The sequence below is a fragment of the Emys orbicularis genome, chromosome 9 (assembly GCF_028017835.1).
Source record: "Emys orbicularis isolate rEmyOrb1 chromosome 9, rEmyOrb1.hap1, whole genome shotgun sequence".
In the NCBI taxonomy this organism is placed as follows: Eukaryota; Metazoa; Chordata; order Testudines; family Emydidae; genus Emys; species Emys orbicularis.
In genome coordinates, this window is record NC_088691.1 from 11096139 (window position 1) to 11240317 (window position 144179).

At 43.9% G+C, this 144179-nt stretch overlaps 2 protein-coding genes across 2 annotated transcripts; one reads left to right on the forward strand and one right to left on the reverse strand.

Annotated features, from left to right (window-relative positions):
- The first annotated feature begins 21159 nt into the window (after positions 1-21159).
- On the forward strand, positions 21160-56832 carry MTMR1 (myotubularin related protein 1). Its single transcript, XM_065410258.1, has 13 exons — positions 21160-21235; positions 22841-22935; positions 23177-23284; positions 23699-23800; positions 26060-26143; positions 26837-26986; positions 28044-28232; positions 28919-29104; positions 32334-32540; positions 33536-33628; positions 41042-41155; positions 43336-43512; positions 54132-56832. The coding sequence occupies exons 1-13, from the start codon at positions 21190-21192 to the stop codon at positions 54294-54296; spliced, it is 1716 nt and encodes a 571-aa protein (XP_065266330.1). The 5' UTR covers positions 21160-21189; the 3' UTR covers positions 54297-56832.
- Positions 56833-63700: 6868 nt separating this feature from the next.
- Positions 63701-105037, reverse strand: CD99L2 (CD99 molecule like 2). Its single transcript, XM_065410911.1, has 12 exons — positions 104938-105037; positions 99020-99058; positions 92270-92335; positions 90604-90642; positions 85419-85502; positions 84099-84191; positions 82783-82824; positions 79674-79739; positions 71738-71758; positions 71336-71455; positions 64247-64312; positions 63701-63768 (listed from the first exon to the last, which is right to left on the reverse strand). The coding sequence occupies exons 1-12, from the start codon at positions 105035-105037 to the stop codon at positions 63701-63703; spliced, it is 804 nt and encodes a 267-aa protein (XP_065266983.1).
- Positions 105038-144179: the final 39142 nt, after the last annotated feature.

Here is a 144179-nt window from a genome sequence, read left to right on the forward strand (position 1 = left end):
CAAAATGTTGGTTTACTTCTTCTATTCCTACCTGCATACTATCTCAAAGGCTTGGATGACCACTCAGTTGTGTTACATCAAGCACCATCTTCTCCTTATTCAAAACTCTTCTGAAAATTCACTTTTTACCCTTGTTGCACATTCTCTCCACCCCAACATCACAATACAGGTACACTGATCATAAACTAACTCCCTCATTGCTGTCTTCTCTGAACCTGTCTTTTAGACTGTTAACTCCTTTTCTGTGTACAGCACTGAGGACATTGGCATTGCACTGATATTTATAAATGACTAGAATTCTGAAAATGTAGAGTTTTTAGCTGCTTTGTAAATGGTGCAAAGTTCTTACAGTTCAAACTTATCAGATGGGGTAACTGTAATTCTTCAAAATTGAGTGACTTGTGAAAGAGCATAAAATCGAGCTGCATGTTTGAGTAAAAGAAAAAGATGTCAGTATAAAAACCCAGACTTCAACATCTGATTAAACCTATCTTGTTAGAGGGATTTTTTTTATACTTTACTCAAATACTGGAATGCTTTTCAATCGGTTTGGCTATCAAATCAATTTATTTCACATGATTGGCATCATAGAACTAGCATATTTGCTAATTACTAAAGATGCTATTGTTTAAACAAGTGTGCTCCTTAAAAATCTATTATAAGCCTTGTTCTTTATTTGCATTTGGCAGGCTAATTGGAACAAATGTTATGCAATCAGACTTTTTAACCAGATTCCTTAGAGTTCTTGCTAAATGAAATCTACCACTGCCATTAGTGAAAATCTTTGATATCAACCCTACTTCCTCTTTACAGGAAGAGCTTGCTGCTCCAGTATCTTCTTGTAATCTGATTGATAATGAAAGCTATGCCACTAGTTACAGACCAGGATGTCAATATACTCAGTATACTCTCCCCCTTTCAAAACTGGCCATGTTATCAAAAGGATCAAAGTAAAAAATCTGTCTTATTTAGATTGTCATCCAGCAGTAACACACTCTTCAAACTTCCCATAGCTAAAACTCACTGAAATTTTGGGCATAGGCTACATTTGACATTTAAAAAAAAAAATTAAACCTGTTGAATCACTTTAACTGGTAGGTTAGTACCATAACTAAACAACCCTTTTATTAAAGTGAGAAAAATGAGCTCTTCCAAGCTGTATTTCCTTTTGAATGTAATCTCTACATTAATAAAGGAAATGCTAAACCACTTCCAAATCCCCAGTCGTGTATGCCTGTCACTGGTCCAAGGGAAGTGCCCCTTTCTTTGCTGGGCCTGCTCATTTTGTTCTACCACCTGCTCAGTGGAAGAGGGGCTTGGAGTGCCTTATCTGGGTGAAGGAGGGATAGCAACAGTACCTGGAGCTTCCCTCCCCCACTAGGTGTAGTGTTCTCTGTAACCTTTTTTTCCCCTCTTTACTTCTGATGTGCTAGTCTACACTGCATGCTAACCCTGGGCACTAACTCAGATTTGAGCTTAACCCCCCTTCCTTCTACACACACATCAGCGTGATTTCAATCAGGATGCCAGGACCCTGGAAGGAGGTGTGGGTCAGCACCCCAGTGCCCCTGTGACTTGCCCTCTCTTTTTGTAGTGTGTGACTGCAGAGCTGACTCCTAAGGGCTGCATAGGGCAGGAGGGAGGCATTAAAACTAGGGTGACCAAACAGCAAATATGAAAAATTGGGATAGGGTAGGGGGGGAAATAAGAGGCTAGATAAGAAAAAGACCCCAAAATCGGGACAGTCCCTATAAAATCGGGACATCTGTGAGCCCCAGCTCCCTGGGATTTACAAGGCAAAGGGTGGGGGGCTTAGTGTACAGAGGGAAGCGCTGGGAGCTGGGGCCTTGGAGGGCAAGCAGGGTCCGAGGGCGCTGTGGGCGGGTGACGGCGGGGCCCCTTTACAGCCCCCCCTGCCCTGGGGTGGCGGGAGCTCTGCCCCGGCCCCTCGCTATGACAGACACAGGAACGTCTCCCGCGGGGTGTGAGGGGGCGAGCTGCGGGGCCCTGCAGCGCACCCCGCCCCGCCTGTGGGGCCAGCTCCCGGCCGGGGCAGAGGGTGGGCGCACCACCAGGGCCTGCCCTGCCCCGCTCCGCTCCCAGCTCAGGGGCCCTGCCTGGCCGCCCGCTCCCCGCCCTCTCGGCGCCGCGGAGGCCTGTGGGTAAGCGCCGCCGCCAGGTGACAGTTCCTGCCGCCGCCTGGGCCGGGCCGGGCTGGCTGAGTGAGGCCCGGCAGGAAACCGGCCAATCCCGGCCGGAAAGATGGAGCGCGCGCTGGGGCCGGCTCTGGAGGGCGGCGGCGGCGGGGTAGCCCGCAGATCCGTGCGGCCGGCAGGGCTGGGGGGCGCCGCCCCCGCTGCGGGCTCCCGGCAGCCCAGCGTGGAGACCTTGGACAGGTGAGCAGCCCCCTGCCCGCGGGGCCCTGACAGGCGTCGCTCCCCGCCCCGCTCTCCCTGGCTGGCGCTGCGGGGCACGTCCCCCCCAGCCCGGTCCAGCCGCCGGGGCTCGTCCCGCTTAGCGGGCTCCGTGTCCCCCGGGCACTAGTGGGGGAGCCGGGGGCAGGGGTGAGGGCAAGCCCCACCCGTCCGCGGGGCCGCGATCTGCCCCGGGGGGACCCGCCGGCGGCGGCACTAACGCGGGGGACGACGTGGCCCAGCTGTCCGCGACAGGCCAGCGCCCCATTCACCAGCCGGGCCCCCCGCCTTCGTCAGCAGCCCCCTGCTCTGTGTCTCCGGCCATGGCCGCTCGTCCCAGGCTGATGCCAGCTCCTGGTGTCAGCTTGTTCACCTTCGTGGGCTGAACATCTCTGGGAGGAACATCCAGGGCCGCCCTCTCTTGCTGTATGGATAGCCCGGGCGGGCGGGGTATAGTTGAAAGAAAATTAACTTCCCTATGAGTTATTGCAAAAAGATTGAGACAGTTGTTTTACACCAGCGGTGCCCTTGTAGCTTAAGGTGCAGCTCAGCACAGCAGGATGCTGACATAAATCTGGAGATGGGCATTGTAACCTCACAAACAAATGGAAAACAGTCCAGTTTGAGTGATGTGCTTGATATCTTAAACATAGGGGGAAAATATTACCTAACTTACCTTAGATAAGTGGTATCTGAGAGAGCTTTTAAAAGCTTCTAATACATATGTATGTTACATCAACAAAAACAAATCTAATATGCACAAACTGATGGGTAATATTATGGGGGAAACGGGAGCAGCTGGAATCAAGTAGCATTGGTCTTCATATTAGCTTTAGACTATGGTGTCCGGTAGTCTCTCCCTTTTTTTTTTTCCTCCTTCAACCCTGACACACACTTAATGGGCTTGGAATTATAGGAAAGAATGATTTTTGAGTAATATACTGTAGTGGATGTCGCTTGATATCAATCTACTTTGTGAAGAGCATGTTGTTGAGAGTGATAAACTAGCAATATTTATTTATATACAGGAAGTGAGGAGCCACTTTCAGTCTTGTTTACAGACACGTACACATTTCTGCCCAATACCCTTTTGTACCTTTCCTGCTTGTACCTTTCCAAAAGAGAATTTTCTTGCAAGTTCAGTAACAAGTCCTTTAGCTGTTAGAATTATCAGAGCATGTGAGGAGAGTATCTTTTCTGTGGTTAAGATGGAAATTTGGAATTTAGATAATTCAAGAGTTGGTTATTTTAAAAATATTTTACCTATAGTGTTCAAAATAATTTTGTTGAGAAATGGGAAGAGAATAGTATTCCTTTGGTACCACCTAGGCTGGGGAAAAGGCATGCTATGCATATGTGAGGAACAGTACCATGGTACCAATAGTGAACCTGGCAGCTCCTGGCACTGAGGAAAGACTTTTATGTGCAGCCGCTGCAACATCAGAGCAAGCCTAGCCTGTGCATGTAGTGGGTCTCCTCCCTCCTGTGATATTGACATTCATCATTGCTGTGATTCATAAGAACGGCCATACTGGGTCAGACCAATGGTCTGTCTAGCCCAGTATCCTGTCCTCCAGTAGTGGTCAATGCCAGGTGCTTCAGAGGGAATGAACATAACAGGTAATCATCAAGTGATCCATCCCTTGCCGCCCATTCCCAGCTTTTGGCAAATAGACTAGGGACACTTCAGAGCATGGTTTTGCATCCCTGCCTATCCTGGCTAATAGCCATTGATGGATCTTATCTGATTCTTTTTTCAACCCTGTTATAGTTTTGGCCTTCACAACATCCTCTGGCAAAGAGTTCTATAGGTTGACTGTGCGTTGTGTGAAGAAATACTTCCTTTTGTTTGTTTTAAAGGTGCTGTCTATTAATTTCATTTGGTGACCCCTAGTTCTTGTGTTATGAGAAGGAGTAAATAATACTTCCTTATTTAAACAACAAGGAGTCTGGTGGCACCTTAAAGACTAACAGATTTATTTGGGCATAAGCTTTCGTGGGTAAAAACCTCACTTCTTCAGATGCATCAGTTGCATCTGATACTACCCCCTGATACTTGACTTCCTTATTTACTTTTTCCACACCAGTCATGATTTTATAGACCTCTACCCAATCCCCCCTTAGTCGTCTCTTTTCCAAGCTGAAAAGTCCCAGTCTTATTAATCTCTCCTCAGATGGAAGCTGTTCTATACCCATAATCATTTTTGTTGCTCTTTTCTGTACCTTTTCCAATTTCAATAGATCTTTACAGGCCCTGATCTTGATGAATACTGAGTGTCTGCAACCCATTGACATTTACAGGAATTTTTTTTAATATAGCACCTATTGCATGGTATCTAAGTACTCTACAAAATTAGGCCTCGATTCTGTAATGGGTGCTGTGCTGGCAAACTTTATTGCAGGATCAGGGTCTTAGGGAGTACAAAAACTCAGAACAACAGCAAAAAATCCCTTACTCCATTTTTCTGAGGCAGAAGAATGTGTGTAGGAGTTTCTTAAGAGCATTGCTTTTGGGGAAGTCACTGACACATTACTTATTACCATAGCTACTGCACACCACAGACCATGCAAGACAACGATAACAATGTCCCCACTCCCCTTCTCTTCTGTACACACCCCTTTGCTGAACTACCATCTCCTAAAATCATTAGTTGCAGATATTGGTTGTAGTGGGGAGTTGTGCTGGGCGTAGATCAGTGGCCTCCAACCTTTTTACGCACAAGATCACTTTTTTAATTTAAGGGCGAACCAGGATCTGCCCCGCCCCTTACCCAAGGCCCCGCCCCGCTCACTCTTCTCCACCCTCACTCACTTTCACCGGGCTGGGGTGGGGGTTGGGGTGCAAGCTCTGGGCTGGGGCCGAGGGGTTTGGAGTGTGGGAGGGGGCTCTGGGCTGAGCCTGGGGCAGGGGGTTGGGGTGCAAGCTCTGGAAGGGAGTTTGGGTGCAGGAGGGGGCTCTGGGCTGGGGCAAAGTGTTGGGGTGCAGGAGGGGGGCTGACTCCAGGAGGGGGCTGGGGCAGAGGGTTCAGGGTGCAGGAAGGGGTACGGGGCGCTGGCTCCTGGAGGGGGCTGGGGTGCAGGAGGAGTGCGGGCTCCCGCTGGGCGGCACTTACCTGGGGTGGCTCCCAGGCAGTGGTGCAGCGAGGTTAAGGCAGGCTCCCTGCCTGTCCTAGTCCTGCACTGCTCCTGGAAGTGACCAGCATGCCCCTGCGGCCCCTGGAGGGGGGCGCACGTGGCTCCACGCGTTGCCCCTCCCTGCAGGCACCATCCTTTCAGCTCCCATTGGCTACAGTTCCCTGTTCCCAGCCAATAGGAGCTGTGGGGGTGGTGCTTGCAGGCAGGAGCAGCGCGCAGAGACCCTCTGCCCCTCCTCCCACTGGGGCCACAGGGATATGTTGGTCGCTTCCGGGAGCAGCGCGGGGCCAGGGCAGACAGGGAGCCTGTCTTAGCCCCTCTGTGCCGCCAGACTTTTAGCATCCAGAGATCACGATTGACTGTCAGAGGCTCATTAAATTTAGTAACAGGGATGATGGAAGGTTGGGATTCTCTGGGGGATCGGGAAGGGCAGGGTTATGGTTGTGGTTTGTGTTCCACAGTAGCTGTAATGATAGGGTGTGTCCTCCTGTTGGTGAAGGAGAAGATGGTATGTGCTCTTAGGTGGCATAACTTTTCACTTCCTTGGTTTTGTGGATTTGAGTCAGGTATGTGGTGAAGTGGTTAACGTTAATTACTTCACATTTTTATAGATTAATTTCCTTTTTTTTATGATTAAGTGTGGGTTTGTTTCTGTGCAGAGTTGGAGAGGGGGACCTGCGCAGTGGGTATACATGCACCTGCTGATAAAGAAAATGAGATACACCAGCAGCTGGTGCATGTGAATCATTATGTTCTAGAAACTGTATGTAAAAGCCTTCTCTGTTGTGATCAGAAGCTGCACATAAACCCTTATGCCAGCCGTTGCATATAAAAGTCTTTTGTCATATGTGTCAGGAGCTGCACATAGTTTATGCATTGGCAGCTGCTTGTGTACAATAATCACCTACAATCCATTTTTAACACAATCCTCCCACACTTCTCACCCGATCTACTCAGAATACACCTTTCTACCTAATTTTGTGAAGATACGCATGACATCCTGGGTCCATTAAAATCAGTAGTAGTTTTGCCAGGTTTTTCCCCAGAATGTTTAGATAGCAACTGATTGATAAATAGACTGCTAAAAAAATCCAGTAAGAGTCAAATTTCAGACGCTTCCTGTAAAAACAAAACAAACAAAAAGAGATACCAGCCAAATTACATAGTTTTTAGGCCCTTTGAGTTTTCTGACTCTGAAATTTCACACCAAAAAGCCACCCACTTTTAGGAGAAAAAATGGGTTTATGCCCCATTTTAAGAGCACAACTCTAACTATGATGTTCCTAACAGAGCGCCTTTGTAATGTTACATGAACCACTGTGGAAATGAAACCACTGAGTTTTAATTTTCACGAATATGTGTTTTCCACTTCTACTTTTCCTTTTCAGATGTGTCAACCATTAAGCTATATGTGGTATAGTTGCATACAGTTTAAGCTGACCACCTTAGCCTACACTAGAAAAGTTGCACTAAGTATATCAGTGCTGGTTAGGGGTGTGTAGATTTTTGTTTTTTTAAGCAATACGGTTATACCAGTATAAAGATGCTTTATATTGGTGTAGCTTATTTCACTTCCTGAATTGAATAATTTATACTGGTGTAAGCACTTTTATGCTGGCATAACTGTATCCATAGATACTAAATTTTTCTTTTGCTGCTTCAACTGGACTTGTATAGTTAAAGTGGCAAAACTTTCTGGTGTGGCAATCCCTAATCAAAACCCAAATTATTTTCATAATTAACAAAATGGGGAAATACAAACAGAAGTGTGTGCTTAGAGAAATGCTTAGAAACATGGGAGTCAGGGCAAAAGTAAATGATGCCTGAAAACCAGAGACTATCATGAGGAGAAACACACCAGAAATTTCATGGAATAAGGAGAGGGCCAGTAAGTGAGATCAAAGAGACGGGTGAGCAAAAGAGAGAGAAATACTATCATTAACTGGACTTGTAGCTAAAAATTCATACACTTTCTCTGTTCCCCAAAATGTGGGTAGAGTTCTCTGCAAAAGACGCAAATGAAACTAAAATCCAGTTCAAGACTAACTATGGTAAAAGAGACTTCTCTGAAGGAGGAATGTAATTGAGTTTTAATAATGAAACCATAGATTATGAAGTGGTGCTGTCTAAAGTTTATGCAGCAAGGGAGAGAACTAATAAAATCCATGACTTAAAAATTACTTGATGGTCTTCCACTTCAGATATGTAGCTGCTGCAGTGCTCACCACGCTTATCTTCAGCCAGCACCTCTTGAAACTCATATGCTGTTTCTCGCTATGACACAATGCAATTAGTGTGAGAAAGGCCTCTTAAGTGGTATCTTGTGCTCTTGATGAACAATCTGTCACGCCCCCTCAAATCCCAGTTTTACCTGTTCGTGCCGTGTACATTTGTGATTTATTAGTCATTCACTTTTAACATTCTGGGAGTATCCCAGAATTCAAAATTAGCTTATATGTTTGTTCATTATATACTATTTTTAAAATGTATTGTACTTTCTGTTCCTGACTTCAATAAAAAAAACACTATGTATACAGAAGAACCTCACCTCACTAAAATGCATTAAATTGTTGAAGCACAGTCTGAGATTATACTGCTGTGCTTGGAGCAGGGACAATAGGGAAATGGGGAGCATCCTATTAGTCCCCCATCCTCTCATCTGGCACTCTGAAATATACTGAAATAGACCTAGGGCACTTAAAATTTGCTGGTGGCAAATTACAGTGGTTCCGCCCGTCTCAATATTTTTTAGTCTCTGAACTTCACCAGTCTGCACTGCCCTTGTCCCATTCACACATTGCATTAGTCCAGATTAGTGAAATTCTGCTGTAGACTTGCCTGATGCAGTATCTTGGGGGGGGGGGGGGGGGAGTTGTCTTGTGTGCTTGCTAAACTACAAAGTTCAGTAATGTGAAATGAGTCTCCCTGTCGTTAGCAAATGCAAAAAAGGAGATACAGCTAGGTAGAAAATTCCCTTGAAGAAGAGTTATATATTTTTTCTTATTGTTTTAGAGGTGTTCCCTTAGAGAATATTTCATTTCCTTTTACATGGCAGTGTTAGAATAGCTTCTATCTCTTAGGCTTTATTTGAATAATAGTGTCACATATATGAAATTCTTGAAAGCACTTAGGTCCTGGAAGCACTTGCTCAAAATAAGAACAGGAGTACTTGTGGCACCTTAGAGACTAACAAATTTATTAGAGCATAAGCTTTCGTGGGCTACAGCCCACTTCTTCGGATGTAGCCCACGAAAGCTTATGCTCTAATAAATTTGTTAGTCTCTAAGGTGCCACAAGTACTCCTGTTCTTTTTGCGGATACAGACTAACACGGCTGCTACTCTGAAACTTGCTCAAAATAAATTATTTTTGATGGCCGTAAACAGAAATATATGAATAGTTTTAACAATATCTGATAAGGGAATCAAGAGCTTCATGTCCCCAGGGCCCTGAACATTTTGGTAGATTAACAGTTGCACGTCTGAATCAAAATTAATGGCAAAACCCAACAAAATTGAATTCTTCTCAGTAATCTGATGGGCAAAAAGGTGGTATGTACTCTGTTCTTAAAGAGTATAATGTCATTAGTGTTTGTGTAATTGTTTGTTGGTTGTGTTCATGTGGGGTGTAATTAAATGTTCTCATCACTTCTTCAGTGTAAAGTAGTAATCATTGCTAAACACTCTGAAATATTTATTTTGTTCTTGTAGCCCTACAGGATCCCATGTTGAATGGTGTAAACAGCTCATAGCTGCTACCATTTCTAGTCAGATTTCAGGTTCTGTGCCATCAGACATTGTATCAAGAGATTACAGGGTAAGTGACATTTATCATTTGAGGAATACAAAAATAATTGTTCAGTCTGTTGAAATGGCTGGGCAGGAAACTTGCTACTTTGATTTATCCACATGGCAAAGACCTGAGTGGATCCTTGACCATTTGAGAGTCAAATGTCAGTTAATAGCGAATCGAGAGGTGCAAAGATTTTCTTTGTATTTTATCTCTCATTTAGAGGAAAGTGACTCAGTTCTACAGAACAAAAGGTAGATAGAGAAAAGAAAGGAAACTTCGAAGGTGGCATTTTACATTCATGGTGTGATTTTTTTTTTCTTTCCTTTGATTTTTATCTAGAAATTTTCTGGAAATTTGATTATTTTTTTTAATTATAGGAATAAACATTTGTTTCTTGGTTTGGAATCCTGTCTATGCACCATGCACTCACGAGAAAAAATTCAGCTATGTGGATTTCACAAAAATTAAATATAATTTGCCTTGGTGAATATTAAATGAGCATATCTTCTCCAACGTGAAAAGAACATTTACCTATTTTTACTTTTCTTCCTTTGTTTTGGTGTGACAGTTTCACTATCTATGGTAAAACGTCCCTTATAAATCAGAACAGACTTTCTCTTGTTTGTTTTCTCATCCAACAACATAGATGTCATTGAGACAATGAGTGTGCAATGTCTTAGCTCTGATTAGAATCTTTGGGTTTTTCCCACCCTCCCCTTTCATGCTCTCTTCTGTTTCCCTACATAGAATCATAGGACTGGAAGAGACTTCGAGAAGTTATCTAGTCCAGTCCCCTGCACTCAAGGAAGGACTAAGTATTATCAAAAGCAGTGCGTATTAAATCTCTCTTGCACTGCAAATTGACACAAGTGTTACCTCTGTTTCCAGTCCCCATAAAAGTCCAAAAGGTGTTGTTAAGCTCAGGTCTTCCATGTGCTTTTAATTCTTCCCTGGAATTAAAACAAAATCATGGGTCTGGATGCATAGTGTCCAAATAAAGATTTTTATCTTGTTTGCTTTAAACTGTAGGTAAATAATCTACCAATGCTTTCTGGATTTAAAAGGCCTTGAATGCTCTCTACAAACAGCATATTTCCTTAACTTCTGTGAGTGCGGGTCAAATTCAGTGTGAGCTTGAAGATGAAGCCACTAACTGTATTTGATCTTAGTCTATTTAAAACTTCACCTCACAGAGTTTGTCACTATATTGGCACAGTCAGCAACTTGTACTCAGAAAAAGCTTAGCTCTTCTATAGTCTGGCAGCTGAATTGCAAATGCTCGCTCTGGGTCAAGGCTGATGTCTTTGATAAAGCATTGTGGGAAACCTTGCATTACAGCTGTCTATGTTGTATTTGCCCTGTAGATCAAGGACTTCATTTTAGCAGAATAAGTCTACGAGTTTAAGGAGTCTGGTGGCACCTTAAAGACTAACAGCTTATGCCCAAATAAATCTTTCGTGGGTAAAAACCTCACTTCTTCAGATGCATAGAGTGAAAGTTACAGATGCAGGCATTATATACTGACACATGGAGAGCAGGGAGTTACTTCGCAAGTGGAGAACCAGTGTTGACAGGGCCAATTCAATCAGGGTGAATGTAGTCCACTCCCAATAATAGATGAGGAGGTGTCAATTCCAGGAGAGGAAAAGCTGCTTCTGTAATGAGCCAGCCACTCCCAGTCCCTATTCAAGCCCAGCTTAATGGTGTTAAATTTGCAAATGAATTTTAGTTCTGCTGTTTCTCTTTGAAGTCTGTTTCTGAAGTTTTTTTGTTCAATGATAGTGACTTTTAAATCTGTAATAGAATGACCAGGGAGATTGAAGTGTTCACTTACTAGTTTTTGTATGTTACCATTCTTGATGTCCGATTTGTGTCCATTTATTCTTTTGCGGAGGGACTGTCCGGTTTGGCCAATGTACATGGCAGAGGGGCATTGCTGGCACATGATGGCATATATAACATTAGTAGATGTGCAGGTGAATGAGCCCTTGATGGTGTGGCTGATGTGGTTGGGTCCTCTGATGGTGTCGCCAGAGTAGATATGGGGACAGAGTAGGCAACGAGGTTTGCTACAGGGATTGGTTCCTGGGTTGGTGTTTCTGTGGTGTGGTGTGTAGTTGCTGGTGAGTATTTGCTTCAGGTTGGGGAGTTGTCTGTAAGCGAGGACTGGCCTGCCTCCCAAGGTCTGTGAGAGTGAGGGATCCCTCTATGCATCTGAAGAAGTGAGGTTTTTACCCACGAAAGCTTATGCCCAAATAAATCTGTTAGTCTTTAAGGTGCCACCAGACTCCTTGTTGTTTTTGTAGATACAGACTAACACGGCTACCCCCTGATACTCTACGAGTTTAGTGTTCAATTCACCATTTGAGTTATTATGCATTCCTCCAGAGGAGAACCAGTTTTTTAATCTAAATAGTCTGGTTCTCTATTCCAGACTGATCTTCCACATTACTTAAGAGGGAGAAATATTTTGAGGCCTAATGAGCAGCATTTAACTCTAGCTCATTCTCTGTCTCTTACAAATAAAAAAAAGTTAAACCTTTCTATGCTCAAAATCCTAGTTGTTTATAAATTGTATTTAACATTTCATGTCTATGAAATGATAGAATGAGCTAAACTCCCACATTTGCAAATCGCATTGCAGAGTTTCTAATAATAAAATTTTATTTACCTACCCTGAATAATAATGCATATTTGTTTTTTTAAAAGCTAAGAAGCTTTTATATGGTGTTTTCAAAGTGCTGCTTTGGAAAGGGGCCTCCTTTGCATTATAACCTCTCCTTCAGATGATTAATTCTACTGTCCTATTGCCTCCTGATTGCCATGGAATATGCAAGGTTTTACATATTTCCAGAAAATCAGTTGGCTACTGCATACACAATATGTTTTAAATGTCACCATTTTTTTTAAAGTGAGTGAACTTAATGTATGTGTAAGTGAGAAACTTTGTATAGCAGCAACTAAAATCAAGAACAACATGGGCAGATGCTGTGCAAACTTCTCCACACAGTTGTCAAAGCATCTAAGTCTTTAATTGCAACCTTCCTATTCTGGTCTTGGGTAAATCATGCCAAATAGCACTAATTTTTGTATGGCTTTCTTTGAGGATGAGGCCACCAGGCTTGCTTTCTCCTATGATCCAAGTAAAGTATCCAGAGATACCTAGCACTTTTCATCACAATTTTGATATGCATCTACATTAGCATTTCTCATTTTGAAAATGGACACAGTACCTTATAACTAATGCAAAGTTAATTAAGTTTAGGCAATAGAATATATATTTACTATTGTGCATTTATCCAATACATTTAACTTATCATATTTACACAGTAGATTGTAATGGTTGTGAAGTAATCATTCAAGTTGATCAGCTAGAATGTCCATGTAAAACTGGCCAACATATTAAATTAAAAAGTTGTTATAGATGTGTAAATGGCAGACAAAAGAGAATCCATATGATTATACTATAATAGTGCCTATAAAGCTTTCCATCTGTAGATCTCACAGTGCTTTCTGAAGGTGGGTGAGCCTCATTATCCTCCTCTTACAGATGAGGAAGCTGAGGTGTAGAATGGCTAAATGACCCTCACAAGGTCACCCAGTCAGCAAAGGAAAGCTAGTTTCTTGACTTGCGGACCGGTACCCTCTCCACTGGACCACACTGCATTCGTTGCCTTTTTTAAAATCTTGATTAGCATTTAAAGAAAATAACACATCAAAGAAACAATATAGATAGCTGACTTCTAAATTTGTGTTCAGAGTTGTTTGCTTGCGCAAATTGGGTAGTTAGTCTGTTTTCCCAATTTGTGAGCAGATTTTTGATTAGACAAATTTAAAGGCAGTTTTTGAAAATGTGCCCTAAGTTTTTTGGTTTAAATTGCTAGTACAAAAATTGAGACTTAAAGCAGGAATATAGTCCTGAATTGCAATGCACTATGGCAGGGGTCGGCAACGTTCGGCACGCGGCTCGCCAGGGTGAGCACCCTGGCGGGCCGGGCCAGTTTTATTTACCTGCTGACGCGGCAGGTTCGGCCGATCGGAAGCGGCGTGGGCGAGCGATGTGCTGGCCGCGGCTTCTCGCCGCCCCCATTGGCCCGGGACGGCGAACCGCGGCCAGTGGGGGCCGCGATCGGCCGAACCTGCCGCGTCAGCAAGTAAATAAAACTGGCCCGGCTCGCCAGGGTGCTTACCCTGGCGAGCCGCGTGCCGAACGCTGCCGACCCCTGCACTATGGACAGAACTTCTGTCTTCAAGGCTGAATAAAACTGTGAGCAAGAGGGAGCAAATATACTCCTTTCTGAATTTCATTCAGCCTTGCTAATTGAAGTTCAGAAGAAGCTTTGAGACGGATACTTGCTGTTCATGATTAGTTAAAACATATACAGTTTGGGGCCATTGTCGATGTGGATTGCTCAGAATACAACTTGCCTTCATTCCAAAAGCAAGCGATTGCTAGACCTAGTTGATCATGAGGTGCTGTTGAGTCATCTGTGGGAATGAATGAGCACTATTTATGCTCAGGCCTTATGGGTTAGGGTTACCATATTTAAAAAATAAAAAAAGAGGACACTCCACGGGGCCCTGGCCCCACCCCTTTCCCACCCCAACTCCGCCCCTTCCCACCCAACTCCGCCCCTTCCCCAACGTCCCCGCCCTAACTCCGCCCCCTCCCCTGAGCGCCCCGCATTCCCCCTCCTCCCTCCCAGCCACGCGAAAAGGGCTGCCCGAGCACTACCGGCTTCACGGTTTGCTGGGCAGCCCCCAGACCCTGCGCCCCCGGCTGGTGCTTCCCCAGCGCAGCTGGAGCCCGGGAGGGGAAGCGCCCAGCCGGGGGCATAGGGTCTGGAGGCTGCCCGGCAAACCGTGAAGCCGGTAGCGCTCGGGCTTCGGGCAGCCCTCATGCTGCCGGACCCTGCGCCTCCGGCCGGGCACTTCCCCTCCTGGGCTCCGGCGGCTGCTGTGCTCCCTGAACTCCTGGGCTCTGTAAGCGCCGAGCTGCCCGAGCGCTACCGGCTTCGGGCAGCCCCCATGCCTCTGGACCCTGCGCCCCCAGAGCCCAGGAGGGGAAGTGCCCGGCCGGCGGCTCAGGGTCCGGAAGCATGGGGGCTGCCCGAAGCCGGTAGCGCTCGGGCAGCTCGGCTTTAAACAGAGCAGAAGAGTCAAGGTAGGGAGCACAGCAGCCGCGGGAAGGGAAGTGCCCGGCCGGCGGTATTTTTCCCGGACATGTTCGGCTTTTTGGCAATTCCCCCCGGACGGGGGTTTGATTACCAAAAAGCCGGACATGTCCGGGAAAAACCGGACATATGGTAACCCTATTATGGGTAGAGTCTAGTGGCTTATAATTCTCACTCTTCCTGAGGGCTCTTGCATCAAGGGTCTCAATACGAAGGCTCTCTTCTGTTATTCCTTCTGCTCAATGTGTGTGAGATCACTAGGGACAACAATTCCCCCTTTTGATTGAATCTAGATCTTTTCGTCTGCTTGCTTTCCCAGTGTCTGGCCTACTTAGCCGTGGGCGAAAACTAACTAGCTGGCTTAAGTTCAGCCCCAAAAAATCAGAGTCAGAGTTGTTGGGAAAGCATCTCTAGGAATAAGTGTAATAGGGTGTGTGTGGGGGGGGTGTTATTATTGTATCCTTCCCTGAGGGGCTGTTCTACCCTTGGTCTCATCAATATGCACGCTCAGGAGTCTCTTTGCTCATCGCTGCTGCTGAATTCATAGGTAACAGGATGCTGCAAAATGCATTCTGCCCTAGCTAAAACTTCTGAGTCACTCTGATGCAGACCTCACCACAGTTATCTGTGACTTGGTCACTCTGGTCTGGGCTGTTTTAAAGTGCTGTACCCTTGGAAACTACTCAGAAGTTTCAGCTAGGGTGGAATGTGATTGCCTACCTCTTTAGCTAGACAGGTAGATTTGAATACATAACATCAGTTTTCTTGGCTTTCAGATGGCTCCTCATCAGCTTGTGCACTTCAGATTGAATGATTATCTATTTTTTGTTTCTTAAAATGTCTGTTGCTATGTCCCCGAATCCATATACACAAAAGCAACACACACAGTCGTTAAAAAATTCTGAGTATCATGGCTCCCTCCCTCTCCTCTGTGTTCCATGGTGGGAGTTCCACTCCACCGCAAAGCTTTTGCAAAAATACAAAGGTCCGAAGGGAACATATTGTGCTTCAAAGGGGAACGTGGAATTTGAAGCATGTTGAGCTTGCTTTTTCTTGTTAGACTTGTACTCATGTGCCATACACAAGCAGCATACTTGGTTTTGGGGGCAATCTAACTCTCTAAATTCATAGTGTCTTATGTAAATTAAAACTTAGTGATAATGAGGTGGTATCAGTGGAAATCACTTAAATAATAATAGCTGCCTAGAAAGTTTTGGAAGTAAGTTAGGGAAAAGTTAGAATTAAACACGCTCTGGTGTTTGACTCATAAGTGTAGGGCCATAGTTTGTCATAGCTATTATTGTGGGCTTACTATATGCTCTCCAAAAGGATTGCTAAACTCTTCAATTTTTTACTAGTATGTTGTCACTGAATAAAAAGATTCTTAGGACCTTAGACACTAAAATGAAGTGGCCAGATTTTTAAAAGTGCTCAGCACACACTGTTGAATGTGGTGGGAGCAGCTGTGTATTGTGCGGTTCTGAAAATCTTGCTACTCATTTAAGTACCATAGTGGGAGCTGAGCTCCTCTGAAAATCTGATCTGCTACCTGATGTTGTCTCTGTCACAAAGCAACATTTGAGTGCACATTTTGTTGGATAACATTTTGTATTTTAACTAACAGGTATACAAGAGGCCTGATATACGGGTAAGAATACATTTGGCTATTGGCAAAACGGCCTCCTACCTGTTTGTCTTTCGTGCTGTGTTGAGAGCTTAGTGTGCCTAGTGTTCTTTTTTACGTCATTAATGTTTTTTATGAACCAATCAGACCATTTTGCTATGCAGCTCAACAGCTTGTTTGCCATAGAAATGCTTTATATACATTGCAGTCTTTTCATGAGCAGTAAAAGCCAATTTGTGAGAGAGCCATATATTTAAGTTATGTTATAAATGTGCAGTACAAACTTCAGTTTTATTACATTAATTCCAACAAAATGGATGCTCACGACTGATCCTGACATGGTTTGGACTACAGAGCACTGTATTAGTGAGTTTAATGTGTTATCTATGCTAAAGAATTTCAATAGTAGTTTATGGAAAAACGGTAACTCTTTGTTTAGTCTATTTAAATAACATTTCAATTCATGCTTGCATTTGTACATGTTTTACCTTAATTGCTACAGCCCTTGAGCAAAATAGAAAGTTCGGATTGAAGTTAGACACTAATGCAATGACCTACATCTTTTTGATGATAATTTTAGACACTCGGTCTTATCCAATGTTCATTAATGATATAAAATTTCATAGCTTTCTCTTCCCTCTCACTTTGGAACATTAATCAATTGAGAAAAGAGAGGGTTAATGGTCTGATTTTATTCTCTAAATATTTTAACCCTGTCATTCAAACAAAGGTTTGCATTTATTAAAGGGAATCAGTTAAGCCTGATCCCCTGGTTTGAGACGAATCAATTATTTTCACATCTGAAAGCTACTTGGATTTGTATAATAATTGTAATACCCAAAGGTCAATATTTTCAAGGGCAAATCTAGCAGTAATTGGAATGAAATAATGCAAGAAAATATGTTAAAATAATAAAACTTGATTGTTTTCTTTTGGTTTTTCACCTTTATCAGTAAATGTTCAAGGGTGAGAAACCATCTTCAGTGCCTGTGCATACTTTCTGTCATCCGTAATCTGTCGGTTTAGAACTCAATTGCCTTTCTTCCAGTTTTTCCTTTTCCTGGGATTCCAGCATCCACCTTTCTTTGGACTTTAAATATAGAAACAGTCTTCAGCTATTTCTGTGGCCTAAGCTTTAACTAACTACTATATTCACTAAGGTCTAAATGTTGGGAATCCTGTGTTATTTGAAAGTGGTGGCTGTTGCACTGTAAATTTTTTAGAAGCATGTAAAATCAACGGAACCTATGTTTTCTACAAATGTAACCCCTTCTGTTAATTTGTTTTCTTTTGGGGTTTCATAGAAGTGATTAAAATTAGATTTATCAAAGCAGATATAAACTGTCTTTCTTTCAGACTTAGGATAAGAAGTGTTATCTGTTAAATGAGAAGTTTTTCCATTTGTGAATTGGAACTGATCTGGAATGTAATCCAACTCTGTGAAAGATGATGGTGGTTTCATTCCAGTTAATTTTGGAAGCAGATTGAAGAATAATTTTGACTGAAAGTAGTAAAAAACAAAACAAAAAACCTTCATATGACCCAATGACCTTTTGTGTTCTTGCCTGTAACACATAGGGATTTTTTTATGATTATTAAAATGATTTAATTTATATAATAAGAGAGATCCCAATATGATACAACAAGTGTAAGTACATAAAGATGTGAACCTTTTGGCTATTAGGTGTAATTTGGGTACATTTTTAACAAACGTTTTTGACAGTAACATTAGAGTTGCTGAAAAAATGTATCAAACCATAAAAACAGACATTTAAAATGTGATCTACACAATATAGCAATCCTTTAAATTATCTGAATACTAATGGATATGGAAAATATTTAATTTTTTTCTTCAATGAAAAATGCATGAATTTTCCCTTTATGCTACCACAACAAGCAATACTCAATTTCTTCTATTTTTAAGCATGTGGCGTACATAATTTATATTCTGCATTTTCTCTGCTATACGGTTGATTGTTTTAAAAAGACAGTACATACTTTGTGTTCTTTGATACCTGCACTGAGTCTTTTTGTGAGACTGCAAATAAATATTCCATTTCATATTGTGCCATAGCTGGGCCTAATAGCTGTGAATAGTTTAAGCAAAGAGTGGAAGGTGTTGAATAAATAGGTTGATATTCAGGTATCTACTGTCTCTTTAAAAAGTATGATTCTGTCCTTTCACCTGTTGTCTGCATGTTTTTTTCCTATTACCCCTCTTTTGCCCTACTGCTGTCTCATGCAATGCAGGAGATTCAGGATGGACACAATGGCTATCATTCTGAAGCAGAAGCTGATCAGGTGGCAAGTTTTACTCATCTTTTGTTCATTAACTGTGTAGTAAATTATTGTACAATAACCTATCTACAGTAGGTAGAAGAATTTCAGAATAGAATAGAGAATTTCAGAATATTACCTCTAAACTCCTATAATTAAAAACAAACAAGCCACCCCCCAAAAACTGAAAACAACCCTCTTCCCCAAGCAGAGTTTTTAATCCCAAAAGGGAGAAGTGCCAGAGACAGCATGAAGACCATTGTGGAGTTTGCAATATGCATTGCTTCTGAAGTTCTTTTCTTTGGATTCAGGGTTTATTAAAAGTTTATTGCACCTTAATTTAATAATATTAATGGGTAGCTATAAAAAACCCTGTTTTCTAATATTACATTTTTAAGGCACTGAACAAATAACATGCATAAGAATCTAAAATGATGGCAACATTACCTCCCAAAAGCTTAGCTATGAATAGATTCTTTAGGGGGAGAAAAAAAGCTTCTGCTGAAAATAAACTGTGATTCTAAATGTTTCTAGAAAATCAGCTGTGAGAAAACTACTTGGACAGTAATATAGTTGAACTCTGACTTTAAATAGAATTTAAAGGAAAGCCCCCTCTTAAAATGTAGAACTTCTGATAAATGAAAAGCAAAATACAATGCTTAACTGCTAAAACAATAAAATTTAGTTTTTGGCATACCAGATTGTGTATGAAATAATGTGTTGAAGTTCTTATAAAGATTTGGTTAAAAATTCCTAGACTTACCTGCATGCCATTTATAGTGTAAAACTCTTCCCTAATTCATTAAGCTTTTCTGCAGATTTTCTGCACTTCAAGAGAAAAGTGCCCCTGTGTGGGACTGAGTAGGTGAAGTGTCTTTATAGTAAATTGTAAGAATATTTTCACTTTCATTCAAAAGATGTTTATGGGTCTTCTGTGCACTATACAGAAAACATTGTACATATCGGTATGTCTAAAAATGTTTGGTTATATTGGGAAATATAAATGTTGTTCCTACTCTTTATTTTGTATTGGACACATGCATTGTATAATACATTCTTTAATAAAGAGTACATAAATTATTATTTATCTGGGGCTGAGGTAAATTATGTACTTCCAATTTATGCAACTTTAATTTGCTTCTGAACTCAACTTAACAACCACTATGTTACATTTGGTTGAGATGTAGTGCTCTTTCTCAAAGACAAATGTGTCAGGAATGTTTAAAATATAATTTAGTAACGTATCAGTCAGGACTGGCATTTCCTAATGAAATTAATACATCTTTAAATTGCACATACCATAATGATTTTCAAAAATGTTTTATTTTGATGTCATTTTTCAAATTAAAAGTTACGTTTCTGACAACGAAGGAGGAGTTATATTATGTCTAGTGCAGGAAGGAAACACCATTTGCCTCGGTAGCGCTTTTGTGACTGTATAAGAGGTCATGAAATATAAATTATAGCACCGCACTTGGGCCCCAGTCTAGCAGAGCACGTAAGCACGTGCTTACCTTCAAGCACCCGAGTAGTTCCATTGACTACTACACTACACCTTGTTCCGTGATAGAGCTTTAGATACCAAATTCTGCTAGTTTCAGACAAGATTAAAAACAAAAAGCCCATATAAATTTATGCTAAGAAAACAATATAATGTTAAAAGTCTGTGTTTAAAAATATAAAGAAAACCCCTAATAATCTTATTTCCTTGCTTGCATGTCAGAAATATGTTACAAGGGATGAGTATCTGTATAGGTTTCTATATACTGTGAAACTAGCTCACTGTTTATACTATTCTAATGTAAAATATTCTAACTTTTACACCAACCACTTAAAATGGAAATCTTAAACTCTCACCAACATCTTTGATATGGTCATAAAATTTTTTGTAAACCCTTAGGTTCTCCACTAAAATCTTCTTCAGAACATTGCAAACATCAGCAGAAAACTAAAGGCCCCTTGTTGCAGCCATTCACCTGAGCATTAGCTTTAAAATCAAGCCCTGAATTTATATTGACCAGCTTTTGAGACTCTCTAGAAAACAATGTGACATCAAGCTATAATCTGAATTTTTAGTTCTATCATCTCTATAAAATATCTCTGTCAGACCAAGTGGTACTTACGACAATGGTACCCGGTCAAGTAGGGTGTGGTGCATTGTTTCTGATATTATAATAAATACAACAATGGTACCTTGTCAAGTAGGGTATAATAGAATGTTTCTGTCTGTCTGATCTATTTTTTTTTACATATAATTTGATTTTTTTTAATGCTAAATAAATTAAACTTCTCTCATACAATTCTCCTTGATATTAAAATCGCTAACATTTAATTAAGGTGTTAAGAAATAAAGAATATAAATGCTTTTAAATAAACACTTTAAAACATTCTTGAGTAGATGATAACCTAAAAACATAAAGATTAGCCTAATTTTTTTGGCCTAATTTTGGGCTGATGGTATTTCTCACGTTTTTGTGCGCTATATATGTAGCTAGCACGTTAAACTAATCATTGTGTAAGTGGTTTGTTACTAATATTTAAATGTCTGCATAATAAATACTTTGTTACCTACAATATCAAGCCCTGTTTTCTAACGCAGCATTGTTTAACACAGTTGTGCTTTGGAAAAAGGATACACATTCTCATGCTCCCATAACCTCTTAGCAAAAGCACTTTGCAGCAAAATGTATCGATGGTGTGCAGATGGAATGTGAGATTTACTCATGGTTTTGGATTTCTGCCAGGCACTGAGGGATGGGAACAAGCTGGCACAGATGGAAGAGGCGCCACTTTTTCCTGGAGAATCAATCAAAGCGATTGGTATGTGTAGTTTTGAGTTTATAGTATTAAATCATTACTTTATGAATAAAGATAAAATCAAATGCTTTCCATGTTGGTTTTCTTCTTACTTCTTATATTTTATAATTCTACCTTAAATGATCAAATTTGCTGTGGATTTTCTTAGTTATTCAAACCCTAATGCTATGCTGTAAGTAAATCAGTTCAACATAGTGCAAACAGATCTGTGTGGTATTTTATTTCAACAAGCAGCTGATCGACATAGACAAATTAGCAAGGTGGGGGGGAGGGGTGCATCGGCGCTCAAAATGTCCCCATAGGTCATAAATTCATTCCCTAGTTTCAAGCGCTTCAGGATTTAACCAGGAAAGAAAATGAAAATGTGGTGCAGACTGTCCCACTTTAATTAGATCTTTTTCAGTCAAATGACTTGCTATGGAAAGTTGTGTGGTGGAATTAGTATGTGAGTAAATGTTTTGTAGGGACCACAGAAAGATCACTGACTACCAGAATGGAGATTGTAACCCAGTCTGTAGAGGCAAAAGGCACACAGTCGCTCATTCTACTCTCAAGATCTCTGATAGGATACAGTCTTAATGACCGATTTTTCAAACTGCTCCCAAAACCTGAAATTATCTGTGGAAATCTGATAATTTTATATAAACCCACTCTGTTTAAGTATGTGCAAAATAGAAGGCCTTAGGTTTAGTTTTTGTGAAGCAACATAGTTTGATCTTGGGGTGTTTTGTTTGATACAAGTAGTACAGTTATGTGAAACCAGTAAATGGTAACTATTTATTCTACTGAAATGTAGAAATTATTTTTTAAAAGGTATGCAAAACTCAGATTTGGACATAATCTTTGCTCAGACATATTACTTGAGCAGCTCACTTGAGCTTTAGTTTCAGGATGACTGTTGCTTGCCACATGAGCCTTCCCATCTGACTAATGTAAGGTGCAACAAGAGCAGAGAATGCTGTTCACTGTTGTGATTATCAGAAAAAGGGAGATAAATATGGGGCAGCCTGGTATTTCTGCAGTATGAAGACTTTGGGGCTCCTCGAATTCTGATTTGAAGTAGATGAAATGTGGACAGAACTCACATATGGATGGTTACAGGACAAATAGCTATTATTCCAAGCCACTCTGGTTTTCTTAAATATAAGACACAACAAACTGGCAACTTTGGAGAAAGACAAAAGACTATTTATCTTGTTACATAAAATATCTGTATGCCATTTCATGGACTCCCCACAAAAACATTCTGTATAGTATAGCTCCATTCTGTATAGTAAGGAGCAATGCTTGATGTCACATCACCATTCTCTTAGGCTGGCTTATGGTGGGGATTTAGCACATATTGCTTAGAAACGAAGAATTTGATCATTCTCTTTGTAAAGTACCTTTTTAAAAATGCAGAGGACTTTTTCTTTCAACTCAAAATTGAGAGTAGCAAGTCAGTTATAGTGGCTTTGAAATAATTTCATATAGAAGACTCAAAGATCTCTAGTAAGTTGGAACTATAGGAGGTTTCTTGTATAACATTTTTGTTTTTCTATAAAGAGTTTCTTATACCACAAATAACTACAATAATAAAATGGAACTTTTATTTGTGTCTTTTTCCAGCTAAAGATGTTATGTATATCTGTCCATTTATGGGAGCAGTCAGTGGTACACTGACAGTGACGGACTTCAAAATGTATTTCAAAAATGTTGAGAGGGTGAGACTTTAAGATCTATTTGCATATTTCTTCCAGCTAGAATCTCTTCTTTGCTGAAGTAGATTTTCAGAAGGTGACAATCTTAGTTTAAATTAAATGTAAAGTTCCACAGCAATCAGTTCAAAAGGAACTATAAAAGACTAGTACAACACACAATTTGACATGAATTGTACTAGGTTACATATATTTCCCACTGCAATTAAAAATGTTTTCATCTTTTTTTTTTTTATCCAAATTTCAGGATCCACATTTTGTTCTTGATGTTCCCCTTGGAGTAATAAGTAGAGTTGAAAAGATTGGAGTGCAGAGCCATGGAGACAACTCCTGTGGTATAGAAATTGTTTGCAAGGTACAGAATGAATTCCTAGGAAATGTAGTGGATGCCTATCTATTACTGTTTAATTGCGTTAATTTCTTTTTTGTCTTGAGGGGAACCTGCAACCACAACACCTTGTGCTGTTGTCCTATCTGATCCCATAAGCATGCTGGGTTTGGTTGGAATTTGGATGGTAAACTTGCAAGAAATGTTTCACCCCATTGGTGAATTCTAGGGTATAATGCCTACTTCAGTAGCATATTGAAGCATCCTGGTGCTCCCAATAGTCTCATTTTAGAACAGAATTTTGTTAATGACTATGAGGGTTAGAAAATGTGATTTGCCTTAATGTCAGTAGCCAGTGCTTGGTTTCAGTCAGCTTTGTAACTGCTTCTGTTTTTTTTTAATTTATCAAAGTGTAAGAGAGTTTGGCTTATTTTCTGACAGGATATGAGAAACTTGCGGCTTGCCTATAAACAGGAAGAACAGAGCAGACTGGAAATATTTGAAAACCTCGTAACGCAAGCATTTCCTCTTTCTAATGGGCTGGTAAGTACTAAAATGAGGAGAGGTCTGCCTGCCTCTGTCTTCTTTTTGGAAGTGTAGGGAAATAAGAAAATACTGCATAACAAATATATTAAATTGTTGATTCTAGATATCATGGAGCATTCAGATTACTCGGGCTTGACTTCTTTATTTCAGTAATTTACAGAACTGAGAGCCAGGTGCTGCTACCAATGAAAACAGTGACTTTATTGGTTTCAGGGTAAGGCCCTCCATTTTGTATGGAAGAAGGCATCTTTTATTCCAAAGAGATTTGTTTTGTATTGAACATACATAGCTCTGACATTGTTAGTTGTGCCTGTTAGTGCTTATGGAGATCAGGGTTTGTTGACTTTTATAAGCGTTTGTCTGTAACAGATAATTGGGGAATTTCAGAATGAAGGATAAAGGAGTTAGGTGCCTAAGACCCAGTTTGGGGACCACTGTGATGCACAAAACTCCCCCTGAACCCTGTAGTTGCCTAATCTCACTCAGTCCCTAGGCACCTAGGTTTCTGCCTCTGGGCATGCATACTGCTGCCTCCCTCTGGACAGCTGGTGGCTTATCTCTCGCCTAAACCTCAGACATTCACAAACTGGGGAAGATAGTTGTTCGGCCACCTAGGTCTTGTGTGAGATCTGAACCAGTAGGTACCCTGTGAGGACGTCTACCTGATTGGGCTCCTTAGCTGAGTTCAGACAAAACAAACTGGGGGTTGGGGAGTTATGGGAACTCCCTCATAACTTTTAGCCCAGTGATTACCTGGGATGTGGGAGACTCTCGGTTCAAGTCCCCACTCTGTCTGAGTGAGAAAAGGGATTTGAACAGGGATCTGCCAACTTCTCAGGGCAGTGCTCTAACCATTGGGCTGTGGGTTGTTCTCAGTCTCTCCTGTTTAACTCTGGATAAATAATGAATCATTCCGGCCAGAGAAAGAGAGTGCATACAAGATGAGTGACTCCATAGCTTGGTGGAAGACCCAAGAGGTGGGAGATCCAGGACCCAGTCCTACTGCTCCAGTGACTCTTCAATTATTTATCCAGAGTGGAACAGCTTCAACAGGAGAGACTGAAGGAGCCCCACATCAGAATATCCCATACCCCAATTGTCCCCATCCTCCCACCCCCAGGGCTTCTTGCAAACTCTGAAGAGAATTCCTGGCTGTGACTTGCTAGCAGAGATAAGTGCTTCCCTACTGCCTGGACTTAGGCGCGTATCACTGTGAGAGGGACACACAACCTCTGCTTGGCATCTCCCATTGGCTAGCTTAGGTAGCTACTTGCCTACCGGACTGGCTTTTGTGAATTGCAAGCTAAAAGTATGTTTACATGGCAATAAAAAAAACAACCCATGCATCAAGTTTCAGAGCCTGGTACAATTGACTTGGGCTCACAGGCTTGGGGTGTAGGGCTAAAAATGTCAGTGTAGACACTCGGGCTGGAGCCCAGGCTCTGAAACCCACTCCCCTCACAGGGTTTCAGAATCTGGGCTCCAGGCCAAGCCTGAATGTCGACACTGCAATTTTTATCCCCACAGCCCAAACCCCATGAGCCCAAGTCAGCAGACACGGGCCAGCCGTGCTCATGTTGTGGGTCTTTTATTGCAGACATATTTTTCAGGAGCATCTCTCTCCTCATTCATTGTAAAGGAAGCCTAGGTGCCTAACTCAGGCTTTGTGAATTGCAGCGATTTTCTAGGGGCCTAAAAGTTTGGCGCTGTGATGCTCAGTGTCACAATGCCTAACTCCTCTTGTGCATCCAGGCTAAAGTGCTTTCCTGAATTCACTGTCCAGATAACTCAACAATAGTTGCCTTGTTAGCTTTAGCTGTACAATTTCAGTATCATATTAGTATTCAATAGTGGACAATTTCAGTATCATCCAATGGGTAGGGTACTGGACTGAGAGTAATGGGGCTTGAATTCTATTCATGGCCTTACTGCTGACTAGTGTAACCATGGGCTAGTCATTTTACCTTTCTGTTTCCTTTGCTATCTGAATTGACAAGACACACAATCTCTTCGGGGAAGGAACTGTCTCTTCTTTTGTGTTTGAACAATCACTAGCACAGTGAAGGCCAGTCTTGACTGGGGTCTCTAGGCACTACTGTAAAACAAATGTTGGATATAAGATTTTGTCTTTTGGAAACTACTTGAATCGGCTTTTCTGGCTTTCATTTTCAGAGCTCACCATGTTTACAGGAATTCTCGTTTACTAAATGGCTAAATACTACACAGTAATTTGTTTTTTTACGTTGTTGCTTTCAGCCACTTTTTGCATTCAGCTATAAAGAAAAATTTCCTGTTAATGGCTGGAAAGTTTATGATCCAATGGCAGAATATAAGCGGCAGGTAGGTTATACAAGTAATCACCTTTTTATTTTATGTTGATAGTCTTCTGAATCTAATTTACCTTTTTTTTAGAAATGTTCACAGACAATTTGCAAACCTGAATACCTAAACTTACTCTCTTAAATCCATATCTAGACAGCTAAAGGCAGGTCACCTGATTTTCAGTAGTGTTAGGCCCCCACAAGTCCCATTGAAATCAATTGGGATTATAGGTGCTCAGTAGTGGAGGAAGCCTCTTGGCGTTTATATAGGGACCTAAATCCATATTTGGAGACTTAATTTTAAGCACCAGTTCTGAAAAAGTAGTCTTCTCATTTAAAAACAAATATGAACAGCAGTTACACAGAGGAATAATTTTAATTTGGTCTCCTTAATCCATCAATTTCCTGGTAAAATAATTTATTTCTATTTCACTATAGGCCCATTTTTTACTTTAGTGCAAACCCATCCAAATTACTGTTGTTTTTTAAATTATCTATAGGCTTTGGGGCTTCATACTACCCCATATCTTTAACCAAAATATTGAGAAATGCTTCTGCTCACATAACCTTTAAAACACTGGGCAGAACAATGTGGGTATGTTTTTTTTAAAAACATGTAATGGATCATTCTTTTTTGGAGTCACTATACAACACACACATGTAAAGATCTAACTTTTTAAAAATATTGGATAAATGTTTTGCCTCTGCACAGGGTTTGCCCAATGAGAGTTGGAAAATATCCAAAATTAACAGCACCTATGAACTTTGTGATACATATCCTACTATCTTCGTTGTGCCAACCAGCGTGAAGGATGATGACCTCTCAAAAGTGGCAGCATTTAGAGCAAAAGGCAGAATTCCAGTAAGTAAGGCTTCTAGAATTCATTATGAATTCTCTCTGTACTTGTAATGTAACTTCCTGAAGAAGAAGAAATATATTTGTAATGCATCTTATAAGAAATGATCCGAAATGCCTTTAGGGTTTTTAAAGGCTTCTGAGACCGCTATCCTGCTCCCTTCTACAAGAGAGAGAGTATAAAATGTATAGAAATACAGTTACTGGTTTTGGAGCTGGAGGAAATTTTTAAAAAATTAATGAAGATAGTTATTGCAGGGTTAGTGTAATTGCCAAGCGGCTTACTGCTCTGTAATGAACTTTAGTTCAAAGATAGCGTCCGACACCAGTGGGGAACTGAAAGTGTCAGGTTGTGCTCCCCCTTGCTCCCATGGTGAATGAGGTTTGGGGGTGAGGTGGAATGTGTGTTGTATCACTCCGACACCACATCGTGGGCTTCCTGAGAATGGCAGTGTGTTCTTGGTAGAGATTATCCTACTCAGATGCTCATATAGAGGGCTGTAAATGCAGCCATATTATGCATGGGGAAGGTAAACTTAAGAGAAGAAATGACAACCCCAGGAGGGAGAAAGAAAGTGAGGAATTTTAACGTGATGTCCATAAGGTATGAGTCATCTTGCAGTAGTTCCTGCCTGGGGCAGGAAGGAGCGAGATATGTTCATGCTTGACTGCATAGACCTCCATATGGAAGTAGCTGCCCATTCTCCCCACCAGAAAACCCTCTTACTGTATTTAAGCCCATAGAAAGTATGTCAAAAGTAAAATTTAAGGCTGTTTCTGAATGCTACGGAGAATAAAGTCATAGTGTTTAGAACTACTTCACGGTTCAACCTAACTAAATTTGGGAACAGTGATACCATGTTTTTTACAGCATGGTATTAATCTGCTATTTTCTCATCATCCCACTTTTGAATGTATGGGGTATGAATTATTCTAACTGAAATTTACATTCTCTCCCCCACTGGGAAGTTGTACTATGGGTTATTGTGACTGACCAATTGCCCTAAGGAATGTCAGTTTGATGTTGGTGCACTATCCAGAAACTAACTTTTTTTACACACAGGTGTTATCTTGGATTCACCCCGAGAGCCAGGCAACTATAACACGCTGCAGCCAGCCACTGATAGGCCCGAATGACAAACGTTGCAAAGAAGATGAAAAATACTTACAAACAATAATGGATGCCAATGCTCAGTCGCACAAACTTATCATCTTTGATGCCAGACAAAACATTGTGGCTGATACAAACAAGGTAGGTTGTCATCATTGTTAAAATGGAGATTACTTTGCCCATGTACTGAGAAATAAACTTTATTCTTATATTTTCCATAAAAGTTCACTTCTCGTAATAAAGTAATCTATTTGCAAGCACTTAGATAGTATCAAAGCATTCTCTCAGCGTTAACTAATTCTTGCAACAGCCCTGTGAGTTATTGCTATCTCCAGTTTAAAGTTGGGTGGAGACTGAGGCAGAGAGATTGACTTGATTGTAGTCACAAGTGTTGTCAGAGCCAAGATTTGAACTTATTGGTTCCTAGCTCCTTGTCCTGTATTGTAAGAAAATCCTTCTGTCGAGATAGTAATTTATTAAAGAAGTAGTGCAATGGCCTGGACGTGGACCAATTGAGTTTATTACAGTTTGAGTCAGTTTTGTAAATAGAAGAAAGCTGTAGGACGGGGGTCGGCAACGTTTGGCACGCGGCTCGCCAGGGTAAGCACCCTGGCGGGCCAGGCCAGTTTATTTACCTGCTGACGCGGCAGGTTCGGCCGATCGTGGCCCCCACTGGCTGCGGTTCGCCGTCCCGGGCCAATGGGGGCGGCGAGAAGTGGCGCGGGCGAGCGATGTGCCTCTAAAATAACCGCCTCTAAAACTCTCTAGAAAGCAAAAATACCCCTCAGGACCTTATCAGAAACTCTCTCTAAAATTTTAAATGACAGGCAAAAGGTGGAGGATATGAAAGTGAAAGTGCCTACCCAAATGCTGAGCTGGTCTTTCTGGAAATACATAACATACATGTGATGAGAGAATCATTGCGGAAGCTGAAAGAGATAGTTTATCCTGCGATTGATGAGGCCCGGTGGTTGTCCAATGTAGATTCAACACACTGGTTGGAATACATAAGGGTAAGAGACTATAGATGTTAAAGACATTGCATGCTTTTTAAGCAATGTATTTGCTTGAATTTCAATAGACCGCACTAGAGATCCTTTCTCTGTGTTTATCATGTCTTTGGTCAGGATAATCCTAAAAAGTAACCCTTTTTACAAGTTTTATTTAGAACACAATATTTCAGATTAGATAGAATATAAATTTATGCCATACTGTATATTGTGTATTTCATACTGTAGGTATTAGGAAGTAATCAGTTAAATCCTGATAGCGTAGGATCACATTCAGTTCTGGACAGCACTTAGTTTTCTTGAGAGTGTGAATGTTGGCCAGGATACCAGGATTATCCCTGCTTTTTGGAAAACTGCCGTGGGAAATTCAAATTCCACTTGGACAACTACCAGAGGGACCTCATTTTTAAACACAGCAGCCCTCCTCATCCTTCTATGCCATTAATTAAGCATTTGTGGACATGCATATTTCAGTGGGCCTGACTTCAATGGAAGATGGATTGGTCCCTGTTACCGTATGGATTACAGTCTCCTTTTATTATTTAACACTGCATTAAAATAAGTCAATCCATATCATGTTTAATTTTACTAAGTGTTTTATTAACCTCTAAGAAGCTTTAGAATGGATGATTTCTCTGCTATTTTCCCTTCTTTTTGGTGGTAAATATTGATGGAATGGCATTTAATGTAGAATTTGCTTTATACAACTTCAAATCAAATGTGACTCATGCAAAGCATCTTTGGGTTGTGCACAAAATTATTCATATAATCTTAGCTCTGGTAATTCAGCTTAACTGCTACAGAAAAGCCAGCAGAGGGAGCAAAAATGTAAAATAAATATTTGCTATTTTGGGAAGAACTTAACTTTCTTATTTAGTTTAAAATCTTCCATTCCTATCAAACTATTAAATAGTCACAATCCAAAAGCCTTTTTCCATCCAAATTTATGAATTTGGTGCTTAAGTTGGACTGTCCATTTAAAAAAAAAAAAAAAAACTTGCTGTGGACCAGATAATCACATCTCACTCCCATTCACGTTAGTGGGAGCTCTCTGCTTGAATAGGATGGTAGGATTGGACCCTGAAATCTCAATTTCATAGTTAAGTTTAGAATAGTACCCTGAGAATTTTCAGACTGAAGAAGATGGTAGCGGTTGACATATGTTTAGCTCGATTTAAAAAAAATTCTGTCTGAATACAGCCTGTGGACGACGCTCACAATTTTTCATCTTATTTGGTGCTGACTCAAACTGCAGCTTAATTGTAAGAGACTTTGGTTATGTCTACACTTAAAATGCTCCAGTGGCACAGCTGCAGCAGTTCAGTGTAGACACTAAGGGCTCATCTGTACATATAGTGGTGAAGCTATGTCGGTGCAGCTGCACCGCTGTAGAGCTTTAGTGAAGATGCTACTACGCTGATAGGAGAGGTGGTAGCTACGTCAACAGGAAAAGCTCCCCCTTCAACATAGTGTTGTCTACACTGTGAGTTCGGTTGGTATAGCTACCTTGCTCAGGGGTGTGGATTTTTCACACCCCTGAGTGATGTAGCTATACCAGTGTAAGTTTGTAGTGTAGACCTGGACTCACTATAGCAAGCGAAGTTAATCCACCTCCCCGAGAGGCAGTAGCTAGGTCAGTGGAAGAATTCTTATGTCGACCTAGCACTGTTTACACTGGGGGTTAGATCGGCACAACTCTCTCTCTTAGGTATGTGGCTTTTTCATACCCCTGAGAGACCTAGCTATGCCAATGTAAGTTTTCAGTGTAGACCAGCCCTTTGTGGTGTTCAGCTACCACAATGATAGGTAAGTTACAAATACTGAAAGAGAAGTTAACATAAAAAGTATTTTATGGAAAAAATAATTTTTAGTTTCTTTAAAATTTTTACAAATGAATCATTTGTCCAAAGTGGAACAAAATGCCCCACCTCATTCCACAAGGTGTTGCTAAACTAATACCTAGCTTTTGTTCCTTCTCCCATTTTCTATTCACTGCCTGCGTCTACTCTTTCCCCAGCTGTGTTTTCTGCAGTAATGCTTGGCTGGCACGAGTACCACTCTCAGTGATCTTTCTAGGACATAGAGTGCTGCTATACTTATGTCACATGAATTGTCTTTTTTCCATTCCTTTTCAAAGATCCAACAACATAAGATGACTTTTTGTAATATTTATAATTTTTCAGTGCAGTAATGCATTGTCTGTGACTTAATAAACATGTGAGAGCTTTACGACTAACCAGCTCAAATTGCAAGCCTTGCAATTTACTAACACAAGCTTTAACATTGATCTGCAGTAGTTGCATCCTTCAGTTTAATCATAAAAGAACAAAATCTATGTAGCTTTGTCTAGGAAGCCTGAATGGCTTTCAAGACTGTGTCCTGTGAATGCACAGTTGCTCCAGTGGATGCAGGCTTTCCAGCTGTGGAAGTGTCTTTGCATGCCTCGGAAGAAACAGATGTCAAGTGTCTCATTAGATTGCCTTTACTGATGTCGGAGTTGGCTTTGCTGATGTCCGAATCCAAAGTCCGGAGCCTTTCCAACGGCCCTAGTTCTAGCTGTTTCTCACATAGTTGTCAGTGCTTTCAGGAATCACGTGGTGGACACAAATCTGTGCCGGAGAGAATACTCCAAGTTAAACAATTGAAGAGCCACCAAACATGACTGAGGAAATCAATAGAATGACTTTCATTGGAAAAAAATAAGTGTAATGCTCACATGAGTTGCTACCGTCTTGTGCCACTCTGACTTCTGAACCAAGTTATTACTAGTAGAAATAAAGGCCTGTTTCCTATATGAACATCATGTCTACTCGATGCACCAACAAATCAGGGCAAGGGATCAGCAAGCAAGCACATCCCTTTTCTTGTCTGGGCTGCCCAATAACCTGCTATAGGTTTGATTAGCTGTACTTACTGGTTGAAAACTGAATGCTGAGGAAGAAAGATAATAATAGTTTGCGAGATAACTGAATTTATTAAAAGGATTGATCTTATTCTGTAGTCTTGAGTAATGTTTCTACTGAATAGTCTACAGTATATCTGAATGTTTTCTTTTATGAACAGATTTTCAGGAGATTCTAATGTTAATTTAGAGTATTTTTGGACACATAATCAGGTTTGAATTCTAATTTTAAAATATAACATTCTAGGACTGAATAGAATAACAAGTCTTTACTACAGAGTGTTGGCTTGATGTGACATTTTAACATGCTACTTTCTTTTTTTTTAAAAGATGCTTCTTGCTGGAGCAGTAAGAATTGCTGATAAAATTGAATCTGGTAAAACATCAGTTGTTGTACACTGCAGTGACGGCTGGGATCGTACAGCCCAGCTCACCTCTTTAGCCATGCTCATGCTGGACAGCTATTACAGGACTATCAAAGGATTTGAAGCTCTTATAGAAAAAGAATGGATAAGTTTTGGACATAGGTTTGCAATGGTAAATTGAAAGAATTAATAAAAAATTTATCTCCTTCAAAGCTTTTTTTTTTTTTGGTCAGGTAGCTTGTCCCTGTATTTTGCAGCATTTAGAATAATGTTCCTGCAGTATGTGAAGAAAGAGAAATATGACCGATTTAGTAGTGTTCTGTTGATGTGAAAATGCCGTGTGTGAAATATTAATACACAACAATTTTCTAATATAAAGTTTACAAGAGGAACAGAGTTTGAAGCCAATAGCACAAGACAAATAGCGAGACATTTCTGGAGGAGGGGAGGAGTGCAGAGCATGGTGAAAAACTTACATGAACAGATCTTACTTGGGGAAAATGAAAAGGAAAAAGCTATGGCTATCATGTAGGTAAAAATCACTGAAGTCATCATCCGACTTCACAGCCACAGTGTTTAAAGAAAGGGGAAAAAAATAGCTTGAGCTGGAATATTAAGAGATTGTGGCGCTGTATGTGGCCTTCTGAACTGGAGATGTAGCTGTAGTAACATTTGGTTATGGCGAGTGGGTATGGAATAGTCATAATTTCTGCATAGTTGATTCAGCATAATAATATGCCAGATTCCCTAAATCCATTCCTCCGTGGAAATGAAGTGGAGGATGTATCTCCTGCAGTTCTGAACTATTTATTCTTTCCTGTTATGCAGGAAGAAGCTGATGTCCTTATGTTGAGTCTTTGAATCAAAAAGTGCATTTGGGGGTTTTGTGGGATGTCCACTTTAAAAATAAGTTTAATGTCACTCAGACCATTGGAAAATGTGTGAATTTTGTGGACTGGGTGCTCTTCCTATTCTGCCAGACTATAGGACTATATTTGTGAATCAATTCTGGTGGTGGGTTTTAGTTATAGGAAGGGTGGAGTTTAGCTTGAAGAAAGGTATGCTGATCACAATCCTTTAAGAACCTGCCTAAGATATTTGCAGAACTTGCTTTATTGGTTACTGCTTTAAATGGACTTGACTGAAATGAAAGCATCTGTTTTTCAGCGAGTAGGCCATGGAGATGATGACCATGCTGATGCAGACAGGTCTCCCATTTTCCTTCAGTTCCTTGATTGTGTTTGGCAAATGACGAAGCAGGTAAGTAAATTTAACAGGATGTTCATGGGGATGTCTTCAGCCTTTTTATTGAAATACTGATCCATACAAGCAGCCATATTTTTCTTAAGTGTGCATAATCTTAAATTTTGGTTAAAGAATTTTAACTGTGGGTAGTCTACTGCAGGGGTCGGCAATGTTTGGCACGCGGCTCGCCAGGGTAAGCACCCTGGCGGGCCGGGCCAGTTTATTTACCTGCTGACGCGGCAGGTTCGGTGGATCGCGGCCCCCACTGGCTGCGGTTCGCCATCCCGGGCCAATGGGGGCGGCGAGAAGCGGCGCGGGCGAGGGATGTGCTGGCCGCGGCTTCTCGCCGCCCCCATTGGCCCGGGGACGGCGAACCGCAGCCAATGGGGGCCGCGATCGGCCGAACCTGCCGCGTCAGCAGGTAAATAAACTGGCCCGGCCCGCCAGGGTGCTTACCCTGGCGAGCCGCGTGCCAAACGTTGCCGACCCCTGGTCTACTGCATACACTGAAGGAAGAACAAACCCATTATTTCATGCACAGTTAGTACTACTTTTTCATCTAGCAAAGATGTGAGATGGGCTAGTGTAGAAATACTGATGTGAAGCCAATGGCCAGGCATTTCTTTGTGTTCTGAATAGACTGTTTAATGTGTATTTCTGCAAATCGAAGCACTGAGTTACCTCAAAGCATTTTAAATTGAAAAATGAATAAGATGAATGGGTCTTGCTTTTTTGAACCCATCCTGCTTAAAGTTTAGTTTTCCCAGTGGTTAGAAACAGATGTGACTAGACCACTGTATATTATGTAAGGTCTTGCAAGCTGAGCATTCAGTTTATTAGTAAGCAGAGATGTAATTCTGTAAATTTTGGTTAAAGTGAAAACTAATATAGAGTCAAATGGCTTTTTACCCAGCTGTTTTTAACCTAACTAAAATAAGCAGTGACGGCAAATTCAAAAGTTAGATTTTCTTTAAATAAATAAATAAATATGCACAGTGGCCTACCCTGACAGTTCAGTGAAAGTAGATTTTCTTCTAGAATCTCTCTTTCTCAGAATTCTTTGATTAAATGAGTGAGAAGTAATAGGGCAAAGTACCTTTGTTTCTGTTTCACCAGTGCAGTCAGTGTATGTTCACAAGAGATTATCTGTATTTTAAAAATGGCACAAATACAATCTAATTGTGAATCAGGGAGGACCTACTTTTCTAGTTGTCTCAAAAACATGCTTGCATAGTTAAAATGCGTGGTAATAATATTTCCTAATTTACATATGCTCCAATATTTACCTGCTCAAATATGCTTTCCTCCTTCCACCACTAGCTTTACATCACAATTGGGAGAAGATCCTTTTTGAAGGGGGTAGTTTTGGGGATATCACAATGTTACGGTCCTAACAAAATTTTACAGGTGCATTATCTTGAAGACCCCTCACAGACCTAGTTTTCCTCTTACTTACACTTCCACGGGAAATAAACTTCAATATAGATTAGAATTTCTTGTAGGATCTTCCATTCTTCTATACACTGGGCTTGACTGGAGCTGCTAAATCAAGTTGTCCAAACTAAGGCCTTGCTTCCAAGTAAATTTAAAACGTTTGACCCCTGAAGCATAGTAGACATCTGCCTCTTTCCTCCTGTAACAATACAAAGAAACTGTTCCTGCAAGACCACCTTCTGCAACATATGATGGGGGGTGTAGCAGGAGAAAAAGGTGGAATTAAGAGCTTTCTATCCCAGGAGCCCTCCTCCCCTGTCCCTTGTCCCCCAAATCCTCCATTCCAATCCTGCTTATCTTTTTGAAAAGGCTTCTTGTAAATTCATTGGTATCAAAGTTTCATAAAATATTTTATTAAGATTTCCTGCTAGAGAATTTCCCACTCTTTGTATACACGTATATTTCAGTATTTATATGCTATTGCAGTATGGTTGGAAAAACATTTAAAACTTTGTCTCTGCCTCTGAGGACAGCCTAGAGCAAGTACCCAGCAGAAAAAACTCAGTTCTAAACATCTGGAAGGAACAAAAATCCTTCAGGGAGACAGTTAATTCAGAACAGCCTTCTCTATTTTTGTGATCTCCCTTGCTGCCTCCTATTTTTTGCTATAAACTGTTTAGTTCTCCTCTAGTAAAAGGACTGTGCAACAATTTGCAAATTTACATCTGTGCAAAATCTGAATCCAGACTGAGTTCTGAAGTTCCTGAACAGCCACAGCATTGAAAAAATATTAAGGCTGTAACAGGCAAAAATGAACACATTCATAAAATGGTCTTATTCACATATTTTTCAGTTCTAGCAGACTGCAGCACATGTACATTTTTGAAACATGCACTTTTGGTGAGATGAGAGAATTCCTAATTTTCCAATAAGATACGAATCCCTGAATAGCTCCAGAATCTTAACAATGAACCTCAATCCTTAGCAGCTATACATTTTTCTGTGTTTTCCTAGCCTTGATGACACACACATAGAGTAGTGTAGAACTTGAGATAAATGATGCTGGCTCTTAATAAAGAACATATGCTTTAAGTGAGGGGTTCTCAACCTTTTTCTTTCTGAGGCCCCGCACACAACATGCTATAAAAACTCCATGGCCCACCTGTGCTACAAAAACTGTTTTTCTGCATATAAAAGCCAGGGCCAGTGCTAGGGTGTAGCAAGCAGGGCAATTGCCCGGGGCCTGATGTCACTGGGGAGTCCGCGCCACAGAGGCCCCTGCAAAGCTCAGTTGCTCAGGCTTCGGCTTCAGTCCCAGGTGGCAGGGAGGTGAGGCTTCAGCCTCCATGGGTCAGTGGAGCTCCTGGACTCCAGCCCCCATGGGGCTCCAGGGCTTTAGCCCTGGGTCATCGCGAGTCTGACACCATCCCTGCTTGGTGGAACCCCTGAAACCTATTCACAGCCCCCAGTTAAGAACTGCTGCTTTAAGTGATTCTAATAATCATGACTGACACAAACTTTAAATCGTAAAGTCCTCCTGTAATCTGTAGTAGTCAGGGCCGGCTCCAGGCACCAGCGTAGGAAGCAGGTGCTTGGGGCGGCCAATTCAAAGGGGCGGCACTCCGTCCCAGTATCGGGGCGGCACATCTGGGAATTCGGCGGCGGGTCCCTCATTCCCTCTCTTCCTCTTTGAGCTGCCACCGAATTGCCGCCAAAGAGGAAGAGAGGGAGGACCCGCCGCCGAAGAAGCGGCGTGATTTAGCTGCCGCTGAAGTGCCGCCGCTCGTCGTCTTTTTTTTTTTTTTTTTGCCGCTTGGGGTGGCAGAAAAGCCGGCCCTGGTAGTAGTTCAAGGGAGATGAAACAACTAATACTATGAAGTAGCCTGTAAATCTGCTTGGAATCACTGCAGTTCCAGTAATATCATGCCACGTCTAATATTCAGCAGCCCAAATATAAGCAAAATACATTCAAGTGGGTGTGAAGATAATGTCCCTCTATGTGGTAACAACCAGGGCTTGTCTCTAGCCAGAGATGCACTTTTCATTAATCTTAACAATGTACTCTCTTGGGATGTACAGTGCTTAAGCAGATTGTCTCAATCCACTTCCTGGAGAGTGAGTGTTCCAGCTTAAAATATTACTGCAGTGCAGGGCAGGCCTATTAATCACAACATTTAACAGCAAGCTTCTTTTGTGGGCTTCAGAATCAACTTCAATTGAGCATCATCAGTCACCTTAAATTGAGAAATGTTCTGTAGCTTTCTTCACATAGCTCACTTACTGAAATAAATAATGAAGTCCAACAGCACCAGATGACAGATTCTAATGGACTGGATATTTTCTCAGAATTAGTGGATTGGTGGGAAATGAAATTTTCACTTGGGGAATTTTTCCATCTGAATCCTCAAGCAGACACTAATGAGCTTGGAAATTGAGAGGAAAGAATTTTTAGGTCAGTGATTTTTCAGCAACAGTAATAGAAGCTTTACAGTCTAGGTACATCAGCTTTCCAACAGAGATGGGGTTCTATCCAGAATTGGGGTTTCAATAGTACTATCACTTTATAAATAATTAGTCACAGTGCCATCACTGGCATATGGAATTTTGAATATGCTTCACTGGATCTTACTAGCTGCCATGTCAGTATTCATCTGATTAGTATGGACCCATCACAGCTTAGAACCCTTATGTGACAGGGCTCATTAAATGCTTTCAGTTAAAGAGAATCCCTTCAGGGGATGTTTTGTCTTGAAAGCTGTTTCTAATACCTCACTTTGAACCTTTGCATGCTATCTTTATTCATCTGTGTCTCGCTGCTGCTATGGGAAGGTGGAGACTGGGTGAGTTCGGGGAACCTGTGGATTTTATTCATACCTCAGTTTTTCCAGACCAGGTTACTTGAGCTTTTTTAAGTTTATATCAATATTTTCTACACAACACAGCCCTATCACTAACATGGTTAAATGGAGCTAGGATCTTAATTCCATTTGTTTAAAGGCAAAGCGTTTCTTAAAATCCAGAGACTTCTGTTATTTATAAACTTCAATGATCCATGTCATCCAACTCCTCACTTTCAAAATAAAAAAAAAATTCCTTTATAAATCATAGATCAGGCTGAGAGAGTCTTTTTGGATCATTTGGTTCATGCTCAGTCACAATTGCTAGGTTAGTCCTCTGAGCTAAATCCATAAGTGGGTAAAAGGCTTTGATAGTTGAACTAACTCTTGAGCCACCCGGTGCAGAGGTGTTAAATCATAGGATCATAGTAATGTAGGGCTGGAAGGGACCTCAAGAGGTCATCAAGTCCAGCCCCATGCACTGGGGCAGGAAACCGAGACCATCCCTGACAGGTGTTTTCCAACCTGTTCTTAAAACCTGCAATGATGATGATTCCACAGCCTCTCTTGGAAGCTGATTCCAGAGCTTAATTACCTTTCTAGTTCGAAAGCTTTTCCTAATATCTCATCTAAATCATAGGACCCTGGACTTCAGAAAAGCAGACTTAGACTCCCTTTGGGAACTGATGGGCAGGATCCCCTGGGAGGCTAATATGAGGGGGCAAGGAGTCCAGGAGAGCTGTCTGTATTTTAAAGAAGACTTATTGAGGGCATTTACCACCCCCTGATCTAAGTCACTAATGAAAATATTGAATAGTACGAGACCCAGGGCTGACCCTGCGACACCCCACTAGATTTGCCCTCCCTGTTTGATACTGAACCATTGACAACTACTCTTTGAGTATGGTCTTTCGATCAGTTTTGCACCCACCTTATAGTCATTTAATCTGGGCCCCATTTCCCTAGTTTACTTATGAGAATGTTGAGTGACTCTGTTGAAAGCCTTACTAAAATCAAGATATATCACCTCTACTGCTTCCCCCATCCACTAGGCCACCAACCCTGTCAAAAAGGCAAATTAAGTTAGTATGGCATGATTTGTTCTTGACAAATCTATTTTGGCTATTCTTTATAATCCTATTATTCTCTAAATGCTTACAAACTGATTGTTTAATAATTTGTTCCAGTATCTTTCCAGGTACCAATGTTAGCCTGACTGGTCTATAATTACCCAGGTCTCCTTTTTAAAGACAGGTACTACATTTGCCCTTTTTAGTCCTTTGGGAACTCATCCATCCTTAATAAATTCTCGAAGGTAGTTGCTAATGGTTCCAAGACTGGTTCAGTTAGTTCCTTAGATACCCTAGGATGAATTCCATCAGGCCCTGCTGACCTGAATATATCTAACTTATCTAAATATTCTTTAACTTGTTCTTTTCCTATTTTGGTTTGCGTTCCTTCCCCCTAGTTGTTAATATTAATTGTGTTGAGTATCTGGTCACCACCTTTGTAGTAAAGACTGAAGCAAAATGGGTATTAAACACTCAGCCTCCTTGATGTTATTAGCATTCCTTCCCTGCTAAGTAGAGGACCTACACTACTACTTGTCTTTCTCCTGCTCCTAATGTACTTATAGAACTTCTTCTTATTGCCTTTGACAGCTCTTGCTAGGTGTAACTCATTTTGTGCCCTAGCCTTTCTGATTTTGTCCCTACATGCTCGTGCTGCTCTTTTGTATTCCTTAGTAATTTGCCCAGGTTTCCACTTTTTGTAGGATTCCTTTTTGATTTTCAGGTTGTTCTAGAGCTCCTGATGGAGCCGTATTTTGGCCTCTTACTATTCTTCCTGTCTTTTCTTTGCATCGGGATAGTTTATAGTTGTGCCTTTTAAAATGTTTTTCTTTGAAACAAAAAGGAAAAGAAACTTGGAATGTTGCTTGCTCCATGTCTTAAATACTCACTTCAGTTTCCTGCACAGTATGAATCTAGGAAGCTACCATCTGAGATTCTGCAAAGACTCCTCATTATTGAGGCGCTGCTTTTTTCATAGAAGAATAATCCACTCTTTTAAAAAATCTTTTCTTCTCCTGTTTAAAAAGTATTTTCCTTTCTCTGTAACTCTTTGAGTCCATCCCCATACTATCTAGAGGCAGAATTACTTGGTCCTATGGACGGGGCAGTTGTGGACAGTCACAGAATACTTAATCTGATTATTGAGAGAATCCTTTCTCATTTGAATGGAGTACCAGCCTTTGTAGTTTTATTTATTAATTCTTTCAATTTGTAGGGCTCTTAAAATTGCAGGTGTCTTGGATTTTTGTTTCATAATTGTTCAACTTTCTGTAATTTTACTATATATATATATATATATATATATATATATATATATATATATATATATATATATATATATATATATATATGGTCGTAGGTACTTTAAAACCTCTAGTTAGTTATGAAGAAAGTATGTAATGGTGAGTATTGGCATAATATTTCTTTCCTTCCAGATGTGAGGGATTTACATTTTAATATGAAAAGGAAGATGGATTAGACGATTATTCTACATAGTGGATAATAAACTCAAGGGGAGAATTAGGGGACAATGTAAACTGGGTGGAACAAGAAGGAAGTATTTTTAAATACATATTTACTATTAAACACATTGTACATGCAATAATCTTCACTATTCAATTCATTGTACATTAGTTTAGTAAATAAAGCTCTTAAATGCCAAAAGTGGTTTTTTTTAAGATGGCATTCTATAACAAAGCAAATAACTTGATGCATTGTTTGCAGGACACTGCCAGTTAGGGCTTCTTGGTCCTGTTGCTGGGTGTCACTGTTAACGTTCGCAGATCACTCCATGTTTGTGTCTCAATTGTTAGAACAATGGATATAATACTTGCTTACTTAGGAATATTAGTAAAGTGTCATTAGATTTGCAATGAAAAGCACTATCCAAGTACAATGGAGATTATCAAAATTGCTTAGCATTTCTTAAAATTGTCAATAGATGTAAAACCCACTTTTCCAAAAAATCATCCTTTTTTGGTGAATTTCTTGGTTGTTACCTTATTTATAAGGCTGCTTCTCTTTATTATGGATAATAAAAGTTTAAAATAACTTTAATACATAAAAATCTATATATTTTTTTAAAGTTTCCTGCAGCCTTTGAATTCAATGAACTGTTTCTGATCACCATTTTGGATCACCTTTATAGTTGTCTCTTTGGGACTTTTTTATACAACTGTGAACAAGAGCGATTAAAAGAGGTAAGTTCTACACTTGCTTCTGTTTGACATGATGATTTCATGCAGAGGTGCTTAGAGTATGAGACAGAAGAACATTTGAGCCTGTGTTTTAGTGGAATTTATTGTCATCTAAGCCTCTAGAGCTGGCCTGGAAATGAATTTAATGTTATAGATAAGTATGTTCCAAACATCCCCATAACCAGATGAAGGGCCACTCGACAACATTGTTGAATTAAAACATTTTTCTAATTATGTTAGGCTCTACACCTTCCACCTCATTGTAGATCATGAACTGCTGTTCCAGATGATGTCCCAGCTCACGCACAAACCTCTAAAACACTTCTTACCAAAATTCTCCTGGCCATCTGTAAAGGAGTTCCATGGTTGATGTGACGTTACCAGTACACTGCAGACTGGGGCATCGTTTGAAGCAGGATTTGATTATTGACGATGGAACATGAGGTTGAAGGATGGGAGAGAATTTAAAATATTTTAATGTTAGTGAAGTTAGCACTAGCACTCTGAAGCACTTTGCACCTTCTACAGCATTCTTCATCCAGTCTCAAAGTATTATTACTATGCTTAAAATGTACATTTGTGGTTGGCCTTCTCCTCTCCATCACACTTCATGCTTTCAGTAAAATAATTAACCGTCCCTTAGTGTTTGTGTTTAGCTTTGGTATTTTTCTGGCTTGGCTGGCTTATCTAGTACAACAAATTGCATGTGTACACCACAAGATGGAGCTAAATAATACATTCTCAGTAAGTACGTGATTACCAGACAGCTTTCTTTCACAAATGGATAATTGGATGCAGCTCCCTTAAAAAAAAAAAACAAGAAAGAAAGAACAGAAAAGAGCAATTTAACACACAGCTGTAGTAGAAACAGATGCTGTATAGTATTGAAGGAGTATAAAATTGCAAGATAAAGCTGATAAGGTTTCAGAATCTGAATTCTTGATTTTATGGTTTTATTGTGATTTTTTTTTTTTATTATATAGTTTTTTAAAAGTGCATATAAAGCTAAAACTGGACACTTAATTAAAAGTGCATTATTTAGATGGCTGTAAGCAGACAGTGGGAAAAAATAAATGACACTCACTTTCCTCAAATACTGTACTGGTTATTCCAAAGGATACATTCTTCTCTTCACTAATTTCTAGCTAATTTAATTTTGTCACATTTTGGGTTGGTCAGTGTGTTGTTATGGATATGACCACTGCAGGGTTATAAGCAGTGTAACACTAATCTGCTCAAAAAGCAAAATAGCCCCCAAATATACTAGAATCTCCATTCTACTCCTGAACAGTTTTGTGGGGAAATGAAAATCTTGCAACTATGTTTAAGTCTTACAGCTGTTTAAATAGGTATATCTCCATATATTTATTTATCTCATAGAGCTGGAAGGGACCCCGAAAGTCCAGCTCCCTGCCTTCATCAAGTCCAGCTCCCTGCCTTCACTAGCAGGACCAAGTACTGATTTTGCCCCAGATCCCTAAGTGGCCCCCTCAAGGATTGAACTCTCAACCCTGGGTTTAGTAGGCCAGTGCTCAAACCACTGAGCTATCACTCCCCCCATGGATGACATGGATATTGGAAACTTTCTGAGCACTTGCTGTATTGTAGTAAATAAAGTTGCCACTAGCTTCCCTGCCCAGTTAGTGCAGTAACTGGTCTGGCTTCTTGGAAAAACTTTCCCCCAAGGATAACAGAAGGAAATGGTATCTCAGGGCTGCTAAATCTCAAAAAATTAAATTAATGTGTCTTTAAATAAATATTGTGTATCAAATAGTTCTTGGAGCAAAAGAACATTACTATGCTAAAATGTAAAGATTTTGAATTACATACATTAGAACCTCAGAGTTACTAACCGACCAGTCAACCGGACACCTCATTTAGAACTAGAAGTACACAATCAGACAGCAGAAGAGACAAAGGGGAAAAGAAAGCACATATAGTACAGTTACTGTGTTCAACATAAACTACTAAAAAAAATGAAGGGAAAGCAGCATTTTTCTTCTGCATAGTAAAGCTTCAAAGCTGTATTAAGTCAGTTTGGTTGTAAACTTTTGAAAAAATCATCATAACATTTTATTCAGAATTACAAATATTTCAGAGTTACGAACAACCTCCATTCCCAAGGTGTTTGTAACTCTGAGGTTCTACTGTATACTAAAATACCATTCTTTTTATTTATTCAGGAGATAAATACAAAGACTGTATCTTTATGGTCCTACATTAACAGTCAACTAGATGAATTTACTAATCCTTTCTATGTAAACTATGAAAACCACGTCCTGTATCCTGTTGCCAGTCTGAACCATTTGGAACTGTGGGTAAATTACTACGTCAGATGGAATCCAAGAATGAGGCCACAGGTATGGGTTTTTTCAGTTAGCTACTTTTGCCTTGCAGTGAAAAGTGAACTGAGCAAACAGACTTTGAAACGTTTTTAATTAATTAATTACAGTTTTTAATTTTGAATGTTCTCCTGTCTGAATGGTAGAGTGGTGCTCTAAAACGTGAGGTGGTGATGTTATAAAACTGTCTCGCGGTTTTCATCAAAATCATAAGTGGAATGTACTATGGAAGAGGAGAGTTGCAGTATTCTTCTTTTACTGAAGATTACTGATTCTTCTGTTGCTCCTGGCCTGTTTTCCATGGCATGACAAATATCTCAGTGTTCCACTTTACTTGTTATGATGATGCTCAGGAGCTTATTGCAAAAAACCACGCACACACAAAACTGTGGCTTATGGTTTCCAATATAATCATCAAAGTCCAAACACATGCAACAGCTTCTCACACCAATAAATACAATGGACTGTGTAATCACAATTTACCAAGTTTGCCTTTTCTATATTTGGTCAGTCTAGTTTCAGATCCTGTTAGCCTGTCAGTAGAAAAGATCATCCCCATTTTTATTTAATGGACCTTATATCTTCTTCACATTTTATTTTTTAATCTCTGAAGTCCTTCGGGGATCACTGAAGGTATTAAAAGAATGGACCTTTCCAACTACTGATACGTTGGTTTTGTTTAGTGACTCTTCATATGATTCTTTCTTTTGTCCTGTTTTATGCTAGAATAAGGGAAAATAAAGTATTTAACATTAACAGGGAGCACACTGTGGGGTAGTTGTACAAGGCGACTTCATAAGTTTCTTTATCAAACTGCAAAAAAAAACTTCTTTAAGCAAGAAATGTTTGTAGTGATTTGGAAATCCACTGAAAAGAGAAATGATCCAATAGGTGGATGTAATTGAGGATTAAGGCCAGCCCTTTAGCATGTGTAAGAAGGGGTGTTTTAACCTATAATCAACTAATTAATCTCTTTGGTAAGAAGAGAAACTCACAAGAATTAAAGGGCAGTATTTGAATCAGTCAATATGTCAGTTAATGCATCTTTAGTTTTTCTGAATTACGGAGACTTGGATTTTCAAAAGGGCCCATGGGTGTTAGGCACTTAACTTCCATTGACTTTCACTGGGAATTGGGTATACAATTCCCTTGGGCTCTTATTTGACAATTCCAGAGTGAATCTATTGTAAAATAGTAACTTTCTATAACCATTTTCTTCTTACTCCATTCTTGACCATCTCTGAATACTGTATCTGTTAATTTTAAGCTATTCTCTGCTTTGGAGCTATAGGATTCCAACTAAAGCCTGAACATATTGGAAGACAGTGCATGTTTAAAAATCACAACCAGGCAGGGTATTTCGAGTTTATAGAGATTATGTTCTGTGAACAAGGGGCTACGTATAATTTATTATAGCAAGTGGTGGCTGAGTGCACCGAGGGTTGGCGACACTAATTTGATATTATAGTAGTACCAACAACTTCAGTAGTAGGATTATGGCCCCATTGTGCCAGGCTCTGTGCAGTTGGGTGACAAACAGGGCCAGCCACAGAGAGTCCACAGTCTACGTGTCTGACAATGCAATGGGTGGATGGAATGGACAAATGGGGACGTCTTTTGCTGGGAACCTTCTCACTAAATTGTGTTGCAGTAAGACAGACCCTTCTTTGTTCTTGAGCAAAAACCTGTTGCTCCAAATTGAAATTGGGCCGCTGTTAATACTAAATACAATTGATACTTACTTATCCCAACAAAATCAGGTGGCCCATACTACTTGATCCTAGAACATTGAATCTGTTGATAAAGAAGAGAATTTCAGAATTATTCTTTCCTCCTTGAATTGGAAAGATTGACATTTGTACTCAACTTGTGGGAGACCTGCTCATACATTTTAGGTACTCTATTCCTTCTAGGCTTACCTGCTGCCTTTCACTTCCAAATGCCACCATGCCAATCCACAATAGGTAGGATAATGCAACCTCTTGGAAAATGCTGTCAAAATTCTCCAATTGAGGTCAGGTCCCTCCTTTTTTCTTCTTATTTTTATAGTACTTTTCAACTTAGCCTCTTTGTTACATTTCTGGTTTTCAGCTATCTAGCATCTGTAAGTATCCCTTTCTTGGACCCCTCTTGGCTAGATTTTTCTATTTCAGAAGACAGGGCAAATCCTTCAAAAAGACTGTTCTTCCCAGAACACGGCTTCTGTAGATGTAGTATTTCAAGGCATGAACCTTTGTCAGTCATGTCTGCAGGTCATGATTAAAGCCTTGAAACCTTTGAACGGCAAGCCCTACATTGCTGTATGAAAAAGGATTTATTTTGGTCATGAAAATTCCATAATCTCTAATTTTCTATTAGGACGTACTTTAAAGTTTCATTTTGTCACTAGCTAGTAAGATCCATTTGTATTTAGGTTGTGACTGTATCTTCTCCTCTTCCAAAAGCAGTTTTTTTCTCTCTAAGGCCAGCTTCCTTTTATGCCTTCTACTGTAGATACCTTATCCCTCCCTCTGGGAACCTTAACAACTTTCTTAATTGTTAATGTTTGTCAACTTTACTTTTCCTGATGACTTTTCTGCAGGCTGTGTTCTTCTGGAAGCGAGGCTATTATGAATAAAGCAGACATCTTGAGAGCCCTAAGCTATTAATTTGATCAAATAAGTAGTTTTGCACGTTTGTTCGTCTTTTTCTTTTTCTTTGTTTAAGCCCTTGGTCCAAATACAAAAGTGACAATGTTTGTAAACGTAGGCATTCAAATTAGGTGGTGAAATGTGTATTGTGTGTTTGTTATAACAAATCTATCCCCTAGCACTTCATAGTTGCATCTACTAGAAGCTTAGGAGACAGAACTAATCCAGTATGACAACTCATTTGTTCCTATCAGTATGTTTTTATTGAGAGCCGTCGGTGTACTTGATTTTGTACAAAACACAAAAGATGACACTCTCTCTGAGAGAGAGCTTGTGTTATAGGCAAAGCTGGTGGTGCTGCCTAAAGTTAGGATTGCCCGACACTTCCCACTGTGGGAGCCTGTATTTAGTTGCTTACAGCTTTGCTAAAATTTAAACATTTGGGCTGAAATTTTTGATATTCTGTATCTATCACCGAGTGAATTTTTCCCAGTGCAATCTTTGTGTCTGTGCAGCCTTCATTTGGCCCTATTATCATAGTGTGATCATATTATTAAATACTGTTTTTTCCACAGCACCGTACCTCATTGAGTACATAGGATGGACCTGCTCTGGGAATGCTCTAGATTGTATAGTGAGAGGCTGTTTATTTGTAGGATGGCTGCCTCATTTCTTGCAGAAGTTGAAAAGAGAAGGAGAAAGGATGGTCTCGTGGTTGAAGTGGTGGAATTTTGTTGCCCTGGAGAATCTGAATCTGTCCTTGTCTCTGACACAGACTTCCTATGTGATGCTGGGCAAGTCACTTAAAATCAAACTTTTCATAGGTGGCCACTAATTATGTGTTTGTTATTTTGTGGGTGCCTGGCTTGATACCCCGGGGTCTGATTTGCAGAAGTGTTAAGCATTTACAGCTGCAACTGAAGTGCTATGAAATGCTAATGCTAATTACTATGAAAAATCAGGTCCTAAGCATCTCAAAGTGGGCATCCAAAATTAGTGGACACATTCAGCCTTAATCACTCTGTGCCTGAGTTCCCGATCTGTAAAATGGGGATAGTTATACCACCTCGCCTCACGGGGTGCTGTGAAAATAAATTCATTAATATTTGTAAAGCCCTTAGATACTGTAGTGATGAGCGCTACAGAAAAGTCCATGAGGAAGCAAATAATTCTGCCTCCCAAGTAGGGTTTGAATAGTGTACAGTAAATAAGACCTAAAATTGAACAGTGGCGAGCAAACAAAATATTGAACAGCTGCTTATTTTGTGCACTGAATAAGGCATGGGTCCTGTTGGAAAAAATAGTATGTGGGCATATAATTAAAGACTGTCATAATGCATATGCACAAGGGAGCTGAACTGCCATCTCCTAACTTCTGGATTCTTGACTTTGCAATCCTAGTGTTATTTTATCATAGTTTGTTAGATGTCATTCTAAACAGACTATAGATTTTATCAATGAAGTTAACATTTAAAGTAATACTTGCACTTATGCCTGCTCATGCCAGACATAGCACTGTGCCATCTTCTTCACCCAGTGCTGCCAATTTGTATAGGCACGCTCTGACCTGCAGCCCTTCTGCACTTTTAGTCGCAGGCCTCACTTGAGCAGGCATTGTCAGTTCTGGGTAGCTTTGTAACTGGGAGTTAATATGTGCCCATAAAACTGTGACCTACTGGTAAGTGCATTTGCACCCATCTGTAGCTCCAGAGGTAAAAGACTAATGCATTAACACCTTTCGTCTCTTGATCTTACCTTCCTTTCCATTTCTTCTTTTCTTTCCAACCACTCCTCAAACTCTCAGCCACAGCTTTTAAACCTGTACAGTAGTTTCCAAGATCCGTGTGTCAGTTTACACACACTAAGTTTCAGATTCACTAGTGACTACTTTTTATGATGGCTTGGTGTAGTTGACACAACTTTATAAAAAGTCGGAAGTGCTGATTTCTAGTGAAAAATACTGCTCTCATCATGGTAGATGGACTTTACATGTGAGTATGTCATTAGCTAGGATTTTAAAAGCAGCTCTATCAGACTTCCTGTTCTTTTGTGAAGAACAAAAAACTGAACTGAAAAACATTGTCATCTTGCAGCACAAAGAGCGTGTTTTTGAAAAACTGACTGATCTAGTCTGAATCAAGTAATGAATTTAAAATAGTCATTTTCCTCTGCAGCCTTTCGTCCCTGTCGCTAAAATAGATAAAGTATGCTCATGGAACAAGAAGAAATGCATTCACAGCTGAACAATTTTCAAGTGAATGACTGTCCTTGAGCTAGTACAACAATACGAACTAGATATCTATCCAATTAAGAACTGGTGGTAGTGTAAGTGAATAGCTATTATGACTTCGTTTAAATGAAGCCTTGTGCTTACAAACATTGTTATCCAACAGTACTTCAAAATACTGAAGGATTCCATTGGAGTGAAAAAATGAGTCTATGAAGAAAACGGACGCAATAACTTCAGGAGACCAAGATTTGACATGTTTAAGAAACAAGTTCTCTTTTACATATATACTTCAGGGATGAGGGGCAGTTTAACTGTGAAGTGACTGTTCCTTTGAGTTATTTTGTCTTCAGGACTCTCCTGGAGAATGTATGATGATTTTTTTTTTTTAAAAGGACACATGTTACTTAAAAGACAGTTAGTAGAAATACCTAAATACTAATATTTTTCAATGCAAGAAACAGCAGTGGAAATGCGCACAGCTGTAAGTGGGATTGTGATTAGGAAGTTGGGAAGAGAGGTGGGCCACAAGACAGTCTCTCTCTTAAGAGCTAATTCATGCTATTAAATAGTTGAAAACCCCTGGGTTAAGCAAACCTCTCCTTTATGTCATAAGTCAAGTTTCCTTTTCCCCTCCTACACCTTCAACGTTGCAAGTACATCCTTTGCCTTCCCCTTTGAACTGTCAGTCTGCGTAGTGCTTTTAGATCTCATTGGTAACAAAGCATTTAGTAGTGACATGTTATTAAGCCACTGCACGGTTGCAAGAGAAAATTGACCCCCTCCCCGCCCGCGGGCAGGACAGCAAGAGGGAGATAATGGAACATGCGAGAAGGAAATGGAGTGGGCAGGGGCAACAGAATACTACAGGAGGAAAACCAGCATCCTAGAGACATAGAAGGATAGAGTAAGTCAGTCAGGACAGATAAGGGATATAGGCAACCTCTGAGGGCTTTGAGTGGGTGGAAGAGGAGGAACGGGAGTTAGGGAGGGGACAACATACAGATTTATGATGAAGGGGCTGCCAATCGCTGATGTCACATTATCGCAGGTAGAAAAAGAGCCTTCTGACTAACTTCTGTGGCTGTAGTGACGCTTCAGGAAGTTCCCTGGACCAACCTTTATGGAGGCAATCAGCTTAATTAAGGCGTAAGGGCCAGTAGTCAATGGTGCTATGTCGACAAACACCAGGCGAGGATCTGGCCCTAAATCTCCACTACTTAGTACTGCTGGCCAACTCCTTCACATTGCCCTACTCTGCTTGTCTTTCTAGATCCTAAAGGTTTAATTGATGATTTTTTGGTAGTTTATCAGTTTCTAATGTTCTTATCCTAGGGGTTTAGAATAATTAGAAAATCTGCTTTTATTTCTCATAAATGGTCAAATGATCAGTAAGTTCTTTGATCAGCTTCACACTTTGAAATATGTTAATGTGTAATAAGGTAACTATGATCTGTTAATTTCACTCTTAGTAAAATATTTTGATAAATCGTGGAAGTGAAATTGAGAGTGATTTATCATTTGTTTCATCACTTGGGGTATTTATTGGGACTAATGGCATTAATATATTCGTAGCTTTATCAACCTACAGAAACAGGAAGTGCCCTCTTTTCTGCTCAAGAAGAGGTCTGGGACATCAGTCTACGGGAGATACCTTTCTTCTACCTTCAAAGAAGGGTCTGTTCTGTGTGTTTCCCCCCCCCAATGCCGTTGATACTGAGGGTGATGAACAAAATCAGACAGGCCTGGCCAAAGTTCTCCTAATAGTTGCTCAGTCTCCCGAACATTCCTCATCTTCTGTCACAGGATGTGTGTCGTGTGCCTCATCCCACCCTAATGCTACTCTGCCTCAGAATGTGGCTCCTTGATTGTTCATGGGGTTAGAATCCCCCTGCTCTATGGAAGAGCAATGGGTGTTACTGAATAGTAGAAAGAGGTCAGCCGGTCTGGCTTACCTGCAGAAATGGAAGAGATTCTTCCATTCGGGTGATGTTGTTGCCACCTTCTGCCTGATTCGGTGCTACTTTCAGTTATCTTGGATTATCTGTTGGTTCTGAAGACATCAGGGTTCTCAATTAGTTCAATTAAGCTCCTTTTGGCCGTAACATCAGCCTTTCATTCTCTTGTAGAAGGATCCTCCATTTTTGCTCACCTGGTATCATTTGGGTTTATTAAGGGTTTGGAGAATCTCTACCCTCCAGGTTAGGGACCCCACCCCAATCTGGCACCTCAATTTGGTGCTCAGTTTCTTTATGTAACCTCCATTTGAACCAATGGCAGCCTGTCTTCTGCTCCATTTATGCATGGAGACATTCTTTTTAGTAGCCATCACATTGGCTCATAGGGTTGAGGAAATGGATGCCTTGATGGCAGATCTCCCCCTTTATGTTATTCTTCAAGGACAGTGTCTTTAGCTTCACACAATGAATCCCTAAGGTCCTGTTGGAGTTCTGCCTTCATTTTTTCCCACCTCCATGTATTCATTTACCAGTTGTTTTTCCAAAGCTCCATCTTTCTCTCTGCAGGAATCCTATTTTCATGCCCTGTATGTTAGAAGAGCACTGGAATTCTACTTAGATAGAACCAAGCATTTAGAAAGTCACCTAAGCTCTTCATTTCCTTCACAGATAGATCCAAGGTGTCCTCGATCTCTGCTCAGAGACTATTGAGATGGATATCTGGATGTATTATCACTTGTTATGTGGATGCAAGCGTTCATCCTCCCCACCCCCCAAGGGTGATAGCACATTCGACCAAATCATAGGCAACATCTACAGCATTACTTAAGAATGTGCCAGTTTGTGAGCTGTGTAGGGCTGCTATCTGGGCTTCAATATGTATGTTTTCAAAACATCACGCCCTGATCCATGCTGCCAGATCCAATGCGACACTTGTTTCTGCAGTGGTATCTTCAGTTCTGGTCTCAATTTTGAAACTCCCTCCTCCATCTGTGGATTCTGCTCAGAAGTCACGTGAAGTGGAGCATCCATAGGGACACTGCTCAAAGAAGTGGTAGTCACCTTGTGCAGTAACTACTGTTCTTCGAGATGTGTCCCCCTATGGGTGCTCCACGACCCGCCCTTCTTCCTCTCTGCTAGGGGACATTTGGCGGGAGAAGGAATTGAGGGCAGTTCACCCGCACACCCCTATAAAGTCTTGGTGTCTGGCATGAGGAGGCCTGGGATGCATGCATGGGCTGAATGGACACTGCTAACTGAAAATCTCCAATCAAGGGCTTGAGAGGCACATGGGCACCTGAAGTGGAATGCGCATAGGGAGACACATTTCGAAGAGCTGTGGTTACTGCACAAAGTGAGTAACCTCTTCTGCCCATTACCGGAGCACCATCCATTCTGTGCAGCGAATGAGACAGGAAAATGTGGGGGGAAACGGTACATGGTAATGTAATTAAAGACTGTATCGTAATGCATACGCAAGGGGGCCACATTAAAGTCACACAGATAACTTTAATTCTGGCATTACCTAATTTTTGAATGCTTGACTTTGGAACCTTAATGTTCTTTGACCATATTTTTTTGTTTATATTGTGAATATATGGTGCTGCAAGTTATGTGTTTTAAATTTTGTAGACTTCATTATTGTGACTTTTACGTAATTTATGCATGTACCATCCTTTCAGATTGAAGCAGACTGTGCATGAGATTGTAATGTGTTCTTTGCTAGTTTAGGTGTTAGGGAGGACAGAAAAGTAATACAGCCAGCATCCTCCCTTTTAAACACTATACATAATGTCTGTATTCAGCAATGTTCACACAGTGTGTCCTGCACAGATCTATAGCAGGGTTCTACTAAGTCTGTTGTCTGAAACTGCTTTTCATGATTCTGGCTTGCTCAGTGGGACATGTAGGTGTTATATGTGACAAGCTGTTCAAGTCCGTAAAAGAAAGATGTGGCACATTACAATGGTCTATGATTATGCTGTTCAGAAATCAGGCGTGGAAAGCCCCTATGGCCCAGGGCCCAGTGCAACACAACAGCTAAATCATTCTCTTATGGACCTGAGCACTAGCGTAGGAAGAGTATTCACAAGGATGAACTCTAGTAGAACAGCAGTTTTTTTCTTATTGAAAAACTTAGTGGCCACTACAAGAAAATTCTTGCTGTCCATTAAATTGAATTCCCATATACATGCTGTGGTACAGCATCTCACTGTTACTTGCCTGTGGAAGGTAATTGTTATAAATGTATTTCTAATATGCCCTGTCAAGAACCTGGTAGTGTGTGCAGTGACTGTCTGCCTTGCTGAAGGTTTGTAAAGACGCCCTCTTTATGTTGCAGTTGATATCACCACATGTGAGTGGAGGATGCTGACCCAGTGACTTCCAGGGTATCAGAAGTGGCATAAGCAAACTTCCTCTTTCCTTGACACAGCTCAGCTCTAGGAGTTTCATGCTTAACCCTGTAGCCCTGGAATCCTTTCTGAGCAGTAACTAGCAGTCAGGAATGAATGCAGTTCTCTCGAGCCAAACGTTCCATAGTTCTAGGCTAACAGCCCTAGAGTTCCTCTCTATTCTTCTGACAGCACTTGCAGAATATCTGTCTTCCTTACTCTAGATAGTTGTAAATAGTTTGGTAAAGTACAGTGTAGACTCAGTCTGAAGTTTGGCAGTTTTCTGGCTGTTTCATTATTGTTGTTGCACTTTGGAGGATCACCCTGGGCTTTGTCCAGGGCAGCAGATCTAGTGAGAAAAATGGGGTTAAAGGAGTGTTCCTCTTGCCCAGCTGTGTTCCACTGCTTCACATAGACATGAAACAATGCCTTTTATAACTCTAGGAAAGGCACTCAGCCAAAGACAAGGCTCCCTTCAGAGGCCACAGAAAGGGCAAAAGACACCACTCCTCCTGAACCTGCTTCTGCGAAAGGTTTATCAGTGCATGAATCTGGGAGGCCTGTACAGGCAAAAGCCATTTTTCTACCTCTGTGACGATGACTGATGCTAAATCCCAGGCTGAGAGGGGTCGAATGCTTGTAAAGCTGCCCTGTACAAAACCATGGAAATATGTTCCATTGGCAAATGATCCAATTTCTTTGAATGGAGCCAAGGAACACAGTAAGTTGGCTGTTCTCTGGAGCAACAGATTAAGAAAAGGCCTTGTGTGATCAACTTCCCTGAAATCTGGAGGTCCTGAGAAGGACAGGACCTTCTCAGACTACAGCCAGTTGGACTAAACTGCATCCAGTCACTCTTCTGTGCAAAGCACTATGGGGCAACTTTGAGGGATATGGCCTCTCTTTTTCTAAATTCCATCTTTGGTATTGAATTGTGGACCAGTGTTTGTATTCTGGTGCAAAATGCTTTTCATTTATTATTAATTTACTTTTTATTTATCTTTTAACAAATTCATCTCACGGGAGACGAGAGACTCCTGGTGAAGGCGTTTCATACATTCACTGACAGTAATATTGGTAAAATTGATTAAAAGTACATTATTAAAGTAACTTGCTTTTCCTTAGTCATCCTTTACTTCCCCCCTGCCTTGTCTTTGGGTATCCCTTCAATAAATGTGTACCGCCTTCTGAATAGGGGCCTTACCAACTGAGTCATGATCGACTGGGGAGAGAGGGGAAGTTGACTAGAATATTTATCATTTCAGATGTTAAATAAAGAAATAGTCACTCCAAATATTGAGATGTAATGAAATTCACAAGAAGCTTGGGGTTTCTCATGTCACAACAGAAGAAAATAGCAGATGTATTAATAACTGAGAAGTTAACTAATTATTATAATAAAAATAGCTCTCTTCTGTTAAACCCCCAGATGCCAATTCATCAGAATCTTAAGGAGTTACTTGCCATCAGAGCTGAGCTTCAGAAGAAGGTGGAAGACTTGCAGCGAGAAGCTGCTACACGATCCATTTCTTCATCATCAGATAGAGGGTCATCTCCTTCTCACTCAGCCACCCCAGTGCGCACTTCTGTCTGATGTGCAACAAAAGCCATGTAAAACCATTCATGTCAGGTGATCTGCATATATATGCTTAGAGGCGGGTGGAATATTTTCCCTGTCTCCCAAGGATTGTGAGTGACTTATAATTGCTATCAATCTACATGCCTTATTCTTTGTGTCTGTTCCTGTTATGATGAGGCCAAAAAGAGCTTCAATAGTTGTGATGGTATTTTCTGAAGTTGGCAGTTCCTGTATGTGTTTTGACATCTCTCGCTAAATCATCAATTGTAAAATTAACTTTATTTTGAGCAACCAACAATTTAACCATCTTAAAAAGGAATCCATCTGTCAGACAGATAATGTGAGAGGCTTTTTGCTGCCTTGGGTACAGAGGCTGGTTGAGAAACCCAAATGAAATGCCATGTAATGTTTGTGCTTAATCAGAACATTGAGAGAAATTTTCTGAATGGGAGCTCTTTATTTAATGCAGTACGTTATTTTTATCTAGAGCAACTGCTATTATTCTTGGGGACATATTTAAGTAATGCACTTTGAAACAGATTTTAAATTAAGTATTTTCCAGTGCAGCCAATTTTACATTTTGAGTAAATATGCCATTAAGAATGGATGGTAATGAAGGTAAACAGGATTTGCCAATTAATACACACCTACTGGTACTTGTATGATGTAATATATTTGGTGAAGCATGGATTTTAATTTTTTTAATGCCTTTTTTTACAAGTTTAAATAAATCTTTTGACTGTTTATTGTCCTGTTTTACCCTCACGAATAAGGGGTAAGCTTAATCAGGTCTGTCTTGTACTCAGTAACTTGTTTTCTAGCAATTTGGATTAGAAGAACATTGAACTGTGTAAATTGTATAGTCTGTATATTCCACGTATTTTAAGTGTGTCCTGTTAAACATATACACACATTTATGTACATGCATATGTGATGTTAAACATACACACACTTCATTTGCATGTTATGGGTTCAGAAAATTGATCCTGCCTCTCCAAATGTTTTGGAAGATATAAACTGTTACAACTTTGATGTTTTTAAATAATAGGCGCTTAATTGGTTTCCTTGAAATAATAAAGACGGTTGGGTTTTTTTTTTTTTAAATGCTGCCAATGTTTTCTCTCTGTTTTCAATCATTTATCCATATTTTTATATAAAATCTTTATTTCTCATTTTATTCCAATCCCCTCCCAAACCATTTTTATTTCAGAACTGTTTGATCAATGCTGTTAGTGACATGCAGCCTTTTAAAAAATAATTCTGCAGCTGCTTTCTCAGCAGGCGTGGAAGTAAAACGTGCTTGAAATTTCCTTTTCTTTTTTCCTTCCTACTTGACCAACATTTCACAAGAATCCTAAGCTCCTCCTTTGAGTATTCAAGATAATGTAACTCCACTTGCTGGCCTTGAGTTGTATGATTCAAGTGCTGCCAGGAGGAATTAACCCTGCTTCTTGAGAATCAATTGGTTCTATGCACTAATTGTAGTTCTTACTGTACATGGATAACCATTGTCCAGCTATGCTGGAAGGAGGACACGAGACCCTGGATGTGGCTTAGGCTGCAACTTTATTCCTAAATGTCCGGGAGTACCCAGCTGATAATGCCGTACTTGTTTACATACAGCCGGGAGGTGGGGGGAGGGCTCCCGCATTATCCATCCAGGTCCCTAGCCAACCTGCTATCTGCTCAATTTAAGGCACCCCGCCTATACCCTGGGACATCAGCACCGCAGGGTATAGGGTTAGGTTTTTGGGGTGGGGCTATAAAGAAGCAGGGGGTTAACTCTCTGCTATTCTAATAATCGGAGCCCTAACTTCCCTACCCTCACCGTTTCCACTCTAAATCCTTTACCAGTCCATTTTATCTGATGGTGGTATCCCTTCCCTACGGAGTATCTGCACTGACCATCCGCCACAAGGAGGCCCCAGCAATTAGCTTGGCTGTGCAGTGAGGTCATTGTACTAAATATGCCATTGTGCCACACTCCTTTCCCCCCAGTTCTGTGCACTTATGTACATAAAGCTGTTGTGTATAACACAAACTGGTATTTCTTTTGCAAGTGTGAATTGTGTGGATAGTTCTGTGTCCAGTCTTCTAAGTTTATTATGCACAGTGCATGATATTGCAATGTGTCCTGTTTATTTGTGATGGTAAAATGTATTTTTATAATAGTTTATACACCTGAAGCAGGATAGTTTAAGAAGGACCAAGATGCCACATCTGTTAATCTAAATCAGGCCTTTCATAAGAGATAATTAAGATGGAAGATGGTTTTTATATAAAAACAATACTATAAAACAATATACCATCAGTGAATTTTATACTGGCAAAATATGTTGAGTTGTTATTTAAACTCCTTAGTACTTCAAATTTAGCATGGCATTTTAACTGTCTACTGAAATAGAGCAGGCTGTTTCTAAAATGAAACCTAAAGAAAATAATTTGAAATTTTCTCTTTATTGGAGCTAGTGATCATGAAAGATTGTGCTCCATAATAATTGTAAAAGGGATAGTTGGAATAACTGTAGCACTTTCAGATATTAAACGTTCTATGCTCACAGCTACAATGTATGGATTCATTTTTATACAGAAAAGTGTCACTCATTCCTACAAATAGTCTACATGTGCCACATACCCAAGTGACCCTGTCATCGCAAGGATAACATGAGGGATCCTCCTGAAATAATGGGAGTAATAAGCAAAATTGACTTCAATATAGATACTTAACTCAGTATATAAGAACATAATAGCCCTACTGGGTCAGACCAAAGGTCCATCTAGCCCAGTATCCTGTCTTCCAACAGTGGCCAATGCCAGGTGCCCCAGAGGTAATGAACAGAACAGGTAATCATCAAGTGATCCATCCCGTCGCTCGTTTTCAAACTGATGCTTTTTTGTATTTCTGTTGGTCAAAGTGTGGTTTTACTCTGGAAAGTGACGAAGTGAAATGATCTCTCAGCTCTGCTTCCTGTGTGAGCATTCAGCATCTTATCCCACTAAATGACAAAATTAATTATTACTTTTTACTCCTGTTAACACAGCAGAGCCAACGCATTCTGTAAGAGGGAGCAAGGTTCAGTTCTGACTGGTGCATCTTCAATGGAATTGTTAACTGTGTTCCAGTAGCTGGATCAAAATCTGTCCTCTGCTACACCAGGACAAATCTACTGAAGACAAAGGACGTGTGTACAGACATAGGCAGGCAAATTTTACCAGCAGAATCTTTTATTGCAAGTGATGACGTACGAGTGGGGAACCATGTCTCAGGAACCCCAGAATGGGTCTGAAGTACTGGTAGGTAGTTAAACCTAAACTCTCCAAATTTTTTAAGGTGTCAGAGCAATACAGAAATCACATTTCAGAGCTGAACGACACTTTGTGAAACCCTTTCCCCCCCTCATTGGTTAAGTTTAATTCTGTTTAAAAAACAAAACAAAACACCCTTTCATTTTTACTAAACTGGTAAATATAGTCTTATCCAACTGTTTCCATAGCCCTCCTGCCCCGTAGTTATACCATAGTTTATATTTGCTTCCTTTCTATCTATTTATTTATTATAAAAAAAGCTATTCAGTCTTTCGCATGGATTTAATAAAACCAGAATGACTGGCACTACCAGGTGAAAATAAGGGCTAAGAGCTTTCCCAGTCCACAGCCGAGTCCTTTAAGGGAGACATCCAGCAGAACCAATAAGGCAAGATGTGAAATTCACGATATTTGTGCACACAAACTTTTATATACAAATTCTAAAAAGGAGAAAAGGGTGCACCCCCATTTTTGTACGTGTCACCTTTAAGCCAAATTAAATATGATCACTGCACCAGAATTCTCCTGCCCATCTAATCACCTGCATTTGTTAGAGAGAATGGGCTTCTACTGTTCTACATCAAAAATTACTCAGCAGCAAGTAGTATCAAATGTAAAAACGGTGACATGCTGAGTCACCATATCTGGGGCCAAAATATTTAAGTTTAGAAATCACCACTACAGGGGAATTTCACATATTAGACATGGCGGTACAAATCCAAAGTCATGTATGCCAGAAGTCTTTGGTTCTACAGGAAAACTCTGGATTCCAGACTGGCTACACTGAGTTGACTAGTGGTGGGGCAGAATTAAGGTTGTTAGGGTGACTTTACCAGTGCTTTTCCATACTCGTCAATTTTATCCTTAATTGCAAATTTTCAAGCTAATGTTTATTTTCTCAGAAAACCAACACTGTTCTCTTAGTGTGAAAAAAATAGTTGAAGTAGCTTTAGTAGGGCTTTTATGCAGGAATGAATATATATATATATAAATACTCTTCCACCTTTTTCCTATTTTTGTCAAACACAAAGAAAACACACAGTATCAAAATGTCACTGTATGAGTCAGTCTGTTTTATTCATAGTTTTCCAATGGTAGTTCAGCAATCAAATTCTGATTTTCCCTATAAGCCTTATATGCACTTTAGCAAAATGAGTCTGCCTTTTCACAGCATAATACACAAATTTCATTTGGTACAGATCAATTCTGCCTTAGTAAACTGTATGCCTTGCTTTTATTCAAAGAAATAATTTAATTTACTCTTTATCTAATTTCATCCATATGGTTTCCAAACGTCACTTGTCACACAAGCAATGTTTAACAGCCAAGACTGTCTTTCCACTTTAAATCTTAATGTTTTCTTAATTTTAAATGGTTCTCATGGACTAATTCCACTTTTACCGCAACAGAATAAGTCATTAAGAATATGTACTATTGGGTTACATGAAAATGGGGGATTTTAATAAGAGGTTCCGAAGGTGTAGTAAAAAGTGTCAAGTCAAAACTGAATGTCACAATACTCTGGCTTGAAAGGACAATTACAACTTTACCAAAGGAAAATGCATGTCACTAATATCGTAACAAACGAAAGCTTTATGTGACTAGAGAGGGTTTCTTGTCAAGGATCCGTTTCATGTATGTACAGAAAACTAATGGACTTTAATTAGAAGTGGTCTCAGTTAGCCTCCAAAAAGCAGGGCGTGGTGAGTGCATAGCTACAGCACAGGCAGTATATAACCTTCCAGCAGGTCCTCGGCTATATTTTGGACTAACAGAAAATTAAATCATTTCACTTAGCGTTGGGCCATGTCACATTTTTCCTGTATCCTACCACTTTCGACTTGCAAATATTGTTCTCTGGATACTTTAAAGGGGAATGTGGCTCAGATCATGTATGCAGCGTTTCAGTGCAGGGCTTTTTTTTTTTTTTTTTTTTTTTTAAGTTGTCACCTGTTTCTAAATATGAAGGTCTTTAGTAGGGAAGTAACAGCCCTATCAAATTCCCCTGGAGCATAAAGTAAAACATAACTTGCACCGCTACTGAGAAGTTACAAATAAGAATGATTCGAGGTGCTGTACAGATGGTGGCTGCCCCTCCAGAGACTGAACAGACAATCCAGAGATGAAGGATGGGGAGAAAGAATGCAACAAAAAACAGAGCAATTGTTCTTTAGTTTGATATTTAGTACATCACGATAGTCCTAGATTGATTTGGATTTTTTGTCCAATTTGCTAACCTTGTTGAAGATAGGCCTCTGGCTAAGTCTTCCTTTTTGTAATGTAACATCAGTCAGTAGTCTCCTCTTTAAAGCCCTCCTTCTCCTAGATGCCAAATTATGCTATTGTAAACTTGGAACAGGAGTTCTGCTGTGCATATACGTACTTTTTCTGATAGTGTAATTATAAATTACTTTAAGGCATAACTGCTTACCAGAATCCTAGAAAAGGCTGTGGGGGGAAAAGCAGCTTCGGTGCAATCTACTTCTGAGTTCTAAAACCTGGTGGTATTCTCAGAGAAACTACTTTAAAATAGAAAATGGCAATATTTGTGAATTCTTAACAGGTCTCAAATGTTCTCGTTTTTTAACACTTTCCCTGCAAGGGTTAAGTGCTTTCTCCTAAAGTAAGCAACACGCCAATCCACTGTACAGTAGACACACACAGTGATTGTACAGAGCAGTAATAGAAATGCAACAAAATTTGACAATCTATACTCATCAAAACACTTTCTTTCATCAGCAAAAATGAAATATGGAATTATGTTCACTTGATCTACCCGAGAAAATGGTTCCTGGTGTTGTACCAGTGCCATATACTAACCTTTATCTCCAATATTTATCTAAAAATGCTTTTATACTACAGCTTTCAAACATGTTTGGCTAGGAAAGAAACAAACTACACTATTTGGAAATATACAGTCATATGAATTCAGCTTTGTGGCTTCGTTAGCATCTGGGTTTCTTTATGTGCTCTTCAAAATTCTACAAACCACATTTCCTCCTTGATAAACCTACTCTAGAGTATCTAAGCAAGCATGAATGCTGTATTCCTTGTCTATTTTTCCTGCTCCAGTTCTATAGAAGCCAATAGTTAAATGAGAACTTTGGAAACAGCTTATTACATTTTGTTTTGTGATACAAACGCATTCATAAAACAATGTATTTCTGCCTGTAAAGCGATTATTAGGCTTTTGAAATGCATGTGTCAAAAAACTTTCATAAGGAATTGTACAGCTGCTGCAAATTGTACAGCATAAGGAATTGTACAGCTGCTGCAAAACATTTACAATGCTACTAGGTACTTTCCTTTAAATTAGATTGTTACACAGAACTGTCCCTAGGCTTATACAGATACCTACAGGCAAGGCCCCATGTAAGTCCCTTCCTGAAAACCGAGCGTGTACGTCAAACTGAAAACTAGACTCTCTTACTCAGCTGCTGCTTCCCTTTCACATAACGGGGATTTTTGCAAACCATTACAAAATGTACACACGTCCTGATTCTATAAACACTTTGTACCTTTTCCACTTGAGAAAGTGAAGACTTTTCCTTTGTTTCAAAGCCTCCTTTTCCCAATTCGGCTAATTTTGAAAAATGTATTGGCACGTGGCAGTGTCCACATTTTAGCAGCAATGAAAGGGGCATAAAGAAAAAAAAAAAAGTTGTAACAAGTGATAGTCAAGCTACCAGAGGCCAGAATCAATCTCAGTTAAACAGGAACACCGATCAGAGCGCTGCTTCAGCTTGAGTGCGGTATCCTGTCAGTGGCCAGCATCAAATGCTTCAGAGGAAGGTGTAAGAAACCCCATAGAGGATAATGCTACCGTCAGTGGCAGTTTCTTCCTAACCATTCTCAGAGGTTAGCTTATGCCCTGAAGCATGAGGCTTTATATCCCCCTTTCCCCCCAGCTAAAATAACTATGCATGTGCTGATCAGCCATACTACATAGTTGGGGTTTTTAATTTTGCTAAGCTCTTAATGGCTATCTTGTGGCAGTGAGTTTCATAGGTTAATTACATGATCTTTTTAAAAACACTCGATTAGTTTTAACTCAGCTCTCTCTGAATTCAAGTGACTCTGGTGTAAATGAGATCTGAACCTGTCCCTAAATCCATACAAGTGTGCACAGTTTTCAGTTAATCTCAGCGACAATGCAGAAGTTTCAGTGTTGTCATAGCCAAACCCTGGCACTCGAGGCTTAATGCCCATCTCAGACACAACCATGTATGGCAGTGTTACCTGCCAAAATCCCATACCGCAATGATCTGTATCGTTATCATAGAATATCAGGATTGGAAGGGACCTCAGGAGGTCATCTAGTCCAACCCCCTGCTCAAAGCAGGACCAATTCCCAACTAAATCATCCCAGTCAGGGCTTTGTCAAGCCGGGCCTTAAAAACCTCCAAGGAAGGAGATTCCACCACCTCCCTAGGTAACGCATTCCAGTACTTCACCACCCTCCTAGTGAAATAATGTTTCCTAATATCCAACCTAGACCTCCCCCACTGCAACTTGAGACCATTGCTCCTTGTTCTGTCATCTGCCACCACTGAGAACAGCTGAGCTCCATCCTCTTTGGAACCCCCCGTCAGGTAGTTGAAAGCAGCTATCAAATCCCCCCTCATTCTTCTCTTCTGGAGATTAAACAATCCCAGTTCCCTCAGCCTCTCCTCATAAGTCATGTGCTCCAGCCCCCTAATCATTTTTGTTGCCCTCCGCTGGACTCTTTCCAATTTTTCCACATCCTTCTTGTAGTGTGGGGCCCAAAACTGGACACAGTACTCCAGATGAGGCCTCACCAATGTCGAATAAAGGGGAACGATCACATTCCTCGATCTGCTGGCAATGCCCCTACTTATACAGCCCAAAATGCCATTAGCCTTCTTGGCAACAAGAGCACACTGTTGACTCATATCCAGCTTCTCGTCCACTGTGACCCCTAGGTCCTTTGCTGCAGAACTACCTAGCCATTCAGTCCCTAGTCTGTAGCAGTGCATAGGATTCTTCCGTCCTAAGTGCAGGACTCTGCACTTGTCCTTGTTGAACCTCATCAGGTTTTTTTTGGCCCAATCCTCTAATTTGTCTAGGTCCCTCTGTATCCGATCCCTACCCTCCAGCGTATCTACCACGCCTCCCAGTTTAGTGTCATCTGCAAACTTGCTGAGAGTGCAGTCCACACCATCCTCCAGATCATTAATAAAGATATTAAACAAAACCGGCCCCAGGACCGACCCTTGGGGCACTCCGCTTGAAACCGGCTGCCAACTAGACATGGAGCCATTGATCACTACCTGTTGAGCCCGACGATCTAGCCAGCTTTCTATCCACCTTACAGTCCATTCATCCAGCCCATACTTCTTTAACTTGGCGGCAAGAATACTGTGGGAGACCATATCAAAAGCTTTGCTAAAGTCAAGGAATAGTTATCTGGTATCAAAATCAGGTCCTTAAAGGTGGGTAGAAGCCTAGTAGCGTGAGATGATGTGCACCCTCAACTCTGTGACTCCAATGAGTAGAGATCTTTGTTACCCCCCAGGCTGGGCCCCTAAATGAGGATCTACCCATAGGCACTTTATTTTTAGGTGTAGCTACTCTAAGGAGCAAAATCTACCCTCAGCTACACACACTATTTTCACTGCTGACACTGGACACTGCATGCGCATAGCTGATGGCAGAAATTGACTGGAAGTGATTTACAAAGGTTCTTGCATGGTTTGCTTTGGATCGTTATTTTACAGGCACTTTATCGTCCTCACACCTGTACGCTCTGGCACTCTTAAAAAATGACATTATCCCAGCTGCTTGTCCCGAACGTGAAAATCCTAAACATTGCTTGAAAGGCTATTGAAGCACCTTTTGTTGTTTTGTACACAAAGTGTAATCAATCCTACATTATTAAATTCCATGTAAACATACAACTCTTTACAAAAAAATAAAAAGACACTGACATTCTAGCCCTACCGCCTATATCAACAAGAAGCCACTTCTAGTCTAAATACACATTAAATAGCTTGGATCCAAATTAAATAAAAAGCTGAATTACAAGCATGTGAGATGGTTTTGCGTGTGTGTGTTTGCCGCTGACTGATTCTCTTCCAGCCCAAGGCCATGCTTTAGACCTTCGCATTGTCTTGTGGTGGCGGCGGCTCTGCTGACTGTGTTTCTAGGACTGAATATTTAACTGGAGGGGGGGAAAAAAGAATCACCATGAATACAACAACATATTAAAGTATTAAAATACAAGGAGTCAATGGTGGGAGGTGCTCTGTGGCCTTGGGGAAAATCCTTTCATCTTTGTGCCTGTGTTTTCCCATCTTTAAAACAGGGATGATGCCTTCCTTTTGTAAAGTACTTAAAGAGCCATAGATGACAAGCACTGTGGCAAAGTATTAAGGCCCATTGTTTGCAGGACCAGGCTCTGAGGTCCCTGGATTTATAAATCTCTTTCGTGCATGCAGTAAGGGAGCAAGCGCTGCTGTGGATGTTTTATGGCAAGTGGCAGTGTCATCCGTTATATTTGCTATGACTTGCTTAACAGAGAGAGGAAGGCCTGGCTGACGTGTGAGACACTTACAATGGGAACATGTACTGATGTTTAGCAGGAGTTGCGAAAGCCACCGTTCAGAAAGATTAAGAGCGGTGCCAAAAAAAGCTCTCACCTTGAGGTTCTTCAGTTACAACAGCTTCTGTGTTTTCTCCTTTCACGTACTCTGCGTTAAGACCCTCTGTGAAGTGATGATAAAGAGAGTCAGATGGGGAAGGAGACAGTAAGGTATAGTTCTCACCAAATGCTAAATTATGCAGAGGAATCTTACCAACGCGTGGGTAAAAGAAGCGGTTTAGAGCAAGCCTGTGTTGTTTATGAAGCAAAATCGCACTGAGGTTCCCAAACTTGTGGGAGGTCGGGCTTTAAATGCAAGAAAGTTTTCAACGTTTGAAGCAATTAGTAAGGCTCTTCGTTTCAGTAGCACATCATGCTAGGCTGGGAGCTGAGGTAGGGTGGGGAAGCCAAGCACTGTTGTGAATAAACTGAGGGAGCCAAACTCATCATTGGCAATAAGCCATTGAAACGGCCTTGACTTCAGTGGCGCTGGGCTCACTTCCACCAATCTGGCCCAGGATCTCCTACTTTTCAACAGGCTAGAGGTACAGTGTAGGGCAGAGAGGAGCCAGCCACCCCTGCCTGGCACTTCACCACCATTGCCTTTCTGCCCTTTTATTCACAGTGCATGTGGGAATAGGTCAGAGGCATGACAGTGCTGCAGCACCCACCTGCAACATCTTAGGGCTCCGTTGATTTCAATGGAGCATCCCCTTCGAATACCAGGACAGAAATACCCCAGGAAGTCCAGCAGTGAAGGGGTTACTTACCGGCATGTTTTCTTTAGGCATAGTCATTCAGCTCTACAGCTGTATGTGTGCAACATGCATGTGTGTGTTTGTGTGTATACACACATTGTACACGCACCTTACAGGCTTTTGCTGGGAAGTGAGACCTGCTATGAGATCGCAGCTACCCACCTAGTTCTGCTCATCTCTGGTCTAAAGAGGACACTCTTACTATTTCATACCCCCACACACACTTCACATTCAGACAGTTGATTTGCTTTTCTGCTATACACAAGCTCAGGTAAGGCGTATTTCATAAGAGCACTGCAACAACCCCCCTGCAGCTGAACAGTGACGGGCAAACTGAGCAGCTTGCACTGGGAACAGAGTTGCAAGGGAGGAAACTGTGCCAAACATGCTCAATTGGGGGGGAGGGGGAGGAAACGGGGTAAAATGAGGATTTCAAGGCTTAAGCAGGAGAGCAAACTGGGTGGAGATGCAAGGCCAGCTTTACCTTGCCCCTCTGCAGCGTTGAACGATAACATACAAGTCTTAGCACGGAACATGGCCTCTGGAACAGAACTCACACAACAAGCAAAGCTACACCCTACAGCCCTGGCTGCATTATAAACGTTCACCCAGTTTGTAACCAGGCGCTGCTGTCGTTTGTGTTCACGCACAACATGGTCATTACATGATGTAGGCTGGGATCCGGCTGTAATACTGATTTTAACAGTAGGAAGACCCCCTCTAACCATACTTATGTTACCAGCTTGGCCAGCCTTCCTTCCTCCCAGCACTCTATGGCAGGACAGCCCAGAGCATTGCTTCTTCTGCACGTCCACTAGGCAACACGGGTCAGCTAGCCATCTGGTCCTGGAATGCAGTGGTGGGGTGGAACCACAGTCACGGCTGGAGACACGGTTGTGTTATGAAAAAAAGCTGCTGTGTGGCTACAACTCCATCCTGTTCATTGTAATTGGATCTACGCCTGTCACACTGTGTGTACTTAGTATAGACGAGGTGTCACGTACAGCAACTAACAGCATGACGAGCACAGCTGGGATTCAGAGTAGGAAAATAATTCAACGGGGCCTGCTAGGCGTGGCTGAGTCATTTCAAAACAACAGTGAGGTCACAGCGCAGGAGTCGCGCAGTTGAATGTGAAAGGCATGCCCGGGCTACTGTTTAACAATGGTTTGAATCCACATCAGGGTTAGCCACCCTGACAACCAGGACAGCAGACCCCAGAGGCTTCAGAGTTTTGGGCAAAGTAAATTCTGGGGGCTGGTCGGACACTGTGCGAGGAACTAGCTGCTTTATTGGCCTAGTTCTATTCCCTTGCGTCACAATAAAATCAATGAGACTACTTGTGGGGGTCAGGAGAATGGGAATTAGCCTATTACTGCAACTGGCAGAAAGTGATGGCTGCAGGGAACAGGACACACAAAAACATTTCAGTGTCTGCTGTTGGGGAGCAACATGACCGTGCGCTGGTAGCACAAAGGAACACTAGGTTGTTTGTCTGTGTGTCTCTCTGTCCGTCCAGTGGTGAGGGTGTGGGCTCAGTTTGCATTTTTGATCTCATTTGGACTAGAACATTCATGCACTCTTCATGTTTTTATCAATGACTGATGCAAAGTTTTCCCCATATCCTTTACCCCTCTCTGTACTTTAACCCCCATCACCTTGTACCTAGGAGCATCGAGATGATTTAGGGGAGCTTTGTGCTACCAGTGCGCGGTGATGGCAGCAAGGGCAGAGCAGGGCTAACGTTTAACGACCACATAGCTCTGTTCTGCCCCAGTGCCAGGTCAGACATGCAGCGGCTGCCTGGCCAATGCCTCTGAGATAAAGTCTTTAGTTACAGCTGAGGGCTGGATGGTTTTATGGTTAAGGCACAGGCCTGGGCCATGTAGATCTGGATTTGAGGCTGAGCTTTTCCACAGACTCCCTATTTGGGGTGGGGAGGGCAAGACACTTAGGCCCAGAACTTCTAAGGCATTTAGGCACCTAACGCTCATTGAACTCTTGTGCCTAAATTTCTCTCTGCCTCAATTCTCCATTTATAAAATGGGGATATTATTGCTCTAGCTCACAGAGCGAGTAGCAAGGACAAATATGCCATGAGGCCTAGTATTATACCCGGCACTAAAGAAACTATAGCCTATTACATGGATGTGAAAAGAAATATGGCTAAAAAGGTGAAGGCATGTACACTGCAGGCATGGGGAAGCCAAAATGCACTCGCTTGGCAGATAGGATGGGACCCTTACACCTGAGCTGGTACTAAGGAAGATAGAAGTAGTTGCCAAACCAAACGGCTGGTCACTTATGTGAGTTCCCTATCACTCAATGGCAAACGACTAAGGCACTCTTACCATGATGGGTGGGTTTGTTTCTAGATTCTGTGGGAGCAGTTAATTCATCGGGGGGGGGGGGGGTGTCTTTTAATGCTGTTTGGGGAAAAGCAGGTCACAAGCTGTAGGAAAGGGGCACAAGGGGGATATAAAGCCTCATGCTTCAGGGCATAAGCTAACCTCTGAGAATGGTTAGGAAGAAACTGCCACTGACGGTTCTAGCCCAAGCAGCTACATAAAAGCTCCCTCGGGTGAGCGGTGGGCATTCGTTCGCTGGTCAGCACAGAGGCCTGGGAAACAAGGTCTTGGGTCCTTCTGTTCCTTGCTCTACCCTAGCCTTGCAGTGTGATCTTAAGCCAATCAATTAACCTTCGTACGCCACGGTGTACACGGCAGGTAACAGTCACTGGCTGATAGGGTGGCTTGGGAGGCTCAAAGCATGTGACATGTTTTGAGCCCCTCCCACAGTAATGTTATTCCTGCTATTAGTGCGAATCACTAGAAAACCAATGACCAAGGGGGCTGGGAAGGGAGACAGGGAAACAGAGTCTGAGCCTCTCAGCACTCTCCTATTTGCTTTCGCGGGAATTGCGGGCTCTCACCGTGTCAGGCCCAGTGCGGCAAGGGAGCTGTAGAAGTGCAGCGCGCTGGCGAAAGAAAGGCCTTGCTCCAACTGGTGAAAGAGAGGGGTGTGAATAATGCAGATGATGCTTTTTAATGGAGCCAGGTGCCCAGCTCCCATTGGCTGCATGGCACATAATTCCCTTAGGCTTCTTTGAAATTCCCAGCCTTACGCCAAGTCTCCTCTCGATAAGTGTGACCAGTAGGTGTGGAGTTTTCCCATGTAACTGCTCAGTAGCCTAGAAATACCAACCTTGCTCTGTTTGACTATGGCCTGTCAGAACTCCCCTAAATCATCTTGATGCTCCTAGGTACCAAGGTGATGGGGGTTAAAGTACAGAGAGGGGTAAAGGATATGGGGAAAACTTTGCATCAGTCATTGATAAAAACATGAAGAGTGCATGAATGTTCCAGTCCAAATGAGATCAAAAATGCAAACTGAGCCCACACCCTCACCACTGGACGGACACACACACACACACACACACACACACACACACACACACACACACACACACACACACACACACACACACACACACACACACACACACACCCACCCTAGTGTTCCTTTGTGCTCCCAGTGCGCGGTCATTCCATAACACAGCAGCCTCCCCCAAGACATGTGTTTTGCTGGGATAACACCAAACACAATTTATGTTTTTCAATAAAAAGCCAGTTCTGCCACTGCTGACTGCTCTCAGATTTCTGTCATGCATTGCAATGCATCTAAGGCCTGACATTATCCCAGCATGCCATGTCTGATGGCTTAAATTAATCCTCCTTTATAATTAACTTTAATTTCCTGCTGCCTTTCTGGGCTTTGCTTCTTTCGGCTTCCCTTTTATCAAAGCCTTTATTTTTTATTATTTATTCTTTCCAAAATATCATTTAAATGGGGGGGAACAAACAAGGGCATTTTATTCTATCACATTCATTCGACTTTTCCTGCTGATCTAATTTTCCAAAACTCTCACCTGTTTGTCGCAGCCCCAGCCAGGAAAATAGCAGTGTTTCAGGGTAAGTTTCTGCCCCGATAGTGAAGGAGACACTCAAGGGATTTTAGTTGATTAATTTTAAATTAGCTTTTCTGGCTGTTTATAATAACTCCTTGGAAGCCCCGGGGCAGTGGGTCCCACCCTGTGGGCTCCAGACCACCAGTGTTCAGAGGTGAGCCACCTCTGGGTGGCTAGGCTCAGTCCAGTTGCTACATCACATTAAAGACAGCTACTTAAATTACACCAAGCACTTTCCCCAATGCTCTTCTCTATGCATACAACTGCTGTGGATGTTACATGACGGAGTGGGAGAGGGAGGTGGGTCAGGGGCCGGAGAGGTGTCCACAAACACCCACTCTTGTGACTCACACTATGGAAGGGTTTGAGAACGGTTGCCTAGGCCAGGCTCTTGCCACCGCTTGCCTTGGATTCTGCAACTCCCTCCTTTACCATCTCCCATTCCTAGGTCTCCAGCAGCTGCAGAATGCTGCTGCTCACCCTCTCTCTCACACACAAAGGAACTCGCCTGCCCAGCCTCAGAGACAGCCGCAGCCCTTTCAGAATCCCCCATGTGTTTCAATGTCCTTCCCCTTCTCTCAAGGGCCTTGTCTCCTCTCCTCTCCTCCCTCCACCTGTGTAGTGTGAGCCCCTTCCCACAACCTAGCTGTGCTTGGTGCACCTGCCATCTGGATTGAATAGCTTCTTTCCAAACCTCATCTCAAAATTAACTATAGCCCCCCCACTCCAGTAGCTACATCTCGGTGTGTCCCTCTCTGCTGTTATTACTTAACTCTACAACTGGGTTAGCTAAGGGGCAGATCCTGAAAAGTCTGTCCAGGGGAAGGAACTTACAGGATCAGGGCCTAATGCTGTGAAGTGTTCACAATCAAAGATGCTTTACAGAAACAGATGTTGAAGTGTAATCCATTTCCTCCCTGAAACCGTCTCCTTCCGCTTTGCTTGCTTTTTGTAGGGTTGCTCGTGGCCTGCTGCATTCATTATTTTCCCAATGGGAAAAGAATGGAAACATTTATTTTGAAAGGCAATCTTTACAACTGAACTATACGAACAGCTGCCTGGGGAGGAGGGAAGAACCTGGAGCTATTAAATACAATTATGTGGATGCAATACGGCTATAGCCACTTCCTTTATGACTCCCACTGCAGGCTTTTTCCTTTTATAGGAACTTCTTTTTCCCAGCATGCCTTTCTGGGGTTAGTCCTTTAAATCTGACAGACTCTAGAGAGGCCATTTTGGAATCAGCCACTGCTTGCTGTATCTCCTCTCGCTGCCTACTGGTAAGTTTTCAACTCCAGTTATATTTCCTCAGTCTATGGTATGTTCCTACGTCATTCGTTCTGCAGTCTGGACAGATCCTACCCCAGGACAGTCTTAGACTGTAATGAAATGCTGTAGAGCCATCACTTCAAGCTGGAAGAACATGCTGGCTGTTTGGCTTAAGCTGGTATCCTGCATTTGAGTCAGGACTAATGTGTGTGCATGTTCAGTCAACAATTCCATGTGCGGAGGCAGGGGGCAGCTGAGTCCCCTCATTGACACTGGCGAGGGGTGTAGCTGAGTGAGGAGCTGCCACCCTTATCAAATGGTGGGTTTGAATAGTTTTGGTCGATCAAATGGTTAATGTTATACGAAAAAAACCTTTCAGATCCAGAGTTCCTGCGTGGGGTGGAACAAAGCCGCCCCCTTGCAAGAGCTGGAGCTGACATATGTTGTTTCAATTTCAAATGAATGCTTTATCCTTACAACGTTTCTCGGCCTGCTAGTGAGCCAGGTTTGTGGGGTGGGGATGTGTCTTCTCCCCCTCCACAGGGATAATTTCAGTCAATAAATAATAAATACCACTCCAGTCTCCCCCATCACTCTTCTTGTTCCTGAATGTCCCAAGGTACAGCTTGGCTCCTGATGCTATGCCAAAGCGAGATTGTGATGGAGGCCTTGGGTGTATCCTGCCAATTATACACACAGGCTTGCTTCCCGCCTAGACCTTCTCATGTTGCCTCTGCTCCCCTCTCCTGCCTTTCCCCCACCCATCTCCAGTGTAATGAGGGGAGCCCCTTTTCACAAACTGGGTCTTTTAGCTAGTTACCATGGAGAGCAGCAGCAGGGGGCTGATAAACAATTTGGGCCTCCTGGCTAGGAACACAGCCAAGCAGCACCGTTCCCATGAACCGATGCCGCTCCCATGCATGGTGGGTACCACAGCCCCGAGGTTACTACAGCCTCAGGGTGTGTTAACTTCTCTGAGGATTCCAGGTGGGGTTGCCCCCCGGCAAATCCCTGGAGGGCTCTCCCCAGGGGCCGCAGTCCCCTCCTCTTGCACAGAAAGGGGGAGGGTTGCTGCACCTCATGAGGACCCACAGGCGAGGGTGTCTTTCCTCAGCAGGCTCTGTGCTCTGCTCAGAGCGTTTGAACCACTTACGTTGTATGCTGAAGCAAAACTTCTTTTGCTGATAGGAAATGTAACTGGAGACGGCGCCAATCAATGCCACGACAAGAGCACTGGCTATTCCTGCTATTGTCCCAGTCTCGGCGACGGTGCCTACAAAGCAGAGGAGCGGATGTTGGGCTTAAATACGTATCAGGGTCCAAAATGATTATTCCAGGGATCTAGCTGTTCTCTCCCTTCCCCCAGGTCACCTGGGCTATTCTGCAGACACTAGGGCTGGCCAGGATTTCTCACCCATAGCCTCTTACGCAAACTAGTCTGAGAAATGTGGTGGGCAGGGGCCGGGTGTTTGCGTGTGTCCGTCGCTCGGAGATGCCGGGGTAGCAGGGTCGGTCTGGGGCTGAACGGAGCTGGGCTTCTGTCGTCGCTACTTACCTGCATCGTAGTCGCTGCCACCTGGAAGAAAGACAAGGGGCGTTAGGGCTGATGCTGCCAGCATGGGATTCTCATTCATTGGTGCCTGTTGGGGATCAAAGCCAACAGCAGTGCTGTTCCTAATGCAAGGGCCTCAGGTCTGCCCCCCATCACCTGACTGAATCCACTGCTTTCAGTAACCTGCGCCATGCCCTGCAGCCTGCCCCAGCCAGGGTGGGAGGAAGGTGGACTCGCCCCACCCCCTACTGCAAACGCACCCTAGAGCTCCCCTGTTCCTAGGGTGGCAGGCCAGCCACCTGGGCTCTTGAATACAGACTATGCCCTGGTCTATACTACAGAGTTAGAAACAGCTTATGTCAACCTAACTCCGTAAGTGTCTACACTAGAACTTCGCTCCCGCGGATGTAACTCGCCCGCTACACCGACCCGACTTCACCTCCACGAGCGGCGTAGAGTCAGTGTCTATGTCGTTAGGTCAATGACACTGCCTTGGTTACATCGACTGTGGCTGGCTTTCAGAAGCCATCCCACACGCCCCACACTGACAGTGCCGTCGGTGCAAGCGCTCCTGGTGAGAACCCGCACTGCCGACACACAGAGCGAAATGTAGACACGCACAAGCGATGTAATTACTGCGGCGGCTGCATGCCGACGTACGTTAGGGCGACTTAATTTTGTAGCGTAGACGTGCCCTTAGAGACCCAGGACCAGATCAGTTTGCTCTTCTGTGTGCCTGCCCCCACGGAGCCTAACCCCCACCCCGAGACATGTGGGCAGTAGAAACTGGGACAGAAAGACAAAATGGGACAGGCGGGCGGGGGGAGGGGGAGGTGGAGAGGAGACCAAGAATGAGAGAGGAAGAGAAACCAGGCTGAGAATAGATGGCAGCAGCTGTGCAGGCACAAGGTCAGGCCCAGTGGCCAGCCTGTCACGTACTTAGTCCTCACCCTGCAGCACCAACCCCTGGCGTGCCAGGGCAATGGGTGCAGAGGTGGCAGCAGGGCGCTCTGCTCTCACCGCGGCCCCTCTGCACTGGCTCTGGTGGAAGGGCAGGTACCAGGAACCTCGGCGCTGCCCACAGCCGCTCTGGGGGGCAAAACACCTGGTGCTCTCTCCCCAGCATAAGCAGCTCCCCTCCCCCACAACTGCTTGCGATGGCTCCTCTGCTGAACCTGTGTAGCATGCATGGAGGAGACACCCCCCCACACACCCGCTCCGCCTTCTCTCAACAAACCAGCAGCTAGGGCCGGGGATGTCCATGTGAAAGCACAGCCCACCTGCGGACACAGCTACCTTGCTGTGCTACGGCTGGCAGAGCATGTAGGCTGTCTTCACTCGGACAAACAGTGGGATAAGTAACACACAGTAGTGACTCTGCTGTACAATCCTAGCGGAGACATGGCTCTGTAGGGTTTACTGAGCGGCAGCTAGGCGAGGTTGACCTCACGGTAAAGCTACAGGTGCCATGTCTCCACTAGGGTTTTATGCGCATGAGTTGCCCTGGCTGAAAACACACCTGTCTTGGCAGTGAAGACCGTCACAGAGGGGAGAAGAGCGGGGTCGTGCTTTCTAACTACCCTCTCCTAGCACAGCAGGGTAAGGGGCTGCCAGCCTGGCCCAGGATCCTCGAGCTGACAGCCACCTTCATGATCCTACTGTGACTTTAGTGATTTTCTCAGTGTCGGTGGTGGTGGTGGGGAGGTAACACTTGCAGGAAAGCAGCAGTACGAAACATGCTGTTGTGTGACTGCAGACCTGCACACTAAGGTAACCCTCATATTTAATTAAACAGCTGCTGGCTCAGTAACACTGCGTTAGGCTATAAGTGGAATTGATTATAAATTTAGCGCTGTGCAGTCAAAGGCAGGCTTTACAGTTGCTTGTGGCTTCATTTACACGTATCTGCACTCGAGTCTAGAAATCCCGGCTTCCTCTGAGACAATGCCAGGGTGACTCCAATAAAGGCTTTTTGGTGCCAGGCTGTGGGTGGGCGATGAAAGAGGACCTGCATAATGAGAGATGCTTGCAACACACGCAGCTTGAAAATGTATACACAGGGGAAGGGGCATGTGGGAACTGACCACCCTCTAGTCTACTCCATCCTTCTGGTGACAGGGTGACTTAAAATAGTTCAGCACATTAATCAGCCTCGCACTTCTCTTTCATGGTGCCTGCATTTTCTTATGTTCTGAGAACTAAGGTGCTATGAAGTTATGCCACGTGTGCAATACGGGGTGGGGGCGGGGGGAGAGGGCAGTGTGTGTGTATGATGCACATGAGTGTAATAACTACTGGCTCACTGGAGCCAAAGCCTGACACTACACTGGGGCTGTAAATCTCTAGTCAAAGGAGAAGATCTGGCTGGAGGTATGAAGAGCTAAGTGGCTTCCCCCTTTTTCCAAGGATTAAATAGGTCCCCACACTGACATAGGCACATGCAGCAGAACCTAGTCCTACAAAGGTCTGAGTACCCTAAAGCCCCATTGCCTCCAATGGGAACTCAGAGTGTTCAGCACCTTGCAGAATTGGGCCTGTAACAGCTGCTCAGAGATTTGACAAGCTGTGTTTAGCAGGCGTTTATACCAAAATGAGTCGACTCTCCAATTCCAATTGGAGCCAAAGCAGCGACAGGATTCAGTGCCCAGGAAGGAATCCCGGTGAGAATTCTCCCATTCCAGCAGAGAATCCCACCTGTGATGTTCCTTATTATTTTATTGCATCTTCTACAAACTGTGAAGCAGTGACCTTTATTCAGGATGCACTTCGGTACAACGGGACCCGCGCTACAGACCGTAGCTCAGAATCAGAACCTGGCTTGCCAGACCTATTCATTCTTTCACCATAAGGTGGGATCAGTTCCAGGGATTTGATGACTCTTCCTGTCCTTTCTCTTCGCTTTTGTTGTGAAGACTTAAGACATCATACATATTACACTGGTCTACAATTTTTGAGAAGTCGTCTGCTTCAGAGATAAAATGTGCTATTTATTATGTATTTTGATGTGCTGAATTCAAATATGACACTTAAAACAACTGGCTACTGTTTCTAAGATATTTAAGTTTTTACATTTTATGTCTATGTATATTGTGTAGATAGTAGAGTTTTAATCATAAATTGTAAACCTAGGTCTTTTCATGTGTTTATGGTTGCTTTACATGATAATATTTCACCTGTCCTGTTTATGTAACACTTTAAAAATCAGCAAAAGGGTTATATAAATAAAATTTATTATGAAACAAAAGGCAAAAAACTATTCTGTACATAGTTTAGTCCTATTCAGTGTCTACTCGGCGCTTCTTGGCTTGTCTCTTGTATTCATTAAATGGAGCATCTCTTGTCACTGTCCAGCAATAGTCTGCAAGCATTGATGGGCTCCATTTGCCCTGATAGCGTTTCTCCATTGTTGCAATGTCCTGGTGAAATCGCTCGCCGTGCTCGTCGCTCACTGCTCCGCAGTTCAGTGGAAAAAAATCTAGATGAGAGTGCAAAAAATGTATTTTTAGTGACATGTTGCAACCAAGGCTTTTGTATGCTTTGAGGAGGTTTTCCACCAACAACCTGTAGTTGTCTGCCTTGTTGTTTCTGAGAAAATTTATTGCCACTAACTGGAAGGCTTTCCATGCCGTCTTTTCCTCACCACGCAGTGCATGGTCAAATGCATCATCTCGAAGAAGTTCACGAATCTGAGGACCAACAAAGACACCTTCCTTTATCTTAGCTTCACTTAACCTTGGAAATTTTCCACGGAGGTACTTGAAAGCTGCTTTTGTTTTGCCAATGGCCTTGACAAAGTTCTTCATCAGACCCAGCTTGATGTGTAAGGGTGGTAACAAAATCTTCCTTGATTCAACAAGTGGTGGATGCTGAACATTTTCCTCCCAGGCTCCAATGACTGTCGGAGTGGCCAATCTTTCTTGATGTAGTGGGAATCTCTTGCACGACTATCCCATTCGCAGAGAAAACAGCAGTACTTTGTGTATCCAGTCTGCAGACCAAGGAAGAGAGCAACAACCTTCAAATCGCCACAAAGCTGCCACTGATGTTGGTCATAGTTTATGCACCTCAAAAGTTGTTTCATGTTGTCATAGGTTTCCTTCATATGGACTGCATGACCAACTGGAATTGATGGCAAAACATTGCCATTATGCAGTAAAACAGCTTTAAGACTTGTCTTCGATGAAGCAATGAACAGTCTCCACTCATCTGGATCGTGAACAATGTTAAGGGCTGCCATCATACCATCGATGTTGTTGCAGGCTACAAGATCACCTTCCATGAAGAAGAATGGGACAAGATCCTTTTGACGGTCACGGAACATGGAAACCCTAACATCACCTGCCAGGAGATTCCACTGCTGTAGTCTGGAGCCCAACAGCTCTGCCTTACTCTTGGGTAGTTCCAAATCCCTGACAAGGTCATTCCGTTCACCTTGTGTTATGAGGTGTGGTTCAGAGGAGGAGGATGGGAGAAAATGTGGGTCCTGTGACACTGATGGTTCAGGACCAGAAGTTTCATCCTCTTCCTCTTCCTCGTCTGACTCAAGTGAGAATGATTCTGGTGCATCAGGAACCGGCAGTCCTTCTCCGTGGGGCACTGGGCGTATAGCTGATGGAATGTTTGGATAATGCACAGTCCACTTTTTCTTCTTTGACACACCTTTCCCAACTGGAGGCACCATGCAGAAGTAACAATTGCTGGTATGATCTGTTGGCTCTCTCCAAATCATTGGCACTGCAAAATGCATAGATTTCCTTTTCCTGTTCAACCACTGGCGAAGATTTGTTGCACAAGTGTTGCAGCATATGTGTGGGGCCCACCTCTTGTCCTGATCTCCAATTTTGCAGCCAAAATAAAGGTGATAGGCTTTCTTAACCATAGTGGTTATACTGCGCTTTTGTGATGCAAAAGTCACTTCACCACAAACATAGCAGAAGTTATCTGCACTGTTCACACAAGTACGAGGCATCTCTGCTCACTTTGGCTAAACAGAAATGTGTGTCCCTTTGCAAAATCAAACACTGACAAATAAGAGAGCACGACACTGTATGATTTCTAGAGCTGATATAGGGCAATTTGTTCAGCAGAGTGATGTAAGCTTCGTTATGATTGCATCATCCATGACTTCTAGGAATAACATGATGCAATTCATATCATGTATGATGCAATACCAGCTTCAGATTGCATCATTCATTGTTTTGCCTAAAAAGCAAGTACTGTCCAAACCCAGTCATAGATTTATTCATAGATCCAGTCAAAGATGTATTTTAGTCATTTCTGGTTTAAATTGAGATCCCTTCCCTTTATAACTCACTTATCCTCCGCCATTCCCAAGTCAAGGGTCGTATATACTGACCCAATAGCATATCTTGAAAACTAGAGCCAATCAACAATTTTAAGCATCATTTTCGTTCTCAGTGACCCAGAATTAGTAAAGTTTGACTACATTTATTTCAGAAGCATTTTGGCTGTAGAGCAGTGTTATCAGAGGAGCCGCCTTAAGTGCGTAGTCCTTTCTGTATGGCAGATGAGCTCTCTATACCCTATTCCTGTGCTAAGCAAAGTTTGTGCATTGACTATAAAGGGATGATAACTGACATGCTATATAGAATCACACAGCATACTTGCATTGTCAATAGAAAAATGTGCAGCTAAGCTCCATAATGCCAAGGAATCTTTACTTAGCCTGAAACCTATTTAAAAACTGCTTTCCCTGGAGAAACAGGGTTAGGAGGAAAAGTTCCCTCCAAAATCTACAGTTAACAAATCACTGTAAATAAATCTTGAATTTATGGAAGCGGGTCAGCATAGTATTAATTACTCCAATGCAGTTTGTCTTTAGCGCAGTTTGTTGACTGGGCTGGTGGTATTCATCCTTTGAATTTCCCTATTTTAATATTTAATATTGTGGATCTTCACAAACATGCGGCCTGATGTCTTCATCTTAACTCTCAGTAAGCAGTAGTGAGTGGTTGAAAGTCGAGGGAAAGCTTTTATCTTTTCTACCATTTTCTGTATATTCAAAGTATTAGTCATGAAAGCCAATTCCCCAAGCCAGTTCCCAATGCTGTGGGACTCTTGTCCTTAACTACACTCGGAGTTGGATCATTCCTCAGAGCACTTTCCAACCCATAGGTGAAACCAGTACTTCCTAACTGATGAAGCAAGGCCTCACCCAGCACCCGCTGACATTAAGGAACATTGACTTCAACAGAAGCAAGAGCACATCCTGACAGTAGGTCATTGCTTGGGGTTCGTCCGAGAAGGCAGATGCTATCTTGTAAAATGCAACTTTTAGAAGTTTAGTTGATATCCCATTAAAAATCACTCCTCAAATAACTTAAAGCTAATTAAGGAAACTAATTAGTTGGGGGCAAAGGAGGGGGGCTGAGTCATAAATTGTAACTGTTTTTGGAGTTAAAGAAATCAGTGGTCCAAAGGTCTTCCCCTTCCCGCCAGTGGGCTACAAGTTTGTTCCTTGCCATTCTCCTCCTCCAATGTCTCAGTGGGTAATTCAGAGATTCATGTTAAAAAGGCTACTCTGGCATCATGCCACAAAGGAGAGGTGGTTGAAGTGACCTGCGGACAAGCTTAGGGTGGCATCTTTTATCAGCAGAGCCGCTCTTCCTCCTGTACTGCAATCCATGGCATCCATACAGGACACAGTGCTAATAAAGGAACAAATTCATCTGCATAGGTTTCTCCTCCTTGCATTCCTAAAACTTCCCCTGGACTTGGAGGCCATGAAGGCTGCAGACACTCTGCGTTCCTCTCTCCTTTGCTTTGCTGGGATGACGCTAACGTGCCTCTTTGCCAGAGCTAGCCATGGTCTTTCCCCAGGGCCATAATACACTTCTCCTTTGGCACATTTCCTAGCTTCAAGCTAGTTCTATTGGGAGCAGGAGATCCAAAAAGGAGTCGCATGCTCTTTCTGGAAAGTCTCACTGCAGAAGTTTTCAGCTTCTGAAACTACCTCCCCATCAACTTTCTAAGAGCCTTGCTGGCAATAATGCTTTTCTATCTCCGTTCCATGAAAGGCCTTAGCATGGTGCTTGATCCTAGTCTCTGTTTCCACCAACATCTCTTAGCTCAAGGACCAGGACTCGCTCATGTTGTCTGTTAGTGATGCAAGGCTCTACTACAGTGATTTAAGTACAACTTCACACATACATGTGACTCCTTATCAGTCTCATCTTACACTCCAGTTTCTCCACTGCCTTTTGCACAGGGTGCTATATTAGATTAGCTGCTCAGATGATATTACAGCTGCTTTCAGTGGGGCAAGAGAACTGGGGAAGGCTGGCTGCCAGCCTGCCAGGAGGAAGGGGTGGAAGTGAGTGTGAAAATCTTGCACCTGGATTGGCTGCCAGCTGCTGAATGACAGATTCATCCATACTGGTAGCACCCACATCGAGGAAAACAGATGATTTGGGGACTATAACCAGACACTGCAGATGTGTGGTTATAGGTGACTATAGTGCACAGTGCAGGTAATTCTATCAGGCATGAACACATCATGGTACCTGAGCACAACATTAATACCTAGGCCACTGTGTTGCTTAACATAATAACAACAATGAAAGAACAACAGTTAAATGAATCCAGCTTATGTCTTGGAGACTAGTTATTCTGGACTTAGATTGACTTCACTTTGTTTCTCTCACAAACAAGTGAAAATGAATGCTGTAGCAAGATGTAGCAATATTAAAAAGATCTATTACCACACCTAGCACAATGGGACTCTGATCCTCATCGGCGCATGTAAGCGCTACCACAATGTAAATAATGATGAAATACCATAGATTGTCCACTAACTACACCCTCTATCTCAGTTCTATCACCATTCCTAGTCTCCAGATGGAAGGGTCATACTGTGTATTAACTGACCTGGGTATAAACCAACTATAATGGACTTGGTCAGCAGAGTATAAAGACCTACCTTTCTTCTTATCAGGATGGTACTTCCCATCGTCCAGAACACCGGCCAGATCGTCATCTGAAAATGCTAAAAAAAAAAAAAAAAAGATGTGCTGACTTCCTGTAACTTAGACATTGCAATATGTTGCATGTTCAAGGCCTTTTATCGAGTTGTTCAGCTACATCTACTAACCCTGGTAACCAGAAAGCTCTCTGGTAAACCATCCAGAAGGGTTGCAGGTGGCACTGTGTTGGATTTGTAGAGAGCAGGAGAGGGTGAGAAGCTGATAAGCATCAGCAATTCGGTATCTCGCTGAAATGTTACTTCCCTGACAGTGCCCACATTGTGCTTTGGGAATGACAGATCTGCTGGGACATGCAAAAGGGACAGTGTCTCTTGCTTACAAATCTACCGTCTATTACACAGCTATTCACTTAATGCCACATTTGAGCTACATCACCCCTATGTAGATAATATAATTTAAGTGCAGTCTGTCATCTGAACTGAACTTCATAAGTATCCCAACTCTGAATTCAAGAGGAGCTCCCATCTGTGTGGACATCTCACCGTTTCACTGTACTCCAAGTTCAGGAATGGCAGAGATTAAGAGAGTCCCACTGGTCTATTGTCTGTTAATACTTTCTATTAGTGCTCATGCAATACTTGCTCGGGTCTGGTACATAATTGTATTCATACAGAGGCTGATTTTCTCATTTAACTAGTAACTGAAAATATTAATACTGGTTAGTATGAAACCACAATACATGGGGAGGGGAGGGGAGGGGGGCTCGAAGAGCATGCAAGGGGAGGGAGGCTGGTTTGCCAAAAGAATTAGTTCAGCAATTTCTCTATCTACTCCCAGATGCCTTTCATTGGCTTTATCCAACTTGAGCACTAGGGCCTTATTTTTGGGCTGATCCAAAGCCCATTGAAGTCAATGGCACTGACTTCACTGACTTTAGATTCAGGCCCTTGCAGAAGTCTTGAGCAGCTGCTGTTTGTGGGCAAGGCCAATGCTCAGCTCTAAGAAAAAGTCAGGCCCTTGGCTCTTCAGAATGGTTCTCATTGCACTCGTGTCAGCTGGTACAAAATGGGCTCTGGACCAATTCTGGCTTGTGCCTATTGAAAAAGTCTCCCATGGAGCAATGCAGAACCAATTTTAAGTCATACCAAGTCTGCATTATTTACAAAGGAGAGGTGCGTAAAGTCTCTCAAAATTCAAATGTAAGTGAGCTGTCTCTGAAAAGGCCTCCTCATCCAAAAGTCCTGAGGGAGTGCCTGGACCACCAGGGTGGGGATGTCTCAATCTCTTCTGCTTGAAGTTCCACTCTGTATAAATAAATCAATATTCATTGGGACAGAGCTGGACAATGAATGATTCTATAGCCCAGTGGTCAGGATACTTCCATGGGATATGGGACACCTAGGTTCAAATCCCTGTTCCAAACCAGAGTTGGGACATGAACCCAGATCTCCCACACTCGAGAGAAGTGCTCTAACCACTGGACTATGGAATATAAGGGTGGCACCAACCTTTTTTGTGAGAAGAGACTGACTGACAGATGCCTGACTCCAAGAGAGGGTTGGTGGCTGTGAATCCAGTATTAAGCATTTAACTCTCTCTGGAGGGGTTGGGCTTAGGCCCCAATCCTCTCCTCAGCATTTCCTATTGGCTACCTTAGGCAGCTCCCCGTTCAGTATGCTGGCTTCTGGGAATTCTTTTGATAGGTGACCAACTCTCCCTGTGCATTACGTGGGGAGGCTGAGCACTTAATTTGGGGTTGTGAATCTGGATTCCTAAGGCCTGGTCTACACTACAGGGGAAATTCGATCTAAGCTACGCAATTTGAGTTACATGAATAGCGTAACTCAAATCGAGGTAGCTTAGATCTACTTACCGCGGGGTCCACACTACGCGATGTCGACGGGAGACACTCTCCCCTCGACTCCCGTTACTCTTCTCGATCCGGTGGAGTACAGGAGTTGATGGGAGAGCAATCTGCGGTCGATTTAGCAGACCCGCTAAATCGACCGCCGATGCATCGATTGCTGCGCGTCGATCCCCCGGTAAGTGTAGACAAGCCCTAAGTTAGGCACTGCAATGTTCAGTATTACAACACCTAAATCCCCCTTGTGAATCTAGTCCTGAAGGCTCCTGAAAAGTACAACATGGGAATTGGAAAACAGGTGGTTTCCTCAAAGAGTTAAGCATATTACGTGTAAGCTACAAGCACATACTGAGCATCCAAATTGCATCCCACAGGCTTGGCAATGTTTAAGGAAACCTTTTTCTCCCTCAAACAGGACTTAACTTCCTTGCTTGTTTGAGCTGATGTTCTTTATTTTTTATTAAACCTCTCTTGCTTAAAAGTAGCTCAACAGTGTTTAATGAAAATAAATATGGGGCCTATTTTAAGGGTCACGAGGTCTGTATTTCACAACGTACAGTCAGCAGACTTCATGTACAAGGGCAGCATAAAAAAGACTTTCAGCCAGACTCCAGGCATTTTATTGAAGGAATAAGAGCTGGAGGCAAGAGGGAGCTTTCAGCAGGTTGTTGCACTATCCCCGTTCCAGCCCTGGTGGAATGCTGCTGTGCTCCTCTAGTTCTCAGCTGGTGTACAGTCCCTTAGGAACGATTGTCAATTGACACAGATTAGAACAACCCCTAGGCTGCTCTAACCAATGTGGATGTGCAGAGCAGAGCATAACGGCTCCCTCAGAGCCCCACCTCTCTCTTGCACTGAGCAGATCTTGACAGAAAAGGGTATCTGGCCTCTCATCGTGGGATGCTACTGCATTCGGGGTTTTTTTTTTTGTTTTTTTTTAAGTGTTACTGGAGTATCTCCAGCAGAAGGATTGTGCATGAACACATTTCTAACACAAGTAGCTGAGATAAATTCACTGAGAAAATAAGTTTAATACATGCAAAATTGAAATGGAGAAATACAAAACAGTCTTGAATTAATAGGAAAAATAGTGTAGATATTCAAACCATTACATTCCCAATTTATTTTGCAGATAGAAGAGGAGTAACAGAAGTTTTCAGTGCTTAGTAAAGCGGGTGCCAGAAAGCTGAGATTCATAAAAGGAAAGAGGTACGGCTGGGAGCCAGTACAAGACTCCTTACCCTGTTTTCCACCTCTTGAAGGGTTATCTTTACCTTTCGAACCTGGAACAGGATTCTCTATTCATTAACTGATCACAGAAAACAGCATTTATGGATTTAGGATTTGCAATAAGATTAAAAACAAAACTAACAAATTGAATGGAGGCCAAAATGTAAGTTGTATCAATGCTGATTAAGATGGGGTATAAATTACCATGAGAGAGGCTAGTTTTTGATACTTGGTACTGACACACTGACTCTTTAGATTTTCCTCAACAAGTCTAATATATTTAAACAAACCTTGAAATCAAAGTACTTGCAAGTCACCTAGCTAATAAAATCTAATGTAATATCTGTTTATTAATTACACAAGCGGTATAGTAGTTTATTCTATGCAAAGGTTGTGCAAGTCTTTTCTAGATCGGTGCTCAAGGAACAATAACCGCAGACAAATGAGTCTCCACCTGTAATATTTTGGGAATGGAAAGAGGCCTCCCAGCCCAGTTAAGTCCAGCCCATATTCTATATTGGGCTGGGAATTAGGACTGCTCTGGATTTGTGTGTCTTGATAATGACGAAGAGTCAAAGGGCACGTACCATTCAGTCAATAAGCTATCAGGTAGGGACAACATAGCAGACCTGCCAGTAGCTCATGAGTCACAGGGACAATAAGAAATAAAACAAGGGGACAAATACGTAAATGTGTAAATAGCCAATGAGACGCTAGGCAAGGCCTTTAATACAAAATATATTATCTCCCTTTAATTAATTCTGCAATAACAGATGTTCCATCCTCATCCCTCTTTATGGGCTTGATCCATTGATTTCCGTGGAGAAAGCCCTGAATTTGCAGAGTCCTATTTGGCCTTCAGGTATGTGTGTGCCACCCTAAAGAGGGAGAGGGGGAGTTTGTATGCTCTATCCAAGGGAAGAACTTGGCCTGTCATGTTTAAGGGAAAGACAGGGAAATGCCATAAATTTACATGAGAGGCTAGAGGAAGAGCTAATGCTCTGAAAAAGCCAATCTCCAGCTCTTGCAGCTTTAAATCTCTCCCACTTCCTCCAACTTTGTCATTTGCAACAATTCATTGCTTAAATGAAAGGATGCACTGAACAATGAAAACTACGTATCGACTTGATGGAGGGATGGGAAGCGCCCTTCATCTGATGTAAACCAGCACAAGCTCCACTGTAATCATCTGAAAGGGAGGCGCTGTCCCAGGGGGTCTATTCTGTTCATTCCCACTGTGTTTTGCATTCCCCCGAGTCGTAAGAAGAAGGATAGACAGCTTTACGCTGCAGGATCTAGCGCAGAGTAAGAAAGTTAATTTACGTACCTTCACCAGGTTTTACATTTGGTTTCCCACCGCCTTTCCCATCATTCTGATCATCTAGCGCATCGGATAAGTCAAAGTCCGCAGGATCCTTTGCTATAAAATACCATACTGGTTACTATCTTGGACCAAGCGTTCCAAGGTACTTCATTCAACACTCCTTGATCTAATCCCTTAGTTCTGACAAAGGTTCTTAAGAAAGAAAATTCTCAACCCTGTCAGACAGTGTCAATGGGAAAGATGAAGTAACTGACTTTTTTTTTTTTCAGTTTAAACATATAATATCATGGGAGATATTTGCAATTCATTTGGTTTTGTGCTCTCATGCTGGTGTTGTGATAAATGTCATGTTCTTCTTGCAGAAATTGTCTTGCATAGTGGATCAAATGCCAGGAAATCATATAAATCACGCAGGAGAGAAAAGGGCAGAACGAAATAGACAATTCTATGTGTTCAGAGTGTGGAAATAAGGCAGGGGGAGGGGGGAATCTTAAAGGACAAGGAAGTATTTTCTGAGATGCACCTTTACTGACTGAAATAGCCAGTAGTGGGAAAAAACAAAAGGATAAAGGAAAACACATTGCTGTGTATCCTGAGAATTTAAGTTTAAACAGAGAACAGCCTCCTACTATGTTTATTAAATGACTACTGCAGAAATGTAATGGAGCCAATTGAATTTTTTGACTCTTTCACTGCGGGAAAGTAAGATTGCTCTCTCAAAGCAGAGCAAGATTTTAAATCGCCAAAACTCTGTCCACAACACCTGGCAAAATGATTGGCTCTTAAATAGTGCTTGGTGTCATTAGGTTTCAGAGTCAACACCCCTATTGAAACATGTGGGAGAAAGTCTCAGCGACAATAATGTTTCAGATATCTGTCTAGAATCTTGGAGCTAAATTCACTGCTGGCATAACCAGGTACAACTCCACTGACGTCTCCATTGACTTCAGTGGGGCGCCTGAAACAGCGCTTCATTGCTTTACGTCTGGAATGTTTTCTTCACAGCCGTCAGGGCTATACACAATTTGCTGGGTTTGTTTTTAAATGCAAAGTAAAACTCTTCCAAAGTAGCTGGAGCGACCAGCCAGGACCAGCTCAGTGTGTCCATGGGGTAAAGGTGGATACACCAGACCCCCTACTTTCCAGGACTACTGAGTGAACAAAATAAAAATAGGATGCAAATAAAAGGGTCTGGGGATAGGTGAGGCAGAAGGTGAGTGCTTGGAGAGGTTGTGGCTTGCTTCCATCACTTCTCCAGTTTGTGCACTGCTAGCTTCTCCTCCTTTGGAACTAGCTCTTGACGCCCCAAGAACTAGCACTTACCTGGATTCTTTTTGGGCGGGGCCTTGGTGGTTTTTGGCTTCTTGGTTGTGGTGGTGTGGATCACATCCCATAAGCTAATATCATCTGAAGGAACAAGACCACAACAAAGTTACATTACAAAAGCTCACCAGGCAATAAAAAGACACACTACCAGGCCTTTGTAGCTCCAGCACATCAGACTGGGGGTGGCGGGGTGGAGTACAAGCCATGGGCCTGTGCTACAAAGCCAGGACCCTCCCAATACTCTAGTGCTCTGGGGTTTGCTCACCTGAGATTACCAAACACTCCTCCTTTCTATCTGTTCTGCGGAGCTGCGTTCAAATACCCACATGCGCAGAACACACTGGTACGTATCTCTCTATTAGAACACATGCCACGATGGCTGTAATTGCTAAGGCCTGAGGACACTGCTGAATATCAGAGGACTGTTGTTGTTGCATACATCGCTCCTTCCAGGAATTCTAGGAAGGGGTAAGGGAGGCTCCTTTTAAACTCCAGTTCTAGTTTGGCTCTTTAGCAATACTGTGCACTTTTGTCACCCAGAGTATGATGATGATTATAGTATGTGAGCAACTGCCCAACCGCTGGGCGCTCCATCAGTAGAGATTAAATTCCAATGTGAGTTGCATTCAGGGATGGAATATCCATTACCTTCTGCCCAATGAGGAGGGAATACCACACTTCGTTAAAAAGATTATCCAACGGTTAATACTGTGCATTACTAAGTCTCTCTTGTAAGGGTGTTTTAATAGCTGGGAAGGACTCAGTTGTGGCCCCAAAGCACTATATGGACACTAAAACTAAGTCTCCATCTCCCTTCGGGTAGGGCTCTAATGCCAACATTTTACAGATTAAGTGATAACACAATAAGTGTTTGTGAAAGCCAGGTCTCCTTGCTCTGAGTCCTGTGCTCAAAACACTAGGCAATGCTTCCCATGGTTATACTGACAAGCAGTTTCCTTCATGCACACCCCAGAGAGGAATCTTGGGCAGTGGGATGGTATGTATGCGTTCCTACACAGTGCCTCAGGGAATGCGGTATTACCTGGCTTCTTTGGATAGGGTTTAGTGGTTGCCTTTCCTGGTTTTGTTGTAGTCTCTGGTGGGGTGTCAAAGTAGTCAGATAAATCGAAGTCCCCTGTTTTTAAAGGAAAAAAACAAATCTCACCATTGTGTAAACAGCATGATTCTGTCAGCATGACTCTGCTGTTGAAAAGCTTTCTGTGACTGCACGAGGCAGGAGATGCATACCATTCAACGTCAACGTGAAGAGCCTGCACTGTGCAGATTTATTATCTGCAGAACCTTATCAATGGCCCTGAGCCCACATGTGGCCCACTCCTGTGGCCAACCTCCCAGGAGCTCTGCAGCCTTAATTCTCTTTCTTAAAGGCAGCATTAGAACATTTACCTGTAGTGCCTGCTGGGAAACATGGGCTCATGGCTGCCTTGTCATTTCTCACACAGAGAAATTGTACATAGAGATCAGTGTGACTTAATCAGTAAGATACAAAGATTCACAATAGGTCAGCTGAGAAAAGGTATCTATATACCCCAGAGCTCTGCTTGTCAGAATACAGTCCCATTGCAAAACTTTCAGATTAAACTGACTACAACCTAATTTGCCACCTTATCTCCTAGATCTGGACCTATTGTGTGTCCTAGACCCATTGTACTGCAATGGGGGAGGGTTCTCCCCTTCCTCCCACAGATGCTCTCTTATAATGGACGCAAAATGCTGTGAGAAGTGTTAAGGAAAATGCTTGCAGTTGTCAAGGCAATACTGGAAATGCAATAGAAAGAATAACTTAATTGCATGCTTTCCCAGAAAAAGGCTTTCTTTAGAACAGAGCATCTTGCTCATTAGAGCCAGAAATGTGGTGTGCGTGTGTGTGTTGTTCTCCCCGCCTGATCACAGAGGTGTCCTCTACACATAGGGTTGAGCAAGTTACACGTTATCAAATTGGAGTGAGGACAGAAAGGGATTTCAGAATCTAATCAACTAGGGAAAGCTCAGAGCACAGGACAAGCCAGAGAATGGAAATGGCACTTTAAAGGGAGGGCTGCCCAAGAACACGCAGTGCATTGGCACATCTGCCAGGCTGTGTTCTGAGGGAACCTCTGAAGGGCAGAGCTCACTAAAGGGAATTAGTTGTAAATGCCCATCTAGCTTCTGGAACAGTGCTACGAACCTTGGCTGTGTGAGCGATTTCGCAGCAGGAAAAGCATGTGGAAGCTAGACATGGAAACTGGAGAGAATCAGATCAGAACAAGAAATGTTCTCGGGCAAAGGAGACAAGTTCAAGTTCTCAGCGAGGCATCTTGAATCAAATGACTTCTCTCACCGGAGACTGAATCCAGAGCAGGCACCCCGTGTCCACATGTTAAAGGCATGTTGAGATATACAGCTGGCTAAATCCCAGTGTTCATAGTTCTTATCTACAGTGCAATTGCTATTTACAGAAGTGCACTGTATGGGAAAGCCAGATGTGAACTGTCAGCTGAATGCTAGAGCCAGTCTGCTAAGCGCAAATTCTACCATGCAACTAGCAGTTCCCTGCCACATATGGAAGTAAAGCTAGCAGACTGCTCCTTACTATCAATCCTGCACCTGCATCCACTGACCAAAATCACATGGATTTATGGGGTCAATTCCTAGCCACATTGAAATTAATGGGAGCTTTGCCATTGACTTCAATGGGGCCAGGATTTCACACCATGGTGTCTTTTTCTAATGTGGAAAACTTGCTGACTGAAAAATGGAACATGGTGTGACAATTCTGGATCATGCTTGTATGTATTATGCATACCGGGACTGGTGCTGGATCATAGGCAGGGACCAGTGATAACTATCTACCTAGGTTCTTGTAAGGTGCCTATCACTGTGGTATCTGAGCTGGATATGGTGAGCTTCTGAACCTTCTCCTCCCATTTCCCATTAATACTTGCCTTGTTCTCCCTGCCTATATCTGTTTGCTAACCAACAGTTAAATGCAGCTGAATTGTTCCCCTCTGCGCAGTGGTTGGCTTTTGTTGGGTACTAGCTTAACAGCTAGTTTATGGTGTAGTTCTCTTCTGGCTTTTTGTTCCTCCTTTATTTTAATAGAGGAGAATGAAACTGAGCAGGAGCAATGAGCCCTTCTGGCTTTCTGATCCTGCACAGTGTCTGTGCTAGCCTTGACCCCGATATATCTTAGAGCAGCCTCAGGGGCTATGGCTGCAGGAAGTTTGTATGGGCTTCCAAGGCTTGCCAGAGCTCAGGCCACACCCCAACATACCCTCTCCACTGGGGGACACAGGAGCCAGCTATGCTAGTTCCTGCACTTTCCCAGGATTCCTGGGGGAACCCCTAGATGGCCAGTTAGGCTAGCTTTCCCACTCCTTTGCACCACGAGAATGGAGGGAAGCATCTGGCTCACAATTTTTCATTCCGATAGTTTTGATGTGCCCTGTTACGAAGTTTAATCTCTTTATTCTGCTGGAGTTGTTCTTGAAGCTCAGAAATATAGTTGCAAAAAGTCCTGTGGCACCTTATAGACTAACAGACGTATAGGAGCATGAGCTTTCGTGGGTGAATACCCACTTCTTCGGATGCTCAGCAGATGTTACATGACGCTGTTTCCACCTGGGTCTTCCTGGCATCCCGAATGAAAGCCATACTGGCCAAAGGGTTAGGTTGGGTTTGCTTTGGCTAGTGAGTGTGTTCGTTTCTGGAGCTCTCTCACTTGCTGCAGTTATTTCAAGCTGAAGGGCTGACCTGTTACTCAGCTGACCCGTCGACATTTCAGCTGACATTTGGCTGGAATCGAGCTGGAGAAATTGCAGATGGTAAAACTTTCACCAAGCAAGTTTCCTCAAATGGGTCCTGAGCAGACACTCAAATGTGCCTGTATCTAATCAGCAAGGGCATTTGAAAAGGCACAGAGTGGGGGACGTGTCTCCCCACAGCTAGTTAGAACAGCACTGTTTCAACAGAGATTTCCTGTGTCAGGGATGATAAGAAACACGTACGAGAAAAATGGAACCGAGAATAGTTTGTTGTGTTTACACACGGAAGGAAAGCAAGGGGCTGCCATTCTTCGAGCAGGAAACATGTGAGGCAGTAGGGCATTATTACTGCGGAAACTAAGGCACAAAACCATTAAGACACTTGCCCTAGGTCACAAAGGAATCAGCAGAAGGGCTGGGAACTGAACCTAGATTTCCTGAGCCCCGCCAAGGCCTTGCTCACATGTCCATCCTGCACTACAGAAGCAGATTTCAAAAAAGTTTAGAACAGTTTTGAAAAATGGCAGCTATTGCACTGTACATTGCAAGCTCTTTGGGCAGGGACTGTGTATGTGCTGTGTTTGTGCGGCACCATGCACTGTGGGGTCCTGGGCCAGGACTAGGGCTTGCCGGTGCTAAGAGATAACATAAGAGCGTCCTGCTAGCACCGCTCTTCTAAACCCTTTGTAATTCTAGTCTTGATGCTTGTGTGTTACTGTAACAAGTCACTGAAGCCGCCGAATGTGGCCGTTCCTATCATGGGCACATCTCTTGTAGGTGCACAGTTCCTGTGGTAACTACACCTCTGACCCTTCCTGGCTTGCTTGAGGGGGACTCAGATCTCAGGCCTCTAGCCTGAGACAGGAACAGGTCTGTCTCCCTCCAGACTGAGGATTTCTGCTGCAATTTCCTCCTGCTGCTCCCTCTGATCATCTTAGCAAGTCTGAATTTAGTGCAGCACCTACAGTCCTGTTCTACCACAGAGGCTAGATCCGGGTGTCCAGCAACCACCCAGCCTTCAAAAAGCAAAGGACTTATTCAGAACCAACAGCAATACAGAGAAAACATACGTTAAAAACAAACAGCTTATTCACATGGCTTACCAGATGACCCCCATCTTCCACCTGGAGCCCCTGCCAGTTCCTGGTTTGACCCTCCTCTGTGTAAGACTGGCCACCTCCTACCACACTCAGTTCTTTGCTTGCTAGGCCCCTTGAACGCACTCAAGTATATGCAATTTCAGCCAGGGTGTGGTACAAGGTATGGGGGAAACTGAGTCACATATTCTTTCATAAAAAATAAATCTGATGTTTCCCAGTTCTCCACAGCAGTGAATTAAACCATTGCTTAAAATGAATGTTTTCAAGACAAACAACCCATTATTTTGTTTGAATGATAAATGAATAAGGACACCTTACCTGTTCCACCCGATGGCTTTCTGGGTAGCTTGGGAGTAGCTGTGATTTAAAAGAAAGAGGAAAAAACTTAGTTACTAGTGTCACCTGGAAATTTGTCAACTGTGACTTAGAAAGAAACTACAAGAGCTTATTCATCACAGGATCCTTACACCCCATATGTGACGTGGAAGATTACAGGATGCTTAGACCACATGCTTTTCAACATTAATTAAATCATGGTATGAATTGAAAACCATTGTATTAGCTCTCTTTTATACTTCATTTGCAGACCTCTCTCAGGCCCTGATCCTGCAAAAATTCATGCAGGTGCTTAACTCTAAGCATATGAGTAATCCCACTGAAATCAACTGGACTATGTACAGTTAAGCACCTGTGCAAAATCAGGGCCTACGTGCTGCTCACACCAATGACGGCATTACACACACACAGTCAAATTCCGCCCTCAATTACCATAACTCATGCTGCTGTCCACTGTAGCAGAGAGCAGAATTTGATCCCCTGTCAAACTATGTACTTCAAACAGAGACTAGGCAAATCAACTGCTAACACAACAGGACTTGTCCAGTGCATAAAGCAAATAACACATCTGTGGATGTGGAGATGCCATAAACTTTTATTCCCGCCTGCTTGGTCTCCCAGATCAGTAACAATAAAAGATCTAAGCGCCCCACACCTCGCCAGGTAACAGAGAGTGATGTTTTACAGGAAGAATTTATCTTGCATTGATTTCTGGTCAATGAGAGCTTTCTAGTAACAGGAAAACATTGCAACTCCTGATACTGTCAATATTGTATGAGGCCAACGTCTGGTTTTTTTTTTTTAAGTACTGTAAACGACTTATGTTTGCTAGTAATGGGCTGTATTATCATGAGTATGAATAAAATATGAACAAAAGGTGTGGCTGCCCTGTTCCTATTAATTTCTGCCTGTGTTTCTGAATATCGGGACACCTTTAAGCTGGTGATTTTTCCAATGGTGCGTTGTGATTAGGGCTGAAGACTGCCATGGCATTTTTATCAAGGAGCAGCCATGGTAAATTTAGTAAAGGTCTAGGGTTATGGGCGAAATGGTGTGTAAAGTAATGGGAGTGCCATTTAAAGTGGGGCAGGCATGCAGGGTGGGGGTGTTAGCTCCTGTTCCTGGGATGGGATGGTCTTAGGGGAGGGGGAGGGGAAACTGGGTCCTGCCTCCAGGGACGGGTTGCCCAGCAAGCCCACCTCATGCACACCCTGCAAAGCAGGCTCTTGTCCCACAGGGCTAAGCCTGACTCTCCGCTCCAGGAATTGTGAGGTTGTGGTGTCACTCAGGTTTGGACTGGCCACCCCTCTATCCTGGTATGCGGGGTATGGGAAGGGGGAGCCAGCCACCAGGCCATATTTGAGTGAGTGGTGGTGTGACCTGGCATATGGGCGCTCAGCAACACGCACTCAAATTTGGCCTGGCCACCCCTCCACCCTACCGATCGAAGGGCAGCTGGGCGAAATCTGCGTGGTGCTTGACCCCGTGTGCCCAGTGCGGGAAGCTGGCCCAGCCCTGTGGTGCAGGAGCTGCAGCTGAGTTTATTAAATCATGGACACACCAGTCCTGGACAAAAAGAAGAATCATAGTATCTGACATTTTGACCACCGCCCGCTCATTGTGATTTTCCTGTCAAAACGTTACTTACGTCGCTTGGTGGAAAGGTCATCCAGTGCATCTGACAAACTGAAATCGTCCAAACCATCCCCATATCCTACAGACAAATAAGTGGCATTGGCTTTACTCATTACGCCTGATGTACTGGTCATCAAGCAGTACAGAGCCATTTGACACCCATCTATTTTTCACCTTCAGAATCTCCTAGGTGCATTTCCAAGGAGAGCTCTCATCTGCCCCTACTTATCCCAGAACTTCCACTCCCACCTCTCATCTGGCATCTGTGGATTGAGGATGGCGACCCTTTGTTCCTCAAAGGGTCGGCTGCCCTGGTGGTGCCTTGGAGGTTCCCCCACTGGGGAATTATAGGAAGTAACTCCCTGGTCAGATAGGCCTGGCTCCTCGCAAAGCTGCTTTTTAACCAGGCAGTGCTTTTAGCCACTGAGGGACCCCAAACTTTTGGCAAGCGAGAATCTTCAACCCTCCCCAGAGCCAAATTCCTTTCTATGCCCTACCTCCCTGTAGGTCAGGGACTCCGGACCCCATGGCATCACCTCCAGCTCTCTGTGGAGGAGAAGGCAGAACCTGACCCCATGTCCCACTGGGTTTGCCTTTAGTTTCCAAAATGCAGAGACTAGGTGAGCGGTGATTCCTCTCCCACCCTGTTCAGTCATTCACATTCTCACAGCCCGTCAGTGGGTTATAGACAGGAGAGAATAACTCGCCTCCCCCCTTCCTGACTGTAGTCACCTCTGCAATCTCCCAAGCAGCTGTTGTGTGCTTTACTTGTGTGCTTCCCATCCCGGAGTTGGTATCATCGCTTTGGCAGTGCTCGTTAGCTGCCTCGGTTTCCCTTCTTGCAACTGGGGATTCAGTCACAACCATGCTCTGCGCTGCCTCAACTTCCTTGGTGTGGGCGGGCAAAGGGCTAGCCTCTTTCCCTAGCCTGGGGGACAGGACTCAGGCAGTCTAGAATCATAGACTTTAAGGTGAGAAGGGACCATTATGATCATCTAGTCTGACCTCCTGCACAATGCAGGCCACAGAATCTCACCCACCCACTCCTGTATCAAACCTGTGTCTGAGCCATTTAAGTCCTCAAATCATGGTTTAAAGACTTCAAGGTGCAGAGAATCTTCCAGCAAGTGACCCGTGCCCCATGCTGCAGAGGAAGGTGAAAAACCCCCAGGGCTTCTGCCAATCTGCTCTGGAGGAAAATTCCTTCCCAATCCCAAATATGGCGATCAGCTAAACCCTGAGCATGTGGGCAAGACCCACCAGCCAGACACCCAGGAAAGAATTCTCTGTAGTAACTCAGATCCCACACCATCTAACATCCCATCACAAGCCATTGGGCATATTTACCGCTAGTAGTCAAAGACAAATTAATTGCCAAAATTAGGCTATCCCATTATACCATCCCCTCCATAAACTTATCAAGCTAAGTCTTGAAGCCAAATATGTCTTTTGCCCCCACTACTCCCCTTGGAAGGCTGTTCCAGAACTTCACTCCTCTGATGGTTAGAAACCTTTGTCTAATTTCAAGTCTAAACTTCCTGATGGCCAGTTTATATCCATTTGTTCTTGTGTCCACATTGGTACTGAGCTTAAATAATTCCTCTCCCTCCTTGGTATTTATTCCTCTGATATATTTATAGAGAGCAATCATATCTCCCCTCAGCCTTCTTTTGGTTAGGCTAAGCAAGCCAAGCTCTTTGAGTCTCCTTTCATAAGACAGGTTTTCCATTCCTCGGATCATCCTAGTAGCCCTTCTCTGAACCAGTTACAGTTTGACTTCATCCTTCTTAAACATGGGAGACCAGAACTGCACACAGTATTCCAGATGAGGTCTCACCAGTGCCTTGTATAATGGTACTAACACCTCCTTATCTCTACTGGAAATACCTCGCCTGATGCATCCCAAGACCGCATTAGCTTTTTTCACGGCCATATCACATTGGCGGCTCATAGTCATCCTGTGATCAGCCAATACCCCGAGGTCCTTCTCCTCCTCTGTTACTTCCAACTGATGCCTCCCCAGCTTATAACAATAGTTCTTGTTATTAATCCCTAAGTGCATGACCTTGCACTTTTCACTATTAAATTTCATCCTATTACTATTACTCCAGTTTACAAGGTTATCCAGATCTTCCTGTATGATATCCCGGTCCTTCTCTGTATTGGCAATACCTCCCAGCTTTGTGTCTTCTGCAAACTTTATTAGCACATTCCCACTTTTGTGCCAAGGTCAGTAATAAAAAGATTAAATAAGATTGGTCCCAAAACCGATCCCTGAGGAACTCCACTAGTAACCTCCCTCCAGCCTGACAATTCACCTTTCAGTACGACCCGTTGTAGTCTCCCCTTTAACCAGTTCCTTATCCACCTTTCAATTTTCATATTGATCCCCATCTTTTCCAATTTAGCTAATAATTCCCCATGTGGAACCATATCAAATGCCTTACTGAAATTGAGGTAAATTAGATCCACTGCATTTCCTTTGTCTAAAAAATCTGTTACCTTCTCAAAGAAGGAGATCAGGTTGGTTTGGCACGATCTACCTTTTGTAAAACCATGTTGTATTTTGTCCCAATTACCATTGACCTCAATGTCCTTGACTACTTTTTCCTTCAAAATTTTTTCCAAGACCTTGCATACTACAGATGTCAAACTGACAGGCCTGTAGTTGCCTCGATCACTTTTTTTTCCTTTCTTAAAGATAGGAACTATGTTAGCAATTCTCCAGTCATACGGTACAACCCCTGAGTTTACAGATTCATTAAAAACTCTTGCTAATGGGCTTGCAATTTCATGTGCCAGTTCCTTTAATATTCTTGAATGAAGATTATCTGGGCCCCCTGATTTTGTCCCATTAAGCTGTTCGAGTTTGGCTTCTACCTCGGATGTGGTAATATCTACCTCCATATCCTCATTCCTATTTGTCATCCTACCATTATCCCTAAGCTCATCATTAGCCTCATTAAAGACTGAGGCAAAGTATTTGTTTAGATATTGGGCCATGCCTAGATTATCCTTAACCTCCACTCCATCCTCAGTGTTTAGCGGTCCCACTTCTTCTTTCTTTGTTTTCTTCTTATTTATATGGCTATAGAACCTTTTACTATTGGTTTTAATTCCCTTTGCAAGGTCCAACTCTACATGGCTTTTGGCCTTTCTAACTTTATCCCTACATGTTCTGATCTCAATAAGGTAGCTTTCCTTGCAGATCACTCCCATCTTCCACTCCTTGTAGGCTTTCTGCTTTTTCTTAATCACCTCTCTGAGATGCTTGTTCATCCAGCTTCGTCTACAACTCCTGCCTATGAATTTTTTCCCCTTTCTTGGGATGCAGGCTTCTGATAGTTTCTGCAACTTTGACTTGAAGTAATTCTAGGCTTCCTCCACCTTTAGATCCCCAAGTTCTTCAGTCCAATCCACTTCCCTAACTAATTTCCTTAATTCTTTAAATCAAAAACCCTAGTCACAGATCTATTTTTGTTTATCCTTCCATTTAGTTTAAACTGAATTAGCTCATGATCGCTCGAACCAAGGTTGTCCCCTACAACCATTTCTTCTATGAGGTCCTCACTCCTCATCAAAACCAAATCTATAATGGCATCCCCTCTTGTTGGTTCAGCAACTACTTGGTGAAGGAATCCATCAGCTATCGCATCTAGGAAAATCTGAGCCCTAAAAGATTCCTCTCTTTGTGGGAGCGGGCGGTGGCCTCGTCTCCCCCAGGTATCTGTTTTCATACACTGGGCACCTGAGCTTAACCCTGCTTTCCCTTTGTTTTAGGCAGGAGGAAGGTGACTAACACCCACCCCCACCACACCCACCCTTCTCCCTGTCAGCTACTCCAGTTGCACTCTGGCTGACCATTTCATACACATTCTTATAGTGAATTGTACAGGTCAGATTCAGATACTCTGCCATCCCAGGAGAAAGCTGGATGGGTTCTAAAGCCATAACCTAACTTCCAAGAAGCACATTGAAAGGTGTTTCATTCAGGATCCCAAACAACAGCCCCTTCCTGTGTCTGCATCAAAATCTGGGCTGCAGGCAGTGCAAAGGGCTTCACACTAGGAACGGTCACTCTTTCAGCCTGTGATGTAGTTTCACTACACAGGGTCTAATCGCTGTGCTGTCTGTTCCAGAATCTCTCCATCCCATCAATGTCTCTCCATTAACTCCCACCAAGTTCCGCTGCCACTGGGAACCCAATGGATCTGCACCCAGGAGAATAGGACTCTCTGTGTGACTCCCTCCCTCCAGGGGCTTGTCTGAAACAGGACTATGTTAACGTGAACTCGGTACCTTTAGTTCGCGCTCTCAGGGTCTATGCAGGGCAGCTACAGCACAAGGCTTCAGTGCATGCTGCGCTGCAGGGCCATGTAGACAAGCCCTCTCCCACAGAGTTATCTGCAAGGTTTACCTACCAGTGGCTTTTCCAGGACAAACACTGGGCCTCATTGGGTGCATTGGGCAATCCTGCAGGAGGTGACTCAATGCTTTTCCCCACTCACTTTGGGGTCCTTCTGAGGTGGCTTTCTTCCCACTGGAGGAGGTCTCCCAGCTGGGGGTGGGTCGCTGTTTGACCCTGACCCCTTTTCCCTGGTCCCATTCCCTCCCTGTTACATTTTTTTTAATCAAACCCAGGCCATCTAGTCACATGATCCGCCAGTTTCTCACCTACACATACTTCCCTCAGATTTTTGTCTATTAACCATGATTTCAGGTCAGGGCAGCACAGTTTATAGAACTGTTCCAAACTTATTAACTCATAAGCTTCACCATCTGTGCTAATTCCCCAACCAGTCCCCCATTTTCTTGTATACCCCCTAATTTGGGTTGCAATATCAGCACAGTTCATATCCCCTTTTATCTGAATTCCCCAAAACGTCCTTCGGCACCATGTTCAATTCACTCCCAGTTTCAAGAGCATTTGAAAATAAATCCATGTCAACCTCTCCTCTAAAATAAGATAATAAGCTGGGGTACGTCTCTACTGCAATAAAAAACCTGGGGCATGGCTGCGGTTGGCCTAGCTCAGGTGCCTCTGGCTTCGACTGTGGGGAGGAAAATTGCAGTTTGTTTGCGCTCAGGCTGAGGCCCCGGCTCTGAAACCACGCGAGTGGGGTGGGTCTCAAAAATCGGGCTCCAGCCCTATCTTGCATGTGTATGCTGCGATTTTTCAGCCCTGCAGGCTGAGCCCCATGCACCTGAGTCACCTGACCTGGGCTCTGAGACTCTGTGCCACAGGGCTAAAAATTGCGGTTTAGACATTCCCTCGAAGTCTGCCACCCGTAGGACCAAGTACGTGGGGTCTGGCTCCACTCACTGGATCAGGGGTTTCCTGGCCCATTCTTCTCCACTTTTTCTCTCTGCTGCTGCCTGTCCTTCTCTTCTTGCTCGTGCTAGCCCTGTTTCTCCTCCGGCTATCATTGCTTCTTGCAGTCTGCAAACTGCTGGATTTCAAAGCCCAGTTTATCTCCCTCCAACTGTAATCTCACCTCCTCTACCTGTAAACCGGCAGTTGCCCCTTTTGTTGTCTTCCCTTATTCCAACTACGGAGGTGTCTCCACGATTTCCCGGGCCTGCTGGACTCGGTCAATGATCTGGGTATCCCTCATTGTCCTGGATCATAACTCCTTTTCTGGTCCTCTAAGGCACAGCTAGTTGACCTGCTCCTGAGAGTTTAGTTGTGGCTCAACCAGCTGACCTTTCTTCAACTGTTCACACCTAACCTTTTCTATTTGTCTCTCCCTATTCCTATCCTAAATAGGCTATGGGACACTCTGTGCTTTTTCCTTCAACAGTGCTTGCTGTCAGGGCTGTTGGCACTTACTGGAAACTCACCATTGTCCTAGATCCCACTTCTGCCACCATATATGTCACAGATCCCGAAGTAACTGTACCGCTGATGCCTTCATGGCCCCCTTGCGGGTGCCCCACTCAGGTCTCAGGCCTTTAGCCATCACCTTTCTTTGGGTAGGAACAGGGATTCCCCTCTCTTCAGACACTGGATTTACGCTGCAATTTCCTCCTGAAGCTGTGCACACCTTAGCCAGTCTGAAATGAGCTCAGCACCTTCCGTTCCCAGAAGCTATGATACGGCTCACCAGTGACCAGCCAGCCTTCATAGGCAAAGGATTTAGTCAGAGCCAAAAGCATTATAGGTTTTCTCTATCTTGGAAACCGTGAACAGCTTATACGTGTGCCTGTCTTACCAGGTGTCCCCATCTTCCACATGGAGCTCCTGGTCGGTTTCAAAGTCCTTCAAACCCTTTCGGGAGGGTCCGTCCCTCTTGGTTACTGTGTCATGTCAGCTCCTGGTTCAGATAAGAGTGACCCTGCTCTATATCAGACAGGGCACTTCATACCACTCTCAATTCTTGGCTTTCAGAGCCTCTTGATCCCAGGCAAAACCAGTATATGCAATTTCCCCCAGGGAGCAGTACTTCCGCACACCTGTTTAACTATCTACAGATTTGCATTAATTACTTTATAGTAATTTTAGTTTTTGATCATTCATGCTTTAGGTGACTTTCCCATTGATTGTCTTGTTTCAAGAAAGAAATTAATGCCTTCATTCCCGGGATGGGTGGGTGGATGTGCATGTACCAGTACGAGCTATGGGGAAACAGAGTCACATTCTTTCATAACAATAAACCAGAAGTTTCCCAGTTCTTCACAGTAAGAGAATAACTCATTACTCACCATAAATGTTTTCAAGAGAAACACCCATTACTCTGAATGATAAATCAATAAGGATTCTTACCTGTTCCATCCAATGGCTTTTTGGGCAACTTGGGAGTAGCTGTGATTTAAAAGAAAGAGGAAAAACCTTAGTTTCTAGTGTCACCTGGAAATTTGTCAACTATGACTTAGAAATAAACTACAAGGGCTTATTCATCACAGAATGCTTACACCCCATATATGACGTGGAAGATTACAGGATGCTTAAACCACATGCTTTTCAACATCAATTAAATCATGGTATGAATTGAAAACCATTGTATTAGCTCTCTTTTATACTTTATTTGCAGACCTCTCTCAGGCCCTGATCCTGCAAAAGTTCATGCAGGTGTTAACTTTAAGCATATGCATAATCCCACTGAAATCAACTGGACTATGTACAGTTAAGCACCTGTGAAAGATCGGGGCCTACGTGCTGCTCACACCAATGACGGCATTGCACACACAGAGTCAAATTCTGCCTTCACTTACCCTAATGCATGCTGCTGTCCAGTGTAGCAGGGAGCAAAATTTGACTCCCTGTCAAACTACGTACTTCAAACAGACTCAGCAAACCAACTGCTAACACAACAGGACTTGTCCAGCACATAAAGCAAATAATCAACCTGAGAACATGGAGGGGCCGTACATTTTATTCTTACCTGCTTGGGTCTCTCAAATCAATGACATTAGAAGATCTACAGCGCGCCATACCACATCAAGTAACAGATGGGTTTGTTTTAAGAGAAGAATTTATCTTACATTGATTTCTGGTCAATAAAATATCTGGTCAATGAAAATATCACAACTCCTGACATCATTGTGGCAAGACGTGAAAGTGTGTGTGTGGGGGGGGGAAATGGGGGGGGGGTTAATAATGTAAGCCACTGATTATATCTGTTAGTAGTAATGGGCCATGTTACCTTCAGTATGAATAAAATATGAACAAAAGGTGTGGCTACCTATCCTATTAATTTCTGCCTGTCTCTCTGAATATTAGAATGCCTCTCATCTGGCAATATTTCCAATGGTGTGTCATGATTTAAGTCAGCTAGCCTCCTTCAGGTGCTTGCTTTCTGCTGCTTGATCCGTTTAAGTCCAAGGATGCAGTTCAAGATATGTCTTGATTTGATAGCCCTGGGACTGTGGGATGTTTGCTCCCTTGTACTGGAACCACAGCACTCCAGGTCCCAGCGTTTAGTCTGGAGTAGTGTTCTCCTGCAGCAGGTGTGTATGGGTCATTGTAATTCTGCAGGGACAGAAAATCACACAGGGGAGAGGTCCTGGGCTTGCTACATTCAGTCCTCAATCGGTATGTAATAAGAGTTTACAGTGGTCACTGGTCTAATACCTCATTATCCAGCATCTTTCTAGTGGGATGAAGTATTCATTTCTAGCCCTGGCAGATTACAAGGTATCTGATCTGAAAATCGCCCCATTCAGATTATGTGCATTTTTTCTTCCCCGTGTGAATTCCAGTACAAGAAAGCAGAAGCTAAAATAAGCCCTGCTAGAGCCTGAAATCTGTGCTTATGCTGTAAAGCAAGGGATTTCAAATCTTTTCATAGCTTGGATCACATCTTTAATGGGCTGTCACCGGGGCACATCATGTCCCATTCATAACCCATGGACCCACCTCCCTTTCAATTCTCAGAGTGTAACACCTGCCCACCTCTTCTCAGGGCTTGTCTACACTTGAAACACTACAGCGGCACATCTGTGCTGCTGGAGTGCTTCAGGGTAGACCCTACCTATGCCAACGGGACGGATTCTCTTGTTGGAGTAGGTAATCCACCTCCACAAAAGGCAGTAGCTAGTGCTCTCTACATGGGGACTTAGGTCAGCTTACTGTGCTTCTCAGGGATGTGGATGCTTGACATCCCTGAGAACGTAGTTAACCCAGACCAGGCTCAGTCACAATAACAACTTGAGCAATTGTTTAGGTGGCACAGTGATAACAGGGAGATATTTGATGTATTTTCAGCTGACTTTAGCTACTGGAAACGAGCAGAAGCAGCACCATGTGAGCAGTTAGCTGTCTCTGAATCATCAATATGTGGTTTGTGGATCAGCAGTGGTCTAAGGACTATGGTGTGGGAACCACTGCTTTAAAGCATGTGTGTGTGATGGGAAGCAACATATTAATAGGAATGCCATGATTTTGTAGTAGTCTTGTATCTGAGAACTTGCCTGGCTTGGACTAGTACAGATGTATTCAGGACTTGGGGATTTCTTTAAGTGCTCCATCTGGAACACTGATCAGAAAGGGGGGAAAATTGACCCCTGAATTCTGGATATCTTGATGGGTTTCAAAGAACCCTCTGGTAAAAGTAGAGCAGTCTTTTCCTCTGTAGGCCAGATCCTCTGCTGGTGTATATCTGTGTAGCTCCATTTACTTCAGAGAAGCAAACTATTCACACCAGCTGAGGACTTGGTCTACAGTTTCTGCACACCATGGGACATTCTTGTATATTCAGGCAGTTCCTACTGAGGTCCGTGGATGCCACACAAATCCATTCCAGGATATAATGTGGCTCATCACTGGTTGTGTTCACAGGGCTGTACAATGATCTATGCTGGTTAAGGTATTAGATAGGGACTTATTTTCTTGACGTGTCCATAAATGCACGGAGAAGAACTGCAAAGTCCTAGTAGCAGACAGGATCGGGAACACAACAGCCTTTCATGCTGTGATTGGTTCCTTGCATTTATTTATCAGGGGAAAGACTACGGTCCAGAGTCTGGTCTGCGTAAATCAGAAGTCCTTCTACTGAATACCACAGAGTTGTACTGGGGCAAAACTGACCAGAATCTGTGTAACTGTCTATTCTGTGTAAAACAGTATCTAACGACTAGCACTGTCAAACAGCTGTGCTCCTGCAATAATAGTGTCACCTAGCCATGAAAGATATTAAGCCAGACCTTAACATACAAATAATAAATTAGTTTTCTTTGCCTTCTCAAGTACCAGATAAGATCCCCCTCTTAGAAGTGATCTGCTCTAAATGATGAGATACAACAAAAGTAACTAAAACAGGTTATTTTCCCTAGATGCTGTTTAGCAATGGTACTAATGGCTCACTGGCTTTTTAAAGGGGATTTGGAATCCCAAGAAAAACTTAATCTACAGGAGAAGGAAGTTTTGCCTGTTCAGATTTTTTTTTCAGTGTACAAAAGATCTATGACATGAAACTACATCAAGAATATTATACTACTAAAGTAGTAAAAGTACTTTGAATGCAGCCCAATTGGAGTGCTCTGTAGAGATGGTATCAACAGGGTAAGACCTTGTCACTGGATAGTGCTATCCCAATGCTGCATAAGCTTGAGTGAAAGTGGTGCTTTTTTCGGTGACTAATTTTTTATTGATTTTAATAAAGAAACATACAATGAAAAGTACAAAAAAGTAAATGACTTACAGCTTATATGTATTTCCTGTGGCACATGCAGTATTTGGATACCCAACAGAATTAGGCAATTATGCAATTTTACAACTTGTCAAAGACCAAACAACACAAAACCAGACAATATCACACAGACAAAATATGTTAGGGTGAAGTCACAGTAATAGAGTAGGAGAAGACATGGATGAATAGCCAGGAGGGAAAGAGAAATGGGGGAAGAGGCAAAGGAGTTAGGTGGAATGAAGGCCTCTCATGCTTTGAGCCATCTCAACACTTTTTTTATCCAGATGTATCTAGAAATGGGGTCCAAATTTCTTTGACTTCATATAATTGGTCTATACAGCAATCAGCTATTCTTTCTTTGGCTGCTAATTAAGATAGGTCTGAATACCACTGCTCTATTCTGGGTATCTCTACTCTTCCATTTTTGTAATATCATGCAGTTGATTATCTATTTCAAATAATGAGACCTGGATCCTGTGACAATGTTGTAGAAAAAGAGTTGATTTTCATTATACCCAATGAGCACTACCCTCCTCTACAACAGAGGTCCCCAAACTGCGGGGTGTGTCCCCCTAGGGGGGCACAGAGGAACGTTGGGTGGGGGCATGGTGGGCTCAGCCCAGTCCCCACAGGGGGTGGAGAGGGAGCACCATCCAGCTCTGCTCCAGCCCCGCCCAGCCCCACAGCTCCGCTCCCACCCCCAGCCTCAGCCCCCTTACTACTGTCTGCATCCCCCTGGCATCCCTGGCTCGTGGGGGGCATAATCGAGGTGGGGGTGGGAGGGTGCGACCCTGAAAAGTTTGGGGACCACGGCTCTAGAGATTGCCTGGTGAATGGCGGTGCAATTAAATGACTCTATTGGCAGGACACTCCTTTATATTATGCATCATGGTATGGGACATGCCAATGCGACTGAGCCAGTCATGTCAGATTGTTTCATCCCAACTGACTTTGGAGGAAGTGGTCCTATTTTTATTTGGAATCCTTACAGTGGAAAATAATTTGTGCTTTATGCAATTCACTGTGAGATAAGTCTATCTGAATTATCTGGGCAGAATTCAGGAGGTTGCACGGGGTGTTAGGAATAATCAGCCAGGTGCAGAGGAAAGTGTGAGGCTGAAGGTGGTATGAATATGTCTGAACACCTCTACTCTGTGCACAAGCAGAATCGGAAAGAACAGCATATCATGTGTGCGCAAAACGCTTCTTCCAGCCATTCATAAATTCTCTACAAGAAATGCAGCCACATAATGTTCATGGGTGAAAAATTGAACAGAATTTGTCCCCAGGCCTATTCTGTGTAAGAGAGTATATGAGGACTGGCTGTGTCAAACAGCTGGGCTCCTGCAATGTCACCTAGCCATGATAACTATTAAACCATTACGTCATTTATAAATTCTTTATTATACATGTGGCCACTTACGGTTAAAGGGAAAATCATGGGGCCATGGGCCATGGCAGAAAGGGGACAGGGTAGCAGCTTCCCACTGCATATGCCAGCTTCAGGAGGGGACTGGCCAATCCTCAGGGCAGACCACGTGTGCAAAGAAGGAAGAGGGCATCTGCACCTGCTGCACATCTGGGTGGTGCAGAACTGGTTGGCTATCCGCCCTCCCCAAAACACTTGGCTGTGGCCCCTAACCCGTCTTCTCCCCCAGGTCCCAGGACAGCTGTGTACATTTAATGGGGCTGCAGGAACCCATGTGGCACTCATGGAGGGGAGAGGTGAGGGGACGGGTCTCTGTAGTGCTTTGGGGATAAATGGGAGGATCTCCTAATCCCTGATTGTTTTGGGAAGGGATTAACTAGGAGCTTGCTTTGTGGTTGCAAATAGAGTACTTAGCCATTGAAATGCTCCTGGAATCAATTGTGGAAGCAAAACAATACAGGCAAGAGGGAGAGTCTTGTGAAAGTCTGAGCCATAGGGTATGTCTACACACCAATTAAAAATCTGCAGTTGGCCCATGGGGGCTCTGGCTCGTGGGACTGTCTAATTGCAGTGTAGACATTCAGGCTCGGGCTGCAGCCAGGGCTTGAACATCTACACTGCAGTTAAACAGGCCTGTGACCATGACCCCAAGTCAGCTGGCCTGGGCCAGCTGCAGGTGTCTAATTGCAGTGTACACATACCCATGGAGGGTAAGCAGGGAATGGAGAAAGGTAAGAGTCAGAACATCACAATCTCAGAAATAGTGCTCACACCTGCTGGAAGAGAAAAGCATTACACAATGCATTCCAGGCAAACATGGGAATGAATGAATGACAACACAAGTAATTAGGAACACAAAAGCATGTGTTCAATGTGTTTAACAGGCTGTCAGAATGCTAAATCAATGTGACTTGCTAACCAGCATCACAACACAAAGGAACACTAGGTTACAAACAAATTTTGCAGGAGGAATATTTATTTTAGCTGTCGACAATTAAGGAAACTGGATCTGACCAGGAAAAGATGACTGGGTCATGTAAACTCCTCACCTTTAACCTGTGTATAATCCACATAGGTAGTTACACACACAATCACTATTTGCTTTTTCCTGTAAACTGTACTTACGTCGCTTGGTTGAATGATCATCAAGTGCATCCTCTAAACGGAAGTCATCAGAATCATCACCATATCCTAGAGATAAAGAATTGGCATTGGCTTTACTCATTACTCACTGACAATGTAAAACAACTTTCAATACAGCATGGCTGGACTTGTACGCTTAAACTGCTTTAGTTTTAGAGATTTTTAAATCTGACCCATTACCAACATTGAAGAAGACATCAGCCTTCTCAGAATTCTGTGACTGTTAAATTGCAGAGCAGTCATCTCTGGATTTTCCATTTGTCTGCTCTAATGGATTTGGTATAAATACACATGCTACACTTAAATTTGTCAAGTGGAGCCTACCAATTCATCTCTCTAACTGCCACTCATCTGTGGATGTATTCACGATTATATGTTTGCTAAACACCATAAAAATATTGGAGTGGCTTAGATAATGTTTGTGCAAAAAACACACACTCTCTCCACTCCGCTCCTAAAGGTACATTCAAATAGCAAAGATTTTTATATTAAAAAATAAAATTTGCTGTTATGCCTGCTAAACATACAACTTAACATTCACTCTGTCCAGGCAATATAAATTCTGGACATACCCATATTCAAAGAGTATACCTGACAAACAGAAGATATATTTATTAAGATGCCTCACGACATCTTAGCTATTTCCTATCATTTAATATCCCAATGATGCCCTTAAACTATATGCTATTCTAATGTGGTAGGTCCACTAATCCTTCCTTTCTGTCTTTTTGCATCACATTAATTACTGTTGACTTAGCCTAGTTCTGAATGCATTTGTCTTGATAAATCCATGCTTTTACATCTCAGAGCATGCTGAGTAATTAATATCCTTTGGGTTTGCTAAGTACTGCAGCACTGCAAGAGAACATTAAAATGGCTTTCCTCTTATTCCTACTGCTAAATGGATTTAGCTGTTGCCACCTGAGCTCCAGCTTGCTTCATGAATAAATTTAAAGCTTTACTGACAAGGACAATAACAATGAAAAGGCACTAGTCCATCAGAAAGCAGGTATCAGCATTTCAGTGAAAAACTTTTACACATGGTGGTCACCAAGTATTACAACCCATTCAGCTCTGATTTCAGTTATTCACACATCACATCTTGTTTCACTTCCCATCTATTTAAATGTAAACTTGGCAAACAAGGGAACGATTTAAATGTAGGGTCTATGGTTTTTAAGTTGCTATGTATTTCTGTATCTTCCACGGAAGCACTCAAGAGCATTATGCTGCTGCTTGGGCGATTTATTTTTTCTTAGATCGGTCCATAGATGAATTTGTCATTAGAACAGTTTACATCCTCCTTTGCTGTATGAGCATGGAGATGTTTATGGTGGAAAGCAAGCCATGCGAGACAGGCAGGGTACGACACCACAGATGAAGTGGAATCTTATCAACAAATCCTTTTGTTTAGAAAACTGATACCAGGGCCCATTGGTCTGGGGGAATGGAATACAACCTCAAACTCCAATCCACATCCTTGCCCACCAGCCTATAGTGCTCCTGCTTGTACCACGCCTTCCACTGGATACAGCACATTTCTCCTCCCCCGTCCCCCACTCAAAACTGTGCCTCCCAGTAAAGTCTCTGCAGTGTGAGACAGGAAATGCTCTCACGCTCATGGCAAAGGAAATGGTACTTCGGCAGTAGAAAGCATCCATTGCTGAACACATAGGGGAACTGAGACTGAGGCCCTAATTCATCAAGGTATATAGGCAAACGCCTAACTTCAAGCAGGTGAATAGTTCCACTGAATTCCAAAGAGTGGTGTATAAAGATGATTCAAACTGAAGAACTTTGAGCATGTGACCTTTAATTCCAGAATGTTAAGGAAGAATAACTAGCCTTCAGAACTGATCTGCCATACTGGGACACAGAATGTGTTACAACTGACAATATTATTACAGGTGGCAGTGTTGTAACCACATTGTTCCCAGGACATTAGAGAGAGGAGGTGGGTGACGTAATATCTTTTATTGGACCAACTTCTGTTGGTGAGAGAGACATGCTTTACAGCCACAGCGAGCTCTTCCTCAGGTCTGGGAAAGGTACTCTACACTGCAATTAAAAACCCACAGCTGGCCTGTGCCCACTGACTCGGGCTAAGGGGCTGTTTTAATTGCAGTGTAGACGCTCGGTTTGGAGCCCAGGCTCTCGGACGCTGTGAGATGGGAAGGACCCAGAGCTTGGGCTGCAGCCTGAACCCCTACTGCCTACATCTCTATTAAATGGCCCCTTAAGTCCCATGAGCCTGAGTCAGCTGACGCGGGCCAGCCGTGGGTTTCTACACTCAAAAGTTAAATCAACCCAGCTACATTGCTCAGGGGTGTGAAAAATCCACACTCCTGAGCAATGTAGTTAAGCCGACCTAACCCCTGGTGTAGACAGTGTTAGGTCAACGGAAGAATTCTTCTCATCAGCATAGCTAGTGTCTACGCTGAAGTGCTACAGCAACACAGCTGCAGCAGTGTTTCAAGTGTCGACAAGCACTAAGACTGTGATTTTTAGTGTCTAGCAAAGTTATGATCCATGAGCAAACACTTTTCATAAAACTATCACTCCGTATCTGACCTCTCAATCCTCATCCTCAAAGGAAATCTGCACAACACCTTCAAAGGACGAGCCTGGAAGCTTCAATAAACAACTTTGCTAGACACTAAAAATCATGGTCTTAAAGATACTGGATTTATGGTGTATTACAACAATCTGTAACCCACTAACTCCCCCGCCACCCCACCCGTTTTTGTTCCATGACTGCAGGGGTGTTAACAGGCCACTTCACCTTGAATGGTTCCTTAGAATATGTGTTAACTACTTATGCTAAACAATCTCTTCTACCTTGTATTTAGCTGTGACTCTGCATACCTTTCCCAGACCTCAGTAAGAGCTCTGTATAGCTTGAAAGCTTGTCTATTTCACCAACAGAAGTCGGTCCAATAAACGATATTACCTCACCCACCTTATTTTTAGAATTATTATAGTAGCATGTAAGGGCCCTGATCAAGGATCAAGGCTCCGATGTGCTAGGTGCTGTACAAACAACACTGTGCCTGCTCCAGAAAGCTTGCACTGTAGCTTAATGCAGAGAACATTGCCTCTATATCTTCGAGTACTGTATGGATTTGCCTTCCCCATATTGTATCCTTCTCTCTAGCCTTCATTCTGTCTTCATTCACTTCTTCCCAATATTGCGACACTATCCTTGATGTCTGTGTTTTAAATGAAACATACAACAAAGAGTAAAGAAAAGTCCATAAAAATCTCCAGAGTGACGAGGGACAAAAGAGAGAAACTCCAGAGGTGAAAGTAAGCCGGTACGCCCCAGTACGGCGTACCGGCAAGAGCCGGTGCGCCGTACCGGGGCGGCCCGGCTTCCCCAGGCAGCAATTTAAAGGGCCTGGGGCTCCAGACGCTGCTGGGAACCCCAGACCCTTTAAATTGCCGCCGGAGCCCCGCTGCCGGAGCCCTGGAGTAGCGGCAGCGGGGCTCCGGGGGCTATTTAAAGGGCCAGGGCTCCCGCTGCCTCTACTGCCCCGGGCCCTTTAAATAGCTGCCGGAGCCCTGGAGTAGCTCCGCTCTGGCAGCTATTTAAAGGGCCAAGGGCAGTAGAGGCAGGGGAGCCCCGGGCCCTTTAAATAGCCCCCGGATCCCTGCTGCCGGAGCCCTGGGGTAGCAGCGGCAGCTGGGGGCTCCGGCAGCAGTTTAAAGGGCCCGGGGCAGTAGCGGTGGCCGAGCCCCGGGTCCTTTAAACTGCTGCCGGAGCCCCTGGCTGCTGCCTGCGGGGGAGAGGGAGGGCACTTATCGGTGTAGGGCGGGCCGGGGCTGGCTCTGACCCCCCAATCCCCGCCCCTTCCGCCTGAGGCTCTACCCCTTCCGGGGGCCAGAGCCGGCCCCAACCCAGCCCTGTACCGGTAAGTCCCTATTTCTACTTTCACCTCTGAAAACCTCACCTAATGGGACTGCACCATCTTAGGGCTTGTCTACACTGGCACTTTACAGCGCTGCAACTTTCTCGCTCAGGGGTGTGAAAAAACACCACCCCCACCCCCCGAGCGCAGCAAGTTTCAGTGCTGTCAAGCGCCAGTGTAGACAGTGCACCAGCGCTGGGAGCTACGCCCCTTGTGGAGGTGGTTTTTTTAGAGTGCTGGGAGAGCGGCAACGCTTTAACGTTGCCAGTGTAGACTTGCCCTTAGATTCTATTTGAATTCCCTTTTAACGCAACAGTTTATTTTACTACAGTATTGTAGCAAAGTGATTGTGATAGACACCGATCCACATTGCTGGGTGCTGGTAGCACTGGTGACTGTCTCAGGGTATATCTACACTGGCAGAGTTACATTGCCGGCAGTTACATCGCCACTCAGAGCGCTGAAGGGAAACTGCTGTTGCGCAGGCAGCCCACAGTGTGAACGCACAATAGCGTGTTCACACTTGCAGCACTTGCAGCAGTATTCAGAGCGGTGCACTCTGAGCAGCTATCCCACAGAGTATCTCTTCCTCTTCTGTCGCTAAGAGTTATGGGAAGGTGGAGGGGGTCGTGGGGCATCCTGGATCCTGTCCCAATGTCCCATGATGCATTGCTTCGTATCCCAGCAATTCCTGTGCTTCCGTCTGCGTTTGGCACCATCTTTCAACAATTTGTGTACTGCGGGCTCTGCCTCTTCTGTCTGCAGAAATGGATCCTGCACTGGTGACCAATATGCTGCTCGCTCTCACTAACACATCACGTGTGGCAGTGGAGTTATTCCTTAAACTACAAAGGCAACAGGAGTTTGACATTGATCTCACCACGCATAGTAGCTACGACACAAGATTGCTTGTGGCATTCATGGAGGTGCTGACCACAGTGGAACCCCAGCCCTGTGGTGCAAGGACACAAGAATGAGAGCTGCTCTGTCGTTGGAGAAGCACGTGGCGATTTCACTGTGGGAGCTGGCTACTCCAGACTGCTACCCATCAGTCGCTCACCAGTTTGGAGTGGGAATGTCTACCATTGGACTCGTGTTGACAGAAGTGTGCAGGACCATTAATCGCATCCTGCTCTGAAAGACTGTGACTCTGGGCAACGTGCATGACCTTGCGGATGGCTTTGCACAAATTGTTTCCCTAACTGTGGAGGGGCAATAGATAGCACGCTGTGACGGGTTGGATCACAGAAACCCCCTTGGGAGCTGCCACCTAACGTACCAAGACTACCTCTGCTCCTGTTTTCCCTGCCAGCCCAGGACTTCAGCATCCTGTCTTGCTGAGCCAGACACTCCCGTCTGCTCCAACACAGACCCAGGGTCTGAATAACTTGCCCCAAAGCTGCAAGTTTACCTGAAAACAGGACTAGTACATTGGCCCGAGGGCCGCATTTCTGACACCTCCCCCCCGCCGCCCTCAGCCCCGCCCCCACCCCACCCCTTCCATGAGGCCCCGCCCCTGCCCTGCCTCTTCCCACCCCTTCCCTGCCCCCATTCCAACCCCTTCCCTGAAATCCCCACCCCAACTCCGCCCCCTCCCTGCCCCCAGGGGGGGCAGGAGGGGTGTGGGGTGTGGCAGGGGCTCAGGGCAGGGGGTTCGGCTGCAGGAGGAGTTTGGGGGGCGGGCTCTGGCCCGACGCGCACCGGGGGCAGGGCAGGCTCCCTGCCTGCCTGCCCCCGCGCCGCTCCGGGAAGCTGCTGGAACCTGGGGAAGGAGGGGCGCAGGGGTGTGTGTGGCTGTGGCTTCAGGCACCGCCCCCAGCAGCTCCCATTGGCCAGGAACGGGGAACCACAGCCAATGTGGCTGGAGCCGCTCTAGATAAACGCTGGGGAAGAGCGGGGGGGCTGCAAGGAGCTCGCGGGCCGCAGAAAATAACCCCGCGGGCCGCGTGTTTGAGACCCCTGCCATAGGGGAAGTCGAAATGCCCATTGTGATACTGGGAGACCCTGCCTACCCCTTAATGACTTGGCTTATGAAGCCATACATGGGGAACCTTGACAGCAGCAAGGAGCAGTTCAACAACAGGCTGAGCAAGTGCAGAATGACTGTTGTGTGTGCTTTTGGCCATTTAAAGGCCTGCTGGTGCTGCCTATATGGGAGGCTGGACCTGGCTGATGACAATATTCCTATGCTTATAGCCGCATGCTGTACGCTCCACGTTTGTGAAGGGAAGGGTGAAAGCTTCACTCAGGGCTGGACTGCTGAGGCTCAGTGCCTGGAAACTGAATTTGAACAGCCAGAAACCTGGCTATTAGAGGGGCGCAGCGTGGGGCCATAAGGATCAGGGATGCCTTGAGGCAGCAATTTGAAGCTGAAAGCCACTAATATTTGTTGCTATTGTTGGGAGTGCAATGCTTGTAATGCTAGGAGGTGATTGTGATTGGTGCAGATGATGCACTGTGAAGGTTTAAGAAAATTGCCTGTTGCTTTGCAGGGCTCCGTTGGCTTTCAATTAATGGAATAAAGATTGCTTTCAAATCAAAACAATTCTTTTATTAAAAAACAACAACTGGAGGAGAGAGACAAACAAAAAAACTCATCAGAACTGTGGGGGATGGGGAAAGGGAGAGTCCCAGGATGGTTAAAGATTTCTGTATGTCCAGTATCATATACAACCTTGTCCTTTGGAGTACGGTGCAGCGGATACTGTACTTCAGCAGGGCTAAACTGCAGAGGGATAGGTGTTGAGTGCAGAGAGTACTGGGAGTCTACAATGCTGGACTGTGACGGGGGAGGAGTGGAATGTAGCGGGTACAGACTGGAGCCAGGAGGTTGATAAGAGTGTGTTAGCAGTGTCTGGGGGGCGCATGGGAAAGTTTTACGACAGTGGCTGCAGGAGAAGGCGAGCGCAGAGCTACTCGGTTTGCAGTGCTAGTAGTGCCTGGAGCGTGTCCGCTTGGCGCTCCATAACATTTAAGAGTCGCTCCGTGGCTTCGTTCTAGCGCACCGCATTCGGTCCCTCTTCTCGCTGTCCCGCCATTCCTTCAATTCTTGTTTTTCGGCCACGGAGTGCATCATGACATCACGCAGAAAGTCCTCTTTATTTTTTCGTGGCTGCTTCCTAATTCTGCGTAGCCGTTCAGCCGGCGATAACAAAGAGGAAGTCTGGGCTCCCAAGGTCCTATCTGTGAAGCCAAAATGCAACATTTTACAGAAGCAGTATTGTTTGCAACACACAGACCACTGATTCAGTGATTTAAAACACAGCCACTATTCACATACCTGTCACTAACTAGCTGACCCCAGGCAAGCACAAATGAGCCACAAGACCCCCAAAATGGTGAGTAACCACAGGGGCTGGGGAAATCAGTGTTCCAGGACTGTACTGTACGCTGGGCACGTGGCTCTTGGGAAGAGCCAGCACTGTAGGGGGGGCTTTATAATCATTACTGTCCCCAAATTTTCCACAGACAGTGTTAATTATGGAAGATATCTCATTGCTGAGAGTGAGCAGGGAATCAAGGGAGGGTCTTCTCCAAGACTGTGGCTTCCTCCCTGGCCTTTATGTGGCTCACCTCTGTGCAGCAATGGTCCCCAGCCCCCCCAGTGACAGCAGAGTGGTGCGGGAAAGTTACCCTTAAAGGGGTGAGAAACAAAGCAGCTCTGCAAAGAACCTGCGGCAGCGGATTGCCCAGTATCTCCATGAGAGTTTCCTGGAGATCTCGGAGGGAGATTCCCGTGAAGTGAGGGAGTCAATCAACAGCCTGTTCCGCCGCTCAGACTGGGCATGTGGTGGTACACGCATCACACAAACACAAGCCTGCATTCTGCAACCTTCCTGCCCCCAACAATTCGCTTCAGCGGTTCCCAAAATCAAATCCACTTACCAGGGATCTCCTCTCCTGTTTGTGCTTCGCCAAGCTCCGACAGCTACAACTGGCTAGCCTCCTCCAGGATACAGAAGAGCTCTTAGCTGCATGCATCTCTGACCTCCAAGTCGTCCTCTGCCTCTGGGTCCCCCTCCCCATCCTCGTCCAAGATTTCCTCCTCCTGGCTCAGTCCACTCTTGACTGGCATGCGAGCCACCGAAGTATCCACAGTGGCCTTCGCAGTGGAGGTGGGGTTGCCACCAAGTATCACGTCCAGCTCTTTGTAGAACTGGCAGCTCATGGGCACAGCACCAGAGCAGCGGTTTGCCTCCTGCGCCTTGTGGTAGGCGTTCCACAGCTCCTTCACTTTGACCCTACACTGCAGTGTGTCCCAGTCATGGCCCCTTTCTATCATGCATCGTGAAATCTGTCCGTAGGTATCATAATTCCTACGGCTGAAGCGCAGCTGGGACTGGACAGCCGCCTCTCCCCAAATGCGGATGAGATCCAGCAGCTCAGCACTGCTTCAAGCAGGGGATCGCCTGGTGCGTGGAGCAGGAATGGTCACCTGGAAAGATGCGCTGAGACCACTGCATGCATCACCAAGCAAACAGGAAGGGGACTTTCAAAATTCCCAAGGAATTTAAGGGGTGGGGCTCACGGTTGGTCACCTGAGGGCAGGGCAGTAAAGTTCAAACCGATTACCAGAGAGGCGAGAACAGACATTGTGGGCCACCTCCTGGAGGCCAACTACAGCGCTGTAATTGACCAGGGTGTCTACACTGGCACCGTGGCGCTGTAGCCCTGGCACAGAAAGCTGTACGCCTCTCGTCGGGGTGGGTTTTTTTATAGCGCTGCAACTGCGCACTAAGTGGCTTGGCAGTCTGTACACCTCGAGAGTTGCACCGCAGAAAGCTGCTTTACTGTGCAGAAACTTGCCAGTGTAGACACGGCCTCAGGGCTTGTCTTCACTACCCGCCGATCCGGCGGGTAGCAATCGGTCTATCGGGGATCGACTTACCGCGTCTAGTGAAGACGCGATAAAATCGATCCCTGATCGCTCTGCCGTCGACTCCGGAAATCCACCACGGCAAGAGGCAGCAGCGGAGTCGGCGGCAGCGCGGCAGCGGTCGACTTTCCCCCGCCCTCACAGCCAGGTAAGCCGACCTAAAATACGCAACTTCAGCTACGGTATTCACGTAGCTGAAGTTGCGTATCTTAGGTCGGACCCCCGCTGTAGTGTAGACCTAGCCTCAGTATCTGGCTGTACTGAGCACTCCCCCACCCTGCCATTCACAAAGCTCAGAGCGGCAGGGGCAGAGGGAAACTGCACATAACCGGTAATAACTATGAAGAATTTCCCAGTCTCCGAAATGTCGGGGCAGGGGGGGGATTTCTTTAGGAAGCTGTTCCACAGCTGAAAATGGTTAGCTGAGTTTAAATCCAAGTCGTGTCTGAGTAAGAGCTCCCTGACCCTGCACAAAGCACCTGGACAATGTCTTTTTAAAAATAACACCTTTATATTTTCCTCGTCGTCTTGTTCATTTCTGCTGGGACTTTCAAAGAGGCCTAAGGAAGTTAAGTGTCCGTGGCAGCCCAGTTGCAGCTCCATGTGTTCTTGCCATGAGAGTTTTATTATCATCCTCCCTGCTCAAGTATCGGTTTCCAGTTAAAAGTGACCAAATGTTCTGGATATTGTGACGGTTTGGACACGTGCCACGCACTCCATTCCTACAGCCAGGCTATTCGTCATTGCAGACTGTGGAATGAAAGGAGCAATAGAGTCAGTGAAGTCCATGGCAAGCATTTAAACTGTGAAAGTTTAACATGCTGCCTCAGCAGGGTTGGGTCAGCCTCCCCACCTCCACTGATCTATCAGGAGATCAAAGAACAGAGCGTAGTTGACTTGAGATTAGGGTTACCATACGTCCGGATTTTCCCGGACATGTCCGGCTTTTTGGGCCTCAAATCCCCGTCCGGGGGCAAATCCCAAAAAGCCGAACATGTCCGGGAAAATAGGGAGGGGCCGGCACCACTGGGTGCTGGGCCGGGGGCCGGGCCGGGGTGCGGGGCCGGGCCGGGCCCAGCGGTGCTGGCCCGGGGCCGGGGGTGCTGGGCCGGCAGTGCTGGACCGGGGGCGGCGGTGCTGGGCCGGGGGTGGCGGTGCTGGGCCGGGGGCCGGGGCCGGGGGTGCTGGGGCGGCGGTGCTGGGCTGGGGGCCGGGGGCGGCGGTGCTGGGCCGGGGGCGGCGGTGCTGGGCCGGGGCCGGGCCGGGGGTGCTGGGCCGGGCCGGGGGTGCTGGGCCGGGCCGGGGCCGGCGGTGCTGGGCCGGGGGCCAGGGCCGGGCCAGGGCTGGCGGTGCTGGGCCGGGGGCCGGGGCCCGGCGGTGCTGGCCTGGGGGTGCTCGGCCGGGGGCTGGCCCGGGGCCGGCACCCCAGGAGCCGAGCCAGGCTGGAGACGCTGGGGCCGGGGCCGGGGCTGGCCGCCAGAGGGAGCCGCTCGGTTGGGGGGGCCAGACTGGGCCGCGCCTCCTCCCCCCCACCCCACCCCACCCCACCCCAGCTTACCTGCTGCCTGCTTCAGGCTTCCCACGAATCAAATGTTCGCGGGAAGCAGGGGAGGGGGCGGAGTTGGGGCGGGGACTTTGGGGAAGGGGTGGAGTTGGAGCGGGGGTGTGGGCGGGGCTGGGGGCAGGGCCCCGTGGAGTGTCCTCTTTTTGGACACTCAAAATATGGTAACCCTACTTGAGATGGGAATGTGGATATAAACTCTGACTGGCAAGAACCATCAGCTGAACAATGTTCATACACCTACTCAAGTTTAACTAAAGATCTGCTGCTGCACTCTTCTTGGCAGCTGCCCTAAAGAATTAATATTCTAGTAGTAACATAACCTAGTATTATACCCACCACCGAGTCCCATGCAGTAGTACCAGGCAATGAACAATCCCGCCTTCAGAAAACCCAAACACTGAACATTCAGATGCAAAAAATACAGTGAATAGAGAAGGTGACCTGGATAGGGAAGAAACAGCCTTTCCAAAAATGCTCCCCCACTATTACGAATAGGCTTCAATTCAGGAAGGTGCTCCAGCACTTTAAACATGCCATTAATCCCATCAGAGGTGGGAGTTTGTGTAAAACAGCAGGGGAGCTGTGAGCTAGTGCTGCAATCTCCAAAGTCTGCAGGGCTAAGTGCCCCATTAATTGGAAGATCTGTGGTACCTGGTAACACTGGGCTGTGTTAGGCTACGTCTACACTACAAAGATAGGTTAACCTACGTTAGGTCTACTTACAGCCACCGCATTCATTACTGCAGTGGCTGATGTCCACACTACCTTCCTTGGGTCAGTGGTGCGTCCACCAGGAACGCTTCCACCAACCTTAGAGGGGCAATCTGTGGAGCTGAGTGCCCTGTCTCTAAGCTCCACTGGCAGCTCCCTGATGGGAGCCTGGCTGCCCCACAAGCTCCTGGCAGGCTGCGCCCTCCCTCCTTCGCCTCCCCATTCCCCACCAGAAGTGGAGGAAGCCACCAGGGGCTTCCCCCACCACCCACTCCCCACCAGGAGCTGGGCAGCTTTGTCAATTTCAGAGCTCCAGAGCCTAGTGAAAAGAGGATATCTCCATGTTGGGTGAAATTCACCCAAGGGAGAGGGCTGTGTTATGGGCATAAGTGGTACATGAACCCTGCATCAGACCCTGCACTGAAGCGACATAAAGAGTATGAAATCAGGACACTTTTTTGGGTCAGGCTATTTTTTCCCCAGGTTTCCATGAGGATTTGGGAAGAGCCGATATACGGAATGTCTTTATTCATTGAAATCTTACCTATGAATTACTGTATTTGGCACTATCCATTTCACAATGGTTTCCTACTGTTAACCAATGCAAGTCAACAAAAATCACTTTCCAGGGCAACTTAAGCAGGGGAATTCCCTGGGTGTTGGCTAGATTAACATTTTTATTAAAGTTAATGTTTAAAATCAAATTTACACAAGTTAAGAGGGAAGGTACCTTTACATCTGGGGTCGGGCTAGGGTTATGGGGGATTGCAAGTATCGGTTACAATGTTCACGAGGTACTATATAACATAACCAGCATAGATCCAGATTGGGGTGTGTGTAATACATTGCCAGTTAATTAAAGCTGACAGCATCTTTGTTTCACCCAAGGAGGATAACAGAGACATATTACAACCTTATGGATCAATACCCAAGCACCTTGTCAATACGCTACACACACCTGTGTGCTCACCTAATAGATAAAAACACTACTCTCCTTATTCTGTTATTAAACAGTAATTAACTTGGCACTTCCCAGCCAGATGCTCAAAATCCAGCTAACACACACACATGCATATTTTTTATCTTTGCCTGGTATTTACAGCAGGGAATTTGTGTTCAGGAGAATTTGTTCTATTCCTGACTCTAACGGACTCCCTGCTGGCTGCCTCAGTTTCTCCATCCATATAATGCAACTTCCACAAGTCTGTAAAGTATAAGTTCAGATGAAAGGTGCTACATAAGTACAAAGTAGTATTATATTCGAGTTTGTTTCTACTCTTCAAGGAAGCTTATGGTATGCAGTTCTATTCCTAAGTCTTACAAATGCTTCTGTTGGGACTTGTCTACACTTACTGGAGGATCAAAGCTGCGGCGATCGATGCATCGGCAGTCGATTTAGCGGGTCTAGTGAAGACCCACTAAATCGACTGCCGGTCGCTCTCCCGTCGAGTCCTGTACTCCACCTGGTCAAGAAGAGTAAGGGGAGTCGACAGGAGAGCGTCTCCCGTCGACATCGCGTAGTGTGGACCCCGCGGTAAGTAGATCTAAGCTACGTCGATTTGAGTTACGCTATTCATGTAACTCAAATTGCGTAGCTTAGATCGACTTTTCCCTTTAGTGTAGACAAGGCCTTGAGCACACACTAAATATATTTAAGCTGTTTTTCCTTTAAACATACCCACGTTGCCTGAATTTTGTTGGTCTAAAATCTGGTTTCTCTTCCAGCTCCCTTCCTCCTTGCCATTAATAGAGCTCTGTGCAGGATTCCTGATGCTAGTTATTTAGGCCGTCGTTCTGCCACAAAATCCAGGCCTTAGAAGCTGCGCTTGAGTGATGTTCACTGCCAATTTGTTCCTGCTCACAGCAGATTGAAGTCATGGCCGATGCCTTTCCCCTTCAGGCACAATTTTATCATTTGCCGCGCGCCAGTAAAAGAAGGTTGGCCGCTGTGCCTCATCCCGTCCCCATCTGAGTAAATGGGAATACTCCGACTGAAGCCAAGGGAAGCGAAAGGGGCTTGTTAGTTTTTGCAGACACTTTGTGGCCTGCAGTACTGGAACAGAACAAGACAGATAGGCACTGCTTTGCAGAGTGGCAGAGCAAGGCTTGGAGACAGCCACAGCTATATCCTCCATTGATGTTCAAGGGCTGGTAGAAAGGGGTACAATCCATTGGGATTTTGGGACAATTTTTATAAATTTTACACAACCTGGTCTCCACTGTTTTTTGTTTGTTTGTTTCTTTGTTTTTTTGTCCTCCTCCTCCTTCCCTTCCCGCACCATCTCAGTTCTGGAGTGTGGCTTGGTTACCAAATAATTCCGTCAAGGAGATCCTTCAAACAGAACCCCAAAAGTGTTGGTGTCCATTATATGGAACTGTTTATTCTGCTATTTGGAAGCCGTTTTTGAGCCATGCCCTTTTCATCATCATTGTCATCTCCTTTTTCCAACACCATGGTTGGGTAGGTCCAACCGTGCCGGTGCCATATCAAGGTTTTACCATAAATGGGCACCAGCCTTTTTAATTGCAGTTAAATTTAAAAAGCAAAGACTTCGAGTGGAAGCACTGTGGGGCAGGGACCATCTTTCTGTCCACTGTTTGAACAGTACCTAGCACAATGGACTGCTAAACCATGACTAGGGTGCTGGGGCAGCACCATAATAAACCTAATAAATGTACAGCATTTAGTACAATGAGGTCCATGACTGGATCTCCTAGGCATTACCATAATACTACTACTAATAATAAACTACTTAGCACTCGGACAGCTGGATTTATACACTAGCAGTGGCTCAGCACCTCCTGTTTGTCTACCCAACAACCCATAACTTCAGTGCTCTCTAGGCAGGCTGACAGGACAGACTACCAGCCCCTTGAGGCTATTATCTGCACTTTCACCCGCGTGTATGCAGTAACACAACAGAGCAGAACAGATGCTTTAAAGCCACTGTGGTCAGTCCTTACATTAAAACTCTATTCTGGAGCAAAAAATTCTCCCTCCCTATTGGACCAACTTCTGTTGCTGAGAGACACACTTTTGAACTACAGAGCACTGTGTAGCTCAAAAGCTTGTCTCTTTCACCAACAGAAGTTGGTCCACCAAAAGACCTGGGACCAACACAACTACCATAACACTGCAAAGGACATTTAGAGTTAAGGTAGCAAATCGAAGCCAACCCTGCAGTTGCAACTTACAGTTAGTTTTAAAAAATAAAACCAAAAGACGTGAGTTAAGGCTGATTTGTCACACAGTGGTTCTCTCCCAGGGGCACACGTACCCATGGGGGTACGCAGAGGTCTTCCAGAGGGTACATCAATTCATCTAGACATTTGCCTAGTTTTACAACAGGCTATATGAAAAGCACTAGCAAAGTCAGTACAAACTAAAATTTCATACAGACAATGCCTTGTTTATACTGCTCTATATACACTGGACCCTTGCTAGAACGCGTGTCTATATAGCACGAATTCGCATATAACGCGGTCGCGGCCATGGATCCCAAATTTAATTACTTTAATTGCAATTCATTTTAACACGGTCCCCACTATAATGCGGTACTGCGCATGGATCCCAAATCCCGCGTTCTAGCGAGGGTCCGGTATACTATACACTGAAATGTAAGTACAATATTTATATTGTAATCCATTTTTTTTAATTATATGGTAAAAATGAGAGAGTTGGCAAGTTTTCAGTACTAGTGTGCTGTGACACTGGTATTTTTATGTCTGATTTTGTAAGCAAGTATTTTTAAGTGAGGTGAAACTTGGGGTACGCAAGACAAATCAGGCTCCTGAAAGGGGTACAGTAGTCTGGAAAGGTTGACAACCACTGCTTTTGGCTTTCAGTGTGGTCTCTGATCTCCCTTGCTTTTCTATGATATTTTTAATCAGACCTCAATGCTCTTTAAAGGTGGAAGCTATTTTGTAGCTAATGCATTCTGTTCTCATTATTTTCAGTAGCAGGAGGCCTCGAACAACCAATTGTCCTAGTCAGCTTTTCCCCCCCACAATTATATATATTCTAATTAAGCACTACTAGTCGACAAGGCTTGAATTATAGCATCGTAATTCACACCTAGCATATTGTTATGTGATCTATGCAACTAAGCGTGAACTGTATTCTGCTATAGCCCAAGCCCTCATGTTTCTAAGTGCAATATATATATGTTCAGCTTCTTTTCAAGGACTTTGGAATTTAATGCTTGTGAAGGTACTAAATTGATGGACCCAGAGACTGAGGTGTCTGCAGAACAGGTACAGAAAATGCAGCAAAAGTGCAAGTTTCCTTGCCTTGCCCACATGTCAGCCCTCTCAGAGATGGGATGAAAGTAGTTCAGTGTTCTCTATATGGTGCTGCTCCTGCGAATAAATGCATCAGTGCAGACCTCTGTGCTACATGTAGGCACAGATACAGAGGTCCAGCTACCACATCTGTTTCCAGGATGGCCTACATCTTTCTGCACTCTTAGTGTCTCTGCTGACCCTGCACACCAGGGAGCAAACTGGCAATGGGGGCTTAAACAATTTGGTCCCTTGTCCAGTAGAAACTGGACTTGGAAGACCAAGGCGAGAAGACCTGGCGATACAACAGTCATCCGAGAACGTAACAACTTCCAGACCTGGCACAGATTTGAACGGGTGATCTTAACATGAAAGACTGTATTGTATTACCACCTCTTTAGGAGACTGCCAAGCCACTGTTTATAGCAAAACTGTACTCAACTCCACCTGTATCTCTCTGACACACTCTAGGTTCTCCCACTTTCTCAGCAAAGGTAAAACTGCAGCATTCTGCAAGGGCCACCCATTACCAAAACATCACTTTTTTCACAGAGTGGGGTTCAAAACATTTACTAAGATATTATTCGGACACTGGTAAAACAAGCACCACCTCTGGCTAAGGCCATAGGCATTAGCTAAGAATTGACAAACTTATAGCTGGAAACCAAACCAGCTCACCTGTATGTTATTTTTGTTCAAAATAGGTGTTAGCCTTATAAGAATGTATTCAGTGTTTAGACCAGTGGTGGGCAAACTTTTTGGCCCAAGGGCCACATCTGGGTATGGATATTGTAGGGCAGGACATGTGGTTGGGGTGCAGGAGGGGGTGAGGGCTCTGGCTGGGGGTGTGGGCTCTGGGATGGGGCCAGAAATGAGGAGTTCAGGGTGCGGGAGGGGGCTCCGGGCTGGGGCAGGGGGTTGGGGTGAGGGCTCTGGCTGGGGGTGTGGGCTTTGGGGTGGGGCTGGGGATGAGGGGTTTGGGGTGCAGAAGGGTGCTCCAGGCTGAGATCAAGGGGTTCGGAGGGTGGGAGCGGGATCAGGGCTGGGGCAGGGGGTTGGGGCACAGGAGGGGCTTAAGGGTGCAAGCTCCGGGCAGCGCTTACCTCAAGCAGCTCCTGGAAGCAGCAGCATGTGCCTCCTGCTCCTACACGGAGGCGTGGCCAGGCGCGTCTGCACACTGCCCTGTCCGCAGGCGCTGCCCCTGCAGCTCCCATTGGCCACAGTTCCCAGCCAATGGGAGCTGCGGGGGCAGTGCTTGGGGTAGGGGCAGTGTGCAGAGACCCTAGCTGCCCCTAAACATCGGAGCCGGAGGGGAGACATGCCGCTGCTTCCGGGAGCCGCACAGTATGGCGGTACGCATGCACCGAGCGGCCCCCGGTCCCGCTCCCTGGCTGGAGCGTGGGAGCGGGGCAAGCCCCAGCTCGAGGGCCAGATTAAATCGGCTGGTGGGCCAGATGTGGCCCACGGGCTGTAGTTTGCCCACCCCGATTTAGACTCTATGAAATGCTTGTAAGTTGCTGCCTGCATTAATCTCACTTGTATTCACTGCTATAAGGAAATATGTAAGTTTTCCTTTATAACTTTGAAAATGTTTGCTCTGAATTTGTGAACCCAGGCACAGGAATTGTCCCCCTGCCCCATTAAGAAGGCCTGTCAAGATCAAACAGGCCATTAAAGACCATCACAATACAAAGGATAGGGCCATTCAAGGGAGCTTCTCTCATGGACTGATAAAAGATAAAACAGGGTCACAAGAAATTTTTTTCATCTCTTTGCTGTTTGAACTCACAGGGCCACAGGCACTAAACTAACGCAGAAATCCACAAGGTCAACCTGGGTCCGCCCTGAAAGACACTTTGAATTGACAGATTACTCCATCTCTGTCACCTTTAGAAACCATGGATGTTAACTCATTTGTGTGTATGTTTGCTCGCTTTCACCTGTAAATAACTCTTTTCTTTTTCCTAGTTAATACACTTTTGATAGTTTATTGGAGGACTGACTACGGACATTGTCTTTGGTATAAGATCTAGGATACCAACTGATCTGGGGTAAGTGACTGATCTCTTGTTACTGGAAGCAACCTGAATATTTTGTGATTTTTTGGTGTACGTGACCATTTATCACTAAGTCACATTCGTATGGGTGGCATGACAGCCTGGAGAGTCTAAAGGGACTCTCCGTGACTCCATGGTAAGACTGTCACCCAGGAGTTCACATTTTGTTACTGGGTTGGTGAAATCTAATTATAGAATAAAGAACAGGAGTACTTGTGGGCTTTTCGTGTAGCCCACGAAAGCTTATGCTCAAATAAATTTGTGAGTCTCTAAGGTGCCACAAATACTCCTGTTCGTTTTAAGGATACAGACTAACACGGCTTCTACTCTGAAACCTAATTATAGAATAGTTTGGGGATGTCTGCCCTGCTTTTGACAGTCTGTCCTGAGGGAGGCATGCACAGTCGTGAGCCGTTCCAGACAGCATCACAGTTATGAAGTAGATTGTAAGCGTTTGGAGGCAGGGGACATCCTTTTGGGATAAGTGTGTACAGCGCCTAGCACAATGGGGCCCTGATCCCTGGACCTCTACGTGCTGTTGCAATATCAGTTATAATTAATGAAAAACCCTGGACTACAACTGTCAAATACATGTAATTTTGTGACATTCCCCTTACTTTTACTGTTGTTTGGAGTTTGCTTACTTAGTTGCAAATTTTTAAAATCATGTGTTCTGTACTGCCTCTCTGACTTCCTGAGGATCTCGTTATTTGGCCTTTAACCTGCAGGGACGCTCCTTCGACGGGATCTCCGCTCTTTGTTCTACCACGTCTAAGAAATATCTTTAGCCTCAGACCAGGTTTCACATTCCCTGGGCCCATCTAGTTTTAGAGTCTGTAACATGGCTGAGTTCCCACATGGGTCTCTGTCCTGCAATCTATGTTTAGATGAATCCCTGCACCAGCATAGAGCCCCTTTGACTTCAATGGGCCTCTGCATGTGCACACAGGACAGCCCATGCAGATCTGATTGCAGGGCTGCTGACACAGCCATGTTGCAGGTGGAATAACAACCTATCACGCAGTTTCTAACTGTGTGCCTGCGCTGTGTTTGAACTCTGCTCATGAGCAAGGCTGTAACATGACAGGCTATAGCTGGGTCCAACACACCTGTACAGAAGGTAACGCTTACCTGTCTAAGAAACTACTGGTGGGATAGCTAGTCTCATGCCTTGCAGGACATCTCTGTGCTGGACAGCAACCCTAACTGGCCACTCTCTTCCCCTGGCACTACCAGCCTGGGTACAGTGGCTGCCAGTGGTCACCCCACGGCTCAGGACAAACACTATCAAGACTTTGGTTTTGTCAGATCCAACCAAGAGGGGGTTTATTTGGCTGTTGGCCTCTTCCGGTGGGGACACCACCAGCCCCACTCCTACCCCACAGCAGCAAGCAAGGCACTGGTAGCAAACAATTGTCTCGCATCAGGCTTACCCTCCTTCAGGGAGGGTCTGGCAGGCAGCAGGCTCTCAAGGATGTAGACATCACTCCTGCCTTAGGGAGCTGCTAACCAGCAGCAGTCTCTCAAGCAGTTCCTGGCCTCAGCCAGACCACTTGCAGAGAGCTGGTGGTCTGCTCTCCTTCCTGGTCAACCCCTAACCTGAGCTGCGCTCTCCCCTTTAACCTCTCCCTCCAAGCCTGACACCTACCACAAGCGGAGTGGGAGGGGGGCACTGCAGCTTGTTAACTCACTCCTGGCCCCCCCGAGGGGAGGTGTTTACCTCATCACACTGCCCAAACACTCCCGAGTGTAGGCCAGAGCAGAGCTTGCAGTGCAGAGGTGTGGCGAAGCTGAGGGCTCGTCTATGCTGGGAAACTCTATTCCAGAGTAAAAATCACTTTGTTCTGCAATGATTAGTACGCTATAAAGCGGAATAATTATTCCAGAAAACCTTATTCCAAATAGTTATCCCAGCCAGCTTCTCCGTGTAGCTCAGCACTGACAAGCTGATCGTGAGATGGGACGCGGAGGAGCATGATAACCTTTAACAGGTTCTATCTGGGCCTTTAGCCTATGGATTCTCCTCCCATATACCAGAGCTAGAGGACAGTCACATACACACAGGTGAGCTCAGTCCTATAATAATATAGCGCTGTAAATAAACCACCCCGACAAGAGGTGTACAGCTTTCTGCGCCAGGGCTACAGCGCCACGGTGCCAGTGTAGATACCCTGGTCGATTACAGCGCTGCAATTGGCCCTCGGGGAGGTGTCCCACAATGTCTGTTCTCGCCTCTCTGGTCATCGGTATTGTATTTAGGGATGATCTTTCAACACAGTAACATGGAAAGTGTGCATGGGGGACACCTACATTCAGGAAAGCGTTGAAGGAATCAAACTTTTCAAAACATTTTTATGGTCTTCACTTCACTTGAAGTTTTCCAAACGGGGATTTGAAATGTGTCTCCACTTTAAAAGCCAGAAATAAATTTTCCTTTTGAATTCTGGTGGCACGGCCTAATCTCAAAGGGCTGCCAAGGAAATGCAGCCCCTCAGATATCAACTACAAGCTCTTGTAACCTTTTCTAGCATTGCAGTCTTAGAGTCAGCAGCATTTTCCATTCAAATATAAATCAATAGCTGGCGGAGGAATTAATTTTTGCCCTTAGCCCCTTATGAATATATTGACCTGGTGGAGAGGGATGTATCCAATGAGTTAGATATGGGCCTGATTCTGCTCCCAATCAAATCACTGAAGGTTTTAACCATTGACGTAAATAAGGAGCAGGAGGGGCCCATAGTCTATGGAATGGTATGTGCTGGGTAGAATGTCTGTGAGCTAAATCTTCTCAGATTCACGTGGCAAACTGGGATGAGTAGAACCGCCACAAAATAGAGCTGAGTAATCTCTTTAAGGCAGGTTTCACTGTATCCAGGGAACCAGAAAAAAACGGTTGTCTAGTGTGGCTGGGTCTTTAGCTGGAGGACTAGCACAATTGTACTGGAAACCTTGGGGTGCTTTTGAGGTAGTCACTTAGGATGGGGGCGATGAGGAGTGAAGCCTGCTGGATGTGTCCTTAAAGGGCCCACCCCGCAAATCATCTGCTATATTGGGAGGATACTACTATGAGAAGTTATCACCTGAAGGCCCTCAGACACACCCCTCTTTGCGCCTTCCTCTTCAAACTATTTGGGGTAGAACTCGTAGGACCCTGGAGAAGACACGGGTCAAATATGTCTCTTACTTACACTGGTGTAAATCCAGACTAATCAAGGCAGTTACTCCAGATTTACACCCACGTAAGACAAAGGAGACTCTGGCTTGAGCAGTTTCCAGAGGAATTTGCTTCTTCTCCAGAAAGAGATTAATTTTAAAAACTTTAGTGCCAGATTAATGTGGTTTAAGAGCCTCTGAATATTTAGGGCCAAATATTCCAATCCACTAAACTTACTCTGTGCTGCTCAAGTGAAGCAAAGCAGATTCAGACTGGCCAGAAAGGGACAGCAGAAAATTCCCCCAGTGCAGGGGAGATCTGTTGGTAGAAAGCTGGAGAAGGTTGCGAAGCTTCCCGCCTCCTGTTTTTTGTAGGGGAAAGAGACGTGCTGGAGAGAAAACACGATGCAGCGGAGCTCCTCTACATCCAATTCTCCACTGGCATAAGGTTTCAGAAGGATCTGACACCAATGATGTAAGTCAGTGCTGCTCAGATCCAGCTCAGATCTGCAGTGAGGCTGGGAGGTGTGTGGTCAGGGCACCACTGCTGGCTCCTGGACAGCTCTCCCCACCCCATCAGGAAGGCTAATCCAACTCTTTGCCTTTTGGGGGGGCTGTACTCCTTCCCACTGCCAGCGGAACATTTGACTTCAGAAGTATTAATCAAAATCACTCTTGATTATGGCAAAAACAACCTTTGCTATAATTTTTTTATGCAATTAACAAGGGTGTATGATAATTCCAAGCAATCTTGCTCTTGAGATTAACGGAAAAGCCTGACAGGAAACACATGAATAAAGCTTTAAGATCAAAATTTGCATAATGAAGACTTTTTCTTCGTGGATAGGCTAATGTTTCTGTTTCAAGCCTATTAACAGCAATGCTTAAAAGCCTGTGCGAAAGTCAGCAAACTGACAACGGGAGGCTGTGACCTAGACAGTCTCCATGACCTTTGGATTCGCCTCCAATCTACCAGCTAAAGAGCACAGCCTGGGTTTGAATTGCTGAGCCATGTTTAATGAATCGTGGCTGTGAAAATACAGATGCTGCGAGCGATCATCATCAGCGACTGAACTACAGGACTTTCAGCATCAAAAACCTCGCCTACCTGAGATACTGGAAACCTCCTTCAGCTATATGTTACGGGCTGTTACATTCGCTGGGGCTAGCCACTAGAGGGAGACATGATTACACAGACTAACCCAAACTATTGCACACATCTACAGAAAATCTCTGGTAACAACAGTGCAAACTGGAAAGCCCCCATATGCAAGTGACCTTTTCTGTGTTATTTTATAACCATGCACCCATGTCCTTTGCGTTCAATTCATAGGGCCCTTATAGATTTTGTAAACATGGGTAACTGGACTGAATGCAGATCTCTGCTACAATTCATTCAATGCTTTCCAGGAGTAAATTTTTAACCAGGGCTTCGTCCCTACCCCTAATAAGCATGATGGGTCTTTGTGTAGTTACAACGTTTGATGTGAAATATTTACATTAAGGGCCTTTACTTATAGACCCAGCAGCCACATAATGCTTTGTGCACTGAAAGCCATAGTTAGGCTGCTGCAAAATATCTGGCTGGAACCCAATCGGGCAAGGGTCGGTTCTAGCCAAGCATCTGAACACTGGCACAGGCCCACTAAGGTTTGGCTCCATTCACTTCCCCTGAAGGACAAGGACCACAACACAATTTTATCTTTGCTGCCTCCTGGACAGGGTGGGGGAGGGATAGCTCAGTGGTTTGTGCATTGGCCTGCTAAACCCAGGGTTGTGAGTTCAATCCTTGAGGGGGCCATTTAGGGAACTGGGGAATTTGTCTCAGGATTGGCCCTGCTTTGAGCAGGGGGTTGGACTAGATGACCGTCTGAGGTCCCTTCCAACCCTGATAGTCTACGACAAGGGTGGCTGGTGATCTATTGCTGGGACCCCCCCGTTAGGGATTTTCTGAGGAGGTAAGTGGCTCTTCCCCCACCTTCCTACCTAGGTGGGTGGGGGAACTGGAGAGTCCAATTGCCTCCTGCCAAACTCACCTGTTCTGTAGGCAGTAAGAGAGGGGAGACACACTGGGTCTGAGGAGGGGACTTATCCCCCTAGCTCACAGTGTAGATGTAGCCCCAGTGAAGCCTCTGTACTAGTGATATTCCCACATGGGCAAATCCATTTTCTTTATGCTGCCTAAAGGAGCCACTAGACATTGGGGGCCTTTCCTCCCTGTTGCTAGCCCACAGCTAGTGCGACAGGCAGAGCCAATAGGGGGCGACACTGGGGCTCATGGGCTCTCTCTATCAGGCTGGCACTGGACTATCTCCTCCTCCCCCTGCTGCCTATCTGCAAAGGGCAAAAAGCTGCTTTCTAACCCCTGTAGATTTGGGAAGGACAGGGGACACACACACACACCCAGCAGCCTGTGAAGAAGCATGATCCCCAAGACCACCTCAAGAAGAGGGTGCTGGACTCTGGCCAGGAACAGGATGGGGGGAGTCAGGCCACTGTCTGTCCCCCTCACAAGACAACAAAGGCAACAAAGCTGTGGGGAGAGCCAGTAATGGAGTGTTTGGGTTTTATAAAGCCCAAACCTCCAATGAGCCTCAGGGGCTGGCCCTGTGACAGAACCTTGCCAGGCTGGCTCAGCCCTAGTCATGATTCAGAAATACACCTGCCATTATCATAGCTGGAGGCCGTTGTGCGGGACTCTCTTTGCAACTGAGTGTCTGATCAAGTAACCCAAGTTGCCATTCACATAAGGGCTAGGCTAAGGCAGCACTTGGCACAGTCTGATGGACTGAACGACTGGCTGATGTATGATTTCAGAAGGTGGCTGGTGGCACGCTAAAAAGGGGAAAACCAGAACAGCAAGGCCATATGTCAACAGACAATACTGCACATGAACCTGCTTGTCAGTTAGTGTGAGTTCCTCTCCCAGCGGAGCCCAGGAGCATTAATGGGAAACTATCCCCATAAACCATCATCCAATGAGAGAACAGATGAAGGCAAATCATCCCTAGGAATTTCCCCAGGAAGTGTTTAAATATTCCAGGTAAACTGGCAGATGAGGCCTCCAGACACCAACCTGTACTATATCTGCCTTAAATTTTGTGAGAAATCAGCAGATGGTCCTCTGTTTCCCAGCAAAGTCACTCCTCCCCCCTTCTGAAAATATCTTCAATTCCTTCCAGGCAATCTGGAACAGATACTGTCCCTTTCAGATTCCCTCTCTACATAAACCATCTATCCGCGGAATGAGCCCACCCTCCAAAATGGGAATATTCAGACGGCTCATCCTCTGTCACCCAAGGCATTCTACAATAACATGGTGTGATGTACCCAATCATATCATGGGTGTTGACAGCTACAAAGCCAAAATCTACTTACCTAATTTCAAAGCCCTAGTTTACATCCAGACCCAAGTGCCTCTTCCTGCCCACATACAAAAGCCACATATAGAGGATAGGTGCTGTCTGCAGGTCAATGGCTAATCAGGCTCCTCTATAAACCTCCCCAAAGTCCAGACAAAAACAGTGCAGGGAGTTTCATATACTACTCACTGTCCTGCCATCTCCCTCTCTGGTGCTGTGCCTTGTTCACAGAAGTGCTAAGCTCCTTGAGGGTAAAGGCTCCCGTCTCTTTTTGTTTACTGCACTGAGCACATTTGTATCCAACAAATAGTCTGCAGTGCAGCCCACAGGTTTTTACTGGGGTTCGCACAGACTTCACAAGGCAAAACGTACAGCATTCAGGTGAATGGTGGAGATGCCAGCACTCCCCTCCTGAACTTTGCCTTGTAACATGGGTCCACAAAAAGATCTCTTGCTCTGAACCACGGTCTATACTAAGGTCAATTTTACCATTCTGTCCTTCCCCTAAACTCTGCCTTGAAAGGACCAATTAAAACAACTACAGTTCTCTTTCTGCCCTCACAAGAGTCAAAGGAATCCTGGCCAGACAGTGGGAGAAGGAAAACCCAGCATCTACCACCCACCAGGAAAATGAAGGAGCCAACCTATTGCTAATGAACAGCTTAAAGCTACATCTACACTGCAGACTTCTGCCAGTCAGGGGCGTGAAGAGGTGTGATCCCTGACTGACACAGCTGTGCCGGTAAAAGCCTCTAGTGCACACTCAGCCAAACCAGCAAAACTGGGTTTTTACCAGTATAGTTTGTTGCGCTCACAGGTGGTGGAATAAACTATACCAATACAAGCATAGCTTTGACAATATAGCTGCATCCATATTAAGAGCACTTTGCCAGTACAGGATTCCAGTATTCCTATACTGGTAAAGGACTCCTAGTGTAGACACAGCTTAAGACAGAAAACTGCCTAGAAACCAACAGAGGCAGTTTGTGCAGCATAAACCCACTTTTCTCTACCACCTCTCTCCTGTGTCTCTGTTCTATCTGCTTTAAGACATGAAAAATGCGAAATATTTGCTGCTTGGAAACAACCGATATTCAGTTTACTATATTTTTATGTTTAAAAACAACTAGAACAATGAGGGAGTTAAGTGAATGGCTTGTTTGCTCCAGGGAATAACTTTAGCGATTGACTACATGCCAAATTCTTCTTTTTCTTTTAAGCTAACGTGCTTGTTTCCCACCCAAAGCTTGACTAAAACCATTTCCAATCTTAGTGAACAATTTTTTGTAAGCTTCAGGACTTACATGCTCTGAACCAAATTTTCTGTTTCAAGGAGATGATGCATTTAGACAGAGTTTGTATCCCTCACAGTGTCAATTAAACATCAGAAGTGGAGGGTTTAGAATGAAAATGCCACGTGGCTCTCAAATACAGTGATGTGCTCCTCTAATAAATATGGTCTAATGCAAGAGATGACCTCATCAGTGCTCTTGGGCAGGCACAGAACATCTGTTTCTTGTGGGTACCCAACCCAGTGCCACTCACAAGGTAGAAGGAGGAGAGAAGCCAGCTTCATATGTCACTTCACATTGGCTTAGGTCACTTGATGTGACAGAACTCTTTGTAAACAGCAGTGATGCAATGGAAGCATCTTAATGCATCAGAGACTGAGAAGGATAGTATTCCCCCTGCCGGCAGGCAGAAAGTTGTACAATAGCCCTGGTACTTAGGAACTTGCAAGAATCCCTGTTGACCACCACCTATGCAAATACTAGCTTGGAGTATGTGGGAGGACCAAGGAGTGAATATGGATGCCCTGACACTGAATGCTATTCACAAGGATATGATCTAGCTTAACCAGAAGGTACGAGCGTGATACAGGAATTACTGGGTGAAATTCTGTGGCCTGTGTTATGCAGGAGATCAGATTGGAGGACCATATTGGTCCTGTATGGCCTTTTTTTTTTTTTTTAAACACACACAAAAAAATCTATGAATCTATAACAAATGGCAACTGTTAGCAGAGCACCTTTCATGTGATAATCTTAAACTCTAGACAAATGTTACCAACTGGTACGCCTGCTTTGCCCATCATTGAAAAGCAGTCATCTCTGGTGTGGAAGTTTGTAATATTGTACATGGTGCATAACAATGCTGCACAAATAGTTCAGGACAGAAAGCAAAGAATTATTATTGAGAAATGTAAGGAGGCAGAATGTATCAGTTGGAATATTAATAAACAACAGGGATACGCGAGGATTTCCCATACTATGCTCTGAAAATAAACCACTGAGGTCTGGTTCTCCACACTCATGCTGGCATGACTCCACTAGATAAAGTGGAGTGGTTCCTGATTCACACTGATCTGAAAGGAGAATCCGACCCCTTGTGTCTTTGTTTGCATTTATCCAAAATTACCCAGTGCTGTTCAAATAAAACAAAATCCCAGTCAAAATGATTTTCTTCTGTATCAACATTCAAATATTTCAGGATTTCTCAGACTCTCTTATGTCTCCAGACTAAAAGTGGGTGACAAATTTCTAAGCAACTTAAATCTGAAAGAACCATTATCTTATTAATGTCAAAAAGACATCTCTGCCCCAGTGTTTCATCTACTCTGAAAACTGCTTCCAATTAAAGTGACTAGATCAGTCACATGAAGAGAGAAAGATCAAAGATTCTCAGCACATTTTTTAAAGTTCCTCATTTTTAGAGGGATGTGGGATTGAAGACCCACCCTGAGGGCTTGTGAGATTGACACAGGTGCTACTAATGCTAATGTGGCACAGGTGGGAAAGACAGAGTCCTCCTATTTTGGGCTCCTTGCTTTTTTTTTTTTTATTTATTTTTTATTAAAGAGAAAACAAATAATTACAATTTGTAACAAACAATTTGCACTTAAAGTACTTTTCAACCATAGCTTTCAAAGCACTTTGCAAAGGTGGGTAATTAACATCATCCCAGTTTTCATAGATCAGAGCAAGAGGTGTAGGGAGGGTAAGCAACTTGCTCAAATCAACTGAAGACACATGAATATGCCCAGCCATGGCCCCTATTCACCAGACCATGCTTCCTCTAGATCATAGAGAATTCTGATGGTCTCATGAGGCCCTGGGTTTTTCTTTTAGGAAACAGAGTCTGCTGGCTAAAGCAGTGAACTAGGAAACAGGAGTTCTAGGTTTTATTTCGGTTGCTGCCACAAATTGGTGTGTAACCTTCAGACTATAAACTCAGAGGCAGGGACCTTGTCCTAGTATCTGTTTGTAAAGCACTGTTGGCAACATACAAATAATAGCAGCAGTAATTTACCTATCTTTAAAATGGAGATGGCAATACTTGTGCCACAGGGAAGGCCTGGAGCTTAATTCATTAAAGAGACAGTTTGAGATCTCTGGCTGGAGAGTGCTAAAAAAGGGCAGAGAGATTTTTACCATGACTCCATTGGCAATACTGAAAATGTGGGCATTTAAACACGTTGCACACACTGTCCAGGCTTATAAAATGACTTATAATCAGTACAGGGTATGCAATAAGTAACAACTGTGAATTTCCCTATATGATGGGGTGTATCAACCTCACGCTGGGCCTGAAGGGGTCAATGAGAGCCTGTGGGTGCAATCAGCCTCGCTCCCCTTACAGCTGCAGTCGGTGTCAAGCCTGGAGGGAGGAGATAAAAGGGCTGACCCTGGCTCAGGCAGGGCTGAGCAGGAAGGAGTGTGGATGGCTAGTTGTCACTCAGTGAGAGACCTGGCTGGAGACAGGGAGCTGAGTTGCTTGATGGCAGACACAGTGTCTCTGATGGAAGGTACATCTACACCTGAGAGCCCAAGGAAGCTAGGAAGGAAAGCAGTGGGAAGTGAGTCTAGCTGGGGTTGTGTGAGCTGGTGGAGGGGCCTGCAGGGAGCAGGAAAACGCCCGCTGAGTCAGGGACTGCCCAGCCTGGGAGTGGAGAAAACTCTCCTGCAGCAGAACCAGCTGGATACCAGAAAGTGCTAACAAATTCTGCTGTGAGCCAATGGGAGAGGCTTATAGAGAGCAGAGCTGACAGATGGGAGGTGTGGCAAAGGCCCAAGACAGGGAGAGGTAGGAAGTGGTCTAAGAAGACAGCCAGAGGTTTGTGTAAACTGGCCCTGACTACCTATTCAAGGGTGCCTAGACTGGAACCCAGTGGAGAGGGAAGGCCTGGGTTTCCCTATCAGCTGACAGAGGAATGTGGGGAAATGCCCTCAGCAAGGAGTTAGGACTAGTGAAACCTCCCTGATGCTATGGGTAAGGACTAGTGGGTCCAGACTCCGATTGTGAGTCCACCAGGAAGTTGATGGACTTTTATTTGTTAGACCCACCCCGAAAGGGATGGGATTATACCTGACCCAGGCAGAATAGCAAAAGGCAGACCACAGTATGGCTGGAAGAGCTGTCAGCAGGGGGTGCTATAGGAGGCCTGCAAAGTCTCACCCCACCACCAGGAGGTCTGCACTGTGCTGGCTGGTGAGTCACACGCTTACACCCTTCAACTGCGGAGGACAGTTTATAAGCCAGATGACAGGTTGTGACACAAATACACTTCTTTCAGCCAGCACAGAACAGCCAAGGACAGAGCCCGAGGTGTTACACAATGCAGGAGAGCCCAGGAGTCTGATGGGGTGTTCACCCCACACTTCCCCAGAGGCTGAGAAAGGGCCAGTTAAGTGGACGGGCCCCATCTGAGGGGAATTAGATGGGGATAGAGCCCAGCTGAGAAGGAACAGGTGGGGCTAGTATAAAGCCAGGAAGCTGGCAGGAGATGGGGGCTGCAGTGAGGAAGCCTGTAGCCACTCTCTGGACACTAGAGGAAGAAGGAAGGATGCCTAAATGGAGGTGTAGGAAAAGGCTCAGGGAAATGGCAGCAATGTTTAAGACCTTGGCTACTGATTAGACGGTCCCTGAGCTGGAACCCAGAGGGCGGGCCTGGTTCCCCTCCCAGCCACTGAGAAAGTGGTACAGTCAGGGCAGTGAGGGAGAAGACTGACATTTTTGGATGGAGATACTTTGATAACCCCTGGAAGGAGAAAATGCACAGTGAGCTGGCTGCAGGGCCAAGCCATAAAGAGAGATCACTCTGAGTCACAGAGAGAGAGAGGTGGCAGACACATGAACAAGTGACAGAAGGGCGCTTTGGACCAAGGAGGAGCTAATCCCCTGAATAGCCAGGAGGAGGCGCCCTAACAGTAAGTGGACCCTGTGATTAAATGCTTATCACCAGATTCCTAACGAAGAGGTTTTACTCCGCAGATAAAGATCAAGAGAAGATACTACAGCTAAAACTAGGCAAATAGGGAATTACACAGTGAAAATGCTGGCTCATCATTTGGAATGCAGTGTTCCTATCTTCCTGTTTATTTCAGCTAGGCAATAAGTCAGTATTGAGGCTCAATCCAGTTAAGACTTAAGTAAAGTTGATGGATGGGGAGGGGGAGATCTCAAGAAGAACAGAAGGGGTTATATCTACGTTTAAAGTTTAAGGTATGTTTCTGTGATCTGTCATTCAAGTTTGCTATGCAGGGGTCTATTGTGATTCCCTGGATGCTGTCCGATGCAGCATCCAGAATGGCTTCTCCCCACCCCACCCCCAATCTGTGTCCAGCCAAGAGGTTGTCACTGATTCTTCTGAAGTCAGACTTTGCTGCCATTGTAGGTGCCCTTATCATTTTGGGAACAGACTAGTGCAATGGAAATTACATGCAGCATCACCATAAAGCCATTTGAAGACTGAAACTAGTGCACAGTGCATCCTCCTACTTGTTGGGCAGAGTACCCCATCCTTGTGGGTACATATCCCTAATGTGCCACGATCTGCCCTGGGTGCCTGCTGGTTACAAGTGGTGGTAAAGCTGCTGGCTTTGAAATATAAAGCACTAAACACCTAATTGATAGCGCCTCTTTCCCCATGTGATACTGCTGAAGCTGTGGAGGGAGGACTTCATGTTGGATTTCCCCATTTAGAGGGGAAGAGGCTGATGGTAGGGTGTTCTCCGTGAACTTTAGATTTCTCTCTCCTCATTGCTCTGAAATAGCCCAGATCTACTGGCCTCCAGGGCATGCTGCAAAATTTCTCTATTGGCTGGGATTTAGGGCTGGTATTACTGAGAAGTGGGGCATTTTATCCCTTAACCTCTTTGGTTAATTTTAAACTACGCAGGTGAAATGATGCTGCTAAAGCTGCTATTTCTTCTGATTGTGATATAAAATGCTGCATAGATTACAACATCAAACCTTCTTTTCAACTCACAGTGCTGCGGATTGTGAACATGCTGCATGCAAACTGTAGCGGCTAGATTTTTACCTATTATTTGTAAATGCTACTCAAGCTGTTCAGTTTAATGCCAACACTTTCAAAAAGACTAGAACCATAAAGTTAGTCTTCTAAATCTTGATTTAGGCTCCTGTATAAGTGAGCTAATTTTCACAAGTGCTGGGTACATACCAGCTCCTAGGGAAATCAATGGGAACTGCATAAAGTTTAAGTTACAGTGCAAATGTACCAGGCTGATGAAATATGAGACCTTGACCGAATCCACATGTGGGCCCTCTCCTTGGATCGTGGATATCTGCTAATTTGGAAGGCTAATCCCTCTGCCAACAGCATGATTCAGGGGGAAATTCCACAGCCTCAAAGCCACTACATGTCCTGCTGACTTTCCTGTTTCAAATTTTGAATAGGAGGACAAGATTTTGCTTTTAAACAACATTTCTCACATTTGGGTCAAACGCTTCTAACAATGTTGTTAGCTACAGTTGTTAACGCTTCAGAATCCAGAATTCCTCCAGCTCTTCATAGTTTGAGAACACTGTTTATCTACCAGTATGTTCGCTGACTTTCCTATAGTAGTCATCTTTACAAACCTGTTCAGCACAATGTTGCTAATTTGTGTTCTTCTGACAACAGACACAATTCCCAATACATAAATCTCTCACTCACACAGTCACGGAGTAGACTCTGCCATTTGAATTAAAGGGGAACTCCACTAGTTGCTATTAGTAGTAGGTCCCTTATCCACTTTCCAAGCCAGCCACTAGAGGGCAATAGGCACAAAGCCAACTGCCCTCTACCTTACAAAATCTTTAGATGAAAACCCAAAACAAATAAATTATCATTGCTCTGTGCTGTCCTCTTGTGAAATGATGCAAATTATTCTCTCAATTAACTTCAGATTTTCCAAAAAAAGGAGATCTTGTCTCTTTAAATGTGTACAGTTTAAACCAATCTCCAAGTGCATTATTATTCTAAGACCAAATAAATGGTTAAAAGTGCAGGTAGGCTTGACACGAAGTTTGGAATTGTCCTTCCCATGAATTTCAGGGCTGGCTAATACTGGTCAATCTTGTTAAAAATTATCCAAATGATACCACACCTTTTGTTTGTATCTCTTGACAGTGGGTGCGATGGAGTGGTCCATAAGTGGGAGTGATGGCCGATTGGCTGGAATTTAGTGGGAAGTATAAAGCTGGCCCTAACTTTGAAAGACTTAGTCTGGCCTGGGTGATTCGGTCAGACAGATCTGCTCATGCTTTGGAAGACTGAGTTTAGCCTAGAAGTTTATCACAGGCATGCACCAGCCCAGAAAGATTTTTATCCAGCCTAGATAAAGGCTTGTTCTTGGGGGGGGGGGGTTACTTCAGCCAGGAGTTAGATTGTCATCAAGTTGTAAAATAAATCTTTCTAACCTAAATCATTTCAGTTCCTATGGGAATTTAACATTCCAACATTGTATGTTTTTTCCTATATTCTTACTGCTCCAGAGTGTGTGTGTGTGTGTGTCTCTCTCTCTCCCTTCATGCTACCTGAGTCTACATCCCACAGTTCTCTCACACTTAGCGGCTTTGTATGTGCTGATGCCATACAATAGTTCAGAGGCACTGTGCTCATTCAGGCCTTGAACTCGTGTATGGAATTTATTTATGGCAGGAATAATATAAGACAGATGGTGCAGGGGACTAGAGCTAGTCAAAAGGTTTTTGTTTGTTTTGACAAAAGAATGCCCTTTTCACAAAACCAAAACTTTTTACAAGAAAACTTCAGTTTTGCTGAAAAATGTCCATGTTCTTGTGGGGAAAATCACAGTGATGGCTTCTCAGCTGCCTGCCATCCTGGAAAGCTCTTGTGAATTTCAATTTCTGCTCTCTGCCTCTATTTTCCCCAACTCCAGGAATGGAGAGGCAAAGAGCCTCATGAAGCCAAAAAAATTCCATTTTGGAATTTGGGATGAAAATTTTCCCCAAAATGCAAAATTTTTCTGGGAGATTTCCATCTTTTGGGGGTCAGCTTTACAGTGGACAGAAACACATTCTTGCCTATATGTCATCAGCATTTATACATCCTGCTTGGCTTTCCAGCTCAGACCACAGTATAACTCTACTGTATGTGAAGTTACACAGAGATTGCTTTTTCAAAGTACTATGCATGCCACATGCCATCCTGAAGATTTTGGCTGTCAGGGCTGAAAAGGGAATAAACCCACCCTGTCACTTGAAATAAGGGATCATCCTGCAAAGTTGTACAAGCTACGAATCATAGAAATGTAGGGCTAGGAGGGACCCCCATGAAATCATAAAGTCCAGCCCCCTGTGCTGTAGCAGGACCAAGTAAACCTAGACCAGGGGTCGGCAACCTTTCAGAGGTGGTGTGCCGAGCCTTCATTTATTCACTCTGATTTAAGGGTTTGCGTGCCAGTCATACATTTTAACGTTTTTTAGAAGGTCTCTTTCGATAAGTCTATAATATATAACTAAACTATTGTCGTAGTAAAGTAAATAAGGTTTTTAAAATGTTTAAGAAGCTTCATTTAAAATTAAATTAAAATGCAGAGCCCCCCGGACCGGTGGCCAGGACCCGGGCAGTGTGAGTGCCACTGAAAATCAGCTCGCGTGCTGCCTTCGGCACGCATGCCATAGGTTGCCTACCCCTGACCTAGACCATCCCTGACAGGTGTTTGTCTAACCTGTTTTTAAAAGCATCCAACGATGGGCACTGCACAATGGTGATTTGTTTCCAATAATGGCTGTTCCAATGAATGATCTACCTGCAGGAAGAGGCATCACCTTGCATCCTTGATTTTTCCTCCTCCCCCAAACCCTTTTGGGAGAATACCTGTAAATGTCTCCAATTAGCCAGATACAACCCTTTTGGTCCATTTGTCACCTGCCTTGCATAATGCACATTCCACGCAAGTCTGCCAGGCCTCCAAGCTGTACAGCATTTTGTGAAGGACCAAGTGCCATTTTCACATAAACTGCCCAACAGCTGTGTAATGCGCCTCAGCAGTGTAAATTATACAAACCTCTGTGATATACACTGTGTGTAACTGATGGAAGAATGGGACCCTAAAAGGGTTTTCTATTCCAAACGAGATAGAGTGGGTCAGACAGAGTTCCCCTCACAACAGCTTGCATTCTCTGAATAGGAGATGTAAATTCAGAGCTAACTGGGATGCCTAAACACAGAGAGAAGGTGGCTGGTCATTCAGGAAACCAACACTTAACCAAAGCACTCAGAAGCAGCTTGAGTTGAGATTTCTACTGGAAATGACTTCCTCGCAAACATGCGGGACTAGGGAGGTGTGAAAGCCCTGCTCCTGCAAAAGGGTCGGACCTGCTTTACTTGGGAGTTGCTTCTGACGGGCAGAAGCTCTATGGTGTTGATTATGATTTCTATCCCAGTAGCCCCATTCTGCTAGATGGTGTACTATGTACCGAAGCAGTACGTGCTCCAAAGAGTCAACTGTTAAGACAAGTTACAACTGGTGGGGTTGAGGAATAGATGGAAGTACAGGGGAGGGGGGATAGAGGTCAGGGTATCTTTGCAACAGTAAAAGGAGCATGTTTTGCACGTTATCAACAGCAAAATGAATCCTATTACAGTGCAACACAAGGAATGGGAGAAGCAGTAATGGCTAGAGCAGGGGACTGGGAACCAAGACTCCTGACTTCTATTTGCCAGCACATAGATCTTAAGGGACCATTACGATCATCTCATCTGACCTTCTGCAGAACAGGGTTACATTCTAGTTCTGTTAGTCACAGCGTGAGTGAGTTAGGCCAAGTCATTTAACCTTTTCTGTGCCTCAACTGACCCACTGCTACAATGGCTATGGTGATAGTACCAGCCTACTCAATGAGGTATTAATTAAAGTTGGGAAAGCTCTGTGGGTCCTAGGATGAAAAGTAATTTAAAAAACAAACAAACCTCAATTACTAAAATAAAAAGTATATAGGAGCTGCCATCTTGACAGTTCAAGTTGCACTGTATATTCTTAAACCGATATCTAGTTCATATGTAGGATGCTCTAAAACTAATCATTGCAGTCCTGCTCATCTAGCCCTCATGACAAAAAGAAATAGGAGTGTCGGGGAGGTGGGGGGGAAGAGAGGCAACTCCAGAATACTAGGACAACACAAAGATGCTGTAAAAGAAAAATGGGGTAAATCAATAAGGTGAAGATCACAAGTACTAAAAGGACAGAGGGGTTTATTTTGTTTTTGGTTATTGAGAGAAACGGGGATAGTCTGAGTTGCTGAAGATATTACTCAAAGGTTTATTGCTGTACGAGTTAGTCTTATTCTGTGCTAAAGGAGCTGAAATCTTCCACTTCTTTACAATTCTTTAAAATCTCTTCCCTCACCTCTCCAAAGCAACAGAGCCAGAAGATTTTAGTTTTTGAAAAAAGTTCATCAAAAATAACTGAAGGGAGGGAGGGAATCTTTTTTTATTAAGAATGTCAAATCAGAGTATTTGTTCAAGCCCTGTTCATTTGGCAACTTGTGGGACAGAAATGCTTAAAAGCTTCCATGATTCATTTTTGAAAAAGCATCATTTTGCCGTTCAGCAGGAATTCCCTCGGGGCATGTGGCTAACCTACAAGCACAGAGGGCTGGATGCCTACAAGAAATTGGCCAGCGAATGGACAGTGTGTGGAGCTATCAAGAATAGTTGATGCATGTGTGTATAGAAAACTGTGCATTCTGATTGCATCCCTTTCCTGCACATTTTGTATGTTGTATATCTTTGGGGAAGGCGCACAAGGATGAAGATGAAACTAAAAAGACTGGCACCTCCCTTTGCTTATCTCTTGTATCCTACTTCCCCTACTTTTTCTGGGTTTGGTGTTTTAGATTGCAAACTTCTTGAGGCAGGAACTCTCTTGCTATGTGCTTGTCCAGCACCCACCATAGCCCTAACCCTGGATGGATATAACTGAAATAAACCATCCTTCTCATGACGCTGTCAATTTTTCCACTATTATCTCTTCCCATTGCCTAAGGTGTCTGAAGATGGCCACCCATAGCTAGAGGCTGCATCAAAACATGGTCCTTGGTCTCTGACTTAGCTTCTCCATTCCTAAAATGGAAAGAAATGTATCTACCATGGGTTAGGACTATTATATTAATACTAGGAAAGCAGTTTTCACATGTTAGGCCTCCCTCTCAATGGTGAGTATTATTTCCCAGAGTCTGTTTATTTGGACAACTGTCCCCGGCAAAAATTTTCTAAATGTTGGCAACTACGTCCAGACGTCTGTGCAGGAGCCTGGCACTGACTAAACACCCCGTCCCCACAGCGCACACTTATTATATAAAGTGAGTCCGCTAAACCTTCTAATTGCCAATCCAGTGCACAGTGACGTGGTCATGGTGAGTAGACCGGACTCCTGCTCTCCAAATGCTTGGGCCAGATCTGAGAGCTCCCTGGGGTTCCTGCTTTATGTTGCTTTGCACAGCTCATGAAGTCTGCCTGGCTTGTGGCGTTCATTAGAGCCACCGACTATGTCTAGAGTGACTGCAGCTAGGAGCAAGCCTGCCAGCCTGGGTAGACAAACTCACGCTAGCTCAAGCTCACTAGCATACTAAAAAAAGCCATGTGGCTGTTATGGCTCCAGTGCAGACTCCGGCTAGTCACCTGAGCTCTTCACTGGAGCCACAACGTCCACACTGCTACTTGTAATGCACTAGAGTTTGTCCACCCAGATTGGTAGGCTCACTACCAGCTGCAGTCTAGACACACCCACAGCTCCCCCTCTCCCTCTTGGTCCTGAGAGCTTTGGAATCTGCAAGTTTTCCAGGTCCTCAGCTTTGTCCAGCCTACATTCCCCTCTTAGAGCAATAACTAGGCTTGGAAGGATTAGAATTTTATCGGTAAATGTCAGGTCAACCTCTATTTCCCTGTACACACAGACACCGACAAAAAAAAAAAAATTCAATTGATGATCATCAAAATTGACAGGCAAAGTAAGAACAATGCTGCTTGAGAACTGAATTGATTTAAGGATATTTACTTTATATTTTGATGTGTGATGTTGACAATTTGTGTTAATGGTTATAAAGCTTTAATAAAGCTACTTTGATACTATCCATCAAATTTTTTTTAATCTAATTCTGCCCAGCCTAATACTAAGACTTCTGGTATCACTTTGTAAGTATCCTGTTACTCGGCTATAGCTTGGTAACCTTTTTTGGCTTTTGTTTTCCCACTTTCCCAGAGTCAGGGCTGCAATTAGCACTGAACGGTTTATCACTGGGCGTGCATCCTTTTTGAAGCAGTTTTCCAATAAGATCTCCCAACCTGGACACTTTCATCCAGATTTCTTTGAGCATAAGCAGAAAAGCATTTCAAAGAGCTTGAAAATGCTGAGCAGTATCTTTTTTTTTTTTTTTTTTTTTCCCCCCCTCCATTCTCTAAGTTTGTTCTCAGTTCCAGCTGCACACTCCACCTTGTGCTGAGGTTTGAGAACAGTGCACCAATTTTCTCCCCTTGTCTGGGTCCTCAGAGTTTCTTTCAAAAATCTTGCTGATTTCTCTAGTTCCCTGTCATCTAAACCTGAGACTCCATGCCATGATCTAGAGACCAAGGACTCCATTCAGAGCAGGGTGGGGGAGGTAGCTGTTGAGTGGTGCAATTCCCTATCTCCCAAAAGAAGAAAACACTGCACTTACTGAACTACAGTACTTGATCCTGCAGCTCTGGAAATAAAGAAGTGGGATGAGACTCAATGACCTGCATAGCCGCATTCAACCCTGTCTCTAGACCGGGCAGAGCCTGTCCATTTACAACAGGGGTCGGCAACCTTTCAGAAGTGGTGTGCCAAGTCTTCATTTATTCACTCTAATTTAAGGTTTTGCGTGCCAGTAATATATTTTAACATTGTTAGGTCTTTCTACAAGTCTATAATATATAACTAAACTATTGCTGTATGTAAGGAAAAAAGGTTTATTTAAAATTAAAATGCAGAGCCCCCTGGACCAGTGGTCAGTACCCGGGCAGTGTGAGTGCCACTGAAAATCAGCTCGCGTGCCGCCTTTGGCACGTGTGCCATAGGTTCCCTACCCCTGATTTACAATATGGTCACTTCCCCAGGAGACTTCAGGATGTGCAATGGAAATTCTTGGAAGTAAGAGTGCTCTATCACAAGGTGTAACCAATAGGCAGCTGCAGCCTGCACAGTGACAGGAGGTCTGGATCAAATTTGACCTTGGTTTAACTCCCGTGAATTCAATGCAGATACATCAAAGATGAATTTGGCTACCTTTTGGTCAACACACCATTTGCTTCCAAGAGTGGGGCAGACAGGCACTCGGTATACACACATTCTTGCACCCACAACCTAAGTCACTGCTAGTAGATCAAATGTCTGGCTCACCAACTTCAAAATTCTCTTTGAAGTCTTGACATGTTTGCTTTTTAATATGCAACATTCATCTTCTCTAATTTTGTTCTAATCAAGTTCTTTCACTGGCTTGTGAATTACACCAGTCAACAAAATGGATGACAAAAGAGAACCTACAAAGTTATTAGCTAGTTTATCAAACATATTTTGTTATTAAAGTGGCTTCAGAAGCAGTATATAATCAAACCAATTTTTTTCTGGTAAATCATACCTTCGGGATATATTTTCTAAGGAGAAACGCATTTCTATTTTAAACCTAGCAATGCTAAAACTTTATTCTAGGCAGCGTTGGAGATCAGTGGCTTGTTGTTTGTTTAACATGCTTTAGGGGCAAAATCTGTTGCAACACCCTTAGTGCCATTTCTGCCACAAAATCAGTTTCAATGCCATTTCCAAGTGTCAATATTATTAGCTAGAGGAGCCAAAGAAATGACTGTTCAAAATTGTCAATTTCGGTCCTTCCACTTCTATTTCCAGCATTTTGTGATTATTTTGCTGCAGTGCACTAACTAGTGTGCATTTGGCCACAGATGCGACAGCTGAGAGAGAGAGAATTTGCTTTGTTTCTCCCACTCTATCATACAAATTAGACACTGTCAAGGTAAAAAAAATCTAAAAGTAAGATCTCTAATCACTAATGACACTAACCAATTACATGGTTAATTTAATGTTAACATTTATTAAAACTGAAAGACTTTAATCAAATGTTAATTAAACTGCATTGTGAAAATTAATTTACTTGTTGCACGTCACTCAGCTTTGACAATGAAACCAGAATGGATAGTTTTGCTTTCCACTTCTAGTCTATTTCACTTTCTGGTTCTGATGCTGTAGCACAGTGGGTATCAGATTGCACTGAGTACCCATTGGAACAATTTATCCAGGATTGTGGTGGAGTGTCCATCACTGACCATTTTTGAAAGCAAGACTCTGTTTTTCTGTAAGATCTGCTCTAGGAATTATTTTAGGAAAGTTTTATGGCCTGTGTCATACAGGGAGGGTCAGACTAGGTGATCAGTGGTTCCTTCTGGTCTTGGAATCTCTGAATCTTGAGAGTAATCTGTGCAGCTCTGGCAGGTCATGTAGTGCTGGCTCCACCCTTGCCTGCAGCTGCTTCTACTTCTGTCCATGGCAGAGAGGAGCCTGGACACCCGTAAAAGCATCTTAAAAACAGGCAGCTCCTCTCTTCATCTGCCTTCCTGAGAAGCCAGTGCTGTATAAGAGAGCATAAAGAGTTGCTGCCTGGGGTGATGGGAGCCATCTGTGCAACATTTATAACTAGCTAATTACTTCCCTAATATTACTTTCCTATGGTAGTCATTATAGTAATTGCTACCGGGATATTATGTTCACATTTGGGAAGAGAGGTGGTCCAGGAGACATCACCCAGTAAGGCACAGGCAACTATCACAGGGTGACTGGCACCTTTAAGGGGAGTTCGGACCAGCCTCACCTGTGCCATAATTAATTGGCTGCTTCCCAGCCTGAGGGGATATGACTAAGGATGGTCAGGTGATGGCATCATGGACACTTGGGCATTATAAAAGTGTTGAGTGGGCTCAGTCTGTCAATACAACCACAGTGAGGGAGAAGGTCCTGAGCCAGGAGGCTGAGT

Excerpts from the sequence above, each read along its gene's own strand:
- MTMR1 (XM_065410258.1), top strand. The coding sequence starts at position 21,190 with ATGGAAGAGGCGCCACTTTTTCCTGGAGAATCAATCAAAGCGATTG. Across the intron at positions 23,285-23,698 it reads GTATAGAAATTGTTTGCAAG|GATATGAGAAACTTGCGGCT; the intron begins GTACAGAATGAA and ends ATTTTCTGACAG. Across the intron at positions 28,233-28,918 it reads TTGTGGCTGATACAAACAAG|GCAAAAGGTGGAGGATATGA; the intron begins GTAGGTTGTCAT and ends TTTAAATGACAG.
- CD99L2 (XM_065410911.1), bottom strand. The coding sequence starts at position 105,037 with ATGAGTAAAGCCAATGCCAATTCTTTATCTCTAGGATATGGTGATGAT. Across the intron at positions 99,059-104,937 it reads TGATCATTCAACCAAGCGAC|CTACTCCCAAGTTGCCCAAA; the intron begins GTAAGTACAGTT and ends TTTAAATCACAG. Across the intron at positions 85,503-90,603 it reads AAAGCCATCGGGTGGAACAG|ATGATATTAGCTTATGGGAT; the intron begins GTAAGGTGTCCT and ends TTGTTCCTTCAG.